General features: G+C 41.9%; 7 protein-coding genes and 1 long non-coding RNA gene across 12 annotated transcripts in view; 6 read left to right on the top strand and 2 right to left on the bottom strand.

The window, feature by feature from the left end:
• The first annotated feature begins 29,877 nt into the window (after positions 1-29,877).
• Positions 29,878-30,825, top strand: LOC117489190 (olfactory receptor 1D2-like). Its single transcript, XM_034138360.1, has one exon. The coding sequence runs from the start codon at positions 29,878-29,880 to the stop codon at positions 30,823-30,825; it is 948 nt and encodes a 315-aa protein (XP_033994251.1).
• A 16,381-nt stretch (positions 30,826-47,206) lies between these two features.
• LOC117489189 (olfactory receptor 6N2-like) lies at positions 47,207-48,157 on the top strand. The gene has a single exon (XM_034138359.1). The coding sequence runs from the start codon at positions 47,207-47,209 to the stop codon at positions 48,155-48,157; it is 951 nt and encodes a 316-aa protein (XP_033994250.1).
• Positions 48,158-53,662: 5,505 nt separating this feature from the next.
• On the top strand, positions 53,663-54,607 carry LOC117489188 (olfactory receptor 6N2-like). The gene has a single exon (XM_034138358.1). The coding sequence runs from the start codon at positions 53,663-53,665 to the stop codon at positions 54,605-54,607; it is 945 nt and encodes a 314-aa protein (XP_033994249.1).
• An 11,662-nt stretch (positions 54,608-66,269) lies between these two features.
• On the top strand, positions 66,270-67,918 carry LOC117489187 (olfactory receptor 6N2-like). Its single transcript, XM_034138357.1, has 2 exons — positions 66,270-67,244; positions 67,817-67,918. The coding sequence occupies exons 1-2, from the start codon at positions 66,270-66,272 to the stop codon at positions 67,916-67,918; spliced, it is 1,077 nt and encodes a 358-aa protein (XP_033994248.1).
• Positions 67,919-79,606: 11,688 nt separating this feature from the next.
• LOC117489196 lies at positions 79,607-84,321 on the top strand. Of its 5 annotated transcripts, XR_004556581.1 has the most exons (3): positions 79,607-81,602; positions 81,803-81,962; positions 82,115-82,198. XR_004556581.1 is itself a non-coding variant. In XM_034138368.1 (2 exons), exons 1-2 carry the CDS (start codon positions 79,839-79,841, stop codon positions 83,997-83,999), a joined length of 1,641 nt encoding a protein of 546 aa, XP_033994259.1. In that variant the 5' UTR covers positions 79,607-79,838; the 3' UTR covers positions 84,000-84,321. The 5 variants fall into 5 exon arrangements, 4 of the variants coding, with proteins under 4 accessions (XP_033994259.1, XP_033994257.1, XP_033994258.1 ...); XM_034138368.1 differs by lacking the exons at positions 81,803-81,962; positions 82,115-82,198 and adding an exon at positions 83,914-84,321 and having other exon boundaries at positions 79,607-81,393; XM_034138366.1 differs by having other exon boundaries at positions 79,607-81,962; positions 82,115-82,332.
• Positions 84,322-86,002: 1,681 nt separating this feature from the next.
• Positions 86,003-86,721, bottom strand: LOC117489200. Its single transcript, XR_004556582.1, has 3 exons — positions 86,400-86,721; positions 86,192-86,304; positions 86,003-86,107 (listed from the first exon to the last, which is right to left on the bottom strand). It is a non-coding gene; the product is annotated as an uncharacterized LOC117489200 (long non-coding RNA).
• Positions 86,722-96,621: 9,900 nt separating this feature from the next.
• On the bottom strand, positions 96,622-107,503 carry LOC117489199 (G2/M phase-specific E3 ubiquitin-protein ligase-like). Its single transcript, XM_034138374.1, is given in 10 exon segments — positions 96,622-97,694; positions 97,787-98,001; positions 98,300-98,442; positions 98,445-98,474; positions 98,771-98,949; positions 103,792-104,093; positions 105,654-105,706; positions 106,055-106,140; positions 106,225-106,531; positions 107,361-107,503. Coding segments are annotated over 10 exon segments (1,662 nt in total). The 5' UTR covers positions 107,475-107,503; the 3' UTR covers positions 96,622-97,461.
• A 33,860-nt stretch (positions 107,504-141,363) lies between these two features.
• Positions 141,364-144,179, top strand: part of ube2g2 (ubiquitin-conjugating enzyme E2G 2 (UBC7 homolog, yeast)) — a 16,735-nt gene continuing 13,919 nt past the window's right edge. Inside the window, exons 1-3 of the mRNA XM_034138370.1 lie at positions 141,364-141,566; positions 142,797-142,832; positions 143,056-143,101. Of these exons, the coding sequence (XP_033994261.1) occupies positions 141,524-141,566; positions 142,797-142,832; positions 143,056-143,101 (125 nt within the window). The 5' untranslated portion in view covers positions 141,364-141,523. The remainder of the gene's footprint in view (positions 141,567-142,796; positions 142,833-143,055; positions 143,102-144,179) is intronic.

Raw genomic sequence — 144,179 nt, 5'->3', positions numbered from 1 at the left:
TTCTCTGAGGGTCAAGAAGAACATCCAAGAGGAAAATTAAAAGCTGATGTTATGAGATGTTAAGACCAGTACAGGACATTCACTAAGAAACTACTTTTATTGTGAAGTCAGCTGATCGAATGCACCTATTTCCACATCTACACTCCATCAGCTGATTAATTCTATTTGCCTCACTTCATGAGCTTCACAACATGTACCTTGTACCGCAGAGTTTGCAACGCAAATAAATGGGGCCAATCTTCAGTCAGATGTGAATGTGTAATCTAACATTTTCAGTAAGAATAATGGACAAAAGGAGTGCAAATACAAATTCAATTTATTGAAATCTGAACCAAAAGTTAATCAAACATGTTTTAAATAAAAAAGCACATATGGACAGAAGGTGTAAACCTATTAAATGTATAAGTAAACACATTTAGTCAAATAAAGTGACAGACAAGGCCTGATCAGGTGGTATCAGCTATGCATGGGCTCCTCCATCAGGTCTGATCCTCCTCGCTGAGGAAAGACCCTCAGTCCTCTCCAAACCAACAGACTGGACGTCCATCACACGGAGGTTTCTCCCTGAAGTCTCTGCAGCTCTCTGGACACCACGCTGTCTCAATCCGTCCACACTGAATATGAGAGGGGAAAATGAAAATAATAAATGCTTTAGACAATAAGAAATATAAAGTTGACTGTTGAGTTGCTCAGTTTTTTTAGATTGTCAATACTATTACTGTATAACTAATATCTCAGGTTAAGAGGCACCTTCAAATAAAGATTGGTCTTTAAATACATTTTGTCTTTTGTATTGTTTGTCTAAAGTCAAGGATCTAGAACTGGTACTTATAGTTTTAATGATACAGTCTGGTTATAATGCGGTTTGGAGGAGGCCTCACAGGTAAGAGCACTAACTAGCTACCATCACATGCACCTTAGCTTAACTTAAATGTATTAAACGTATAATTAAGTGATAGCAAAATATAAATAACTAATGTCATGCAAACATATTAATATTTGCTTGATTCCAGTGTTGCATTTAGCACATTGCATACAAACGTTAAGGGATTTTAAGATTCTGAAGTATTATGCTAAAAACTCAATAACTTAGATTATTATTTATAGTTTTGCTGAATAGTTTCATGTCCGCTTACCTTAGAAACGTAAAATGTGACGGCAGTGTGCTGATGGGGAAGCATGTTAGCTTAGCTTCTTAGCTTGAGCTAGCTCTGTTACTTCCCAGCTGGAGGCAGAAGGTCCCGCCTCGGCTCCGCCTCTTTGCCCTTATTTGGAGCAGGCTGGAGCAGGCGGGAGTTAGACTCAGACGTCACTGTCGAGCCGTTAGTGGCCGACTCCGCCTACTAAGGGCTTCTCGGCAACTCTGCAGAATCCTATGGGTGACGTCACGGACCCTACGTCCATTTATATATACAGTCTATGTGTCAAACGCAGCACTGAGATCTAATAATACTAACACTGAAGTTCTGCCACTGTCTGTGTTTAAGTGGATGTCATTGAAGACCTTTACAAGAGCAGTCTCAGTGCTGTGGTTTGGACGAAATCCTGACTGGAACACATCCAAACAGTTATTTAAATGCAAGAAGTTACTCAACTGTTGAAATACAACTTTTTCAATGATTTTACCTAGAAATGGCAGGTTTGATATTGGCCTGTAATTGTTCATTACTGAAGCATCTAGATTATTCTTTTTTAAGAGCGGTTTAATGACTGCAGTTTTCAGGGCCTCTGGAAAAATACCTGAGTGAAGAGATGTGTTTACTATATGAAGTAGATCTGAGGCCATGCAAGGAAAAACATCTTTGAAAAATCCTGTTGGAATAATATCAAGGCAGCAGGAGGAGGATTTCAGAAGTTGAATAATGTCCTCTAAGTTTTTACCATTAATCTGATGGAATTGTGTCATGGTGTTTGAATTGATATTAGGTGGACATAGGAACAACACATTTGCTGTACCTGATGCAGAGGCACTGACTGCTTGTCTAATTTTCTGAATTTTGTCAGTGAAGAAGGAGGCAAAATCATTGCACGCCCTGGTGGATAGAAATTCAGAAGCTACTGACACTGGGGGGTTAGTTAGTCTGTCGACGGTAGCAAACAAGGCACGTGCGTTGTTTTTGTTTTTGGTAATGATGTCAGAGAAGAAAGACTGTCGTGCGTTTTTCAATTCCAAATTATAAAGGCCAAGTCTCTCTTTATAGATTTCAAAGTGAACCTGGAGATTTGTTTTTCGCCACCTACGTTCAGCATTTCGACACTCTCTTTTTTTCTGTTCTCACGGTCATGGCCTTTCTCCATGGAGATATTTTCTTGCCAATCACTTCCTTTACCGTAGTTGGAGCAATGGTATCTATAACATTTTTAATTTTTGAATTAAAATCATCTACTAGCTCATTTACTGAGATGTTACCAGGGGAGAGTGTGGATGAAAAATTATGAGTAAACATTTCCCTAGTATTTTCAGTTAAATATCGCTTTGTGGTTACCTCTTTCTGAACATTTTTGTGAACAGAAATAGAGCTCTCAAAGAAAACACAGGAATGATCAGAGAGTGCAACATCAGTCACCACAACCTTTGAGATATTCAGACCCTTTGAGATAATTAAGTCCAGAGTGTGCCCCTTATTGTGTGTGGGCTCCGCCACATGCTGAGTCAGTCCATAGTTATCAAGAACACAAAACAGTTCTTTAGCCCCTCTGTCCTGGGGAGTAGTTATATAAATACTGTTTCAATCACATTAGTATGCATAAAAAGTGACAGGTCACACCTGCTATGTCCCACCTCCTACTTATGCTAATGAGCCCCTTTGTTCGAGGTGTTATCACATGTAGGTGTGATATTCCCCATTGTAGTAGATCCTTTGTTGTGTAATCTAATTAGCCTTTGATGTCTGACCCTTTGTTGTCTATCCTTTGATGTGAGGGGTGAGGTGTTTGTGACATGTAGGTGTGAACTCCCCATTGTAGTAGATCCTTTGTTGTGTAATCTAATTAGCCTTTGATGTCTGACCCTTTGTTGTCTATCCTTTGATGTGAGGGGTGAGGTGTTTGTGACATGTAGGTGTGAACTCCCCATTGTAGTAGATCCTTTGTTGTGTAATCTAATTAGCCTTTGATGTCTGACCCTTTGTTGTCTATCCTTTGATGTGAGGGGTGAGGTGTTTGTGACATGTAGGTGTGAACTCCCCATTGTAGTAGATCCTTTGTTGTGTAATCTAATTAGCCTTTGATGTCTGACCCTTTGTTGTCTATCCTTTGATGTGAGGGGTGAGGTGTTTGTGACATGTAGGTGTGAACTCCCCATTGTAGTAGATCCTTTTGTTGTCTAATCTAATTAGCCTTTGATGTCTGTCCTTTGATGTGAGGGGTGAGGTGTTGTGACATGTAGGTGTGATATTCCCCCGGCGTGTTATAAGCCTTTGATGTCAATCTAATTAGCCCTTTGATGTATGTCCTTTGATGTGAGGGTGGTGAGGTGTTGTCACATGTCTCGCACCCCATCCCCCTCGCACCCCGTCCCCCTCTCATCCCTTCCTGTCACCCCATCCCCCTCGCACCCTGTCCCCCTCTCACCCCTTCCTCTCACCCCATCCCCCTCGCACCCCGTCCTCCTCTCACCTCTTCTGTCACCCCCCTTCCTTTTGCTGTAACATCAGCCAAGTGGAGCAGCCAGAAGTGCTCCATCATGATCCACAGAAGCCCGCAGACACATTCGTTGTGGGTGGATCACCAAGTCACCTAAACTTTCAAAAAACGAAAATGGCAAAGAGACGCATCAATATGGGTTTAATCAGCGAGACGCCTGTGACAACTTACCGCCATCCGTCGGGAGCTCCAGTCAAGAAACGGATGCAGTATCTGTGCCGGGTTCAGACCCTCCGTCGGAGGCTCTTCATGAAAAATGGAGTCTGGATGTGTGAGACTGTCTCCCCTCACACCCCCTCCCACCCCTCCCCTCCCCCCTGCCCGTCACCTTCTGATTTGGCTATCAGCCATTCATTTTCACTCACCAAGTCACCTCAAACTTTTATTGTCCTCTCTAAATTAGATTAGTTTTAATATGATTTGTGTTAACTATGGATGTGCTCTTAAGTTGTAGGGTTTGTGAACTAATGTTTAATTATTTTACTAACTACAACAAAGTCTCTTTGAGAGGAAAATAATAATTTAAAGATCTTAATGACCCCTTGATCTTGTCTTTTTATTGTTTAATTACTTCACACAACTATTAATGAATCCCTATATGAAGTTACATAAGGCTACATTTACTGGTGTTGAGCCCTGGATGATGAAAATAATCTAAGTGTCATGTTAGGGGGACATTACGGAACTCAGGAGCCCGCCCTTGGAGGCTTGGAGAGCGGATAAAGAGAGCTGTATTTACTGGTGTTGAGCCCTGGATGATGTAAATAGTCCAAATGCCATGGTAGGGGGGCATTACGGAACTCAGGAGTCCGCCCTTTGAGGCGTTGTTAACATTAATGCTTTTGTTTTTGTTACTAAGATACTTTTTAGATACACTTTTGAAGTGAGCAACACTCTACAACTGGTAGAAAGTTAAGTACTTTTGTATGGAATGGGGTTTTCTTTAGAGCTGTTTTCAGTGAGACAATGCAGTTTCTGATAATTTTAAGTTTCAAGTTTCAAGGCTTTATGGCATATGCCCATTAGCTACAGTGTAGATATGTCAATGAAAAACATAGGTCACAGGCTCCTCCAGCAGTGCAACAAATTATATATATATATATATATATATATATAGAGCACATAAAACAGATAAAATACTGCAATTTGTGCGTAATTCTCTCACAAAGGAACTGTAAGATACACGTTTATGTATGGAAAACTTTATAACTTGGTAAAATATTCATTCATTTGTAATGAATTACTTGACTAACATTACTTTTTTTAAATATATGTTTTTAGATGCTTTACTTTTGATTTCTTTCATGTTATTTTAACACAACATTACTTTTTTCATATTTTTCAACATACTGTGATATTTTTTTTTTCTTTCTCCATTATATTTTTGAATATACAGTGATTTTTATCAAAATACAACATGCAACTATTACATTATACAATATTACGACTTTTTGCGATATTTTCAACACAATATACTTTTTGTAGGGCTTCAGGATATTTGGCATGTCATGCATAAAACCGGTGTCATCTTTCCTGAAACTGACGTGCTGTCCGTTTTACAAACAAGTTATCTTTCTGCTTCTTCACCCTCTGAATTTTCCTCCCCCGTCCCTCTTCCTTCAGCCATCACAACAACAATCAAGTCAGATCTGTGAAATTAAACACCTCTTCCCAAAGCGTGACTTCCCTATTGAGGGAGTGGGGCAGTAGGGCCTAACCCGATTGGCCAAATATACTAACATGCAGAACGTATGGTATGTTTGAAAAAAGACTAACCATCTATCCAGTTCAAGCTGTCTTTAAGATGTGACATTGTGCTCTGACTTTTTCCCCGTAAAATCATGACAAACTATTACTTATTCTTAAATTTGACCTCTTGCTGCTTGGTTGAAAATGATAGATGAAAAATAACTTTTTAAAAAGAGTCAAACAGCGAGGGGCATTATACGGGTGAAAGAAACTCTCATTTCTACAGATGACTCCCCCACTCAACGCAATAAGTCCCACCCCAATCAGCAAATCATCCAAAACTAAGGACCCCGCTAAGACGACCGTTGAAAACTAGCCATGGATCTGAGAAAAACCAAGTCTGATGTAGCCTACCCTTATTATCACCAGGATAACGGATATGGGATTAATGACTGGATGTTACAAAGTAAGGGAGAGGATGTTCCCGAAGAAGAGCTTCCCTCTATATCATATCCATGTAAGGTCTTTAGGACAAAAGAGGACTATGATAAAATGACATATGAAGAATATCTTTCTTTAAAAGATGGTATTATAGATAACCTTTATAGAAACAATATATCTCATGCTACTCGCCAAGATCGCAAACGACAATTAGCAGAAAAGAAAAGCAAAAGTAAAGAAAACCGAAATGAAAAGGAGAAGAAAAATGAAAAGCAAACGCAGAATGCGAATGAGAAGAAAAGGGACAATAGGACGGAAAAAGACAAAAAGAAGGAAGGTGAAAAGAAAAAGGAACAAAGTGAAGAAATTTCAACTAACTATAGAGGATGTATAGTGTTGTAGAGCCATTAACGGATCATAATAATCGTATAGATCATCTACCGCTAACCGACTGCTGCGAATGTGTTGAACAAATACCAAAAGCAATGGCAGAGCTTTGCTTCAATATAATGAGAGAAAAAGCACGATACTATGGAATTGCCCAAATTGGCGACAGTGCCAGAACATGTATTAAAAGACTGTTGGAGGATCTCTATTCTAGTATCGGTTGTCATTACAGCGAAGGATATGCCAAAACGTGTGATGACATAGACAAAGCTTTTGAAGACAATTATATGGTACCCGTCCTTACAGCTAAACAAATCCTATGCCAGGTATTCAACAGACCACAAGAAGCACAAGAAGCCCCAGAAAGGATTACATTCAGAGCTAATAATGGTGAAACCGAAGAAGAAGCAAAGCAGATTATAATCATTGCGGGTGAAAGGATAGAGAATTTGCAAGTGATGTTAATGCACTTATCTGATATAAAAAATGCATTCATTTACTTCCAAGAGACCCCTAAACATCTACTAGGGCAATGTGAATTGAACGATAAACCGATCACTGTAAATGAAACGCGGAGAGAGGCAGCAGTGCAAATCGTTAAGTCTATTACCTTGTATGCACTACGACATTAACTTGGTCAAATGTAATATGTCTTTCTGAAAATGTGGCGAATGGTGTGTTTTTCAATTAAGCAACGATAACAAATGAAAATGTGTTTTATTTTTGCTTTCATATATTGTAATAGTATTAACTCCTTTGACTAGAATGTACTAAAATAAGACGTTTCACTGTTAAATAAAATGGAAGTAGAAAATCGAGATAATGATGAGGTTCGTTATGTATCCAGTAACTATGAACAGCAGTTGAAAATGTTATTTAACCCTTTAACTCTAATTGACAAATCTAAAATAGCCTCTAGCTTATCTATAAGTTTGTGATTTTAACAGTTATTCACTGACACAAGGCAGATTTTGGCTTTTTTTCTCTTGCCAAGATACTTTTAGACACACTTTGAGGTATGCAAAACCTTAAAACTAGAAAATGAAGTACATTGTCTGACTAGATTTTTTCGTAAAGACTGTTTCTCTAAAAGGCAAGTTTGTGATTTTTAACACTTATTTACTGACACAAGGCAGATTTTGACTTTTTTTTTTCTCTTTTCTTGTGTTACCAAGATACTTTTTAGATACACTTTTATGTATGCAACACTTAACAAAGGGGTATAATATGAAGTACTTTGTAAGGAATGGGGGTTTCTTTAATACCCCGTTTTTATTTAAAAAAAACACTTGTACAGTTAAATAATGTAGGTTTTCTCTGATATTTTAGTTATTTTCAGCTACCAAGATACTTTTGTTGATACACTTTTATGTAGGAACATTTGGCAACTGGTAGAATGTCAATTATTTTGTAACAAAATGTATTTTCTTAAAGACTGTGACTCTAAAAGGGAAGTTGGTGATTTTAACACTTTTATTTTTTCTCCCGTTGTCTTTCACTTACTTTTTTGATACAGTTTTATGTATGACAACTTTACAACTGGTAGAAAGTGAAGTACTTTTTCTGAACAGATTTTCTTTAAGACTGTGACTCTTAAAGGCACTCTGGGATTTTAGTAAGACAATCCAGTTTTATGGAAGTAACTTAAATTATTTTTCTCCTACAAAGATACTTATAGTTACACTTTAGTGGATGCAAAACTTTATAACTTGGTAAAATATTCATTAATTTGTAATGAATTGAGTTTCTTTTTTGTTTTTGTTTTTCAACATACAATGACTTTTCCATATATATTTTTTTTCTGACAAACTATACTTTGACTTTTTCCATGCTGGATGGATAGGAAGAAGACTAATAACCAGCGGTTGATTGAAGCCGGGGATTTTTTTTTCCGATACTTTGACTTTTCTTTAAAGTAAAATAAAAATGGGTAACTACTATGGAAAACAATCTGTATATATCTATCAGAATGCAGTCAATACCTGTTTAATAAGTGTGTTGTTGATGACGATTGAAAACAGAATGATTAGTGATCCCCGTGTAAACAGAACGGCTGAAGTTTGTAAACTAGAAGACATTTTGGATATCGTTCATTCTGGCAGTACTATTCAGGGTCATTGGGAAACGATTGTAAACGAAACTTTTAAAGTGGTACTGGAATCTTCACTTTCCGAAACATTCTGTAACATTACCGAAGAAATGAAACAAACACCAAAAGTGTATCATGTGCTCGCAGTGTATGCTCTGTTTGTAGATGTAATGCATCTTTGTGTCAAAAACAGCATACACACGAATACTTTGGCCGAAGTGCAAAAACGCCATTATAATATTTCCCTTCATCTGGGGGATTCTGTGCTGGAGAAGATCATGGGGATGTTGCAATCAGTATACATTTATTACTGCTTCCTATGGGGTGAAAACAATAAATTGTAAATATGAAATTCTGCAAATAATAAAAAAGTGTTTTTACATTTAAAAAAAAACAACTGTTGTCTTCAAATCATAGTATAGTATTTCCTACATATCATTTTTTAAAAAGAGTCACAGTATAGAATGTCTGAACATTTATTTTAAAAGTACTAGTATAGTATGTTAAAAGTATCGTGAAAAAAGTCCAAGTATAGTATGTAGTTAAGAATTATATTATATAGTTTGTATGCAATGTCAGTATAGGATCTCTAAAAAAAAAAAAAATGAGAGAAAGTCATAGTATAGTTTGACAAAAAGATCTTGAAAAAGTCATGACATTGTGTGTTGAAATGGTTTTGAATAAACACATCAGTATTTTTAAAAAGTAAATTGTATCAAGTGCATCAGACAACTCAAATTACTCAATTTGAACCATATTATAAATAAGTAAAGAATGGTCATAGTATATAGCAGGGCTGTTTAATAGTTTTCTGTGTTTCAGTGTTTCAGTGTTTTGTGTTTCAGTGTTTTAGCAGAAGTGGCTTGATTTTGTTCTCAGCAGGTGACTTTGACAGAGTATTTCTCAAAAAATACACAGTAAAAGTACTTCAATGTATTGTTAGTAGTAGGCTTACTAATACAAAGTCAAACCGTATCAATTTCATTAAGAACTAATGGTAACATTTAATTTTTAACATTCATCAAAGATAGCAAAAAACATGCATTATGTACTATGGAGGGGACTCTGACAGAGGATTACTCACAAAGTACACAGTAAAGTACTTCCTTTTATTTCTGGTAGCAGTCAACTAGTACCGAGTCCAACAGTATCAGTTTTATTCAGAACGTATGGTAAAAAATATTTGTATCACTCATTGAATATAGCAGGAAAGAAAATGAAGAGCAGCTGATTGACCGAGTGCAGAATCGCTGTATAGTTTAAATCTCCTTAGTTATAATGTTGTCCATTTTAGACAAAGGGTTATTATATTTACAGCCCTAAGAACATTCATTTTCTGGGCTCAATATGTGTCTTGGCTGTTTTCGTTGTGATCGCTAAATTCAGATCGCTGGATCGCTAGAAACACCGCTGTCATCAGGCTGGCAAGGGCTGTTCCATGCTCTGCTCAACCTCCCGCCTTCCCAATGGACTCAGTAGTGCCCCCTGCTGCCGTGGAGCATGTGTGAGTGAGCATGTGTGAGTGTGTATGAGCACAACCAGCGCCATATAGAGAGAGAGTTACGACAGCGGAAGTCCAAAATGCTTGATCGTCACGAGAAGTTCGTGGCGGGACATATGAATGCATGATTACCGGAGATAGAACTACGATTTTTGGTAATAAGTAGTGAATAAAGGTCTTGATTTGCAATATTTATACAACATACCGATATGTGCATGTATTTACATCAATATGTTTTAAAAATAAAATAGAATCTGCTAATATTTATGGATAATATTAGGAATAGTGTGAACAGCTAGTTTACTTGTTAACATATACATGTTAGGCTGTTGCCTTGGTTACAGAGCCTGTTGCTGTTGTGTATTGCTTTGAATTATTTAAAACAAATATTATCTTCTTAAACAGGTATGGTAGTCAGGAGCATCACTTCCTAATGTGTATTGATATATTTAGAGGGAGGGGATGGTAAGGAATGCTTCAAAATTTAGATTAGATTCATTTCTGCCTTTTTTTTAATTCATGGTGGTTTCAGTAATCCCATGGTACTTGAGGACATAAGTAATCTAAATGACTAATGTACTCTTTATGACTTTCAGAAAGGACAGGAGACCAACAGGTGACTATCAATGGACTAGCAGCAACATGATTATGACGTTAAAAGTGTTGTTTTAGGAACATCCATTGTAAATACATGGAATTCAATAAACATTGAATAGCATGTCATGCAGTTTGTCTGTGCCTTTTCCTCCGTGTTGTCCTGGCATATCGTCTCCACCATGGTTTGCTGTGCTGCCTGGGGATGCTCCAATCGCTCAGAGAAAGGAGTAAGAATCAGAATGTACGGCTTCCCCACTGACACAGAGAGGAGGGAAAAATGGCTAGCTCAAGTCAGCAGGAGCAATTTAACAATCAAAACAGACAGCCGCAACAAAATATGTGAGGTAATCATATTCAAACACTGCATTTGCACTTTTTCACAAAACGAAGACCACACCATTGGGAAGCTTAATGTTTGGTTTAATACAAATAACAGGGAAAGGCTTGAAAAACTCTGAGAGTTGAGACTCAGGGTGCAGGGTGAGGGTCTCAGTGCAGGTATTCAGGGTGTTTCTCAATCTCGAGTACGCTTGCTTGGTAGCACATGTCTGCCGAGCATCTTGCTTCAGAAGCGAGTCAAGAATACTTCCTGGCATTCGGAAAACGAAGTGTGGAACACGCTAGCAAGTGTGCAGGTGTGCGTCATATGAGAGGCCCCGCCTCTTACATCTTCCGCCACAGATTTGGGGAAATTGGTCCGTGCGCAAAGCATTGTGGGGATTTTAAGACCGCGAAGTCTACTCATGTGCAGACTCGATATTTCTCCAAACGGAGTATGCCGGGCTCTGTAGATTTCCAAGTATGCTGGAGATTGGAACAGTACTTCGGCGGCACTCGATGACGTAGTATGCTTGAAATAGTGGCTCTGAAGCAGCTTTACTCGCGATTGAGAAACACCCACAGGCTCTATTGAATCCCCCTCTGGTTCTTGTGCTGAAAGAGGGAGAAACAGACAGGAGAAAGGGTTATACACACCTATATAGCACACCTATTGGATGGGAAATTGCCTTGGGGAGATAAGGTGTGGTCTTTGTTTCCAACTGAAGTTATGGAACTTTATTATTTGTGAGTTTAACAAAGTATGACAAATGGCATCAGTAATGGATGTGATATGAATTTGTATAAAGTTGTCTCACATTCTTGGTCGTATTTTACGTACAGTATGTAATGAGTGTATACATGTCCAGTAAGTCCTTCACCTGTAACATCACTGCCCCTCCACCTGCCATACAGTAGGTTACTAATATACACTAACAAGATTACTTATATAATACAGTGATAGAATACATGTTTAGTATGCTTACTTATATACAACAGTAGTATTAAATGTACCTTGTGTTTTCACTCTCACTTTGCCATCATTTCAAAATCAGCTGAGCTGCAACATAATACAGACAGGTAATAATCAACAGAATACACTAAAAACACTCACCCATAAATTACGTTTTTGTTTACTGTTTGGAAGTCTCAAATATGCACTCTAAATTCATATCAATAGCGATGTATCACACAAATAGCTCTCTTCCTTATTATTGTGTAACGTTAACTTTATTATACTAGCTTGTAGGTCTACTCCAAAATGGAGATCGTCATTTCTCCACTTCCACTCATTACAATCACACGTGCCCCAATGTTATATTTAACTAATATTATATTCCTCCACCCCACAAAAAAATCAAGTTTAGAAGCCCTTTTTCTGTAATTCCACAACGTTGGATGAAATAACATTAGGAGAACGGATTAATAGCTGTTCATGGTTAACGTGTGTTGCTAACTTTATCCCAGGGATGCAAACTTGTCACCTTTCGGTGAAATTCCCCGTTTTGAATCCAAAATAGGTCGTTTGTGTGATTCATGTAGATCTGCAATAAAAATATTTTTGGGGTATGGGGGGGGTCTGGGACCCGGAGTAATCGGCGGCCGCGAGCTGTTATGTGCCATCATGACACGCATGGTGTATATATATTATAATGCAGCGCGATCTGTGTGCTCGAGTCTTCCTGCCTGTCGGCTCTGCTCATGGATGTATAATAAGGCTCTGCTGCTCCACGATGATGGTCTAGCTTCATTAGCTACATTATCTACGGGTGCGTTCGTTAATATTAACTGTGCGGTCCGGAGTCACTGTGGCACAGACTGACCGCTGGTGAACAGCTGTTAGAACGGGCCGTTCAGGTGTTCAGAGCAGTGCACCCTGTCGGAGCGGCAGAGCGTGATGTGCACTGAAAAGTTTTTCTGTCGCAATATTATCGTTGTCGAGCTAGCTAACTAGCATACATTGTCACTATCTGCTAACGTTAGCTTTAGCCTTCGTTTTCTAATAGTTTTTTTCATAGGCTATAAACGGAGGTGGTATAAGTATAGATCTTGTACTTGAGTAAAAGTAGAAGTACTCAGATCTTGTACTTGAGTAAAAGTAGAAGCACTCAGATCTTGTACTTGATTAAAAGTAGAAGTACTCAGATATTGTACTTGAGTAAAAGTAGAAGTACTCAAGTTTGAGTAAAAGTAGAAGTACCAGAGTGTAGGAACAATCCTGCAATCAAAATGTTCCTCAAATAAAAGTACAAAAGTATTATCATCAAAATACAGTTAAAGTAGCGACAGTAAAAGTAGAAGTACTCAGATCTTGTACTTAAGTAAAAGTAGAAGTACTCGGGTCTTGTACTTGAGTAAAAGTAGAAGTACCAGAGTGTAGGAATACTCTGTTACAGTAAAAGTCCTGCATTCAAAATGTTCCTCAAGTAAAAGTATAAAAGTATTCTCATCAAAATATAGTTAAAGTAGCGACAGTAAAAGTAGTGATTGTGCAGATTGGTCCATTTCAGAATAATATATATGATATGTTTTATAATGATTGATCATGAAAGTGTTCTCAAAGCTGGTAAAGGTGCAGCTAGTTTGAATGACTTTGTATACTGCAGGGTAGCTTGTGGATTTACTCCAGGTGGAACTAAAGTCTGATTTAACACTTGATTATATTTCACATCATTCATCCACATCTGTGAAGTAACTAAAGGGATTAAATACATGTAGTGGAGGAAAAGTACACCATTTACCTCTGAACTGTAGTGGAGAAGAAGAACAAAGTAGCAAAACATTGAAATACTTAAATAAAGTACAAGTATCTCAAAATTGTACCCAAGTATAGTACTTGAGTTTATGAACTTACTGAAGTTACTTTACACCAGTGGCTATAAAGATAGAAAGACTAAGCCTTGCACAGAGGCATGAAAATACATTTTCAAAATGCTCAACAGTGCTGCCAAAATTATAAACTGACTGCTACACAATTAAAATAAATGCTTTTATATATTTCTATTAGATGTGACTCTTTGGCGTTTCTGTTATTATTAACTGCTTTAGTTGTTCTGACTGCTAAAATCCTCTGTTATTCCTAATTTTAAAGCCGATATTCCGTGGGGTCGGGGGGCTCGGATCCTTGTCACCTTTTTCATACCTGATGAGTTTGCATCCCTGTTATCCGGTATCCTAGCCTAATCTGTTATCTGTAAACGTTAAATCAGTAGATTTAGGGATAATCCACTAACATCCTTTAATACACATGTTCATTTGACTCAGATGTGCTGATAATATCCGCAATATAAATCTTTAAACGTCTTCTTACCTTTAATAGTCCATCAAGAACGCTGCAACTCTACTGCGCTGCCAGCCACAGATCGTGGAGCCTCTCGAGTCAATAGTCCCCCGGAAGTCAGCGGCAAGCTAACTTCCGGGGGACTATTGACGGCTCCACCATCCGCCATTGCTGTAAAAAAACTGGTCCATTGGAGTGAACGGAGATGTCGTAACTCTTCTATTATACGGCTCTGAGCACAACCACGGTGGAATATTACTGCCAAAAGTCACGTGAGTGAGTCACGTGACTTTTGGCAGTAATATTCCGCCGTGAGAAGAAATAGTTTTGTACCTGTAAAAATAAGTGTTGTAGTTGTAAAAAAAATGTGTGTACTTGTAAAACCTATGCTGAATTTGTCTCTGAAACATGATTTATTAGAAAAATGGTATGTGTTTATTTGATAGATACGTTTTTTCTTTGCAAAACTAAATGCATTAGTTTGTAGATGGTGTTTTGTATTTGCAAACCACATTGTGTTTGTTAGTGAATCATGAGGCATTAGTAAAACCTGTTTAGTTTGTTTGTGGAGTTATGGCAGCAAATTAGCTCCATAGATTACAGCAGCACAATGTAAAGAAGCAAACAGGTCAGTGTGTTAATGAGGTCACCTGAGAGCAGCTCGTTAACAGCTCTCATTAAGGCCGGAGCTCGTTAGTCCACAGAGTCCAAGCTGCAGCTCATTAACCACAAACATCATTTCATCATCTGCAGGATGTTTTTACCGCCCTGACCTCTGCCCTGCAGGCTTCTCACTTTATGTGAGTGACATCTCAGTACTTTTGTATGTACGTGTACTGTTTGAGAGCATGAGGGCCAATATGTAGTATGTTAAAATGCACTCTCAGTACTGGATGGTGCATCATACCGGTCAAACAGTTGAGAGGAAACGGCAGACACATCTCACTATCAACAGCATCTCGGCTACGACACTGAAGCTACGCAACAAAGTGTGATTGCGGATCCTCTCGTGAACCTAGCACCACACAAAGCTATACATGTGGGGTGGTTTCTATATTCAAATACTCAGTGTTTCTGTTAGCCGGTATTTGACTGTAAAAATGGTAGAATATAAATCTCTCCGGTCATGTTGTTCAGTAAAAATAATTAGCTGTAAGCACAATTGAAAGTGTATCAAAAATATTTAATAGACAAGTCAGTACCAAGTTTATGATAAAGGGCAACTTGCAGGTTTTTTTTTATACTAGATTTATGCTTAACCTTGCCTGAAAATTACAATTAAAAAGTTAATGCAGGATTTGATATGTTTTACGAGACATAAGGGCAGGAATTCAGAGGGGAAAGGAGCCGTTTTGAGCTCTGCTACTAAAAACTGCTTTTTTTTAACGTCATACGTCAAACGCCTCATATTACGTCACATGGGGGAGCAACTTTCTCGGACTCCTTCTCTGCCCAATCCGCGGTAGTAGTTTGTAGTTGGTTTGAGCGGTTGTGATTTAGTGAGCTGGTATTTTTTCGGTAATTTTACATTGCATTTCACCATTTTTAATCATGGTGAGCTATTGTGTTTGTGCAGGTTGCACAAACTCGAGCCTGTCAGGCAGAGTTCCCGTTAGAATAATTATTTGCCGGTCAACATGTCTGTTACAGTTTAAATCTTCCGGACAAAATTAGAAAAGTGCCGGTCAAAGGTCTTCTATGTTATTTATTGAGCTTTGAAACAAATTGATATGATTCGATATTAAACAAACTAATTATAGTAGATTAATTAACTATTCAAAGTGTACAGTGTTAGAAATTAAAATCAATGTTGATGTGGCGTAATTTGAATGAAATACACTATTTCATTTAAATCTGTTTTATTCTGAAAACCGAAGATTCACATGTGACTTCCGGTTTTCCGCTGGTGAATTTCGTCATTTCCGGTTAGCATTAGCTTGTGGCGAAATGCTACGTTTTCAAACCGTGAATTGAAGGTGAAATAACGTGATGTTGTACACTAAACACCCTGAGTTTAACACTCATTTATTGACGCTGGAATGAGGTTTATTAGGGAATGTTTAGATGACCACAGACATCAGAGTGATGTAATTTAGCAGCAGAAACCGACAGGATTTGCATTGGACACGCCCCCGTCGACGCCGGCCAATAGGAGAAGACTACAGGTAAGCTGCAGCTAACTAGCATCACAACAGGCGGCAGATAGAGGATTTTTTGGCTGGGCCGAAATCACAGGTGAGACAGTTACCTGTTTAATTAAAAAACTGTATAGTTAAATAACTTACATTAGGTGCAAGCGTTGGTGGTGCGGTTTTGTTTATAGTGTTTCTTCGGCGCCGCCCGATTAAAGTGAATATTAAAGACCTTTGGGAAGGCACTAGAGGTTATCTGGTTTACATTGGACTGGCTCCAAATAGTGTTAAGATCTCTGGGGAGGTACGAGCCATGCTCTGTTTAGCACTGGACTGGGTCCGTTCATGTTAGTTTATATGTTTGATGTGTTAAACCGGCGTAGTCTCGTTTAATAAAGTATATTGTGTGGAGTTCTTAAGCCGAAAAGTATATTTTGTGTGATGTTCTAAGCCGGAAAGATTGTGTACAAGATTGGTATAAGATCAGCTTTTAAGGTCAGCATCTATAGAATTTAGAGCTAAGATAAATGAAGTTTGTATTGGAGTGTTTCAAGCAGTGTGGTTTTCAATTGCATCAAATGTTCCCATTGTTCCCCTCCCCTTCCCCCAGTCACATGAGGTTAATGCTAAGCTAGTTAGCTAGCCAGTTGGCATTACTAGGTGATACAACTGGTAACTATTGGGATGGTGGATACATAGGGATGGTGTAGATGAACATTGAGAGTAGATTAAGTTGTTTTTGTTTTTCATGCTTTTCAAAGAAAGTAATTTGAACTTTATTTGGGTAAATAAACCGGAAGTAGGTTTATGAACTGGAAGTATTAGTTGATACATTTGAAAGGAGTTAAAAATAAAACAGCTCCCCTAGCGGACATAAGTGTTACAGTCAATACATTCTTCACCACACACAGATAAAGATTACATGTGGTTTCTCTGAATTGAAATATTGTAGTTATGACATTTGCATAATTTCATAAACTTCAGAATACACTGTACACAGTTTATTTGAATTTTCATATTTTAAAGGTCAAAACCATACACTGTACATTTTTTATTTTTTAAATTTCTGATTTTAAAATTTGCATAATTTCTAATTTACTTTATTAATTTTTTATTAAAAAAAAAACTAAAAAAGAATCCCAGATATTGAAGTTAAGTTCGGATGACATAGGATATTTTTTATCAGGACAGAAGGTACTATTCAGTAGATTAGTGATTCATCTTTGATACATTTAATAACTATATCCAACTACTTAAGAAATATGTCCCTAAATGACACTAAGTTAAGAGCATTCTCAATGCCAGGCTCAACTGCAGATATTAAGGAGAGGGTAAACATCAGGTCAGATGCTATGACAGCGCCAAAAGATAGACAGAAGACATGGAACAGAATAGAGAAACTGTTCGAGCAGTGGCAAACGAGAGGATTGATTCCAGCAGATGATAAACCTGGACCAACGAAAGCCCATAGAAAAGCAGTAGTTGAATATGAGAATGGAGAATACCTACAACAGCAAGAGGCATGGATCAAAGCTGGACGACCCTCGTGGTATGGACCTGGAAAAAGCGCTATGAACAAAGCTGAAGAAAGAAAAGCTAGAGTTACAAGTCTGATACTCCATCTAAAATATGCCAGCCAGGGATTGACAACAAGCTTACATTTGGTAGAAGCAGCAGATCTGCCAGTAAATGAAGACACAGCAGAAATAACAGAAGAGGCTCCAGTTATCCAAACTCCAAAGCAGTATCCAAGCCTGACCGAAGTGTCTCCTCCCGACATATCAGAGAACAACCCTTCTCACCAAGCAGAATTGGCGTTTGAGGTAAGAATCCTATCCAGTGTCAACCAGCTGATGGAAGCAGAACTCATCAGAGAGGAAGAGTTCAAAAGAAGAATGGGAGCAGAACGCATCAGAGAGGAAGAGTTCAACAGAAGAATGGAAGCAGAACTCATCGGAGAGGAAGAGTTCAAAAGAAGAATGGAAGCAGAACTCATCAGAATGGAAGCAGAACTCATCAAAAGAATGGAAGAAAGACAAAGACAAGAACAAGAAGAAAGGAAAATATGGGAAAAAGAGCAAGAAGAGAAAAATTACCGAACTGGTTGCTCTCCTGAACCAACACATTCTGCAGACGAAAGATTCCAAGAAATTAAGGAAGAAAGAAAACGACAAATAACTAAAAAATCGGGAGAATCTCAAACAAAACGCCGAACAAATTACTCTCCTGACAAAGACTATTCCACAGAAGATGAAGATGACGACGGCAGTACACAGTTTGTAACCAGTAGACACTCCCCCTACCAAGAACAGTCACAGCAACGACGCAGATTTGCATCTCCCTCAGAGAAAAATAGTAGGGACGAATACCCTGGGACATGCCCCAAAGCTGGAAGAACCAAGACCAGTGCACATACCTTCATGCCATTGATAGCGGCTGAGAGAGGAGGATTTGACTACCAACCATGGGCTCACAGGGACATGGAATCATTAGTGGCAAAGCTACCTCCACTCACCCAAGGAGGTCAGAAGTGGGTGAAAGATCTGGAGAAGTACACTGTCCAAGACCACCTGTGCTTGGGAGACATGAGGGCACTGCTTAGACGGATAGAAGGCAGACTAGAGGCAAGAGAAGTAGATTTCTTGGCCAAATGCACCAACTCTCCAGATGACACTTCATTCAACAATATCAGGTCGAGCTATTGGGCTGCTATTCGTAGCATCTACCCGGCAACACGCAGTTTACACGCCCTCAACAGCCTGAGAAAAGAACCGGGGGAGGACATGCATACCTTCCTGAAGAGATGTGAAGGAGTGTGGGAGGACTGCACTGGAGAACGACATGACGTTTCTCCGGCTGTCGTAATGTTGTGGAAGAACGCGGTCATTAAAGCCCTTCCCCGATCAGTTCAGGCATGCCTGGAAGCCGTGGTGGGATTAGAAGCTAAACTCCCAGAAGAATGGAAACAAAATCTCATTCACCACGACATGACATACCAGGCAACACAGAGGGAAAATGACGAAGTGATGAAAGCACTAAAACTAAGACTTTTGAAGATACAAGTAGCTGAGAAAGATGCAAAAGCTGAGAAAGAGGCCGAAGCTGAGAAAGAGGCCGAAGCTAATAAAAACAAGAAATCGACAAAGCAGATGGCCATACTAGCAGAGAAGGCAGGGCGAACACCTCCAACAGTTCAAACTCAGGAAGAACCAGAGAATCAAATGCAGAACCAACAAAGCGGAGGAAGAAGTCTCCAAAATGGTGGCTGTTACACATGTGGTCAGACGTCACATTGGTCCAATGAATGTCCCACACAACTCCAGCAACAGCAAGCACCTGTGTATCTTCCTACCCAAGTACAGCCACAAGCACCACAGTATCTTCAACAGCAAACACCTGTGTATCTTCCTACCCAAGTACAGCCACAAGCACCACAGTATCTTCAACAGCAAACACCTGTGTATCTTCCTACCCAAGTACAGCCACAAGCACCACAGTATTTTCAACAGCAAACACCTGCATATCCTCTTACCCAAGTACAGCCGCAAGCACAGGTATACCCTCCCATACAACAAAAGGGACAATGGAGAGGAAAGCAACGATCAAGAGGGAGAAGGGATGATGGCTGCTTCATATGTGGTGATTGTAGACATTTGGCCAGAGATTGCCCCACTCAGCAATATCCACCACAATGTAGCCCCTCACAATACAGAGGAGAACCAGTGTTAGATATTAGGAAAATTGAGGCGGAAGCATATGCCAGGTCCATGACGAATATTTCTGTTGGGTCAGGTGATTGGGTGAAAGTAAAAATCCACAAGATTAACTCATTGCAACCTGTATGGAGTGGACCATGGGAAGTTGTAGAACGCACTGCAGATGCACTCCGGATCAGAGTTAACAAAGGAACATGTTGGCACTTTCTTGCAAATTGTGTAGCCGTACCGCCAGATTTCCAGAAACGGCACGGCAGTTAAAACTGATTTTGGAAAAACTGGTACAACACAAAGTAATTGAACATTTTTAGGAAGGGCACACCAGAGAAAAAACACATTTTTACACTCAAACTATTTCCAAGTCATAGACAAGGAATTTAGATAATATAAACAAATGTTCACCAAATGTAATAAGTATAATAGAAAGTAGACATGGGCTTACACTTGAGTCAATTTACATTACTGTGATCTGTTTAGTGTCCTCTGCAGGTTTTTACTGTTCTGAGAAACAGTGGGATTACAATATTGGAGAAAGTATGGAGATGTTCTTTCGTAGTGTTGGGAATGTGATGCTTGAAACATGTAAGTATTTCAATTTATAGGAGAAAATGGTTTCTTAAAAGACTTATGTTGGGTAAATATGTAACAGTGGTTGAAGTAATTTTTAGAAGGAGATTTTGTAATAACATTAGTAGACATTAATTGTGTTGTTTAGATGGCATTTAACAACTAAGACAGATAGTATGATTAAAAAAAGACAGAGTGGAAAGGGTTGAATTTTTTTAACCTCAGTGTGCTAGACTTCCTATAGGTAATGCGTCCCGAGACCTGGACTCCCCCTCTGAGTCAGAAAGGCTACGACCCCGACCCTCCAAGCTGACAAAAGACCTAACCCAACAGGAGACTCCTCCTTCTCCATCGAACAGACAGAGAACCAGAGCTGAACCAACAACAACAACAAGACTGCAGCCAGAACTGCAGCCAGAACTAACTCCACCTGTGGCATCCAGAACCAAACGGCATGCTGACATACAGAGAGATACTCATCAGTCCCTCAGACAGGACATGAAGTTCCAAGCTGAGCCACGAGATTTGGCACAAGAGCAAAGTGTGGGACATGAGAGCAGAATCCGCCCTCCATAAAAACAGTAGAGAGACTGTAAAGGAGGAGATGAAATGCAAAGCAGTACAAGAACAGTGGCATGATGTGGGCTGCAGATGTAACCGGGCCAAAGGCTGCCTAAAAGAGTTACAGCCGATGGATTCAAGAGCTGATGGACTGAAGACAGAATCAGAGGAGTTGGCATGGTCGATTGGAAGTGAGGAGGCCGGGGTCACGGCTTGAGAAAACCAGGGGAGGAGAACAGGAAAACGGGAATGAGTGAGTTTACACATAAACACACTTATTCACAAAACGCACATAAAAGTGACCACATTTAAAGAACTTGAATTGACTTAATAAATACGTAAAGACAAAAAGATGTATTAACCAAAGACAAAAAGAGGTATTAACCATGAATTAATCAATTGGTAAATTAAAATAGCAGTAAAAAGGAAACTATTAAAGTAAAATGAGAATCATTCTAAAACACACTGAGGGATAAAGGGGGAGACATGATGGAAACATTCACTACACTTTAAGCAGTGGGTGTTTGAGTACAGAGTAGAACTATATTCTTCAATCTTTCCATCAAGAGATTCTTATTCATGTGTGAATAAAGTGGTGATTTAATTTGTTACAATATTGATCTACAGATTAAAGGGATAGTTTTAGGAACCACTGTATAAATTCAGACAAATCTTTATTTGTATGGATAATTTTAAAGGGAGAGCTAGGACCAAGCCAAATATAGTATTCCAATCTAAAGTATTGATTTCACCATTGTGGCATAGTTATCACCATAGGAGGGCTTTAAGATGGAAATATGAAATGACTTCTGTTTTAAATCCTTGATGAAGGAGGGAGTAATTGCTGCATGTTCGAACACCCAAGGTTCCACACACTGCTAAGGGGATTAACATTGTTTTTTAAGTAGACCAGAAAAGGGGTTTAAGTGACATTATAAGGAGTTATGAAATGCAGAGCTACACGGATCCTAATAATGTTTTGACTCAAGATAATAGCCACATGTACATACGTTTCTGAAATAGATATTTTAGACATTTTAATACTAATTAGGTGTAAATAAACTGCAGTAGTAGTACTATAAGGAAGTGAATTTTGTACCAAATTTCAAGAAAGGTGGGAGGCAGAAGTCCCAATGAAAAGTTAGAACCATCTTGAAAATCATAGTTGAAATCGTGAATGAATAAGGAATGGCGCTCCGCATATGACATATTTTTGTAGATAAAGGGTACCCGCCTATGCTGAATTACCTCTGTAAAGACTCTGCAGAGCACGACATGGCCAAAAGACCGAGACCAAATGACCTTTGACCCTGACTGACAGTGTGACAAAAGCACTGTCAATGACTGACTCTGGGGTGTACCTGACCACACTTGACTTGACAACCAGACGGTATGAGTGTGAATGAATGCCGGCATGTGATCAGTGTAACTGCATGATTCTAAAACGATAACTAACCAAGCATGTTTTTGGACTAACATATTATTTTGGAGCTCCAAGGGAAACGAGAGGTTTCCTATAATTCCACAAAAATGGGAAACCGCACATGGGACCCGTTTCTAATCTACTTGATGATATTTTACTCCCACAGGAGTTGGCGTTTTGCAAATGAAAAACTCAAACTATAATCTGAAGATTCTGTTTCTTTTAGGACTGAAAGATGAAGAGAAACACTTATTTTCACTGAGGTGTTTACTGTGGAAAGATAATAATGGATGTAAAATTGCTATGTCTCTAACCAAAATGTAACTGAAAGTTTTCTTTCCTCCCCATTTCAGGATTTTATTACACATGAGTTCATGTGTAAAAAGGGGGGAGTGTGTATAAATGTATAACGTCAACATGGCTGTCAAATTCACAATTTAAATTTTTCTTTTAGGGATTGAAAGAAACCTTCCGCCCCAACCTAGATGTTCAAACTGAGCATTGAATGATAGTTTTAGAATTAACCTGCTCCATATCTGGGGATAAGATACTGTTTGATGAATGTTGACATGTTTCTAAATATTGATTGCATTTTGAACAGGTAACACAGATGCAGAAGCAGTGGCCAAGGGGCTACTGTGAGAGATGTAATTCCAGAATGGAATACCAAAGAAGTTGACTTGTGATAATGAAACAATTTTGTAATATTTTAACAGACATTAGAGTAACTGAGGTTTGAAATATAGAAAGAACATATTACAGTTAAGCTAAAACATAGTAATGTAATGACACAGAATTTAATTTAGACAACATCTTGTAACTAGCCTGGTAAAGAAATAGAAGTAAAAGCCATGGACTTTATTGTTTAGGTCATTATGGGGATATACATTGAATTTATAATAGAAAGACATTTGATGACAGTATGTTGGAATTCTGTATTCATTTTTCAGCTTGTAGTATAATAGACAGGTAGAAGCAGTATTGCCAGGTGCAACTGATGGGATTTCTGCACACGAGCCAAGCAGAGAATGACGTACCTTTTATAGGACAGATACACTCAGGAAACCACACTCTGACAGCATTATGACTTCAGTTGTTTTTGAATCCATAATGAAATTGTATTACATAATGTTAGTGTGTGTCTTTACCACAAACAGGAATAGTTCATTGTTATATTTAGATTTGAAAAAGATTACAAGGATTTTATTTAGGAACAACACAGATGCTCATCAGACATTTCGAGCTATTGAAATATGTTATTTAGTTCACCATGAAGATGTTTTATTTTGTTTGTAACATATGCCGAGTATTAAGATTCAGATATCAGCAGGTTCTGAATTATTATTCCTCTGTCCCATAACCAACAAGAATGTGGATGGGGAGAACTATATCTGATATAACCAGCAGAGATTCCTAAATCACACCAGAGACACAGTAAAAGGATGACACAAACAGTCACATAAAAACAGACCGATAGAATAGCGCTAGACATTAGTTGAAAAAGGGATAGTTTTATCCTTCTTATATTTTGTGAAAGAACAAGTGCCTTTACACCAGATACAGTATGAAGATGATATATATGATGTGAAAGGAGGGAGTTCGACGTTTTCCATACCAAGCTAATTGCTGCTATTTTACGAAGTGATATTAAAGGTTTAAGCTAGAAGTTATGCACAAATGAAAAACTTCGCATTTATGATAAATATGTATTGTTACTATTTGTATTTTCTACCCTTTATGAGTTATGTACTATGCAAAGTTCAGATGAAGAACTCATTGATTTCAGTATTCTGTTCATACCTTAAAGGGTATGAAAGGAGGGATTGTTAAAAACCAAGCTAATTGCTGCTATTTTGAAAAGTGATATTGAATGTTAAAACTAGAAGTTTAAGCACAAAGGAAAACTTATGTTGAAGACCAACCGAAGTATTTTTGATGACTGTTATTTGAACCATTCCATTTTGATAGTATGTTTTTTATATGAGTTATGTACTATGCAAAGTTCAGATGAACTCATTGATTTCAGTATGGTGTTCACACCTTAAAAGGTGTGAAAGGAGGGATTGTTAGAAATTAAAATCAATGTTTTATGGCATAATTTAGTCTAAAACATACCGTCAGTTTAAAAGCAGTTTTATGAAGAACTCATTGATTCCAGTATTGTGTTCACACCTTAAAATGTGTGAAAGGAGGGATTGTTAGAAATTAAAATCAATGTTGATGTGGCGTAATTTGAATGAAATACACTATTTCATTTAAATCTGTTTTATTCTGAAAACCGAAGATTCACATGTGACTTCCGGTTTTCCGCTGGTGAATTTCGTCATTTCCGGTTAGCATTAGCTTGTGGCGAAATGCTACGTTTTCAAACCGTGAATTGAAGGTGAAATAACGTGATGTTGTACACTAAACACCCTGAGTTTAACACTCATTTATTGACGCTGGAATGAGGTTTATTAGGGAATGTTTAGATGACCACAGACATCAGAGTGATGTAATTTAGCAGCAGAAACCGACAGGATTTGCATTGGACACGCCCCCGTCGACGCCGGCCAATAGGAGAAGACTACAGGTCTTACCCGGGAGACCCAAGAAGCATCTCTCTCTCTCCTTGCCCCCAGCTGACCCGGACGCACGGGACCAACAGCTGGCAGGGGAAAAACCACCAACGAGCACATTTCTTTTGTAAACCACCGCATCTTTTGTGTAATTAAATGCTGTTAACTTGTATAAGCTTGCCTTGACTCTTTTCAGTCTCTCCTGCTCTTGGGGTTCAAGAATAACTAACAACAGTAATTTACAATAACACGGGAATAATACGGAGCGCTCTCTCCCTCTCCTGACAACACGCCAGTATCATGCAGCTCGCGGATCCAGTAATGAGTGACCCGACAGTAAAACTAAACATATCTATAACTAGTTTAGGTAGTTTGAGAGGTAATTAAAATAGCTACGTGTGATATTCTAACCTGAAGTGTGTGTTTTGTCCCGCTCACCGCTGCAGGTGATCATGCAGAGATGCGTGTCGACTCGTCAGCAGCAGCTCATCTCTCTCCCGTCAGATTAGACTTTACTCGCGTTTATCTCCATATCGATCAGATCTAGCTAGTTCTAGCTAATGATATGACTACCTGCTTATTAAAAGACACCTAAACAATAAGCGTCGCTATGCAACCGAGTGAGGCCACAAAGTATAGCGCAGCATTATGCATTTGTTTACATGCCCACCGGAACCCCGAGGCATTACCAACAGATCAACGCACAATCAACCCATACAGGACATCTCTTTCTCCACATTAAGTGTAGACATTAGAATTGACTATTCTTGTCTGTCACATACTATTCTTGTCTGTCACATAAGTGGCGCAACTGATGCGGTATTGCGCTAAGGGGAAATCATTTTGACCGGACATTTTGACCGGAGAGATTTAGATTTGCCGGTCATAGTCCGGTAATTACCGGCTAACGGGAACTCTGCTGTCAGGACATCGAGTCCACAATTTCCCTAACAGGAAAAGGACCGGAGCTAGCTTTCGTTCCTGGGTGCGTTGTGCGAGGTGCATCCACCTCCCTGCAGCACATACTCTCAACAGCTGAGGCCTATCAAACAAAACGTTTATTTTATCCCCCCCCCTTCACTCCTCTCTCTCTCTCCTCTCTCTCTCTCCCCTCCTGTACAGCACCGTAACGGCCCGTCCACACAGCGGCGTGCGTTGTCGCTTGCCGGCGGGCATGTCTGAAGCTAGACCAACAAACAATCACCTGAATCTCCCGCCCCGGACACACAAGCAGCGGTTGATTGGCTAGAGCTTGTACTGGCATATGATTAGATTGGCTGACGCTTCCGCCGAAGCTTCAAAGGTTGAACATTGCTCAACTTTTGCAGCGAGCAAAGCTACGCTTCGCTCCCACAATGCAGTTTGGCGAAGCGTGACGTCACCCCATTCAAAGTGAATGGGCTGAAGCGTTGAAGCTTTAACGCACACCGCTGTGTGGACGGGCCGTAAGACGTAGTGTGGAGTTGCATTAGGTAACGCGAGATACGGCTGATATTTGCGCATTAGTTTCTGTTACGGCCCGTCCACACAGCAGCGTTAAAAAAATCTTCCAAAGCTTCTGCCATTCACTTTGAATGGGGTGACGTCACTTTGCCTCACTTTTCGCCAAACTGCATTGTGGGAAGCAGAGCGGAGATTTCCAGGCATCTCAGGATTCAAAAGTTGAGCAATGTTCAACTTTTGAAGCTGAGGTGGAAGCGTCAGCCAATCAAATCCTGTTCATGCAAATCTGACAGTTCAAGCGCTAGCCAATCAAACGGCGTGTATGCTGGGAGAGACATACCGCAGGTCATTTCCTCATATTCCAAAAAATGGAGGAGAAATGAGCGGTAGGGAATCACCCGGTGCTTTATGACCAGTCCCTATTTACCTACCGGGATACAAACCGGAGGAGCCAGGCATGGAGGGAGGTGGCAGAGACAGTGGTAGGTTTTCGCCTGTTTGGAGTTTATATCCAGTTTACTTCGGGCTTTTTTGCTTCGTATGTCGGGGGCGGGAGATTCATGTGATTGGTTGTTGGTCGCGTTGCTCGCAAAAAATCCCCAAGCTTCAGATACGACCACCTCCAAGATTTTTTTAGCGCTGCTGTGTGGACGCTTCGTTATGGATCAGTATCAACAGTCCTGCCAGTAACGTTACTATATTATCAATACTACTTTAGTTATAGCCTGATATATGTTAGCTAACTTTACAATGTTGTGATGTGACCGACGTTAGCTAACATTAACTGTAGCTAACGCCGGTCACTCACCAAGGCAGCTGCCCTGTTCTCCACTGGTTCTCCTCACACCACAGCTCCATTTCTCTCCGATGGCCATTATTTCTTCTAATCCTTGGCTGCTCCTGGTCTCTTGGACGCCTAGCAGGCTCATAATTATAAGGTTGTGGACCGTCATATGCATTCAAATATAAATGTTCAACCTCTTCTGTGTCAAAACTAGCATTGTGAAACATGTTTATTAATACGTTAGACCGGCCGCTCTCCCCCATGTGACGTCACACGCGGGTGGTCTTTTTTTATGCGAAAGTAAAAATGTCTTACAAAAACAGATGTCACTGTAGTGTATATTTATGTTTTTTTGTTTTTTTTTAAAAGGCTTATTAAATAAGTGGAATTGTCGTCTTTGTCCAGCACAGTGATTGAGAGAGGGGGTTAAGCTGCCAGTCAGATTACATTAGAGGCCGTAACGAGGACACAACGGGTATTTTCCCGCGGGACACGAAGAGCTGTCTCCTGGTGTGTTTTATTCATAATGAGTAATATTGCACAATGACCAAGAAAGACGGATGATTGAAATATAATAAAATGTCTCTGAGGATCATGTCCATCCCGAATAAGTGAAAGATTGTGTTTTTTTGGTTAATTCAATTTGTGCTCTTTCATGAATGTTAATTGGATGTCAGTCACACTGGATGTGCTCATGAAGTGAACAGATGCTAACCAGCGGCCCACAGCGCTGCACATGTTCCTCCTTTAACACGTTTAGACTCAAAACCAAACATCATCCAGCAAATAGATGGATAATGAGACAATAGATGTTTTGCATCCATTCCCAGACAGTTTGAACCTTTCTATGCGGTGCGTGGTCGAGGATCTCTTTATTTTGACCTTAAGGGCTATATATGAGGCCCTAAAGACACTGCTCCTGTATCAAATGCACACATTGATGCCACCAAATAAGACAATGAAAATAGAAAGTATTACAAACAGAACCGTCTTCTTAATAGTTACATTTAACTGGAATTAATTTACATTAATTATTAATATATACACAAATATTCAACCTTCAAATTACCATTTCAAATCAACATAGCTCTGCACACTTACCAAAGAACAGTTAAAAGCAACTACATGATTAGTGACTTTATCCTTTCCTTAAAAGCCGTGCTTTGTATTGGTGGGGCGTATCAGAATATCTTAAAATGTGTGTGTGGAAATCTCACTTCATTTGGAGGGTTGAGAGATTATGGCCAAAAGTATGCTGTAAATCTCAGGGAAAACAATTTGATCATAACCACGTAACACACACATATTACATATTACTAACATAAAACAAAGTACTGAATTAATCAAAGGAACGCTTTAAATATTTACTATTTTAAGATGTTTATGTCTATTTTACATTAACTTGACATTGCCTTCTCAGAACCTGCCATTCCAAACAACATGATATTTGTGATTGGCAGATGACCTTTAATGAATATATAATGAGCTCCATGGAGGAAGAAGGATGGTGATAAAAGCAGCATCACAGCTTCATGTTCACTGAGATGCTGTCTGTCTGTACATGCTTCATCATATCTACATTAATGTTGTATTAATGTTTCACCAGCTGGATTCAGGTCAGTTTCTCCTCATGTTCACTGAGATGCTGTCTGTCTGTACATGCTTCATCATATCTACATTAATGTTGTATTAATGTTTCACCAGCTGGATTCAGGTCTGTTTCTCCTCATGTTCACTGAGATGCTGTCTCTGTCTGTACATGCTTCATCATATCTACATTAATGTTGTATTAATGTTTCACCAGCTGGATTCAGGTCAGTTTCTCCTCATGTTTCGTGTTCACATACAGTCCATGGTTCTCTGTGGTCATGTTTCTGCTCAGTGGTATATATGTTAATATGTTAACAGGTGGATTCAGGTCAGTATCTCCTCATGTTTCGTGTTCATTGTGATGATTGTCTGCTGGTTTATGACTCATTTCACATATATGTCATATGTATAACCACTCTTTAAATCATTGTTATATGCTCATGCTTTTGTTTGAACAGGTGGAGGTCAGTTTCTCCTCATGTTCACTGAGATTATGTTTCTCTGTTTTCATGATTAATCATATATTAACATTCTTTAAATGAATGTTATAAATATTAATGTTGTGTGTATATATTAACATAATTGTTTAAACAGGTGGATTCAGGTCTGTTTCTCTTCCTGCTTCGTGTTCACTGTGATAATCTTTCTGTCTTTTCCTGATTCATTATGAAACAAAATATGTACTTTATATTAATGCTGTATATATTAATGTTATATAAATTGAAGTTAATGTTTCACCAGCTGGATTCAGGTCAGTTTCTCCTCACGTTTCGTGTTCCTTGTGATGATTGTTCTGCTGGTTTATAACTAATTTCACATATATTAATGTCATGTTTCTCATTTTTCGTGTTCATTGTGATTTTGCCTGTTTCTGATTCATGATAGATATTTATCATTGACTTATACATTAATGTTCAAGCAGATATTTTAGTATCTGATTGTATATTAATTAACTGTGAATTCATATTCTATGAATACACGTTTTAAATATGAATGTTAAATAAATGTGTTTCCTTATTCCTACTGTATATGTCAATGTGATATAAACTAATGTTATATCCTTTATTTAAATGTTAACAGGTTGGTTAGCTCTGTTGTTGTTACTGTTGTTGTTGTTGACCTGAGGTCACAGCGTGTTGTTTGTTGGGGTCTCCTCATGACGTCAGCAGGGTTTAACGTGACCTCGTCCCTGACGCTGCTCGGTTTCTCCTGGCTGTCTGGCCACAGCTCGCTCTTATTCTTCGTATTTTTGTTGATGTACCTCTTCGTGTTGTTCAGTGACTCTCTGGTGATTTATATCATCTGTTCGCAGCGAGCTCTTCACCGGCCCATGTTTGCCTTCGTGGCATCATTTCTGTTGAACTCTCTCACAGTCAGCACACTGACTTATCCTAAAATTCTGTCAGATATGTTGCTGTCCGGCGCCGGCTTGGTGCAGGTGTCCCGGACTTTGTGTCTGTGCCAGGGTTTCTCTGTTTCCACTCTTGGTGGAGCTAGCTTCATGCTATTGTCGGCCATGGCCTTTGACCGCTACCTGTCCATCTGCCACCCGATGCACTACGCTGTGCTGGTAACTCCTGCCAAGGTGGTGCTGATGCTGCTTTTCTGCTGGATGCTGCCTGTTATTTTAGTGGCAGTCTCAACGCTGCTGGCTAGCCGCATACCGCTCTGCAGGGCGCAGCTCAACAGGGTCTACTGCGACCTCTACAGCCTTGTGAGCCTGAGCTGCGGTGGTGCTGAAGCGCAGCTGAGTCGACTATACATTCTGCTGCTCGCAGCAGTTCTTGTCTTCCCGGCCGCCTTCTTGCTCTTCTCCTACGCTAGGATCCTCTTCATCTGTCTGCGGCGCTCACGTAGCTTCAGCAGCAAAGCTCTACACACCTGTCTTCCTCACCTGCTCGTCTTCTTTAATTTTACCATCTGTGTCTGCTTAGATCTGCTGCTCCGCGGCCTGCAGAGCAACAGAGAATCTGACTCCACCCTCATCATCTCCATTGTGATCCTGATAATACCCACTGTGCTGGACTCGCTGGTGTACGGACTGAAGTTAAAGGAGGTGTTCACGCATGTGAAGAGGCTGCTGAGCTGCCGCAGAGACAGCTGATCCCAACACTGTTTGATTGCACCACACAAAGATCCATGCAGCCAGAAGCATTTGTTGCACATCAGGAGAAACAGTGCGACCCATATTCAGTTGATCACCACAAACATAACTGAGAGCGGGAAACATTTTCTAGGCCTCCTTCTCGGCTCCACGTCACCATGGGCCATCCCCAAGAGGGTCCCGTCTCCATCCTCCCCTAGAGGGTCCTGTCAACTTCTATATCTAATCAAATATGAATAGGTGACATAAAAGAAAAGTACCAAAATGTATGAACAAATACAAAAACTAGATAAATACGTAAACAAAATATTAAGAATACCGTCAATACCGTTCCGGTGCATAATATGTTTAAGGTACTAGAAGATTGTTTACTTATGTTATACGTATATTTGAGGTTTGCATTTCTAAGGAAAAGGTTCCCAGAATTCTTCAAACATATTTAGTATTCCAGCGTGTGAGGTGGTCTACTAGGGGCCGTGGTGGTTGTACAGTCTGACTGCTGCAGGAAGGAAGGAACTGTCGTATCTCTCTGGGAAACACCGTGGTGCAGCAGCCTCACTGAAGGAGCGGTGGTATCTCTCCGTGAAACAATGTGATGCAGCAGCCTCACTGAAGGAGCTGTGGTATCTCTCCGTGAAACACCGTGGTACAGCAGCCTCACTGAAGGAGCTGTGGTGTCTCTCTGTGAAACACCGTGGTACAGCAGCCTCACTGAAGGAGCTGTGGTATAACACTGTGGTGCAGCAGCCTCACTGAAGGACCTGTGGTATCTCTCTGTGAAACACCGTGATGCAGCAGCCTCACTGAAGGAGCTGTGGTATCTCTCCGTGAAACACTGTGGTGCAGCAGCCTCACTGAAGGAGCTGTGGTATAACACTGTGGTGCAGCAGCCTCACTGAAGGAGCTGTGGTATAACACTGTGGTGCAGCAGCCTCACTGAAGGAGCTGTGGTATAACACTGTGGTACAGCAGCCTCACTGAAGGACCTGTGGTGTCTCTCTCTGAAACACTGTGGTGCAGCAGCCTCACTGAAGGACCTGTGGTGTCTCTCTGTGCAGACAGGGTGTCCAGCAGGGAGGACAGCTCAGCCATGTGATAGTTCTTCTGGTTTAGCACTAGCAGCTTTGTAAATAGTGAGTTGTATTAGAGATCATTCACAGCTACACTGAGGTGATCGGATGGTTTATAGCAGGGGTACTCAAATACAAATCTTAAAGGTCCAAAAAAAAAATGTCAATAAGACAAAGGTCCGTTTATTACGGTCATTCAAACTTTTAAACAATTGCAACAAGATTCTTAACACGAGGTTGCAAAAACAAAAATAATCTGTATGCAGCAGTTTTCATTGTTATTGTGTCTGTGCTTGATCCCTCAGAGTCGCAGTGTGAGAGCTGCACAGTTATGAATAAAGGCAGCTGCACTCTCTTTCATCAAGCATTCCCATTATTGCTTTATAAATGTCTTGCCCCCTTGTGTGTCCACTGAGGTTCGTCAGGCCCAACACATCTTCAACAAACTCCCCCTTTGCCTCATCATCAAAACTCACAAACACCAGCAACTGAACATTGTCAGTGGTGTCAGTGGACTCATCCACAGCTAAGGAAATGCACTGTGCATTTTCTATTCCATCACAAAGCTGATTCATCAAATCACCAGCCAGTATTTATGTTCTTCTGGTTGCTGTGGAATCTGAGAGGGGGATTTGCTTGATTTGACCTGTTATTTCCTCTTTTTGTTTGCCTTCAAACATGGTCTCCATCACTTCAGTCATGCATTCTTTTATACTTCAGTTATTATCCAGTGGAAAGCCCTTACCTACTGGCCTAGTTCAATCAAAGTGGTTACTTTTTTTTGGCTGGGCAGTGTAGTTTTACACACCGTCTTATTTGACTTTTCAGGACTTAAAACAGTTTTTTGGGGGCAGACCGTCACAAAGACAAAATATATATTTACACACGTAAGGTCATCATCTTTACAGTTTTGTATGCTCATCCGTGAGCAGAGCATCAAGTTGACATGTCTATTACAGCTGAATGCGCCAATCATATTTCCACGCTCGCGCCAGGGCCGGGGGAGGGGTTACAAGACGTGCGTCTTGTGCTGCATTCACTTGCACTCGGACATTAGAGACTTTCTCTCATAAATGTCTGATGAGCCACAACTTTTCTTTCAAAACAAAGCTGCCAACTGGGGTGGCAGCTGGGGTGGCAAGGCCTATTTTTAGGGTGGCAGTTGCTACCCCGGTAGGTGAAACTAGGCTACTAGCTACAGTACAGATGCAACTAGATGAGCTGTTAACTCTCGCTCTGACAGGTTGAAAAAGACGACACGCATTTTTCCCACCCGCATTCCGTGAAGACCCGCCCTACTGTGCCTCTGATTCGCAGACTGTTGGTGGGGGGAAAAAACGCTGACGGGATGCTGAATGTGATTGGACCAAAGGACCGGAGTCCGGACTTTGAGGATGCCTGGTTTATAGCATCCTCTGTTAGTGACTGCAGGATGACATATGACTTTAACATCTCATATTAGGAAGTGCAGCTGCATTAATTGTTTCTTTATCAAATTCACAGAAAAAACACATCACATTTCATTGTTTGAGTTTATATCTCACTGTAACTAAAGTGCAAAGTCATCTTCATGGAGCTAATGTACTATCTCTCCTCATATAAATGTAAAAAATGCTCCAAACTTACTGAAACTCTCTCTAAAACATGTCCAACTAAAACCACCAGACTCAGGGACAGTTTCATCCCACAGGCCATAAGACTATTAAACACCTGAACTTTTGAAACAACATCCATAACATTAATCTGGCTGCAACTTAGAAATTATTGATCTAATATATCATATTCCAATCACTTGTATCTAGACTCTTATTGCACTATTTCACTATTTTTCTTTTTGTATTTACTTGCACTATTTTTTCTGTTTTTCTGTGTTATTGTGTTGCTCTGTGGGAGGAGCCTGTGACCTCAGATTTTCATCATAACTACACTGTAGCTATGTACGCATTACTAATAAAAGCCTTGCACCTTGAACATAGCACCATGCCTACACACGGTAACATCACGTCCTGACCTGTAGAGAGACAGTAAAGTGGAGCCAGGATTCAGTTAACCCGCCTAACAAAGGACAATGGTACCACATGTACATAAACAATAAATGTCTTTTATACAACATTTACATTTTTCCAGAATTCTTTTAATTGTGTGTTATTTGTGATATTGTCTTTTCTACTGTAGAAATGTTCAGTGGCGATCCTAGAGTCGGTGGGGGCCCTAGGCAGAGATGGGGTCGTTACTCAAAAAAAGTAATATATTACTTTACTTCGTTACTCTCTACATAAAGTAACTCGTTACTCTTTACATTACTTTTGCGTTACTCAGCAACAGCCTACCCAAACAAAAAACGTAGGCCTACATGTGCACACATATAACAATTACTATTGCAATAAGGAAGACATAACACAAGTTAATAACGGTGAACATTCTAGTTTTTGCTGCTTGTTCGGAGTTGACACTCACTCAACATCATCACTCTGGGTACAAGGGTCTTTAGCTACTAGCTTGGTGTTAGCATGTTGCCTCTGCAGGTGCTTGGAGAGGTTTGATGTTGTTGTGTTTGAAGCAGAGCACCTTACCGTCACATTCCTGTCCTTTCTTCTTACACATGTAAAGTAATGGGCATACCTCCACCCCTCGAAAGTTATAGCTGTTGATGTCTCCGTCTCAGTCTGCAGCACAACCCCTGTGACAGCTGCATGTGGACAAGTCGCGCAAAAGTTACGCAAATATAAACCTGCGGTGGAAATCCCTCTAGTGACTAGAAATATTTAAAATGTTAAAAGTTAGACAATCTTATCTACCCCTGGAACTAGCTAAACTAGTTATACATGTTTATTATTTACTGTCATGTTGGGTCACTCATTACTGGATCAGCATGAGACACAGACGGGCTGTCAGGAGTAGGGATGGGTATCGTTTGAATTTTATCGATTCCGATTCCGGTTCTTATCGATTCCCCGTTTCGATTCCAAAATTGTAAAAGAAAGAGGTCAAACGTTTAGATAACAAAAATATCTTTATTCTTTTACAAATAAAAAATATAAATGCAATACAAATGTATTGCACAATAGCTGTGCTTTATTTTAACTGAGCTATGCCTGTGGCAAGCTATTAACAGGCATTACACTGTGCCTTGTCTTTTTCTTTTTTAGTGTAGTGGAGCCTCACTTTAGAGCGTTTACCGCGACCCATCTTTGGTGTTATGAAGTGACTGAGCTCGTGAACTGTCTACGGGAGGGCGGGGGGATTCTCGCTGCGGGGAAACTGTGGACCTCTGTCGCCGCAACTTACATGATGCCGTTTAAAAAAATTAAGGGCAGTGCAGGCCGTCACCGTACCGAGCCGGCCGTCAACGGCCCGCTGACGACCGGCCGTTCAGTGATTCTCCAGAAAACACACAGATGGCCAGTCCGCCGCTGAATTCCACCGGGTCACCGCGGCGCAGACGGACCCGGTGGAATACAGGGTCTACCGTGTTTAGGAACCGTTAAGCAGAACCAAAATTGTGTATTTTGTATGGGTACCCGGTAGGGATGGGAATTTGAAAGCAAATGTATATTCGAATATTCGACCCCCCAAAAAACGGTTAAACGGTTAACCGAAATGTACATATCCTATAAAAAATAAATGTAGAACATTTTTTTTCAATAACTTTTGGAAATAAATAAATACATGTTCAAATAAGTATAGAAACCAAGTCGAATTTGTCAAATGTATTGAACTGGTGATCACAGTTTGACAGCTATAGGCCTACAGCTTTCATGTGCGGAGGCGATTCACAATCAGGCCAGCTGTAGAGAAGACCCTCTCAGCTGGAACGGTGGTTGCGGGTATAGCAAGGTATAGTATGTGTATATATATATATAAGTTTAATTTGGCATAGTTTGCACTCTACACCGCACTCACTAACCTGGTCGAAATATTTCCACACATTACTCCTTTTTGACGCCATGTCTGTTGTGTAGGACTCTTCTTAGAGTGTAAATAATTACCGGACTATGACTGGTAAAATATGTTGAATACCGGCAAAACTAAATCTCTCCTGTCAAAATGTCTATGTACTTTGCCGCCACACACGGTTGCCAAGCAGTGCTTATTGTTGTTTAGGCTGGCCACTCATGTGTCGCGAGTGTTGACAGGGGGCGGGGGAGCACGCTCATGAACTGTTAGCGCCGGAACCTCGCAACGGCTGCGGAGCGCATTTGCGCCGCATTTGGGAATAAGATGAGGTTTGAGTCTGCGTGATCTGCGTGTAGGGAGGGGCAGCAGCCATATCATTAGCTAGAACTGATGGATTTGGACATAAACGCGAGTGAAGTACCGGACGCGAGAGAGAGAGATCAGCACCTGCAGCTCTGCCCGCTGTGAGGGACCGGTGAGCGGAGCAAAACACACCTTTAGACGTCACCTAACACATTTAGCTATGGCAATGTCGTATACATTGAATTATTCAATTCGATGATATGTAATCAACTTAGGCATCACTCCCAAAAAATTTATAAAAATATTCATAACTCATATTCGAATACCTGAATAATTTCGAATATTCGATTAATCGTTCCCATCCCTAGTACCCGGCATTTTCTTATCGGTTCTCATCTGGAACCGAGTTTCGGTTCCCAACCCAAGTCAGGAGAGAGAGAGAGAGACAGGCTCCGCTTATTGAACCCGCCGTGTTATTATCCAAAGTTACTGTACACTTCTGAATAATGTAGTAGCTACTAGTCTAGTCTGTCAAAGGGAGAATCTAGTCGCGCAATGTTAGTAACTATAGTGTGATTACTGAATTGTTAACAGTAACGCGTCACATTACTCCGTTACACCCAACTCTGGCCCTTGGCAAACATTCACTGGGGGGGCCCTCGAACCAGCTTTTCATCACCACGCACAGACGCCAGCACCCCCCCCCCCCCCTATATTTTATATATATACCCGTTATATCGTGGCTCAAATGACTTAGAATTCTGGTCCTACATTCATCACGTCATTTTTTATTTATTGACAAAATGGTACCATGCATACCGATCTGATCCGAGACACATTATATAAACAGCAGACAACAAAATACCTTTCATATGTGTTATAAATGAGATATTGATGATCATTATATTTACAGCTTGGGCCCGTTCAGAATATGTGCTGCTACTAACACTCACTAGAGCACCTAAAGTGGATTATTCTGCCCCTTTGAACAGACCCAAACTGAGTATTTCCTTCAGTGTGTTTTGATAAAAAAAAGATTTTTAAAATGACAAAATAAATAGCACCAAAGGACAGCTTTGACGTTATTTTTTAACAGATTCACTCTTTAATTTGCTTTGATTATTGTTTTGTCTTGTTTGTGCAGGTTTAGCCTTCTGTGCATTGCGCCTCTGGGTGATTACAGCAGCACAATGTAAAGAAGCAAACAGGTCAGTGTGTTAATGAGGTCACCTGAGAGCAGCTCGTTAACAGCTCTCATTAAGGCCGGAGCTCGTTAGTCCACAGAGTCCAAGCTGCAGCTCATTAACCACAAACATCATTTCATCATCTGCAGGATGTTTTTACCGCCCTGACCTCTGCCCTGCAGGCTTCTCACTTTATGTGAGTGACATCTCAGTACTTTTGTATGTACGTGTACTGTTTGAGAGCATGAGGGCCAATATGTAGTATGTTAAAATGCACTCTCAGTACTGGATGGTGCATCATACCGGTCAAACAGTTGAGAGGAAACGGCAGACACATCTCACTATCAACAGCATCTCGGCTACGACACTGAAGCTACGCAACAAAGTGCGATTGCGGATCCTCTCGTGAACCTAGCACCACACAAAGCTATACATGTGGGGTGGTTTCTATATTCAAATACTCAGTGTTTCTGTTAGCCGGTATTTGACTGTAAAAATTGTAGAATATAAATCTCTCCGGTCATGTTGTTCAGCAAAAATAATTAGCTGTAAGCACAATTGAAAGTGTATAAAAAATACTTTTAATAGACAGCACCTACGCACCAAGTTTATGATAAAGGGCAACTTGCAGGGTTTTTTTATACTAGATTTATGCTTAACCTTGCCTGAAAATTACAATTAAAAAGTTAATGCAGGATTTGATATGTTTTACGAGACATAAGGGCAGGAATTCAGAGGGGAAAGGAGCCGTTTTGAGCTCTGCTACTAAAAACTGCTTTTTTTTTAACGTCATACGTCAAACGCCTCATATTACGTCACATGGGGGAGCAACTTTCTCGGACTCCTTCTCTGCCCAATCCGCGGTAGTAGTTTGTAGTTGGTTTGAGCGGTTGTGATTTAGTGAGCTGGTATTTTTTCGGTAATTTTACATTGCATTTCACCATTTTTAATCATGGTGAGCTATTGTGTTTGTGCAGGTTGCACAAACTCGAGCCTGTCAGGCAGAGTTCCCGTTAGAATAATTATTTGCCGGTCAACATGTCTGTTACAGTTTAAATCTTCCGGACAAAATTAGAAAAGTGCCGGTCAAAGGTCTTCTATGTTATTTATTGAGCTTTGAAACAAATTGATATGATTTGATATTAAACAAACTAATTATAGTAGATTAATTAACTATTCAAACGTGTACAGTAATTTACAATAACACGGGAATAATACGGAGCGCTCTCCCCCTCTCCTGACAACACGCCAGTATCATGCAGCTCGCGGATCCAGTAATGAGTGACCCGACAGTAAAACTTGAAGTAAAAAGATATGATTCTACACTGTATTGAAGTAAACATGTATTATTTGAACTGTTTTATGTAATCACAACGGTTTATGGGTAATCATATATATAGAACTGATATTCTTACTTTCAAACTCACTGATCCAGAGATTCTGTGTTCCAACACACCAACCTTGCCTGTTTTACCCCTAAAAGCAGATGTCGTCATTAAGGTCGTTAAAGACAACATTACATCGCTTCTTATCATCCCTAAAAGCCAGATGCTGTTTTTAAGTCGTTAAAGACATCGTTAAATAGGTGAAGAACGCATGGGAAGGGAATGTGGTGTAGATAGGGTGGAGATAAACGTTGACTTTTGACCTGGTGAAATTTAGGATCTCACTCTCTGTTCGGAACTCTGATTGACCTCGACCAGAAGTTAATCCAGCCAATCAGGACACTTGGGGGAGGTGAGCAGTTTAAACAGCTCCTCCCCAGGGGTTCTCTAATTCGCTTGGGAGGAAAATGGGAAGGAAGAGTCGACAAATCTCCGCCCCAAAGATAGATATGAATACTGATGTTTTTGAGTGTAAAAATGCTTTTTGGTTTGGTGAGTTGGTTTGATCCCGATATCTGTGTCCGCATCGCATCACAAACCTGAAGTCACTTTCATCTCGTTTGATGAGTTGGTTTGATCCCGTCGCATTTATCTGCATCGCATCACAAACCTGAAAGCCCGGAGTGCTCGAGTACTCTGTATAACTTGTATATGTGTTTGGTTTCCTACTAGAAGTAAACTCAGATAATTTGTTATAACTTTGATTCCGGTGTTTTCAATTCCTTTCTTAATTTAATAGAGATCCAGCCTCATCCAACGAACGGCGCGTAGCAGAGGTGTTCTGCTCCAACAAACTAAACATATCTATAACTAGTTTAGGTAGTTTGAGAGGTAATTAAAATAGCTACATGTGATATTCTAACCTGAAGTGTGTGTTTTGTTCCGCTCACCGCTGCAGGTGATCATGCGTGTCGACTCGTCAGCAGCAGCTGATCTCTCCCGTCAGATTAGACTTTACTCGCGTTTATCTCCATATCGATCAGATCCAGCTAGTTCTAGCTAATGATATGACTACCTGCTTATTAAAAGACACCTAAACAATAAGCGTCGCTATGCAACCGGGTGAGGCCACAAAGTATAGCGCAGCATTATGCATTTGTTTACATGCCCACCGGAACCCAGAGGCATTACCAACAGATCAACGCACAATCAACCCATACAGGACATCTCTTTCTCCACATTGAGTGTAGACATTAGAATTGACTATTCTTGTCTGTCACATACTCTTTTGTCTGTCACATACTCTTTTGTCTGTCACATAAGTGGCGCAACTGATGCGGTATTGCGCTAAGGGAAAACATTTTGACCGGACATTTTGACCGGAGAGATTTAGATTTGCCGGTCATAGTCCGGTAATTACCGGCTAACGGGAACTCTGCTGTCAGGACATCGAGTCCACAATTTCCCTAACAGGAAAAGGACCGGAGCTAGCTTTCGTTCCTGGGTGCGTTGTGCGAGGTGCATCCACCTCCCTGCAGCACATACTCTCAACAGCTGAGGCCTATCAAACAAAACGTTTATTTTATCCCCCCCCCTTCACTGCTCTCTCTCTCTCTCTCCCCCCCCCCCCCTTCGCTCCTCTCTCTCTCTCTCCCCCCCCCCCCCTTCGCTCCTCTCTCTCTCTCCTCCTGTACAGCACCGTAACGGCCCGTCCACACAGCGGCGTGCGTTGTCGCTTGCCGGCGGGCATGTCTGAAGCTAGACCAACAACCAATCACCTGAATCTCCCGCCCCGGACACACAAGCAGCGGTTTGATTGGCTAGAGCTTGTACTGGCATATGATTACATTCGATTAGATTAGAGACATTAGCGGTAGGGAATCACCCGGTGCTTTATGACCAGTCCCTATTTACCTACCGGGATACAAACCGGAGGAGCCAGGCATGAAGGGAGGTGGCAGAGACAGTGGTAGGTTTTCGCCTATTTGGGGAGTTTATATCCAGTTTACTTCGGGCTTTTTTGCTTCGTATGTCGGGGGCGGGAGATTCATGTGATTGGTTGTTGGTCGCGTTGCTCGCAAAAAATCCCCAAGCTTCAGATACGCCCACCTCCAAGATTTTTTTAACGCTGCTGTGTGGACGCTCCGTTATGGATCAGTATCAACAGTCCTGCCAGTAACGTTACTATATTATCAATACTACTTTAGTTATAGCCTGATATATGTTAGCTAACTTTACAATGTTGTGATGTGACCGACGTTAGCTAACATTAACTGTAGCTAACGCCGGTCACTCACCAAGACAGCTGCCCTGTTCTCCACTGGTTCTCCTCACACCACAGCTCCATTTCTCTCCGATGGCCGTTATTTCTTCTAATCCTTGGCTGCTCCTGGTCTCTTGGACGCCTAGCAGGCTCATAATTATAAGGTTGTGGACCGTCATATGCATTCGAATATAAATGTTCAACGTCTTCTGTGTCAACTAGCATTGTGAAACATGTTTATTAATACGTTAGACCGGCCGCTCTCCCCCATGTGACGTCACACGCGGGTGGTCTATTTTTATGCGAAAGTAAAAATGTCTTACAAAAACAGATGTCACTTCTAGTGTACACATCATTTTCCTACACATTTATTCACTGGTGTCTCTAACCTGCAAGTTGCTCTTTAAACAAATGTTTATGATTCTTATACGTTTAGTTCAGCAGGATAATCTCCACATATTAACACGTCTTTGTGATTTCTAAAGTAAAAAGCTTATTAAATAAGTGGAATTGTCGTCTTTGTCCAGCACAGTGATTGAGAGAGGGGGTTGAGCTGCCAGTCAGATTACATTAGAGGCCGTAACGAGGACACAACGGGTATTTTCCCGCGGGACACGAAGAGCTGTCTCCTGGTGTGTTTTATTCATAATGAGTAATATTGCACAATGACCAAGAAAGACGGATGATTGAAATATAATAAAATGTCTCTGAGGATCATGTCCATCCCGAATAAGTGAAAGATTGTGTTTTTTTGGTTAATTCAATTTGTGCTCTTTCATGAATGTTAATTGGATGTCAGTCACACTGGATGTGCTCATGAAGTGAACAGATGCTAACCAGCCAACCCAGTCTCACGGCATTTCGTGTTATAGTCACGAAATTAATTTAATCTATTGATTCGTGTTCACCAACACGATTTTTCGCATTTTTTTTGTGTCACACAGAACGATTTTAAATGCAATGTATTTCTATTGGTAGTATGTTTCGTGCCTGCACCACGTCTTTTTGTCCGGTCGGGTCTTGGAATACCAGAAGCTGTGTGGTTCATAAACACATTTTCTTACTCAATATCTTACCCTAAGCCTAACCCTATCCCTTTTATTTTAAATTGTATAATGTCTGACTTTTTTTGCGGTCTGTGAGGAAAAGAAATGGCTCAGAGCCTCAGAATACTGACATCTGTATTTTTTTAAATCTTTTTTTCCTTCTAATTTGTTATTATTTACATTGCTTTGAAAATCGTTCTGTGGGACACGAAAAAAATGGCAAAATCGTGTTGGTGAACACGAATCAATAGATTAATTTCGTGACTATAACACGAAATGCCGTGAGACTGTTGAACCAGCGGCCCACAGCGCTGCACATGTTCCTCCTTTAACACGTTTAGACTCAAAACCAAACATCATCCAGCAAATAGATGGATAATGAGACAATAGATGTTTTGCATCCATTCCCAGACAGTTTGAACCTTTCTATGCGGTGCGTGGTCGAGGATCTCTTTATTTTGACCTTAAAGTGGACCTATCATGCTATATTTGAATAATATAGTGTAGGACCATACCTATATAAGGCATATATATATTTTTTTTTAAATGTGTGTGTGGAAATCTCAGTTCAACCCATATCGACCCTAAATATAGTGTATGTTAAGAACGAGAAAGGTTTTAACATATATGTAGTTTTTTGTAAACATATGACAAATATGTGAGGGTGATGAAGTCAGAGCATCGTCCTATGAGCCGGGGCCCAATTTAACCCCTGTGTGTATCTGATACCTGAACATATTAGAAGAAGACAAAAGCGAGGATGCCGGGCCGGGTTGCTGGTCAGACTAAGAAAACGTGAGAATCGGCCCCCTCTTCCGAGTATTCTTCTGGCTAATGTTCAATCCATTGAAAATAAGCTAGATGAACTCAGAAGCCGGATTGCTTTTCAACGGGACATTAAGAACTGTAACGTGTTAATTCTCACTGAGACTTGGCTCAACCCCGCTATCCCGGACTCCGCTATTGTCCCTGACGGATTCTCTATTTTTCGTCAGGACCGGACTGCAAACTCGAGGAAAAGTAAGGGAGGCGGTGTGTGTGTAATGACTAACAACAACTGGTGCTCAGGTGTGAAGATTATTTCATCGGACTGTTCCGCACAGCTAGAGCACCTCATGATCTCATGTCGGGCCTTCCATCTGCCGAGGGAATTCACATCTGTTGTGATAACAGCAGTGTATATCCCGCCGCAGCCACTCGCCGACAACAACACGGCACTCGATCAGCTGTTTGGGTTTATTGATAAAACCGAGACTTCACGGCCAGATGCGGCGTTCGTTGTGGCCGGAGATTTCAACACCGCCAACATGAAGAAGGTTTTGCCAAAATATTACCAACACATCAACTTCCCGACGCGCGGGGGAAACATACTGGACCATGTTTATTCCCCTTTCCGGAATGGATATAAGGCTCTCCCTCGCCCTCCCTTCGGCAAATCAGACCATATCTCACTACTGTTGTTGCCTGCTTACAAGCAGAAACTTAAAAGGGACAGACCGATAACAAGGACAGTACAGCGATGGAGCGAGGAGTCAGATTCAGCACTGCAGGATTGCTTTGCATCTACGGATTGGAGTGTGTTTGAGGACAATAACATCAACACACACACGGACACTGTCATCTGCTACATTGGGAAATGCATCGATGACGTGGTACCGAAGGTTTCTGTACGGACATTCCCAAATCAAAAGCCCTGGGTAAACGGTGAGGTGCGCGGCAAACTGAAAGCGCGCACTCTCGCGCACACAGCGGGAGATTTGGAGGAGTACAGGAAGTCTAGGTATGATCTCCGGAGAGCAATAAAAAATGCAAAGAGACAGTACAAAGAGAAGGTGGAATCTGACTTCAAAGGCTGTAACACTAGGAATATGTGGGCGGGACTAAGGACAATGACTGACTACAAAGGAGCAGCGGGGGGTGCTGCGGGAGTGTCTGCGTGCGCATCTCTCCCAGATGAGCTAAACAGTTTTTTTGCACGCTTTGAGAGCAGCCAGGCTGTGGAGGTACAGAGGGACCAGGAGCTACACTGCCCTTTTGTTTTAAATAGGGCAGATGTGTGTAAATCCTTTAAAAGGGTTAACCCACACAAGGCTCCTGGACCTGATGGCATCCCTGGCCGTGTTCTCAGGGTGTGTGCAGTTCAGCTGGCAGAGGTGTTCACAGACATCTTCAACAGGTCCCTGCTGCAGTCTGTAGTCCCCACATGTCTTAAACACTCCACCATCATTCCTGTCCCAAAAAAGACAATCATCACCTGCCCCAACGACTACCGCCCAGTAGCACTCACCTCCATCATAATGAAGTGCTTTGAGCGGTTAGTCAAATTATTCATCACCTCCTCCCTCCCTGAATCTCTGGACCCCCTGCAGTTTGCCTACAGAGCAAACAGGTCCACAGACGACGCCATAGCCCTCACCCTCCACACTGCCCTCTCACACCTGGACCCGAAGAACAGGAACACATATGTGAGAATGCTGTTCATTGACTACAGTTCAGCATTCAACACCATTGTGCCCTCCAAGCTGGCCATCAAGCTCAGAGACCTCGGGCTCAACAGCGCCCTCTGCGACTGGATCCTGAACTTCCTGACGGGCAGACCCCAGGCAGTGCGGGTGGGAAACATCACATCCTCCACCCTGATTCTTAACACCGGTGCCCCTCAAGGCTGCGTGCTCAGCCCTCTCCTCTACTCCCTGTTCACCCACGACTGCGTGGCCACACACAGCTCCAACACCATCGTGAAGTTTGCTGATGACACGACCGTCATCGGCCAGATCACAGACGATGACGAGACGGCATACAGAGAGGAGGTCGAAAACCTGACATCTTGGTGCCAGGAGAACAACCTCCATCTCAACATCAGCAAAACAAAGGAGCTGATTGTGGATTACAGGAAGCAGCAGGGAGAGGGACACGCCCCCATCGCCATCAATGGGACTACGGTGGAGAGAGTCAAAAGCTTCAGGTTCCTTGGGGTCCACATCACTGAGGACCTGACATGGTCTCTTCACACCACCACCATCACCAAGAAAGCTCGACAGCGGCTCTTCTTCCTCCGCAGGCTGAGGAGGTTCAAAATGGATTCCAGGATACTCTGCAACTTCTACAGGTGCACGATAGAGAGTATCCTCACTGGCAGCATGACGGCCTGGTACGGCAGCTGCACCGACCTCGATCGTAAGGCTTTACAGAGGGTGGTGAAAACTGCACAGCACATCACCAGGACGGAGCTGCCATCCATGGAGGACCTTTACTCCCAGCGGCTCAGGAAGAAATCACTACGGATTATCAAAGACCCCCATCACCCCAGCCACAAACTGTTCTTTCTGTTGCCGTCTGGCAGACGTTACCGCAGCATCCGGGCAAGGACAAGAAGATTCGGAGACAGTTTCTTCCCGCGGGCAGTGAGACTGTTAAACAATTGAACTGTTGAAACAACATCAAACATTCAACTGCTACTCAGTAGTATGTATCTAATACCTAATATATATATATCATTCCAATAACTTGTATATAGACTCATACTGCACTATTCCACATCATAACTTTATTTCATTTTTATAACTATTACTATTTTTGTATTGCTCTTGCTCTTATTGTTATTATGTTATGTTATTATGTTGCATTGTTGGAGAAGCCTGTGACATAAGATTTTCAACTGCATAATTACTCTGTAGCTATGTCAGATTGACAATAAAGAACCTTGAACCTATTACTAACATAAAACAAAGTACTGAATTAATCAAAGGAACGCTTTAAATATTCACTATTTTAAGATGTTTATGTCTATTTTACATTAACTTGACATTGCCTTCTCAGAACCTGCCATTCCAAACAACATGATATTTGTGATTGGCAGATGACCTTTAATGAATATATAATGAGCTCCACGGAGGAAGAAGGATGGTGATAAAAGCAGCATCACAGCTTCATGTTCACTGAGATGCTGTCTGTCTGTACATGCTTCATCATATCTACATTAATGTTGTATTAATGTTTCACCAGCTGGATTCAGGTCAGTTTCTCATCATGTTCACTGAGATGCTGTCTGTCTGTACATGCTTCATCATATCTACATTAATGTTGTATTAATGTTTCACCAGCTGGATTCAGGTCAGTTTCTCCTCATGTTCACTGAGATGCTGTCTGTCTGTACATGCTTCATCATATCTACATTAATGTTGTATTAATATGTTAACAGGTGGATTCAGGTCTGTTTCTCCTCATGTTTCGTGTTCCTTGTGATGATTGTCTGCTGGTTTATGACTCATTTCACATATATGTCATATGTATAACCACTCTTTAAATCATTGTTATATGCTCATGCTTTTGTTTCACCAGCTGGAGGTCAGTTTCTCCTCACGTTTCGTGTTCACATACAGTCCATGGTTCACTGTGTTGATGCATAATGTTATATGTATTAATATTTTTAACAGGTGGATTCAGGTGTTCTCCGCCTGCTTCGTGTTCACTGTAATAATCTTTCTGCCTTTTCCTGATTCATTATGAAACAAAATATGTACTTTATATTAATGCTGTGTATATTAATGTTATATAAATTGAAGTTAATGTTTAAACAGGTGGATTCAGGTCAGTTTCTCCTCACGTTTCGTGTTCCTTGTGCTAACGTTAGTTTAATATCTCACTTATAAATGTTATTTTGAAGTCATATGTATAAATGTTTCTTACATTATTGTTATATATTCACGTTAATGTTTTAACAGGTGGATTCAGGTCAGTTTCTCCTCACGTTTACTGAGATTATTTTTCTCTGTTTTCATGATTAATCATATATTAACATTCTTTAAATGAATGTTATAAATATGAATGTTGTGTGTATATATTAACATAATTGTTTTAACAGGTGGATTCAGGTCAGTTTCTCTTCGTGCTTCGTGTTCCTTGTGATGATTGTTCTGCTGGTTTATGACTAATTTCACATATATTAATGTCATGTTTCTCATTTTTCGTGTTCATTGTGATGATGCTTTTGCCTGTTTCTGATTCATGATAGATATTTATCATTGACTTATACATTAATGTTCAAGCAGATATTTTAGTATCTGATTAATTAACTGTAAATTCATATTCTATGAATACACGTTTTAAATATGAATGTTAAATAAATGTGTTTCCTTATTACTACTGTATATGTCAATGTGATATAAACTAATTTTATATCCTTTATTTAAATGTTTTTATAAATAATGTTAACAGGTTGGTTAGCTCTGTTGTTGTTACTGTTGTTGTTGTTGACCTGAGGTCACAGCGTGTTGTTTGTTGGGGTCTCCTCATGACGTCAGCAGGGTTTAACGTGACCTCGTCCCTGACGCTGGTCGGTTTCTCCTCGCTGTCTGGCCACAGCTCGCTCTTATTCTTCGTGTTTTTGTTGCTGTACCTCTTCGTGTTGTTCAGTGACTCTCTGGTGATTTATATCATCTGTTCGCAGCGAGCTCTTCACCGGCCCATGTTTGCCTTCGTGGCATCACTTCTGTTGAACTCTCTCACAGCCAGCACACTGACTTATCCTAAAATTCTGTCAGATCTGTTGCTGTCCGGCGCCGGCTTGGTGCAGGTGTCCCGGACTTTGTGTCTGTGCCAGGGTTTCTTTGTTACCATACTTGGTGGATCTAGCTTCATGCTATTGTCGGCCATGGCCTTTGACCGCTACCTGTCCATCTGCTACCCCATGCACTACGCTGTGCTGGTAACTCCTGCCAAGGTGGTGCTGATGCTGCTTTTCTGCTGGATGCTGCCTGTTATTTTAGGGGTAGTCTCAACGCTGCTGGCTAGCCGCTTACCGCTCTGCAGGGCGCAGCTCAAAGTGGCCTACTGCGACATCTTCAGCATTGTGAGCCTGAGCTGCGGTGGTGCTGAAGCGCAGCTGAGTGGAATGTACAATCTGCTGATCACAGCAGTTATCATATTCCTGCCTGCCGCCTTCTTGATCTTCTCCTACGCTAGGATCCTCTTCATCTGTCTGCGGCGCTCACGTAGCTTCAGCAGCAAAGCTCTACAAACCTGTCTTCCTCACCTGCTCGTCTTCTTTAACTATTCCATCAGCGTCTACTTAGATCTGATGCTTCGCCGCCTGCAGAGCAACAGAGAATCTGACACCACCCTCATCACCTCTATTGTGACCCTGATAATACCCACTGTGCTGGACCCGGTGGTGTACGGACTGAAGTTAAAGGAGGTGTTCACGCATGTGAAGAGGCTGCTGAGCTGCCGCAGAGACAGCTGATCCCAACACTGTTTGATTGCACCACACAAAGATCCATGCAGCCAGAAGCATTTGTTGCACATCAGGAGAAACAGTGCGGCCCATATTCAGTTGATCACCACAAACATAACTGAGAGCGGGAAACATTTTCTAGGCCTCCTTCTCGGCTCCACGTCACCATGGGCCATCCCCAAGAGGGTCCCGTCTCCGTCCTCCCCTAGAGGGTCCTGTCAACTTCTATATCTAATAAAATATGAATAGGTGACATAAAAGAAAAGTACCAAAATGTATGAACAAATACAAAAACTAGAAATTAAAAAGTATAAATACGTAAACAAAATAAGAAGAATACCGTCAATACCGTTCCGGTGCATAATATGTTTAAGGTACTAGAAGATTGTTTACTTATGTTATACGTATATTTGAGGTTTGCATTTCTAAGGAAAAGGTTCCCAGATTTCTTCAAACACATTTAGTCTGTTCCTCAAATATTTTTACAGACAGCGATATTCCCCATCAGGGGTATCAAAGTCAAAGTCAGCTTTATTGTCAATAATTCTACATGTTGTACATCCAGAAATATCGAAATATCGTTTCCCGCAGTCCTACAGTGTGACATATATACATCAAACAAAAAACAAAAAGGGCCTAGATAAACATGGTATACATTAAACAAAACAAAGGGCCTAGATAACCGGGGTATACAGTTTAAAAATGTTAATAATATAATTTAAGTGTTCAAAGTACAGTTTCAGTGCAGTAGCAGCGGAGATGGGCAGAAAAGTGAGTTAGGGGGTTAGAGTCCAGGACCATTTGGGAGAGAAAGGTCGGAGGCCGGGTGGAGAGTTCAGGGGAGAGATGTCAGAGAGGGGGAGAGAGGGAGGGAGGAGAGAGAGTTCAGCATCCTGACCGCCTGGTGGAGGAAGCTGTTGCCCAGCCTGGAGGTGCGTGAGCTGAGGCTGAAGAGGCTGTTGGAGGGGTGGGTGGAGTCACCCTCAATGCTGAGTGCTTTGCGGTTGAGGCGGGTGTATATGTCCTGTAGTGAGGGGAGTGAGGCACCGATGATCCTCTGGGCAGAGTTCACTATGCGCTGCAGGCTCTTGCGGTCGGCGGCGGTGCAGCTTCCGAACCACAGCGTGATACAGCTGCTGAGGATGCTCTCGGTGGCGCCTCGGTAGAAGGACAGCATGATGGGGGGTGATGCTCCGGCTCGCTTGAGCTTCCGGATGAAGTACAGGCGCTGCTGGGCTTTCCTCGCTAGAGCGGTGGTGTTGTTTTTCCAGGTGAGGTCCTCAGTGATGGTCACACCAAGGAATTTGGTGCTGGTCACCTGCGTCACAGCAGCGCCGTTGATGGTCAGGGGGAGAGGGGGTCGACGGTGGGTTCTCCTGAAGTCAACAACTATCTCCTTTGTTTTCTCCAAGTTGAGGAAGAGGTTGTTGTTTTGGCACCACAGGGCCAGCTGGTTCACTTCCTTCCTGTAGTTAGTCTCATCGTTGTTGCTGATGAGACCCACCACAGTAGTGTCGTCTGCAAACTTTCCGTATTCCAGCGTGTGAGGTGGTCTACTACGGGCCGTGGTGGTTGTACAGTCTGACCGCTGCAGGAAGGAAGGAGCTGTGGTATCTCTCCGTGAAACACCGTGGTGCAGCAGCCTCACTGAAGGAGCTGTGGTATCTCTCCGTGAAACACCGTGGTGCAGCAGCCTCACTGAAGGAGCTGTGGTATCTCTCCGTGAAACACCGTGGTGCAGCAGCCTCACTGAAGGAGCTGTGGTATCTCTCTGTGAAACACCGTGGTGCAGCAGCCTCACTGAAGGAGCTGTGGTATCTCTCTGTGAAACACCGTGGTGCAGCAGCCTCACTGAAGGAGCTGTGGTATTTCTCCGTGAAACACTGTGGTGCAGCAGCCTCACTGAAGGAGCTGTGGTATCTCTCTGTGAAACACCGTGGTGCAGCAGCCTCACTGAAGGAGCTGTGGTATTTCTCCGTGAAACACCGTGGTGCAGCAGCCTCACTGAAGGAGCTGTGGTATTTCTCTGTGAAACACTGTGGTGCAGCAGCCTCACTGAAGGACCTGTGGTGTCTCTCTGTGCAGACAGGGTGTCCAGCAGGGAGGACAGCTCAGCCATGTGATAGTTCTTCTGGTTTAGCACTAGCAGCTTTGTAAATAGTGAGTTGTATTAGAGATCATTCACAGCTACACTGAGGTGATCGGATGGTTTTATAGCATCCTCTGTTAGTGACTGCAGGGTGACATATGACTATAAAATCTCATATTAGAAAGTGCCGCTGCATTAATTGTTTCTTTATCAAATTCAGATACAAAAAAAACATCACATTTCTTTGTTTGAGTTTATATCTCACTGTAACTAAAGTGCAAAGTCATCTTCATGGAGCTAATGTACTATCTCTCCTCATATAAATGTAAAAAATGCTCCAAACTTACTGAAACTCTCTCTAAAACATGTCCAACTAAAACCACCAGACTCAGGGACAGTTTCATCCCACAGGCCATAAGACTATTAAACGCCTGAACTTTTGAAACAACATCCATAACATTAATCTGGCTGCAATTTAGAAATTATTTATCTAATATATCATATTCCAATCACTTGTATCTAGACTCTTATTGCACTATTTCACTTTTTTACTTTTTGTATTTACTTGCAAAATTGTTTCTGTGTTATTGTGTTGCTCTGTTGGAGGAGCCTGTGACCTCAGATTTTCATCATAACTACACTGTAGCTATGTACGCATGACTAATAAAAGCCTTGCACCTTGAACATAGCACCATGCCTACACACGGTAACATCACGTCCTGACCTGTAGAGAGACAGTAAAGTGGAGCCAGGATTAAGTTAACCCGCCTAACAAAGGAACCACATGTAAAGAGTACATAAACAATAAATGTCTTTTATACAACATTTAAATGTTTCCAGAATTTTTTATATTGTGTGTTATTGTCTTTTCTACTGTAGAAATGTTCATATATCTCTCTAATTGTACCATGTTTGGGGTGTACCACATCTGTAGAGTCTTGTGGTGTAGATGCTCTGCTATGAGGAGCTACGAAAAGAACCATACCATATGAACCCGTCGGACTGCAGAGTAAAGCTCATGAGGAAACATTATAATAAGTCTCACTGCTAGAAGACAAAGGTCCACTGTGCTGACACTTAGAAAAGCAAGTCAACCTGCCATTGTGCTGGTTAGCTAAAAGCCTATGTTCACTGGCTAGCTTATGTTAGCTAAATTGCCAACGTAAGCTAGCCAGTGAACATTAGCTAACTTCATCTAGCTAACGTTCACTAGCTAACTTATGTTAGCTAAATCGCTAACGTAAACTAGCTATTGAACGTTTGATAGGGAACATTAGCTAAATCGCTAACGTAAGCTAGTTAACATTCCCTAGCTAACGTTCAATAGCTAGCTTACGTTAGCGATTTAGCTAACATAAGTTAGCTAGTGAACGTTAGCTAGATGAAGTTAGCTAATGTTCACTGGCTAGCTTACGTTAGCTATATAGCTAATGTTCCCTATCAAACGTTCAATGGCTAGCTTACGTTAGCTTTCTAAAAACACGAACATTTTGGAGGACCGCCTCAGTCCAGCTGTATTCGCCTCTAAGAGCTGGATAAGCCATCCAATGTGAAGTTGGAGCTAAACTGGTTGGATTCTGACAGCGAGAACAGAGCAAGGGGACATTTTCCATGATTAAGTTTGGCCCCTGACTGAGGAGATTCTGTCCATATTAAAGAATGGCTTTTATGTTATTTAGTGCATTAGAAATGTGATTCACGTCTCCAGATAATCCATTAAAAATACTTTAACTTGTAATACTTGGGTTAACAGAACAAAAACTGCCATTAAAGATAGGATTCTAACATTATTCAAGTGTATACTGTATTTGTGCTCTGACACGTGACACAGTAAAGTTGATGTATAATGAGCTCCACGGAGGAAGAAGGATGGTGATAAAAGCAGCATCACAGCTTCATGTTCACTGAGATGCTGTCTGTCTGTACATGCTTCATCATATCTACATTAATGTTGTATTAATGTTTCACCAGCTGGATTCAGGTCAGTTTCTCCTCATGTTCACTGAGATGCTGTCTGTCTGTACATGCTTCATCATATCTACATTAATGTTGTATTAATGTTTCACCAGCTGGATTCAGGTCAGTTTCTCCTCATGTTCACTGAGATGCTGTCTCTGTCTGTACATGCTTCATCATATCTACATTAATGTTATACTAATGTTTCACCAGCTGGATTCAGGTCAGTATCTCCTCATGTTTCGTGTTCACATACAGTCCATGGTTCTCTGTGGTCATGTTTCTGTTCAGTGGTATATATGTTAATATGTTAACAGGTGGATTCAGGTCTGTTTCTCCTCATGTTTCGTGTTCATTGTGATGATTGTCTGCTGGTTTATGACTCATTTCACAAATATTAGTGTTATCTTTTGCTGTCATATATATAAATGTTCTTATGTCATTGCTATATATTCATGCTTTTGTTTAAACAGGTGGAGTCAGGTCAGTTTCTCATGTTTCGTGTTCCTTGTGACACTGTTTCTGACTGTTATCATTATTTCACGAAATTAATGTGATATATAAATGTTCTTTATATTGTTGTTATATTGACATGACTGCTATCAGGTCATGTTTGGACAGCTGGATTCTGTTCTGTTTCTCATGTTTCGTATTCACATACAGTCTATTGTTAACGGTGAGGATGTTTCTGCCTAATGTTTCACCAGCTGGATTCAGGTCAGTATCTCTTCATGTTCACTGAGATGCTGTCTCTGTCTGTACATGCTTCATCATATCTACATTAATGTTATACTAATGTTTTACCAGCTGGATTCAGGTCTGTTTCTCCTCATGTTTCGTGTTCATTGTGATGATTGTCTGCTGGTTTATGACTCATTTCACATATATGTCATATGTATAACCACTCTTTAAATCATTGTTATTTGCTCATGCTTTTGTTTAACAGGTGGAGGTCAGTTTCTCCTCATGTTCACTGAGATTATCTTTCTCTGTTTTCATGATTAATCATATATTAACATTCTTTAAATGAATGTTATAAATATTAATGTTGTGTGTATATATTAACATAATTGTTTAAACAGGTGGATTCAGGTCGGTTTCTCATGTTTCTCATGTTTCGTGTTCACATACATTCAATGGTTCACTGTGTTGATGCTGATGATGCTTTTGCCTGTTTCTGATTCATGATAGATATTTATCATTGACTTATACATTAATGTTGAAGCAGATATTTTAGTATCTGATTAATTAACTGTAAATTCATATTCTATGAATACACGTTTTAAATATGAATGTTAAATAAATGTGTGTTCAAAATGTCTCCTTATTCCTACTGTATATGTCAATGTGATATAAACTAATGTTATATCCTTTATTTAAATGTTTTTATAAATAATGTTAACAGGTTGGTTAGCTCTGTTGTTGTTGTTGACCTGAGGTCACAGCGTGTTGTTTGTTGGGGTCTCCTCATGACGTCAGCAGGGTTTAACGTGACCTCGTCCCTGACGCTGGTCGGTTTCTCCTCGCTGTCTGGCCACAGCTCGCTCTTATTCTTCGTGTTTTTGTTGCTGTACCTCTTCGTGTTGTTCAGTGACTCTCTGGTGATTTATATCATCTGTTCGCAGCGAGCTCTTCACCGGCCCATGTTTGCCTTCGTGGCATCATTTCTGCTGAACTCTCTCACAGCCAGCACACTGATTTATCCTAAAGTTCTGTCAGATCTGTTGCTGTCCGGCGCCGGCTTGGTGCAGGTGTCCCGGACTTTGTGTCTGTGCCAGGGTTTCTTTGTTTCCACTCTTGGTGGAGCTAGCTTCATGCTATTGTCGGCCATGGCCTTTGACCGCTACCTGTCCATCTGCCACCCGATGCACTACGCTGTGCTGGTCACTCCTGCCAAGGTGGTGCTGATGCTGCTTTTCTGCTGGATGCTGCCTGCTATTTTAGGGGTAGTCACAACGCTGCTGGCTAGCCGCTTACCGCTCTGCAGGGCGCAGCTCGACAGGGCCTTCTGCGACATATACAGCCTTGTGAGCCTGAGCTGCGGTGGTGCTGCAGCGCAGCTGAGTCGACTATACAGTCTGCTGTTCACAGCAGCTATTGTCTTCCCGGCCGCCTTCTTGCTCTTCTCCTACGCTAGGATCCTCTTCATCTGTCTGCGGCGCTCACGTAGCTTCAGCAGCAAAGCTCTACAAACCTGTCTTCCTCACCTGCTCGTCTTCTTTAACTATACCATCAGCGTCTATTTAGATCTGATGCTTCGCCGCCTGCAGAGCAACAGAGAATCTGACTCCACCCTCATCACCTCCTTCCTGATTCTAGTACCCACTGTACTGAACCCCGTGGTGTACGGACTGAAGTTAAAGGAGGTGTTCACGCATGTGAAGAGGCTGCTGAGCTGCCGCAGAGACAGCTGATCCCAACACTGTTTGATTGCACCACACAAAGATCCATGCAGCCAGAAGCATTTGTTGCACATCAGGAGAAACAGTGCGGCCTATATTCAGTTGATCACCACAAACATAACTGAGAGCGGGAAACATTTTCTAGGCCTCCTTCTCGGCTCCACGCAGACCCGGCAGCAGACATACTCTCTGGGCGGGCATTTGATTTACCAGGGCGGGCCCACCCCGACTTACATTTCCCGGGAAATCTGAATTGTCAACGGGGGGAGGTTGGGGGGGGGCGCTCGTGAATTGTTGTTACGGAAAGAGAGGGGTTTTAGGTTGCCATAAGGTTGTTGACGGTCTTATTATACATCCATTGGTTGGTTTTGTGGCACATTTGTAACGCTGTGCCAACTTGGGCAAGCGCAGGCAAACTTGAGCGCACACATGGTGGAGAGGTGGAGCGATGGAGAGAAAGGGAGAGAGAGAGAGAGAGAGATTGAGCAAGGCAGAGAGCGTGTGCAGCGGTCTGCTTGTGCACAGAGCAGGAGTTTGTGAGAGAGCCGGCTTGAGAGTCAATTTCTCTTCAAAATATAATTGATTGCCAGCCTCCCTTGCTGGCTTGCTAGCTCGTTGGTAACGTAACTGATTTCTTCTGATGTGCCTGCATCTGGCGCTGAGTTGCCATATTCCTTTCGAGAACCACTTCCTGATATCCATTGTTGCAGATAAATATAAATGATAATCGCCAAACTAACCTAGCAAGAGTAAACTGACAGGCTGCTGTGCCGCATCTCACTCAAAAACCCACACACGACTCAACCCAGCGAAAAACCAGTCTCGCGCGCAGCCTTTCATTCAGAACTTCATTCAGAATTTCCTAGCAAAATAAAAAAATGATATTAAACTAATCTTTCAACATAGTTTAATACAAAAATAAATATTAGGACAAAGTTCTACAAATAACAACAATAAACATAATAATAAATGTTGTATTCAGCCCTGATATATATATGATATCAACGAGGCGGCCGCGGCAGTTAGCGGCCAGCTAGTAATTATGCTAATTTACACATGATCAATTGTGAGTTAAATCTTTATCTAAAAAGTAAAGCTGATGATGGATTACTGTGGTGGAGTTAAAATAACAATAGCCTATTTCTTTTTGAAATGTGATGGAGTAAAAGGATAGTAACTGTGATTATTCATGTTAAGTAGCCCACAAGTAACTAAAACGTATAATACTTGAAGGAAAGGTGTAAAAATATTTCCATAAATACCAATATCACACACTACAACACAGACTATAACACCCCTTGTTGTTAAATACCAACCATGTGCAATATATTTTTAATTACATTTTCGTAGAGCTTTGACTTTTTCAGCTGAATAAATATTATAACTCGAGATGGTTTTGTTCAGCATTGCCAGCTTCACTGTTGAGCTTTATGTTGTGCCCAGCCTTCTCCTGTCCTCTGAAATCAAAATGTGGATAAGCATAAAACAACACTAAAATAAACACTACAATACAACTTGTTATTTGTTTTTTGACAACAAAAGTTGTTCCTTTGTGTGTATAAATATACAACACAGGCTATATATATATATACATATATATATATATATACCTTATTTCGGAAAAATAATGTATTGAAGTCAATGGGGAGAGAAAACTTATCTTTCGATCCCGTTTGAATTGTGCCATGAATACATATGATGTTTGTCAATCTTAAAAAAATCATTTCCATGTCAAAAAAGTCACAGTTTGTCGTAAAACTGTTGAAATATAAGACTGAAAAATACGCAACTAGAAAGACTACAAATCCCAGAGTCGCGTAAGTGATGTCACAATTGTTTTCCTCCACTAAGATCAGCGCCATATAGATATAATCTATCTATATGGCGCTGGCTAAGATAAGATAACTTTAACAAGATGCCTGTGTGCTTAGTACCAGGTTGTTATCATACCAGCAATGGGTCTTGCTCGTTCTTTCGCTTCCCGTCTGATGAAAGGACCAGGAGTGTCTGGATCAAGCTAGCACGTTAGTTAGCATTACAGCCTTGTCATTTTTATTAGCCTTACATTAAGTAACCCAAAATGTTAAACAGTAAGAGTAGTAGTCATATTTCGTGAACCCTTTGAATAGTACTGTCACCAGTGTGATCATTCTATAATACACCATTTAAGCCCGGGGGAGAAATGCTAACGCTAACGCTAGCATCGGCGATCTTCTCTACTTCATGCTATCTGCACAAATGGTTGACATTAAACATTAAAACGACCAGGCAGTTCAGAGAGAATCAAAGGAAGGCAGGCAGCTTTGCATGACATTCTTCAGGACGTGTTTCATTGTGGTGATAGTGAGGGTAGTCAATCGTTTTGTTGACAAGACAGTAGTGACGGCCATCTTTGTGACGTGTGTTGCTCTGTGAGACCAGAGATGTAGTTCATTGACGTTTCACACAAACAAATGTGTTACTTCACATTTTTTTTAACTTGCAAAATTATCTTTTAAATTGACAAACATCATATGTGTAATTCGTGGCACAATTCAAACGGGATCGAAAGATAATCTTTGTCTCTCCATTGACTTCAATACATAGTTTTTCCGAAATAAGGTCCCATGGAGGTCCACCGGAAGGGGAGGGACTTCGCCACTCTATCCGGAAATGAAATATTTTCAGAATAAAACAGTTTTAAGCTTACTGTATGTTTAAACTAAATTACGTCATTAAACATTGATTTTAATTTCTTACAGTTTCTAAGGAAAAGGTTCCCAGATTTCTTCAAACATATTTAGTCTGTTCCTCAAATATTTTTAGACAGTTTTTATGAGAACTTCCGGGTTTTTCAGAATAAAACAGCTTTTAAACTGACGGTATGTTTTAGACTAAATTATGCTATAAAACATTGATTTTAATTTCTAACAATCCCTCCTTTCACACCTTTTAAGGTGTGAACACAATATTGAAATCAATGAGTTCTTCATAAGACAGCTTTTAAACTGACGGTATGTTTTAGACTAAATTATGCTATAAAACATTGATTTTAATTTCTAACACTTACTGAAACTCTCTCTACAGGGTTCCTACAGGTTTCGCCTACTCAAATGTAAGACTTTTTAAGACCACTTTGAATTTAAGACCTATTTCACGGCAAGAAAGTATGAAGGAAAATTGCTATGAAAGAAGAAATACGTCCCATAATTACTTACAAAGTAAATGTAAAGGCATAACAGTACAGTGTGTTAGCGTGTTAGACAAAAAGTGTATGTGTGTGTGTGTCTGTGTGTGCTTGTGTGTGTGTTAGGAGTGTGCAATTAATCGTATTTTAATCGCAATTACGATTTTGGCCTGCCACAATTATGAAATTATTTTGCTTTGCTAGGTTGTGACAGTGCACTACAACATATTTGATCGAATTAATTTTAGTCGAATTCATTTTTATTTATCATATTTATATATGTTTAATAGCTTGTGGAAGTGCGCTCCAAAATATTTGTTGATCTTGTTTATTGGTATTTATTATTTTGATATTATTTATTTAAATGTATCATTTATTTAATTTATTTTTGTATTGGTTTTGCAGTTGAATTATACGTTCAGGGTAATCAACAGTTAAAAAGATACTGTTCAAATTATTATTTGTTTTAAAGTTCAATAAATGGATGTTTTCAAAGTCAATGAATAATCGTATTTAATAATCTTGATATCAATTATTGACCAAAATAATCGTGATTATGATTTTTGCCATAATCGAGCAGTGTGTGTGTGTGTGTGTGTGTGTGTGTGTGTGTGTGTGTGTGTGTGTGTGTGTGTGTGTGTGTGTGTGTGTGTGTGTGTGTGTGTGTGTGTGTGTGTGTGTGTGTGTGTGAGAGAGGGTGACAAGAGCTATATTCAGAGCTCTGCTGCCTTGGCTACAATCTTTCATCGTTGCTGTTGTATGATTGGTGTTTAGCTACGGTATTTAGCGTCTACAGCACCTCTGCTTTTAGGGTTGACGTACACCCACACGTCGCCCAGAGGTCCCCCGGTGTTGTTGCGGGAGCTGCTGCACTAGCTAACGCTACATTAGCAAAACAAACGCTAATTTATTTTTGCAAAAGGTGCAGCGGGCTTCAAACACGTTCCCCTCCACTGGTTTCAACCAAGCACTAAATTCGATGTTTTCCAACCAAATACGGTTGAACTTACACTTCCCCATATTTATTTTTAAGTAGATTCTAAGATACATGAGTTTCTGACTGCCGCTAGCTGAAGCTTGCTTGCTAGGTTACTAGCTGGGTGTTCTCCAATAAGGGGCCGGGGGAAACAAAGTTAGTGATTACTGGTTCCATGTTGATTTATTTCAATACAAATTGTTGGGGGGAACTGAAAGGCTCTTACCGTACTGGTTACTTTGCAGCCCGAACATTTCCCCCAAAACACATTTAGACGCTATCGCAACACAGAAGTACCTTTCAAATCCGATCATTTTTAAGACCTTCTAAATCATATTTAAGACCTTTCTTATTTTTTTGGTCATTTAAGACCTTTTTAAGGCCTTAAATTCAGATTTTCACATTTAAGACTTTTTAAGACCCCGCGGGAACCCTGCTCTAAAACATGTCCAACTAAAGCCTCCAGACTCAGGGACAGTTTCATCCCACAGGGCCATAAGACTATTAAACACCTGAACTTTTGAAACAACATCCATAATATTAATCTGGCTGCAATTTAGAAATTATTTATCTAATATATCATATTCCAATCACTTGTATATATACTCTTATTGCACTATTTCACTATTTTTCTTTTTGTATTTCCTTGCACTATTTGTTCTGTTGATCTGTTTTATTGTGTTGCTCTGTTGGAGGAGCCTGTGATTTGAACCTTGAATCTTGAACATAGCACCATGCCTACTGAAGTAAAAAGATATGATTCTAAACTGTATTGAAGTAAACATGTATTGTTTGAACTGTTTTAAGTAATCACATATATAGAGATTATATTCTCACTTACAACTCACTGACACAGAGATCCTGTTTCACACACACACAGCTCCTTTTCACCAGAGCGCACACACATGTTCTTTTCAAAGTTCTTTCTGGGTATCATTATGTCCTTTCTGGGCTCATTATATCTGTATACAATGTTTAATTGTCTGAGAGTAACAGTTTATGTGAAAGATGCCATGGGAAAATAAGGGAGTGAATACCAGTGCAGAGATAAGATTGACTTTGATCTTGTGGAAACTTAGAATCTCACGTTCTGGTCAGAAATCTGATTCGCTGTATTGAACCCGGCCAGATGTGGATCCAACCAGTAAGGACACCTGGGGGAGTGAGCAGCTCACACAGCTCCTCCCCACGGACTCTCTGATTCGCTTCGGAGTAAAATGGGAAGGAAGAGTCGACACATCTCCGCCCCAAAATATGGATATGAATACTGTTGTTTTTGTATGTAAAAATACTTCTGGTTTGCTGAAAGCTGGTCTAGAGACGGTAAACCGCATCACAAACCTGGAGTCCATACTTCTCGTTTTCTGAAAGCTGGTCTGTCTACCTGTAAACCGCATCACAAGCCTGAAGTCCGGAGTACTCTGTATAACTTGTATACGTGTTTTGTTTCCTACAAGAGTAAACTCAGATAATTGTTATAACTTTTGATTCCGGTGTTTTCAATTCCTTTCTTTATTAAATAGAGATCAGCCTCATCCAACGAACGGCGCGCAGCAGAGGGGGGGCTCTCAGCCACCCTAATAGGTGTTCTGCTCCAACACTACACACGGTAACATCACGTCCTGACCTGTAGAGAGACAGTAAAGTGGAGCCAGGATTCAGTTAACCCGCCTAACAAAGGACAAAGGTAACACATGTAAAGAGTACTTAAACAATAAATGTCTTTTATACAACATTTACATTTTTCCAGAATTTTTTTAATGTGTTATTTGTGATATCGTCTTTTCTACTGTAGAAATGTTCAGTGGCGATCCTAGAGTCGGTGGGGGCCCTAGGCAGAGATGGGGTCGTTACTCAAAAAAAGTAATATATTACTTTACTTCGTTACTCTCTACATAAAGTAACTCGTTACTCTTAACATTACTTTTGCGTTACTCAGCAACAGCCTAGCCAAAACAAAAAACGTAGGCCTACATGTGCACACATAAAACAATTACTATTGCAATAAGGAAGACATAACACAAGTTAATAACGGTGAACATTCTAGTTTTTGCTGCTTGTTCGGAGTCGACACTCACTCAACATCATCACTCTGGGTACAAGGGTCTTTAGCTACTAGCTTGGTGTTAGCATGTTGCCTCTGCAGGTGCTTGGAGAGGTTTGATGTTGTGTTTGAAGCAGTGCACCTTACCGTCACATTCCTGTCCTTTCTTCTTTCAAATTTAAAGTAATGGGCATACCTCCACCTCTCAAAAGTTAGAGCTGTTGATGTCTCTGTCTCAGTCTGCAGCACAACCCCTGTGACAGCTGCATGTGGACAAGTCGCGCAAAAGTTACGCAAATATAAACCTGCGGTGGAAATCCCTCTAGTGACTTGAAATATTTAAAATGTTAAAAGTTAGACCATCACATTTACCAATCTTATCTACCTCTGGAACTGGTTAAACTAGTTATAAATGTTTATTATCTACTGTCATGTTGGGTCACTCATTACTGGATCAGCGAGCTGCATGAGACACAGACGGGCTGTCAGGAGAGAGAGAGAGGCTCCGCTTATTAAACCCGCCGTGTTATTATCCAAAGTTACTGTGCACTTCTGAATAATGTAGTAGCTACTAGTCTAGTCTGTCAAAGGGAGAATCTAGTCATTTTTTCGCGCAATGTTAGTAACTATAGTGTGATTACTGAATGTATAACAGTAACGCGTTACATTACTCCGTTACACCCAACTCTGGCCCTAGGCAAACATTCACTGGGGGGGCCTCAAACCAGCTTTTCATCACCACGCACAGCCGCCAGCAACCCCCCACCCCCCGGAGCAACAAAACTCAAAATAAGAAGCAGCATTTTACGGCACACTATGCATGGGGCCGCCTTGAGGGGTTTTCCCGACATGTTGTTGCAGTAAATTAAAGTGGACCTATCATGCTATATTTGAATAATATAGTGTAGGACCATACCTATATATAAGGCATATTTATACTTTTTTTTTTTCAAAATACCAAACAGATCATGCATTTTAGCCATGCCTCATTTTGCTCAATTTGACATTTTTTAGCTCTGGATTTGCAAGGGCAAATTCAGTGAGAACAGCACCACCTACAGGCCTGGCATATGTACTACAGCGTCTCCAGCGCTTTCGAACGGCAATGGCCGTGGCTGTCTCCTCCTGATTGGTGGAGTTGGCCCAATAGCCGTAGCGAGTCAACCTGCCATTGGGCTGGTTAGCTAAAAGCCTATGTTCACTGGCTAGCTTACGTTAGCTAAATCGCTAACGTAAGCTAGCCAGTGAATGTTAACTATTTAGCTAATTTAGCTAACATTCACTAGTTAACATTCCCTAGCTTTCTAAAAACACGAACATTTTGGAGGAACGCCTCAGTCCAGCTGTATTCGCATCTAAGAGCCAATAAGCCATGTTGCTGCAGGATCAAAACAAACTTCCTTTACGGGTTATTCAAGTATATCGTATCCTATAACCACCTGAAACACTTCCACGAGGGCGGGTTTGTGTTCAGATAAGCATACGATGTAGTTATGGCTGGTATGTATAACGTGTTGTAGTTCCATAATGAGGTAGTAACATCCATAATTTAAAACAACAATTTATTTTTTAATATTACGAAGCTGTGAGATCCCGTTATATCGTGGCTCAAATGACTTTGACTTCTGGTCCTACATTCATCAGGTTAGAATATCCTTTATTGACAAAATGGTACCATGCATACCGATCTGATCTGAGACACATTATATAAACAGCAGACAACAAAAGACCTTTCATATGTGTTATAAATGAGATATAGATGTCCTTATTTCAAGGTGTTTTGGAGGTCTTATTGCCGTTTTGCTTCTCTTGTGTTGGTTTTTCACTTATCCTTTTTGTGTCTATTGATGATCATTATATTTACAGCTTGGGCCCGTTCAGAATATGTGCTGCTACTAACACTCACTAGGCACCTAAAGTGGATTATTCTGCCCCTCTGAACAGACCCAAACTGAGTATTTCCTTCAGTGTGTTTTGATAAAAAAAAGCATTTTAAAAATGACAAAATAAATAGCACCAAAGGACAGCTTTGACTTTATTTTTTTACAGATTCTTTAATTTAATTTGCTTTGATTATTGTTTTGTCTTGTTTGTGCAGGTTTAGCCTTCTGTGCATTGCGCCTCTGGATGTTTACAGCAGCACAATGTAAAGAAGCAAACAGGTCAGTGTGTTAATGAGGTCACCTGAGAGCAGCTCGTTAACAGCTCTCATTAAGGCCGGAGCTCGTTAGTCCACAGAGTCCAAGCTGCAGCTCATTAACCACAAACATCATTTCATCATCTGCAGGATGTTTTTACCGCCCTGACCTCTGCCCTGCAGGCTTCTCACTTTATGTGAGTGACATCTCAGTACTTTTGTATGTACGTGTACTGTTTGAGAGCATGAGGGCCAATATGTAGTATGTTAAAATGCACTCTCAGTACTGGATGGTGCATCATACCGGTCAAACAGTTGAGAGGAAACGTAAAAAGTTAATTCACTGACGTATTTTGTCGTAGAACCAACCAAAAGCATTTCTAATAAGCTGTCTAACGTTGGCTTTTTTGTATTAAATAAGTGGAATTGTCGTCTTTGTCCAGCACAGTGATTGAGAGAGGGGGTTAAGCTGCCAGTCAGATTACATTAGAGGCCGTAACGAGGACACAACGGGTATTTTCCCGCGGGACACGAAGAGCTGTCTGGTGTGTTTTATTCATAATGAGTAATATTGCACAATGACCAAGAAAGACGGATGATTGAAATATAATAAAATGTCTCTGAGGATCATGTCCATCCCGAATAAGTGAAAGATTGTGTTTTTTTGGTTAATTCAATTTGTGCTCTTTCATGAATGTTAATTGGATGTCAGTCACACTGGATGTGCTCATGAAGTGAACAGATGCTAACCAGCCAACCCAGTCTCACGGCATTTCGTGTTATAGTCACAAAATTAATTTAATCTATTGATTCGTGTTCACCAACGCGATTTTTCGCATTTTTTTCGTGTCACACAGAACGATTTTAAATGCAATGTATTTCTATTGGTAGTATGTTTCGTGCCTGCACCACGTCTTTTTGTCCGGTCGGGTCTTGGAATACCAGAAGCTGTGTGGTTCATAAACACATTTTCTTACTCAATATCTTACCCTAAGCCTAACCCTATCCCTTTTATTTTAAATTGTATAATGTCGGACTTTTTTTGCCGTCCACGAGGAAAAGAAATGGCTCAGAGCCTCAGAATACTGACATCTGTATTTTTTTAAATCTTTTTTTCCTTCTAATTTGTTATTATTTGGTGCAGGCACGAAACATACTACCAATAGAAATACATTGCTTCTAAAATCGTTCTGTGTCAGAATACTGAAATCTGTATTTTTTTTATCTGTTTTTCCTTCAAATTTGTTATTATTTACATTGCTTTTAAAATCGTTCTGTGGGACACGAAAAAAATGGCAAAATCGTGTTGGTGAACACGAATCAATAGATTAATTTCGTGACTATAACACGAAATGCCGTGAGACTGTTGAACCAGCGGCCCACAGCGCTGCACATGTTCCTCCTTTAACACGTTTAGACTCAAAACCAAACATCATCCAGCAAATAGATGGATAATGAGACAATAGATGTTTTGCATCCATTCCCAGACAGTTTGAACCTTTCTATGCGGTGCGTGGTCGAGGATCTCTTTATTTTGACCTTAAAGTGGACCTATCATGCTATATTTGAATAATATAGTGTAGGACCATACCTATATAAGGCATATATATATATTTTTTAAATGTGTGTGTGGAAATCTCAGTTCAACCCATATCGACCCTAAATATAGTGTATGTTAAGAACGAGAAAGGTTTTAACATATATGTAGTTTTTTGTAAACATATGACAGAGCATCGTCCTATGAGCCGGGGCCCAATTTAACCCGTGTGTATCTGATACCTGAACATATTACTAACATAAAACAAAGTACTGAATTATATTTATATTTACTATTTTAAGATGTTTATGTCTATTTTACATTAACTTGACATTGCCTTCTCAGAACCTGCCATTCCAAACAACATGATATTTGTGATTGGCAGATGACCTTTAATGAATATATAATGAGCTCCATGGAGGAAGAAGGATGGTGATAAAAGCAGCATCACAGCTTCATGTTCACTGAGATGCTGTCTGTCTGTACATGCTTCATCATATCTACATTAATGTTGTATTAATGTTTCACCAGCTGGATTCAGGTCAGTTTCTCCTCATGTTCACTGAGATGCTGTCTGTCTGTACATGCTTCATCATATCTACATTAATGTTGTATTAATGTTTCACCAGCTGGATTCAGGTCAGTTTCTCCTCATGTTCACTGAGATGCTGTCTGTCTGTACATGCTTCATCATATCTACATTAATGTTATACTAATGTTTCACCAGCTGGATTCAGGTCTGTTTCTCCTCATGTTTCGTGTTCATTGTGATGATTGTCTGCTGGTTTATGACTCATTTCACATATATGTCATATGTATAACCACTCTTTAAATCATTGTTATATGCTCATGCTTTTGTTTCACCAGCTGGAGGTCAGTTTCTCCTCACGTTTCGTGTTCACATACAGTCCATGGTTCACTGTGTTGATGCATAATGTTATATGTATTAATATTTTTAACAGGTGGATTCAGTGTTCACCTGCTTCGTGTTCACTGTAATAATCTTTATGTCTTTTCCTGATTCATTATGAAACAAAATATGTTCTTTATATTAATGCTGTGTATATTAATGTTATATAAATTGAAGTTAATGTTGAAACAGGTGGATTCAGGTCAGTTTCTCCTCACGTTTCGTGTTCCTTGTGCTAACGTTAGTTTAATATCTCACTTATAAATGTTATTTTGAAGTCATATGTATAAATGTTTCTTACATTATTGTTATATATTCACGTTAATGTTTAAACAGGTGGATTCAGGTCTGCTCATCCTCATGTTTACTGAGATTATGTTTCTCTGTTTTCATGATTAATCATATATTAACATTCTTTAAATGAATGTTATAAATATGAATGTTGTGTGTATATATTAACATAATTGTTTAAACAGGTGGATTCAGGTCTGTTTCTCTTCATCTTTCGTGTTCCTTGTGATGATTGTTCTGCTGGTTTATGACTAATTTCACATATATTAATGTCATGTTTCTCATTTTTCGTGTTCATTGTGAAGATGCTTTTGCCTGTTTCTGATTCATGATAGATATTTATCATTGACTTATACATTAATGTTCAAGCAGATATTTTAGTATCTGATTAATTAACTGTAAATTCATATTCTATGAATACACGTTTTAAATATGAATGTTAAATAAATGTGTGTTCAAAATGTCTCCTTATTCCTACTGTATATGTCAATGTGATATAAACTAATGTTATATCCTTTATTTAAATGTTTTTATAAATAATGTTAACAGGTTGGTTAGCTCTGTTGTTGTTGTTGACCTGAGGTCACAGCGTGTTGTTTGTTGGGGTCTCCTCATGACGTCAGCAGGGTTTAACGTGACCTCGTCCCTGACGCTGGTCGGTTTCTCCTCGCTGTCTGGCCACAGCTCGCTCTTATTCTTCGTGTTTTTGTTGCTGTACCTCTTCGTGTTGTTCAGTGACTCTCTGGTGATTTATATCATCTGTTCGCAGCGAGCTCTTCACCGGCCCATGTTTGCCTTCGTGGCATCACTTCTGCTGAACTCTCTCACAGCCAGCACACTGATTTATCCTAAACTTCTGTCAGATCTGTTGCTGTCCGGCGCCGGCTTGGTGCAGGTGTCCCGGACTTTGTGTCTGTGCCAGGGTTTCTTTGTTTCCACTCTTGGTGGAGCTAGCTTCATGCTATTGTCGGCCATGGCCTTTGACCGCTACCTGTCCATCTGCCACCCGATGCACTACGCTGTGCTGGTCACTCCTGCCAAGGTGGTGCTGATGCTGCTTTTCTGCTGGATGCTGCCTGTTATTTTAGGGGTAGTCTCAATGCTGCAGGCTAGCCGCTTACCGCTCTGCAGGGTGCAGCTCAACAGGGCCTTCTGCGACATCTTCAGCATCGTGAGCCTGAGCTGCGGTGGTGCTGAAGCGCAGCTGAGTGGAATATACAATCTGCTATTCACAGCAGTTATCATATTCCTGCCTGCCACCTTCATGATCTTCTCCTACGCTAGGATCCTCTTCATCTGTCTGCGGCGCTCACGTAGCTTCAGCAGCAAAGCTCTACAAACCTGTCTTCCTCACCTGCTCGTCTTCTTTAACTATACCATCAGCGTCTACTTAGATCTGATGCTTCGCCGCCTGCAGAGCAACAGAGAATCTGACACCACCCTCATCACCTCCATTGTGATCCTGATAATACCCACTGTACTGGACCCGGTGGTGTACGGACTGAAGTTAAAGGAGGTGTTCACGCATGTGAAGAGGCTGCTGAGCTGCCGCAGAGACAGCTGCCTAAAGCCTCCAGACTCAGGGACAGTTTCATCCCACAGGCCATAAGACTATTAAACACTTGAACTTTTGAAACAACATCCATAATATTAATCTGGCTGCAACTTAGAAATTATTTATCTAATATATCATATTCCAATCACTTGTATATATACTCCTATTGCACTATTTCACTTTTTTTCTTTTTGTATTTACTTGCACTATTTTCTCAGTTTTTCTGTTTTATTGTGTTGCTCTGTGGGAGGAGCCTGTGACTTCAGATTTTCATCGTCATAAGTACACTGTAGCTATGTACGCATTACTAATAAAAGCTTTGAACCTTGAACATAGCACCATGCCTACACACGGTAACATCACGTCCTGACCTGTAGAGAGACAGTAAAGTGGAGCCAGGATTCAGTTAACCCGCTTAACAAAGGACAATGGTACCACATGTACATAAACAATAAATGTCTTTTATACAACATTTAAATGTTTCCAGAATTTTTTATATTGTGTGTTGTTTGTGATATTGTCTTTTCTACTGTAGAAATGTTCATATATCTCTCTAATTGTACCATGTTTGGGGTGTACCACATCTGTAGAGTCTTGTGGTGTAGATGCTCTGCTATGAGGAGCTACGAAAAGAACCAGAACATATGAACCCGTCGGACTGCAGAGTAAAGCTCATGAGGAAACATTATAATAAGTCTCACTGCTAGAAGACAAAGGTCCACTGTGCTGACACTTAGAAAAACAAGTCAACCTGCCATTGCAACCCAGTCTCACGGCATTTCGTGTTATAGTCACGACATTTAATCTATTGATTCGTGTTCACCAACACGATTTTCCCCTTTTTTTCGTGTCACACAACGATTTTAAAAGCAATGTATTTCTATTGGTAGTGTGTTTCGTGCCTGCGTCTTTTTGTCCGGTCGGGTCTTGGAAGACCGGAAGCTGTGTGGTTCATAAAAACATGTTCTTTATATATACAGTCTATGGTTCTTACTCAATATCAAGCCACGATTATTGTTTTTACTTTAAATCGTATAATGTCGGACTTTTTTTGCCGTCAGTGAGGAAAAGAAATGGGACTCAGAATCTCAGAATACTGAAATCTGTATTTTTTTTTATCTTTTTTTCCCTTCTAATTTGTTATTCTTTTCTAAATAACACACTGTTATTTACTCAACAATAACACACAATTATTTTTGTTTAATTCCATAATCTCTGGCTTTTTTGGCATCCGTCAGGAACTGAATTTCAAAATAAAATAACCGGAAACAGATACAGCTATGGTTTAAGCTCGGTGATTGGATTGTTTAGCCGCAATGCATGGGATATGGTGTTTATGCGATATGAAATCCGAAAAACATTTTTAAAAATAAAAAATAATACTTTATTCCGAGTAAGCTTGAGGCCTGTACTACGAAGCTGGTTCAACCTAACCTGGATATGTTTGAGTTAGCCGGTTGGCCCAATCCAAAACATACGCGCTCTCGCTAAACTGTACTACGACGCTGGTTATCAAGTGGATCGCTCAAGCCAGCCGTGTCCTATCTAGTTAGGTGCACGTTCACATGAAAGGGGTGGTATCTGGAGCATTCGACCAATCACAAACATGGACAAGCGTACTGACAGCGCAGCGTCATACTTCCTGAATGAAAAGTGAACTTTAATATTAGTCAAATATGAAGAAGTTAAACTTTAAACATCCATGACTTAAACACTTTATCCAGGATCAAAGCCACATAGCTGCACCTGCAAGGTGAATACAGCTGGTAACAGAGAAAGTGTTTGAATGCGTACATTAACAGGTTTATGATATCACTGCCCCGTCTAAGACACGATCTGACTTTAATTAGGAGAATTTGACTCGAGTGTTTCATCAACTTAATGTGTTGCTTAAAATAATACTTCTGCATCCAGTATGTGACACTGTGAGTGTTGCACGGCCAGATACGGCTCAGCTGACTCCGATAAGGAAATATATGATACATTATGATGTGATATGATATGAATGATAATGGGACACATCGACGTCTGCACTCACAGTGCCGCGGACTGTACTTAATGTTACTCTGATCCGGTTACTTATGTTGTGGCAGATATTTAAGTAAGCTTTCTTAACGCTAATATTATAATAGTTTGATTGCTCTGAAGATGGGAGGAGGGGATATTCTATTAATTTTCACGTTCACACAGTCAGTTGATTTTGGCCGGCCGTCTTTCCTGCAACGGCAGTTTTTCTGTATTTCCTCCATCCTGTAATATGAATTGATCGCTTTAAACTCCGCACACGGAGCTCTGATTGGTCAGCAGGCGGTGAGCTCTGATTGGTCAGCAGGCGGTGCTTTCACTGAGTTGATCTCTTAGCCTGCCACCTAACCTGCTCCGGAGCAGGTTTGCCGCTCAGCATAAGTTACCATGGAGATCTAGCCCGCTAAAAAGAGAACCAGCGTCGTAGGACCGGAAAGCCCGAGATTTCCCTGAAGTTAGCCGGCTAAGCGAAAATCCAGCTTCGTAGTACAGGCCTCTGCTTTTGTCTTTGAAAGTCATCACATAACGGCATTGTAATACACGGTTCGGCTGCATAACTTATTACACATCTGCCGTAGTTCTCTATTTATAGAGCCCTGATTAGAAGACCTTTGGACAAACTGGAAGAAATGCTGCCGAAACTGAACACGTGACGTGGATCATAAATATATCAGCAATTAAACAACATCTTCAATTTCTCTTCACACAATACGTCTCCTTGCAGTATCAACACTAATTCGGCTGACTTTTATATTTGATCCAATTCGTAAATAGGTTACTGTCACGATCTGTCTGTGTTGTGTTTTGTCTTGTCTAGATCTGTCTTTGGTTTTCTAGTCTGTGTGTTCCCTGCTACCTGATTTCCTGATTGTGTTCACCTTGTGCCCCTGTGTTTTCTCCTCCCTCCTCACCTGTCTCTTGTTTCTTTGATTAGTCCTGTGTGCATTTAGGTTCGTTTTTCCTGTTTGTCTTTGACTGTGTTCACTGGGAAGAGCTCTGTATTTTTCTTGTAGCCTTTAAATAACGGTATTTTCTGTGAAATCTGCATTTGGGTCCTGCCTGCTGCGCTCAACCCTGACAGAAGGATCTCACCAAAGATGGACCCAGCAGATGATCCATTTGAAGTGGAGTTATATAGTTTTACCTATTCATTGGCTTTCTGCTATGGTAGGTGGAGGGGAGCGTCCAGTGTTCAGCAGAAAGAGGCTGCTCTGGCAGAGGCACACCAGATGGCAACAGAGAAGCCATGTTTAGTGAAGTTCTTACCTGGCTGGATTATGGACTTCCTCCCGACATGTGATTCCCGGCCTGCTAGCCCCCTGCCTCCCTATTCCCAACCTGTCCAGTTCTATTGGGGGTCCTGCTGACGCCTTTTCTGCCGACACCTTGTCCTGTTCCGACGGCGGTCCCGTCGACACCAGACCTTGCCCCGTCCGGGGTCCCACTGACACCAGCCCATGTTCTGTCCAGGGTCCCGTCTGTGCCTGTCCCGACGGCTCCGTTTCCTGTCCGGCCGACACCGGTTCCTGTACCACCGGGGGTTCCGCCATCTCCAGCTCCCAGTGCTCCCGATCTCTGTGCTCCTGCTCCGGCGATCCAGCTGACCCCGGAGGGGTCCCATCGCGGCCTACGCAGTCTCCCTGCCCGTCCTCCGGAGCTGTCCCGGCACTGCCTTCATGCCTGTCCTCTGGAGCTGTCCCGTCGCCGCCTTCTTGCCCGGCCCCCCCGAGTTCCCCAGCCGCGGCCTTCGTCCTCGAGCCCGGCCCCCTGAGTTCCCCAGCCGCGGCCTTCGCCCTCGAGCCCGGCCCCCTGACCAGAGATGGGGTCGTTACTAAAAAAAAAGTAATATATTACATATTACTTTAAAAAAAAGTAATATACACTACTTCGTTACTCTCTACATAAAGTAACTCGTTACTTTACTCGTTACTTTACTCGTTACTTTACTCGTTACTTTACTCGTTACTTTACTCGCAGGGCCGGCCCGCCCCTCCCTACAGGCAGATCACGCAGACTGAACTAAAGAGAACATTTGAAACTTTAGCAGTTTCCATAAGACTGACCCAGATAGCTCTGACTATGGCTGTCCTCTGTCTCCTGCTATCTGTATTGTGCGCAGTATATCTCTGAACGATGCGATGGTGATTCCACTGTGCAAATGGGCAACATTTCCCCTACTATGAAGGATGCTACAAGCCTGTCAATCTCTGCTTTGGGTCCTCCAAATTCTAATTTGTGCTGCTTCGGAGTCGGCGGCGGCGACTCACAACATCCTCACTCTGGGTTCGGGGGTCCTTAGCTATTAGCTTCACCTTAGCATGTGTTCTTTGCAGGTGTTTGTTGAGGTTTGACGTGGTGTTTACAGCAGTGGATAACAGCTTCTGGCCTGGACACAGTTTGCACCTCACCGTTACATTCCTGTCTATTCTTCGGACGAACGTGTTACACTACTCCGTTACCGACAAAAGTAATATTATTACAGTAACGTGTTACACCCAACTCTGCCCCTGACTTTCCCAGCCGCTGCCTTCTCCCTCGAGTCCGGTCCCCTAATTTACCCCGACGAGGCCTTCACCCCTGTCTTCGGCCCTCTGAGTTTCCCCGCCGCGGACTTCCCTGCTCTGTTGCTATTCCCCCGGGCCGTCCGCACGAGTCCCCCTTCTTGGCCTCTACCTTGCCCCCGGGCCGTCTGCCCGAGTCCCCCTTCTCGGCCTATGCTTTGCCCCGGGCCGTCTGCCCGAGTCCCCCTTCTCGGCCTCTGCTTTGCCCCGGGCCGTCTGCCCGAGTCCCCCTTCTCGGCCTCTGCTTTGCCCCGGGCCGTCTGCCCGAGTCCCCCTTCTCGGCCTCTGCTTTGCCCCAGGCCGTCCGCCCGAGTCCCCCTTCTCGGCCTCTGCTTTGCCCCGGGCCGTCCCCCTCCACCCACCCTGCTGGATGTTTTGGACTTTTTGTGTTTAGGGACGTCTGGGATCCGTCCCTTGAGGTGGGGGGGTAATGTCACGATCTGTCTGTGTTGTCTTGTCTAGATCTGTCTTTGGTTTCCTGTCTGTGTGTTCCCTCCTACCTGATTTCCTGATTGTGTTCACCTTGTTTCTTCGATTAGTCCTGTGTGCATTTAGGTTCGTTTTTCCTGTTTGTCTTTGACTGTGTTCACTGGGAAGAGCTCTGTATTTTTCTTGTAGCCTTTAAATAAAGGTATTTTCTGTGAAATCTGCATTTGGGTCCTGCCTGCTGCGCTCAACCCTGACAGATACATTTACACCATAACGGTGCACAGCTGATATAAAGGGACTTGTAGTTTTTGAAGATATTACTGATTTTTTTTTAATATAAGATCTCTACAATAAAACAGTTTAGTGCAGGATGTACAAAGGTATTAATAGGAGGATGTGCAAAACAGAAAAACTAATGAACCTTTATGCAAACATTAAATAATACTTTAGGTTAAGGTCTTTTCAATAAGAAAAAAGCTTTGGGGGTATCTACAGATAAATATTAAGCCTGACAAAGTACTGACAAACCAGCTCGAGTGCGCTAGAATTTGAAAATACACAGCCGGAAAAAATCTGCCACTTCCTCACAGAGCCCCTCCTCCAACACACACGAACGCGCACATGACCAATGAGGGCACGAGATAAGTTTGTGCACAGATGGAAGGCTGACAGGCAGGTAGGCCATCCAGTTATTTTAGCCGGGCCGGCTCAGATGATTGGTCGTGCTTTTTACAGTACTACAGCTTCCACAGATTATATTGGCCGTGTCTCAATTCAGGGGTTTCATCCTTCGAAGGGTGCATTCGTAGACCACATACGTCACTTCCGCCGAAAGAAGGCTGTCCCAATTTTAAAAAAAGACGAGACTCCTCCGAATGCGGCCCACAAATGCGGCCCACTTTTCCCCAATTTGAAGGATACATCTGATGTACACTCCGCGGCCTACCATATCCCAGGGTGCAATGCGCGCTTGTGACGAGTTACGTTTTTCAGAGAATGGCGTCAACCGTCGCAGGAGCGAGTGATTTCGTCTTTAAATATGAGTAACAGTGTTTCATCCCACTTAAATACTTATTGACACAAAAATGATAGCCAAAGGGGTAGCTTTTCATCTGCTTACAATTGCTTTTGTTTTAGGGAACAAAGAACAGACGGAGCGTTTTATTAAGCTGAGGGGGGGAAATGATACCCTCTTCACGGGGGCCAAAAACTCGGCCAGCGTTGGATGGAGGTAAGGCACAATATACCAATTGTATCATTCTTACTCTTATCAATTATCCCTCATTTTATAAAAAGCCCTCCCAAGTCAACAACAATTAAATGCAGCAATACCCAATGTTCTTCTTTGTATTTTTCTGTAGTGATGTCTCAGCCTTTTGAGCATTAAGTAAATGTTTTACTAATTATTTGTGTGTGTCTTGCAGTGTCAGTTTTTCCAAATGTAGTCTTTTTGAGTTATTGTTATTGATAATAGTTCATTTCTTCTTCTATTATTTCTGTGAGTAGGAAGATTTTGGAAGAAATGGGCCTGCAGGGGAAGGTGACCCCCCTGCAAGGGAAGAACAAGTGGGAAAACCTTAAGAAGAAGTATTGTGTGTGTGTGTGTGTGTGTGTGTGTGTGTGTGTGTGTGTGTGTGTGTGTGTGTGTGTGTGTGTGTGTGTGTGTGTGTGTGTGTGTGGGTGTGTGTGTGTGTGTGTGTGTGTGTGTGTGTGTGTGTGTGTGTGTGTGTGTGTGTGTGTGTGTGTGGTGTGTGTGTGTGTGTGTGTGTGTGTGTGTGTGTGTGTGTGTGTGTGTGTGTGTGTGTGTGTGTGTGTGTGTGTGTGTGTGTGTGTGTGTGAGACATTAATATACACATTTGCCGCCATGAGTGTAGCTGCTGCTGTTATTTTACTGCCATGATTGTTTTACTCTGCCTTAGGATTGCAAGTACCCAGGGTCAGGAGAGGGAGTCAGTGGGAAACCCACCGCTGCATCTTGGCCGTGGTTTGTCCAAATGGATGAGGTATTAGGACAGAGGCCCTCCATCACACCTCCTTTCCTAATTTCCTCCATCCCAGAGGACACACCACAGCCAAGTGCAGCAGTGGGTGACCAGGAAGTGGAGGAGCAGGAGGTGGATGCAGATAGCCAGCCAGGGCCATCACAGGGGAGAAAGAAGAAAGGGAGAGATGAACTAGTGCATCTCATAAAAGAGGATATGAGGTACCAGAGAGAGGCAGAGCAGAGGAGAGCCCAAGAGAATAGGGAGAGGATGGACCGACTGTTTTCCATCCTGGAGAAAATTGTGGACAAATAAATGTTTATCACAACAATAAATAATGTCATCAACTGAAAAAGATGATTTCTATTTTTTATTAATGACATATATATAACATAACAGCATAAAACACACAACAGCATAAAACACTACAATACAAACACAACAGTTTAACTATATATTCCGGCTGAGCAGGGAGTCCCAGGTGGTGCTGCTGGACCTGGATGGGCTGCCACTTAGGACCCTGGTGTCCTCTGGTGGTGGGCCATCCTCTTGGGAGGTCTCCAGAGCTACTTATCTCCACTGTCCACCGAATTGTCCATGGCGTGGGTTTGCAGGGCGGACGCAATGGACGGCTGCCATGTCACTAAGAAGTTTTCAGAAACAGAATAAGAAAAGATGAATAAAGACACATTTGCCAAATGATTTTCACCATAACAAATGTCTCTGCTCTACAATTGTTTTACATACCTTATACCTCCTCCAGGGCAGACACCTCTGCACAGAGTTGGTCCCGCCAAGGGGCACCACTGACTGCCTCCAACACATCCTCCCCCTCATCCTCCGCCACGTCCTCAACAATATCTGCATCGGGGTCCATGATGTCACCGGCTCCGATGCAGATATTGTGCATTACAGCACATGCTGTAATGACCTGAAATAGCAAAAGTGGCAATATGTTATAACCCCGGAAAATAAGTCATGTTAGGTCATTCAACTGTTTTTCTGTATTATACAAAATCCTGTTGAGTGAATACTTACTTGAGGAACGAAGGTGTGGTGCACGTCCAGCGCTTTCAGGAAGATGCTACGAAAGCGGGTCTTCATCATCCCGAAGGCACGCTCGATCATAGAGCGTGCCCGGGAGTGATGGCTGTTAAAGCGCTGGGGTCCCACACCTTGCAGCGGCTGTCTGTTCGGAGTGATGAGGGGGAGTGGATGTTGGAGGCAGGGGTACCCCCCGTCGGCGAGGATGTACTGCCCTGGAGGAGGGTAGAGTGCCCGTCGGTACAGTGGACTGTGGCGGAGCACTCTACAGTTGTGGACCGACCCAGGCCAGCCCACGTACGTGTCAATGAAGCGGCCCCAATGGTCACAAACTGCCTGCAGAATAATTGAGGGAAACAGCTTCCTATTTCTATAGCAGTGACCATCAGGGCCGCTTGGTGGCACGATGCGGACATGGCAGCCGTCGATGGCTCCAGCAGCTTTGCGGAAGGCTCTGTGTCTGGCCAGCCCTGCGAACCCACGCGACACAGCCTCCAGGTCTTCTGCTGTCCTGGCGAATGGCCACCACCTCCCCAGTGACCCTGTTGACAATCCGGTGAACAGTGGATCGAGGCATCCCAAACGCTCTGGAGACCACCCTGTAGGATGTCCCACATGCCAGCCAGAAGAGGAACACCAGGGTCTCGATGGTGGCACCCCATCCGGGTCTCCGTTCCTGACCCAGGAGGTCCAGCAGCGCGTTCAGGGACTCCCTGCTCAGCCGAAAATCTGGCCGTGTGTCCTGGTCATTAAAGAACCTGGTCATTAAAGAACCTGTCCAGGACGCGTCTATCTATTTTTCCAACCCAGTTTAGATTTAACCACGCCCACTTCCGCATTACGCAAGCATCGACGTAGCTCTACGTGATAGCGTCATAGACTTCATCTTCGGCAGTTATAGCTGTCGCGGTAAAGCAGAATATTGAATAGTTGGTTTGACTGAAAGTAAACGATCCTATAATCAAAGCCATATCGAAGAGTCCTGAGATTGTATTACTGGTGTTTTATCATCTATAAATAGCCTGTGTGTATCCTCAAATTTCGTTTTCAGGACAAACAAAAGACGTTTTAAAGATCTTATCAGCTGGTGTAAGTGCAGAATATTGACTATAACCTTAACTATTACTGTGTACTTCATTTATCTGACAGCATTATTTAATGATACTATTTTATATATATATATACACTTTTATTAATTCATTTATATACACACATACTGTTTTTATATATATACACACATTTATAAACATATATATATATATATATAAACACACACTTATATGTACTCACACGTGTATTTATTCATTTATACACAGATTTATTCATTCATTTATACACACACTCACATATACACTTTATATTAATTCATTTGTACACACACATACATATATATATATGTGTGTATAAATAAACACACACAAACAAAACAACACAATATAATAAACACAGTTGCAATAATCATTTGTACACACACACATAAATATATATATATATAAACAAAACAACACAATATAATAAAAACAGTTGCAATAATAATAACATAATATGATATGATCAATTCTACCCTTTTGTTTTTGCTCCCATATTTCAATTAAAAGATATTTGTCAAAATCAATATTGGTGGGGGCTCTTTTGCAAAGATTATCAATAACACCACCTGACAGTTGTTGCAGATTATACAGCATTACTTGTTACTTACACACATGTGCGATGGTCCCAAAAAAGCCAAAATCTGCACTGTAAAAAAATATATACATTTAGGCACTCTGAATAAGGGTTGACTGTAATAATCATGCCTTTTAATTGGTGTATATGTCTCACCAGGTGAAGGCTGGGACAGTGGGAGGGGTGAGGTAGGAGCAGGGGACTGCTGAATGCTGAGCTGAAGTCCCAGGATACAATCCCAAGTTGACTGCATGATCCACTTACCTGTTTGCATCAACTGCAGGAGGTCAAGCAGGGGTCATGTGATGTCCTTTAGGTTGGATCAACACCAGCCTCTGGAAAGATGTCATGACTGCAGAGGGCAGTGGACCTTTAGTCATGTCATACTGTGATGTAGGGTAATGGATTTGTATTAACAGGGAGGTTATATTTCAGCATTTGAGATACACCTTGAGGCCTGATTTGGTAAAAAGCCCACTTACCACGACAAGGTACATGACAAAGACATAAGGTGAAAAACAAATGAGAAAGAAAGGCATACACATATACAAACAGATACATAAAGGGTGTAGAGGGGCACTGAAGTGTCCTGCCTCTAAACAGAGGGGTGGGGGTGATGAGGAGTCAGAGGGTGTAGAGGGGCTCTGAAGTGTCCTGTCTCTAAACAGAGGGGTACAATAAATACATTAATGTTTTTTTGAATGGCTGGTGTTCAACACCACTGCCAAACTTAAACTGTGCTGTTTCACAGGGCGCCCAGAAAATAAACGCCGTCTTGAGCCAGCGCCTGACTTCCTGCGTGCAACAGCTGTAGGCTGGCAGCCAATCATCGGGCCTTGACGTCTGGAAGCCCGCCTTAAAATGGCGGCCCTTTTGCTGGTCAGGCTGCCAGACGTCCCAAAGGAATGGAAGGCTGACAGCAGGTTGGAGGCGTTGCTTCTCAGGACATTGTACTGCTTAGCCATTGCCAGTAGCCCAGCAGTGAAATGTGGATCCTGGCAACGACTTTTCATTTCCTCCATCATGTTATCCACAAGAGAGACGTCATCTGATGCGATATCTAAGAGGGAAAAATATTTAAATTAAAGGTTTATTTTTTAAGTTGATATTATACATATAGTAACAATTTATTAATTCATCAATCTATTAAGCACCAAAATGATGTGTGAACATAAACCTGCACACTCACAACTCACCTTCTTGTGGCCTATCACCAGTGACACTTCTGGAGGGCTGGACTTGTGCTGTCAATACACCTGTGAAGAGTAGCATATGATAGTATTCAGTTCATTGGTATTAACTATTTCAGTGCCTCTTTTCTGATGTTATGGTCCAAGGGGAAAGAAAAGTCTAGGTAAATATATATATATATATATATAGTGTGTGTGTGTGTGTGTGTGTGCGTGCGTGCGTGCGTGCGTGCGTGCGTGCGTGCGTGCGTGTGTGTGTGCGTGCGTGTGTGTGTGCTTGTGTTGTTCAGTTGAAATGTTCATAACAAACCTTCATCTTGTTGCTCCTGATGCGTACTGCTTGGTTCATGAGCGCCTACAGATACCAAGAGATACATCAATTATGTGTGTCCCACATGGTATTAGTGATGGACATGGATAATATAGAACTACTTTGTTATTTTGATTTAAAGTTTCAATTATTTTATATAATTACACCATTATTAATGTAAGTTTTGTGTATTACTTACTTCTAAACGACTGACATGATTGCCTTTCAAGTCTGAGGGGTTGGAGGAAATCCAAAGAGATGGTTTCTATAAAACATTAAGGGATCAACATTAATTAAAAACTAAACAGTGTATATCCTTTATCTTGTAATCAAAACATGAAATGTTGGCAGTCTCATTACACCAGTTATTGTTAAAAATATTGACTTTACCTGCCGATGTCAGTTTCATCAGCTCTGCTCTCATCTCTGGGTTCATTGGTAGAAAGGAGACAAACAGCTGTAATGTTTCATCACTGCTGCCTGGTGTTTGCAAGGCGCTCCTGTTTGTCCTGCAGGGCAAGAACACAGCTCCAAATCCATGGTTGCATTCGAATAGTCCATTTAGCTTAGGAACCTTCCTAACGGAGTGAAATGACCCGGAAGTCCCTCAGTGGCAGCCATGATAAGTGCCGTTCGAATTCTCTAAATTAAAAGGAAAGGAGGTTTCAAACTTCCTTTATAACCTCCTTTAGCCTAGGAACCACTGGACCTCCCTAACCGAAAGGAGAGGAGAACATGCTGCCCCACAATGCCTTGCGGCCGCAGCATTTGCCGTCACACAACAGTCGGCCGTTCACGGAAACAACCGATTATGAACGAGAAATTATATCATGAAAGTTACGGTGCTTATTAAGCATTTTAAAACGTATGTGGTAAGTTGCCAAAGTGCTTTGTTTTGAACGTTTATCCGTATTATAATCAAAAAGAGAAATATGAACGTTAGTTTTTACTGAAATGATCAAATAAAGTCAACATTTCACAGTCTTTACTGAGCTGTGTGGGGTTTGTTCAACTTTTAAAAGATGTTTGAATGGTGATATACACAGTGATTGATGTTAAGGACTAACGTTTATAATAAATATATTTGTATTGATTTTAAGATCTTTTCATACAATCATATGTATTGGGATCATTTGTATTAATGTGGACCGGAGGGAGAGGGTGACGAGCATAAGTTTCATTTTTGTAAGCTGGTAAGTCGGTTAGCGGCCCGGCTACGTTAGCCTTTGTTTAGTTAAAGGTATTTTTGAGTTTGTTAGCAATAAAGCCTCTTTTTGGATTTGAACACTGCCTCTGTCGTGATTGCTGCACTACCACTTTTCTCTTTATCTGCCCTGTCCTGTTACACTGGTGGAGAATGCGGGCATAAAGACTCTATTGGTGGTGTTGCAGTCAGAACAATTTTTTTTTACGTTTTCAAGATGGAGGATGTACTAAAGGAGTTGGTGCGTATTTCTACTGAGCAGCAGACTCTGCAACGGCAGATGATACAGGAGCAGCAGAAACAGAATGCACTTCTCCACATGGAGGTCCAAAAATGCCTTACAGCAGCCTCTCCTGTCCAGAGGGAAGCAACCATGCAGCCTAACCCAGGTCGATTCATCCCCAAAATGACAGGGAGTGATGAGATAGAGGCCTACTTAACGGCCTTTGAGCGCACAGCTGAAAGAGAGGGCTGGCCAAGGGACTCCTGGGCTGATCTGGTTGGACCGTTCCTCCTGGGCCCGGCACAGCAAGCTTACTTCGACCTCCCTCCGGACCAAGCAAAGGATTACGTCGTCTTGAAGAAGGAAATCCTGGCGAGGTATGGCTACAGCTTAGCAGCAAGAGCCCAGCGGTTCCATGAATGGAAATACAAGCCAGAGTTGTCAGCCAGGGCCCAGATGTATGACCTAGGCCGGGTAACCAGAGCCTGGCTGACATGCAACCCCGAAAAGTTAAGTGTTTTAGAGAGGATAATGATGGACAAATATATTCGGTCTCTGCCCTATGAGATCAAGAAAATGACAAGCCAGCAGAATCCAGCCGGTCTGGATGAGTTGGTTAACGTAGTGGAGAGCCACGTGGTCACAGCGGACCTGCTTAAGTCCACACGACCAGACACCGAGTGGGGCCGGAAAGTCAGTGGGGAAGCATCACGGACTAGACGGGCACGAGAACCGCGATGGGAACCAGAAGAGGTAAGGCGACGACAGTCCTACCTGCCAGAGGGCCAACCGCGTTGCTACCAGTGTGGGGAGACAGGCCATATTGCCCGGGACTGCCCAGGGAAGGATGAGCTAATGCCGACCGCCAACTCATCTGGTGCAAGGCCCTGCCACCTTCTTGACTCTTGCTGGGTACAGGAAAGCTCCCTGGCTCAAATGATACCAGTCAAAGTAAATGGAAAAGATGCAGAGGCGCTAGTGGACTCAGGAAGTGTGGTAACCCTCATTCAACCCCACCTCCTCGACCATTTGCCATCTGAAGAGACTGTGCCCGTCTCCTGTGTCCATGGGGACACTAAATTATACCCCACTTGCCTCATCCACCTTACCACAGTTAAAGGCAGCTGTGAGATGAAAGTGGGGGTGGTTCCTTCCCTACCAGTCCCAGTCTTGGTGGGGCGAGACTGCCCACTATACAAGCGCCTGCGGCACCAGAAGGAGGTGAGTCCCAAAAAGCACAAGCGTGCCAAAGGAAAACGAGAGAGAGGACAAACTGCCACCCAGGGTACTTCTCCTCAGCAGTTCCCCAATGTTGTGTGTGCTGTGCCGGAGGAGCAGAGAGGCAACCAATCTTCCAGTGCAGACGAGGCAAATGATAACCCTTTTGTTGCTTTCCCTGGAGACCTAAGCACAGGTCATGAGGAGGGGGAAGTCTCATTGCTTCCAAGTTTGAAGGGCCAGTTCGGGACCGCCCAGATGGAAGACCCCAATCTGTTGCATGCACGCAGCAATGTTACGGAAATAGAGGGAAAACCAGTTCCAGGAGTGGGTGAGCTTACATGTCCTCATTTCCTAATAAAAAATAATCTGTTATACTATGCCAAAGAGGTTGAAGGTCAGCGAAGAGACTTGTTGGTTGTCCCAAAACAATATGTGTCCACAGTGTTGCATCTGGCTCACAGCCATGTCCTAGGGGCCCACCTAGGGGTTGAGAAGACAAGGCAGCGGATTGGGAGCCGGTTCCACTGGCCAGGGGTGGTAAGGGCTATAGAGGATTATTGTCGCACCTGTGTTGAATGTCAAAAGATGAGTCCCAAGCCACACTTTAAAAGTCCCCTAATACCTCTACCGATAATCGATGTACCGTTTTCTCGCATTGCCATGGACTTAGTGGGGCCGCTGGTGAAGTCTGCCAGGGGACATCAGTATATTCTTGTGATCCTTGACTATGCAACCAGGTACCCGGAGGCCATTCCCTTGAGGAACATGACAACGAGAGTGATTGCACGGGAGCTGCTTCACCTGTTCAGTCGAGTTGGGATTCCTAAAGAGATGCTAACAGACCAAGGCACTCCCTTCATGTCCAAGATAATGAAGGATCTCTGCAGGCTCTTCAAGGTAAAGCAGCTTCGTACATCTGTCTACCATCCGCAGACAGACGGATTGGTAGAACGCTTTAACAAGACGTTGAAATCCATGTTAAAGAAGGTTGTTGACAAGGATGGTCGTAACTGGGACCAGCTTCTGCCCTATGTCCTGTTTTCAATCAGGGAAGTTCCACAGGCTTCAACCGGTTTCTCCCCCTTCGAGCTGCTGTATGGCCGACAGCCCAGAGGACTTCTCGACATCGCGAAGGAAGCCTGGGAGGAGCAACCAAGCCCCCATCGGAGCCTGATTGAGCATGTAGAGACGATGCAGACGCATATGAAAGATGTTTGGCCCATGGTCAGAGAGCACATGGCTCAAGCCCAAGAAGCCCAGAGGAAAGTGTATAACAGAGGTGCCCAACCACGTGAGTTCCTGCCCGGGGATAAAGTGCTTCTCCTGGTCCCCACCACAGAACACAGATTCCTGGCATCGTGGCAAGGTCCCTATGAAGTGACAGAGAAGGTGGGACCAGTCAACTACAAGGTACGCCAACCTGGCCGTCGCAAACCATCCCAAATATACCATGTTAACCTGTTAAAGAAATGGTATGCCCGAGAGGCACTGCTGTGTTCTTGTTCCCTGTTTGTATCCCCTTCTCCAGACCATGAGGTGGCCGAAGTTGAATACGGTCCAGGGCTATCCAAAGCTCAGTTACAGCAAACCAAGGAACTGGTTCAGCAGAGTTTGGATGTGTTCTCACTACGACCTGGACGCACAACGATGGTGGAACATCAAATCCACACAGAGCCTGGCCAAAAGGTAAAGAGCAAGAAGTGCAGAAAATGCTGGCTATGGGGGTGATTGAAGAATCTCACAGTGAGTGGACCAGCCCTGTCGTTCTGGTTCCTAAGCCAGACAAAACCAACAGGTTTTGTAATGATTTCAGAAAATTGAATGAAATCTCCAAGTTTGATGCGTATCCTATGCCCAGGATAGATGAGCTAATTGATCGGCTTGGGGAAGCCAGGTATATCAGCACTCTGGACTTGACGAAAGGGTATTGGCAGGTCCCACTTGAAGCTGCCTCAAGAGAGAAGACGGCCTTCGCCACCCCCACAGGGCTGTACCAGTACACTGTGCTTCCCTTCGGGCTTCATGGAGCACCAGCCACGTTCCAGAGACTGATGGACAAGGTTCTGAGGCCACATCGTGAGTATGCAGCTGCCTATTTGGATGACGTTGTTATCCACAGTGACTCATGGGATAGCCATCTCATAAGGCTTGCAGCAGTGCTGGAATCTCTCCGCAGGGCGGGCTTGACAGCTAATCCAAGAAAATGCAAGCTTGGACTAGAGGAAGCCGAATACCTGGGCTTCACCATTGGGCGGGGCAACGTTAGACCACAAGAAAGGAAGGTTCAGGCGATCCAGGACTGGCCACGGCCGTCAACAAAGAAACAGGTGAAAACATTCTTGGGTCTGACGTCCTATTATTGCCGTTTCATCCCAAACTTCTCCACAGTAGCCTCTCCCCTTACAGACCTGACCAGAGACTCACAGCCGCTAATGGTCAAGTGGACAGGAGAGGCTGAACACGCCTTTGAGGAACTTAAGAGGGCTCTCTGCGCACGGCCGGTGTTGGTGACCCCAGACTTCAGCCGGGGGATGATTGTGCAGACGGATGCGTCAGAGGTGGGCATAGGAGCAGTACTATCCCAGGAGGTTCACGGTGAGGAACACCCCGTCATGTACATCAGCCGGAAGCTGAACACAAGGGAACAAGTGTATGCTACTGTGGAGAAAGAAGGCCTAGCAATAAAATGGGCGCTTGAGCGCCTCCGGTATTACCTCTTGGGACGTCACTTCACTCTGGTAACTGATCATGCCCCACTGATCTGGATGGCAAATAAAAAAGACACAAACGCTAAAGTAGGAAGGTGGTTTGTCTCACTACAGGAGTTTAACTTCTCTATCATCCACAGAGCCGGAGCCAAGCATGGGAATGCAGATGCCCTGTCCCGTAGAGATGCCCTGTGGACCATGGTCACCTCTCCTAGGCCAGAACTGAAGGGGGGGGGTGTGTAAGGGACTGAGAGGCAGAGTAGTGGGAGGCACCTACATTCCCAATAGGTGGCTCCACCCGCTGCCAATTAGCAGTATTGGGACCAGGTGTGGAGACCTCACACCTGGTGCTAATCACTCCCTCAAGGGAGACAAAGCACACAGAGTTGCTCAGTTGTGTGTGGCACATGGAGGGAGCAGGAGGCTCCCAGCGTGAGGAAACATTTTTGTAAGCTGGTAAGTCGGTTAGCGGCCCGGCTACGTTAGCCTTTGTTTAGTTAAAGGTATTTTTGAGTTTGTTAGCAATAAAGCCTCTTTTTGGATTTGAACACTGCCTCTGTCGTGATTGCTGCACTACCACTTTTCTCTTTATCTGCCCTGTCCTGTTACAATCATAAGTTTGTGTAGATCCCTTCACCACAAACTTCTTGTCCTCAATCTGCAAAATCACAAGTCAAACAAGGATAAATGTATTTGTTACACAAGTGACATATGTGCGTATTGATTCTGTAGTGATAAACCTATAGCATGTTATGTTTTTTCAGCTGTTATATCCATTACCTGCTGAATATACAATGCTGCAATGTTGCCATCTTGGGGGAGGAATTTTGCTCGCTGGAATGATTCCCAGCGTCCAAGGGCAACATCAACAATGCGTGCCTCATAATAGGTCTCCAGCCTCGAGGTCAGCAGATCAAACAGCTGAGGAAGGTTGAAGGCCTTTGTCCTCTGCAGTATTTTGTCCTTGAGGACACGCATTGCCGCTTCTGCAAAATTGTTGGTATTGTTTCCTCTGGTGAGGAAACTGCCTCTATAACTGAGGGCCCAACACTCTCTTCTAGCGTACAGTCGGTCCAAGTACCTGAAGAACCTTTCATACCTGCAGTTGGTTAAAAAAAGAAAAAATTATCCAAACAGTAAAGCTTAATCACTTCATTACATTGGGTGTTGGATGTTATTTCATAAGAATAAGTCAATTTCTCTCATATGGCTAAACAAAACATCACTAACTTGTCTGCATTAAACACTAACCTGGCTACAACTGGATGCCCTCTTGCCTCGCTGTAAAGCCTATCCACACTGCCTATCTCCTGACAGTAAAGCATCTCTTTTACAATGGCAAAAAGTGCCGGTCTGTCTCCGTGAGTGACCCCACTCTCCTTGCTCCACAGCCACCTCCAAACTGCTTGTAGCAGATGGAAGGAGCACAGGAGAAGTGTGGCCTTAGGAAATGCTTTTCCCAGAGCTCCCCTCTCTGCCCTACAGTCATCTGTGATGACCAGTTGTGGCCCTTCGTGTCCTCTGCCAGCAAAGCCCTTCTCTCTAACAACTTGTTTGAGCTGTTCCAGCCCTTGAGCAATAGTCTGCTCATCCTCAGACTGGCAGAGGAGAATGCCCAGAGGGAGGCCACCTGCACAGCTGTGGGTCAGGAGGAGGAATACCCTGCAGTTTTCCCTGTCCATATTCCCTGAGGAATCTATGAAGCACAGCTCCCCACTGTGCTTCAGTTGGTGCACTTTCTTCATGAGTGGAGAACACACAACCACAAGAGGAGCTCCCTGGGAAGTTGTTCCCAGGAGAGCACAGGTGTCATTACACTTATTGTTGTAAATCTCCACTTGAAGCTTGAGCGCTGCCAACATCGTGGGACCTGTTTGCGTGCCATACTCCTCCCTACACACCTTGTGGAACAGTCTGGGTAGAAAATGAATTAGTTGGTATGGGTGTCACTTACATGCAGTAGAAAAGCGTATTTGTATTCACTGAATACATCATAGTTTTTATTGCATCGTTATTTATATAGTGGGTAGTAGGTATCTTGACCATGTTTCCAGATGTGATACCCACCTCTGTACATAAGGCAGGTCTGGGCAAATCTCCCTGTTGGCCGACACGTACACATAACGCTGCCCATACTCCATTTGGAGGTCGTGTTTCAGGACCGACAGTGCAGATGTTGGAGTGTGGCCAATTTCAAAGAGCCCTGTGAGTATGTTGTTTGCCTTTTCCCCAACATCTCGGTGGCGGATGGCGTCCGCAACAAAAAGATTGTGGTTGTGCCTGTTTATTAGAATAACCTTAAATGGTAGGTCAGGCATGTGTGGGTCTTCGGTCCTATAACATAAATCAATATATATATCAATATTATGTAAAAAAAGCAAAACGTGAAATAATAAGTATGTGGATCAGTAAACTCACTTCATTTCCCCACGAGTACTCTTGAGTGTCGTGTGCATTTTTGCTTGACAGCAGGTGTTCTTGCTGCTTTTGGCTGCTCTCGGGTTCACCCTATGCTGACACTTATAACTTGCCTGAACAAAATAAAGCAGATTTATTATAGTACAGGTCAAAGTAAAAAGGATAATTAAAAGGTAACTTCAAGAAATATCAACAAGACAACACTTACTTTGAAAAGCACCCGCTTCCCCAACCTGGGTCGGGTAACATCCACCCTCCATGTCACCCCTGATGACCCCTTCAGCTTTTGTACCCACTCCTTGACCTGTTCCACAGTGTGGACATCCAGCCTCAAAGTGGCCTCAAAACCAGTGTGGTCCCCCAGTGAAACCACCTCTTCATACTGGCACACGTGGTATCTGAACTCACCTGGTAGCCAACCCTACAAGGAAACAGACAACTATTCATTCAAATCCACACACATAATACTGTGTCAGCTCAGAATACCAGTAAGAGTTTTGCCATGATCTGAAGAACTAAAGAGGACCATGAGGTTTAAAATGTACTGACTTTACTTAGAACTAGAGTAGAATACACATTATACTTGCAGGCTTAAAAAGTCTGAAAAATAAAAATCCAACCCTCAAAATCCAACCCTCAAAATCCTAAAACATTGGTATAGTTATGCTAACATGTTTATATTCTCTTTAAATGTACTTCATGTGTTTGCATGTTATTCTTTGTAATGCCTTGTCTTTTATCTGGACAATAAGTCTGTTATTAAGTGGTATAGTTTAGATGATGATGATGATGATGTGTAGGTGAGGCATTGATATGAGCAAACACATTCAATGTAATTTGATGTTCATCATAGTATTGAGAGATAGGTCTTATCAGATACCTTCAACCAGAGGTGTGGACTCGAGTCACATGACTTGGACTCGAGTCACACTCGAGTCACCAATGTGATGACTTTTGACTCGACTTGACAAAATCACAAAACACTTGCGACTCGACTTGGACTTGAACACTAATGACACTAATGACTCGGGACTTGACTTGGACTTGAGCCTTCTGACTTGAGGTGACTTGATAATTTAATTCAGAGGTCTCCAACACGCCGATCGCGAGATGCCGCTAGAAGAGCAGACTCCCGTCGGGGAGAGCAGAATCTCCAGCCGCTGCAACTCTTGCTGTGAATCCATGCAGGAAGGGGCGGGACTTTATTTAGCTGAGCCACCATGCGGCCAATCATACTGTATGTGAGGACACACTAGGATCATACCATTATGTGAAAGAAGGGTGGGGGGCAGACGCTCCAAAGACAGCAGGTGTAGTGGTACAGGCCAGATACACAGAGCGACGGGGAGACAGATTTAAATGCAAGCGCGTCGGAAAAAGTCAAGAAATGAGCGAAAACCGAAAAAAGAAGCAGCATCTGGCTGCATATCAATGATATTGGAGAAAGCAGAGCTGAGTGCAGGATTTGTAAAATGAAAATAACCTTCAGAGCAGGGTTTTGTTTTGGTAACCACTCAGGATTTATTGTCAGAGGTGGGAGAAGTTCAGATCTTGTACTTGAGTAAAAGTACCAGAGTGTAGGAATACTCGGTTACAATAAAAAGTCCTGCATTCAAAATGTTACTCAAGTAAAAGTACAAAAGTATTATCATCAAAATATAGTGAAAGTACCACCTGCAGAGGGATCTAGATGCAGGTGTTCTCTTCCCCATAGAGACGCCTCGCTGCACATTATCCCTTGCATAAAGATAGGTTGTGGGTCCCTTATAACATGTTGTACACAGTGGAAATAAACATTCTGGTCACCTCAACATCAGGGATCTTATACATTAAACTCCTTCTGAATCAAACCGTCACGGTAGCCTTACCTTACTGATCCCTCTTACAATAGAAGAAAACACGTGACTTTACCAGCAGAGAGAAAATAGATTATTAAATTATTAATGTGACTAATAAAGAGCAGTTTGATTATTAAGTATTATTCTGTTGATCGATGTCATTACATTTGGTGAAAAGCACATAATGACTTGTTTAAGACTCGTTTTGTCAAAGTTTAGGACTTGGACTTGACTTGAACTTTCCCATCCTGACTTGAGACTTGACTTGGACTTGAGCGCAAAGACTTGAGACTTGACTTGGACTTGAGCGCAAAGACTTGAGACTTGACTCGGACTTGAGCGCAAAGACTTGAGACTTGACTTGGACTTGAGCGCAAAGACTTGAGACTTGACTCGGACTTGCAAAACAATGACTTGGTCCCACCTCTGCCTTCAACTGCGGGTACTCCTCTATATTGTTCTGTGTGCCTCCAGAGCACACTAAAACACGAGGTCTGAAATGAAAGCAAAAAAAACAGCTTATAGTTATTCAGGTACTATTCTGATGCTAATACTTTAGTACTTATACTTGAGTATTTCTACACTCTGGTACTTGTACTTTTACTCAAGTACAAGATCTTATCACTTCTTACACCTCTGGAAAGCACTTTTATGTAAAGGAATACATTTTTATAAATGTCCCAACATTTCATTTTTACATGGCAAAACGTTAATATGTTATTAATGTCAAATGTTATATGTTGTATTATATAACAAAATAGACATTTATAACATATTATAAATGTCTACCTTTAAATAAAATATTAAATAGATACCTTCAACCAGAGGTGTGGACTCGAGTCACATGACTTGGACTCGATTCAGACTCGAGTCACCAATTTGATGACTTTGGACTCGACTTGACAAAATCACAAAACATTTGCGACTCGACTTGGACTTGAACACTAATGACACTAATGACTCGGGACTTGACTTGGACTTGAGCCTTCTGACTTGAGGTGACTTGATAATTTAATTCAGAGGTCTCCGACACGCCGATCGCGAGCTGCCGCTAGAAGAGCAGACTCCCGTCGGGGAGAGCAGAATCTCCAGCCGCTGCAACTCTTGCTGAGAATCCATGCAGGCAGGGGCGGGTCTTTATTTAGCTGGGCCACCATGCGGCCAATCATATGCGAGGACACACTAGGATCATACCATTATGTGAAAGAAGGGTGGGGGGCAGACGCTCCAAAGACAGCAGGTGTAGTGGTACAGGCCAGCTACACAGAGCCACGGGGAGACAGATTTAAATGCAAGCGCGTCGGAAAAAGTCAAGAAATGAGCGAAAACCGAAAAAAGAAGCAGCATCTGGCTGCATTTCAATGATATTGGAGAAAGCAGAGCTGAGTGCAGGATTTGTAAAATGAAAATAACCTTCAGAGCAGGGTTTTGTTTTGGTAACCACTCAGGATTTATTGTCAGAGGTGGGAGAAGTTCAGATCTTGTACTTGAGTAAAAGTACCAGAGTGTAGGAATACTCGGTTACAATAAAAAGTCCTGCATTCAAAATGTTACTCAAGTAAAAGTACAAAAGTATTATCATCAAAATATAGTGAAAGTACCACCTGCAGAGGGATCTAGATGCAGGTGTTCTTTTCCCCATAGAGACGCCTCGCTGCACATTATCCCTTGCATAAAGATAGGTTGTGGGTCCCTTATAACATGTTGTACACAGTGGAAATAAACATTCTGGTCACCTCAACATCAGGGATCTTATACATTAAACTCCTTCTGAATCAAACCGTCACGGTAGCCTTACCTTACTGATCCCTCTTACAATAGAAGAAAACACGTGACTTTACCAGCAGAGAGAAAATAGATTATTAAATTATTAATGTGACTAATAAAGAGCAGTTTGATTATTAAGTATTATTCTGTTGATCGATGTCATTACATTTGGTGAAAAGCACATAATGACTTGTTTAAGACTCGGTTTGTCAAAGTTTAGGACTTGGACTTGACTTGAACTTGCCCATCCTGACTTGAGACTTGACTTGGACTTGAGCGCAAAGACTTGAGACTTGACTCGGACTTGCAAAACAATTACTTGGTCCCACCTCTGCCTTTACATCCTAAACAGAAGGTCAAAACGTTAATATGTTAGATGACAAACAAAAAAACGAAACATTATATATATATATAGGCTATATATACAGATGTTTGCTAATGTATCCCTCTTATATCCATCAGGAATTAATATTAAATGATGAATTAACATTACCTCAGCACTGCATAAGTGTGGTCGTCAGTCATATTGACAAAGAAGCACTATTATATTGTATATTGTATATTATGCGGCGTTTAAAAGGACGGTATTTCGCTTGTCAGATTCAGATTTCGCAGGTGTGTTGCGTGAGGCAGTGATGTAACCATAGGGATGTGACGCCAGGTTGATGCTGTGACGTAACGCCGCGTCGATGCTTGCGTAATGCGGAAGTGGGATCTAAACTGGGTTGGAAAAACGATAGACGCGCCCAGGACAGGGACGGTCAGATTTATCCTGCAGTACAGGGGTCTTGGCTATAAGAAAAGGTGGAGGAAAAAGGGCAATAGAGAATTCTGTGTAAATTGCTTATTTGTCAGTGTATATAATATATGTTATATCTAAAATAATACATATTATTTGAATAGCGTTTTCACATACTCAACACTTTAAACACTCAAAATTCACAAGACATAATTAAAGCAACCCACTTTAAATACATAAAACAGAACTTTATTGACAATAAAGCAGTTATGAAGAGTGGAGTTTTGATATGTGATTTGAACATGGTGAGATGGGAGCAAACATGTATTTTGGTGGGTTAGTTCCACATTATATATAATATATTACATACATAGCTGAGGTTATTCCACATTATGAAGCTTATTAATGGCATTTTAAACATGTGTTATATTGTGAAAATGAAATGGGATTAGCCATATGAACTACAGTTAGCATACTAGACTATAGTTTTCTGAAGCCAATATTAACAATAAAGTACAGGGCTTAAGCTATATTTTTCTTACCTGGAAATGGTCTTCACTGAGCCTGAAGTACAGGACTCGCCTGTTCTTAGGTCTTGGAACCACATTTTGCATTAAAAGTATTAACAGTAGCAACGTTACTTCGGTGGCAAGTTCGTTCTCCATCTTTCACAATTCTTTCTTCAGAAGAACTTCAAAGGAATTCTGTCTTCAAAGGAAGTGGTTGCTAGGCAACAGAGGCGGCAAAACGTAGGGGCGGGAACTGCTGGTGACGTCAAGACGTAGACTAGACTAGTGGTTCCCAAACGGTGTGCCGCGGCACACTGGTGTGCACACACTGGTGTGCCGTGAGGCAAGTCCGGGTGTGCCGTGGGATTTTGACAACAAAAATAATTATTTTTTTAATTTACTATATCAGTACTTTGTATGCACTCATTTCATAATACAGAGGCAAACTCTATACCTAAAAACAATTCTTTAAAAAAAAATCCTCACAGAACCCCATATTTCGCTGTTAACGCAGTTGCAGGTGGGAATTATAAGACCGTGACACATCGAAGGCTGAAGGACAACACTAAAACAGAGAAACACGCAAGAGGGAAAATGGAGCGCTTTCTTGTGCGGAGCAAACCACCAACCACCAGTGCAGAGACTGCCGACAACCCACCACCGAAAGAAAAGAGGAAACAAACTGTCAGCAGACAGTATCATGAAAGTTACCTGTCTTATGGCACTGCAGGCGAGCGGCAGATTTCCCCTACAAATAGACGAATCGACTGACATAAGTGGGGCTGCCCAACTTCTGGCAAACGTCAGATATGTTGATGCTGACTCTATCAAAGAGACGTTTTTCTTTTGCAAAGAAATGGAAAGCCATACTACGGGAGAAGAAATATTCAGGGTAACTAATAACTATTTAAAAGAGAACAGTCTGACCTGGAATATGTGCGTCAGTCTTTGCACAGATGCGCGGCAAGCATGACGGGGAGAGTGAAAGGATGTATTGCTAAGGTGAGAGCACAAAACCCACATATCGTGACAAACCACTGCATTTTGCATAGAGAGGCATTAGTTGCCCCCCATGCCCCCGGAGTTGACTGAGGTGCTGAATCAGGCTGTGCAGATGGTGAATTACATCAAATCAAGGCCCCTGAAATCTCGCCTCTTCTCCCAGCTGTGCGCCGAGATGGGAGCCGACCACCAAAGCCTGATCCTCCACAATTTTTAATTTTGTGACCTGTCTGGTTTAAATGAGTGTGTTGCTGCTTTGATGAAGCCTAATTTGATAAAGTTTCAAATTAATTTCTGAAATATTTCGTTAATAAATATTTCATGAGATATATAGTTGTCTTTGTCACATTTTATTTGGCATTAGTAAATAATTATGCACATTTACAGATATTTTACATGATATGAGTGATAACACGTGTTATAAGGGCTATTTTGCACAATAGGTGTGCCTTGAGATTTTTACTTGTCCTTTGGTGTGCCTTGGGCACAACAAGTTTGAGAACCACTGGACTAGACCGTCTCATTTCGCAGGCCTCTCGCTCCAGCCTACCCGCTCTACGTGGGCTGGGTGCTCCGTGGACCGCGTAGGCTGCGTACTCCGAAGGGTGCAGCCCCTGAATTGAGACACGGCCATTGTGTTATGGATTTTTTGTCAAAGCACTTCAGATATTCATTGCTATCGGGATGTTAAGAGCATTCCATGGAATATAACAAAAAGTGTATCTCGAGCCGGTTTCTCAAACTTACCTACCCTACCTTTAAATGTAGCTGTCAATAAACTCTGTCCTGAGAGAATTAACCGTCCCCTGGCCGCCTCCCTATGCGATTATCTTTGTTTCATAAAGATAAAGCAACACTTTCTCAGAATCAAGCAAAACTAAGAGTTTAAGAGAAACTAAATGAGTCAAGCAAAATACATTTAATTATAAAAAAGTAAAACTATAAGTTGCAAACAAATCATTTGTGTAATCATGTAAACTATAAGTCTTTCTTCTTTGTTTTAACACATCTCTTTGTTTGCAGTTCTCTTTGCTTCTTTCTCAACGATCAGACTTTTGCTCTCGCTGCAGCTCTTCTCGTTTGCGCTCCCTCATTTTTTGTTTGCGATTCTGACACAAACGTCCCAGGTGGGCGGGACTTTCAGGGGTGCGTCCCCATTGGCTACTCAGTTTTTGAGTGACAGCCCTCTACACCACAGATCATACAGTGCAACTCATGCAGCAAACTCCGGAGTCCACTCGGCCACGTTAGTGTCGGTGTCTCCTGGAGAGTTTCATGAACATATCGGACTCATCTTATGGATCGCTGTGCATTAGACTTGTGTTGTGTCGTTTATACTTTATTCCAACTTTAAATATTTGAATACCTGAACACACTGCTGCTGTAAAATAATTTCCAATTTGGGATCGATAAAGTGTCTGTCAGTCTATCTATTTATTTATTTTATAGATAAAGAAAACACATCTATGTATTTTCAAGCTAAAGGTGATACACAATATAAACTGTATACTGTTATTTATTCAAAGACATGTTATATTTTAAAAGCATATAATGCAGTGTTTAGGTCAAACAATTAAAGACTGCTTTAATTTAACAAATTCTACAATATAAAAGTGGCAGATTTGCTTTATTAAACAGACCAGACCTACAGTAGGCTGCATAGCAACACAATTAGGAGCATGCTCACATCTCACTATGTTGGTCTGAAGAGCTGAAGCATTCATACACAATGGATACACACTGTGTTGTTCTATATCCTGTGAGAAATGATATACATTTAGCATTAAAAACTCAACATGCTATTCCTGAGGGAGATCTGAATAATCAACAGGTCTGAATGGAATCTGACATGTTCATGTAGAATAAAGACAAAAGAGTGATTATACAAATTACATTTATTGAAATTTGAACCAGAAGAAGAAGTCTCAAAGAATGTTTCAAATAAAAGGACATATAACAAAAAGGTGGATAATAATACAATCTATTAACCTCTTAAGCACGGCGGTCCCCCCATTGGACCCCTCCCACCGCTTTTTTTTCGAGACAATGTCTCAGGGCTTCTTTACATTTATGAAACTATTAATGTGTAGCACCAGATTAACGGGAAGAATCTCAGCTAACTGAAGATATGAACCATTTTTACCAAAACAAAACACAAGTCTCATAAGAAGGGTCTAAATGACCCCTGAGCGAAAAAATTCTAACGCACTGCGGCACACAATTCAAGATAAAGATACCCTTATTACTTATCGTAGCTGCACATACAATATAGCCGATTAAAGCTGAGACTCCACTGATTATTTAGGTATAGTATCATCACTGAGCGATCCGAACTTGCGACAGGGGAAGCAAACACAGACATCACAACACGTACCTTTACGGAGCTTTTACGGCAGATCGTCTCACCGTAGCTGTCAATTAGGTCAAAAGACGTGTTCAATGGCATTAAAACGAAAAAAAAAAATGCTACATCTGTTGATCCATAGGTTGATAATGTACCTGTGCCTTTTAAAAAATTATTTATAATCCATAATTCCATTTTTATGTAAAAATCGGAGCGGAAAAGTTAGCTGCTAATGGTAGCCACCAGAGTGTATGCAGCTTCCGGTTTTGGTAACGCGTCACTCCTTATTTGTTAACGTTTTGGTGTGTATATAACTTCCCCTCGATTCCATTGGCTCTAGCGGTTATAAAGAGATTTCATTCATCAAAATCGACCAAGGGGGGCCAGAGATAGGTCAAATCCACCCAAATGACCCCAGAAGTGGGGTTTTTGGCTAAATCTGTCTAAAAAGGTCAAATGTCACTTGTTTTGCATCAATCTTGATACAGGGTACTTATTATATGTTGTACTTTGGATTCCTAAAGCTTTTAGTCTACTAACCCATCATCCAAGGGTAGTTTTCACTATAAGTAAAAATGAATTTTTGGACGGACACTATCATTTACAGTTTTTTACTATGTAAAATCTGAATTTTCTTTAAAATAAAAAACATCTATATTGTACGGTGGCCCTGAAGTGCAAGACACCGCAGCATTTCAGAAAACACCACAGCATTTCAGAAAACACTACAGCATTTCAGAAAACACTACAGCATTTCAGGAAACACTACAGCATTTCACATTGGACAGAAAGGGTATTAATTTAGGGAGAACACTTCTTGTTTGTGATTGGACAGAGCCAGCCAGAGAAGCACTGCTGTGATTGGTTGTTTTTGCTGCCAGTCAAGAAATTACGCTTCGTGATTGGTCAGCACCCGGCCGACAGCACCACGTATTTCCTGTTTGGTACTATTCAGCTGTTTCTTCACGAATTTTAAACTGAGTTGGAAAGAATGGAAGAAGAGATGGAAATATTAAGGGAATATTTTAACGAAGGATATACATACGATGTTATCCTCGACATGCTTTCAACCCATCATGACATCAACATGTCCCTTAGAAACCTGAAAGCGCGGTTGAAAGAGTTAAGACTAAGGAGACGGGGTGACTACTCGTCAACAAGTGAAGTCAGGAGGGCCATCTTCTCAGAGCTGCGGGGACCTGGACAAATGTTTGGCTATCGAACTATGTGGCTGACATTAAAGCAGAAACATGGACTCCATGTTAAAAGGGAGACGGTAATGAGAATGCTTCGTGAACTGAACCCACTCGGAACATTGTCGCGGACACGCCGTAGGTTTGTCAGACGCACGTACCACTCTATGGGTCCAAATTATGTGTGGCACGTAGATGGATATGACAAATTGAAACCGTTTGGCATTGGGATATCTGGTTGTATTGACGGGTTCTCCCGCAAAATCATGTGGCTCAAGTGTGGACCAACAAACAAGAACCCAGAAGTGATAAAAAACTACTTTATTGACTGTATCAGAAATGTTGGCGTTATTCCCATGAGACTGCGCACAGACTGTGGAACAGAGAATGGGTTAATGGCCTCTGTCCAGTGCACTCTTCGTCACGACCACAGTGATTACTACGCTGGTGACAAAAGCCACATGTTTGGGTCTTCTATGAGTAACCAGCGGATCGAGTCCTGGTGGTCAATATTCAGAAAACAAAGGTATGTGGACATGAGTTGTTTCGTGCTGCCCAATGCCAGAGTTAGTATCGTTGTGGATACTGTATCAAATAATATTGTTTTACCAGCTCGATGCCCGACTGTAAAAATACATTATTTAGGCCTGTTTTAAAGAACAATTACAAAGTTACATAGGCTAAGTAGACCTTTGTCTATAATAAGCTAAATGTATACATGTTGTTAGGTGTAAGTGTAAAGGGGCACATGTGAATAAATGATGAGTAAAGTATAAGTAGTCCACATCATATTTGTGTATAACAAAACATCCTGTTTATCCCAAGGACTCAGTTCTGGATGGATCTATTTGCTGATCTAAGAGACCACGGACACTTCAATGGCACCCATGAGCACCAGTGCCTTCTACGGTTCTGTTTCATGACAGTTCTTCAGGCAGACCTGGTTGAATGTGTTCACCTTTGGAACCGGCACAGAATCCGGCCCTCTAGACTTGCCTCTTGTCCGGGTGGAATTCCTAATGAGCTGTATTCACTACCTCACAGGTAAATTGTTTATATTTTGTAGTTAATACACATTTCATGAACAGTATTGTATTACATAAGCATATTTCTGCCACACCAGAAAAAAATAAAATGGGAAATATGAGCTTACACCCATATAGGCTTACACCACACTAATAATAATAACCAAGATGGCCACAAAACACATCATGACATAGTTTCAAAAACTATCATTTCAGAGCATTTAGTTTACATAACATAAGTGTGCTGTTGTGATAAAGTATTCTCATACTTTGCTGCCAAGCATCTCCCCTCAAGCATCATTATAATACTAACTGTTTTATAGGTTTGGGTCACGGGACTGTGGCTTTGCTCTGGATGAAGCATCAACCCACATTTTTCAAGACGGGCATCAGACAGAAGATCCATGTGGTGATCCGGACATCAATGACTATTTTCAGCAGGCAATGCAACAACATGGACTTCAACATCCAGATACCTGGCAAGCAGCATCCCAGCTGTTGATTACACTGAAGGGAATAGCTGGGCTGTGAATGGGACAGTACCTTCAATTAGGCAGCTGTGAGCCCTAACAGAGTTGGCACAAGACATTTGAGGATTTGGGAAACAGTGATTTATTTGCATTTAAGAAAATAAATGTTTATTCTTGTGAAAACGCTGCAAAACAGTATTGTGTTCCTTAAACATATTAGCACTACTAATAACGTTGTCTTTATAGACGTCTAAAGAAAACTCTGAAACCGCTGTATGAAACATATTTTTCCCCAAACCTCAAACATGAGGAACTCCACAAGTTTATAAAACTCCAAAAAGCTATACTGCAGTGATGGTGTTCTACCCCTTTCTTTTACCATTTCACAGACATCCAAAACCTGGGGAGTTTTGGATGCCAAAGTCTATATTGGCTTTGAAACTAGCGTACGTTCCTAGTAGTGGAAGTGTTATGGTGTTTGCACAGGTGTTTGCCATGGGATAGATAGTCTCCTGTGAAAACGTGACGCATGGATGGGGTGTCATTCCTGCAGGGGGTTCTGTCTTCAGGCCCGTGATGAACATGAATAACTCCTCCAGTGACACTGGTCCTTGTTCTGTGAAACAAAGAGCTGTCATTAAATATATTAACATTCATGTAATAACAGCAGATCCTATTCTGATCAGAACAGTATTTTACTGCACAAACCTTCACAGTCCATCAGATAGTCTGCCGAGAAGCTGAGTGCCACGGTTTCTGTAGTCCTCCTGTTGCTCCCTGCTGGACTGAGCTGTGGTAAGAAGAGTCGTTCCACTTCAACTGAAGTCAGCCTCTTGTCCGTATGACACAGCACTGGCGCCAGTACACTCGGATGTTGGCAAAGGGCATCCAAAAAGTGTAGGCTAGCCAGTCCAGCTTTGAATCTGTTCAAGAATACAGTGAATTGTTACAGGCAGTAAAACATATGCAATTTTAAGGGTTATATATCTCCAAGTAGTATTTAAATACTGTGAAAACAATAACATGATACTGTATATTACTATGAAACACTTATTTTCATAATGTTTAGACAGCAACAATTTTCAAATCATTGTCTGAACTTGACCAATACTTAATATTATAAGTAGAGTAAAAGTAGCATCAGCAGCAGCGGTAATAAGGATGTTTTAATAAGGCCTCAATCAACATTAAATTCCTTTTAATTAAAGCACCTATCATTACCTTTCAATTACACTGTGATTCCTGCCGATGGTGTACCAGGTAAGGTATTCTGCCACCACAGTGTGTTTTTCTTCAACGGAGCTGACATGCCTGAAGCAGCCAGCAGTCTGAAGCATGGAGCTGTGTTTCAGTAACACATCTTGATCAGAGACTTCAGAGAATGTGCCAACTCAATCTAAATGGAAAACACACACACCATCAAAGATATCCACATAACGGCAAATTATTATAATAGATATCACTCTTGTGATTGGACAAAAGAAAAAAAAAACATGTCAAAAGTAGTTGAATGACTGTCAATGTTTAAAAAAAGGAATACTCTAAATTTGTTTTTGAGCATTTCAGATTTTCTGCACACAGTCATTTGAATAAGGGGCTTTTCTGTACACTTAAAACACAAGTACTGTGCTTCTTAGCATTTAAAAAAATAAACCAATTTATGACAATGACTGGTGTAGTTTATTGCAATACCTCACTGAGAGCTCTCCCTATCTCATCATCTGTCACATCCGTCACATGTGCACAGAAACCAGGCTGTCCAGCTATGTGGTTCACCAGGTCCCTTGAAAGAAAATGTGGGCCTGGTCCTCCATGAACAATGGACACAGCTATCATCTTCCCTGCCATGAAATATTCATCCTCCCTGATTGCTGGGGGGACAATTTTCCTTCTCCTTCCTGCTCTCAAACAAGGCCAGCCCTCTGAGTGCCGTGTCTCTGAGGGAGAATAGGCTGGAGCTTGGCTGGAGTTCTTCTGGTTTGATTGCACGTCTGTATTTGCTCTCTCACCACCCTATTTCTAAGTGTTGGTTGCAACCCAGGACTATTATCCAGAGTGTGCTCGCCAGCTGTTTCCTCTCGACTCCGACCACATAGTGATTTTTCTCGAAGGCTCGCTCCAGACGCAGCAGCTGAGACGGAGAGAACGCCGTCCGGATGCGTTTGGGTTTCCTGGAGAACGGGCCGTGCAGAAGCATGTTCTCCGGACTGCCGTCGTCCCCTGAACACAACACGGGGGTTAACACTCTGAGATATCAAGCAGTGGAAGAAACAGCATTCAAAACCTCGCATTAAAGATCTACATCTTTCATCACGGCAATGCATTTGAGCAGCCTGAGCAGCATATGTTGCTAATGCGCGGAGGACCGAGCCCCGTTAAACTCACCAGCAACACAGAGTGGGCCTCGCTCGTGTGGAGGCTACTGCCAACTGTCATCGCCGGCGCCGAGCACCCACGGCCCCGTGTGTTTTCCTGCGGAGGTGTGTTTTCCTGCGGAGGACCGAGCCCCGTTCAACTCACCAGCAACACAGAGTGGGCCTCGCACGTGTGGAGGCTACTGCCAACTGTCATCGCCGGTGTTACCGTTTAACTGGTGACACCGGGGAACTCGTGACGTTCTATAACAGCAGGAATGTGTCAGGGGCGTGTACTTTGAGGAGCCACGAATAACCAGGAAATACACATTTCGATCGCTTCTTCTGTTGTTTACATTTATCTTTTGGTATATTTGGCTCCATAGGAAAACTTTGATGCACATTCAGTACCAGTGTGTGAGGTTGTGGTTGCGATGCCGATATCCGGACGCGTACAGCGAGGACTACACAATGACAATGAGGTGACTGGGGATGTCTGTTCAAAACATTGCAAACGTGAATAAATCATTTCAAATATATATTTGTCTCCGACTTTCATTTGTACATCGTTGTTAATGTGATGTTTAGTAGCTTTGATAGCTGTCCATACCTTCAGACAGCCTAAAAGTAAGACACAAGTTGTTTACTCACAGCCCGAATGCAGCATCGAGATCCGTGGCAAGCTGTGATCCTCTCCGATTAAGTTGTGACAGGACTTCTGTAGCTATTCTCCAGCGAGTAAGGTTTTTATTAAATACCTCCATCCCTCTCATCACAACAACAAGACTCTACACTGTGCAGAAAAAATACAAAATAAATGAAAATAACCTTGCTGGATAGCTTAGAATGAAACAAACAATCTTCCATGGCTGATATGTCACAGTAACGGGTAAAGCACAGAAAAGTCGAGCGGGACACAAGTTGAATCCATATAATGAAATTGTTATTTTATATGTATATACATATATATATATATATATATATATATATATATATATACATGCTATATATATACATGCTATATATATACATGCTAAATAAGACAGAGATGCTTAATTGTTTTAATAAACATTTTATTGCGTCCAGTTCCTTGTTTGACACATTATCTTTTGGTAAATCATCTCCCTTCATCGCCAATAGTCATGCCTCCAGTAGCCACACTTTCCCCTTCAACCCCTTCAATGTTGGGGAGGTTTGTAAGGCTCTAAAGGGCCTAGACCCCAAAAAATCAGCAGGCCCGGACGATCTCCCCCCTTATTTCTTACGGCTAGCTGCAGATATTTTAGCCAAACCACTGTGTCATGTTTTTAATCTTTCTATAACAAACAATGTCATTCCAGATGTTTGGAAAACTGCAAATGTTCTCCCCTTATTGAAAGGTGGTGATCCCATGGTGATGAATAATTACAGACCCATTTCCAAGCTCTCTATTTTAGCTAAAGTACTTGAAAGGCTGGTGAATGATCAAATCAGAGAATATTTAAGCTTGAACAACATTCTATCTCCTCACCAGTCAGGCTTTAGGAAGCAGCACAGTACAGTAACAGCTGCTTTGAAAGTAGTGAATGACATTGTCGAAAGCTTGGACGCAAAGAGCTACTGTGCTGCCCTTTTGATAGACTTATCCAAGGCTTTTGATTCTGTGGACCATGAAGTGATCTCATATAGGCCTGTCTGACCAAGCTGTTGGTGATACTGTGGACCATGAAGTGACCCCATATAGGCCTGTCTGACCAAGCTGTTGGTTGGTTTGCAAACTACCTTTCGAATCGCAAGCAATGTGTAAAATCCAGCGGTCTCTCCTCAAGCTTTCTTAATGTGCCCAGAGGTGTTCCTCAAGGTTCGGTCTTGGGACCGACCCTTTTTACTATTTATATAAATGATGTGGGTCAAAGTATTGATGCCTCTGTACATCTATATGCAGATGATACTGTTGTGTACTGTTGTGCTAGCACTGTTGCCCTTTGAACGTCTGCAGTCTGCTTTTGACACTTTTCAGTCACATCTGTTCCACCTCAGGTTGGTGTTAAACTCAGATAAGACAAAAGTCATGTTGTTTTCCAATAAGAAAAGGTTACCAACTGTTCTTCCCTGCATCATGTCTGCACAGCATAACCCCATTGAAGCTGTTAACACCTACAGATACTTAGGCATCACTATAGATGAAAATCTCTGCTTCAAACAGCATATTGACAATCTCTTAAGGAAATTGAAATTAAAACTGGGATTCTTTTTTAGAAATAAGGCCTGCTTCTCCACAAGTGCGAGGAAACGGCTTGTAGCTGCCACATTTTTGCCGCTCTTGGACTACGGGGATGTTGTGTACATGAACGCCTCAGCTCACTCACTTCATCTGCTGGACGCTGTCTACCATGGGGCTCTGAGGTTCATAACAAACTGTAACCCCCTCACACCCCACTGCACGCTGTCTACCATGGGGCTCTGAGGTTCATAACCAACTGTAAACCCCTCACACACCACTGCACGCTGTCTACCATGGGGCTCTGAGGTTCATAACCCACTGTAACCCCCTCACACACCATTGCACGCTGTCTACCATGGGGCTCTGAGGTTCATAACCAACTGTAAACCCCTCACACACCATTGCACGCTGTCTACCATGGGGCTCTGAGGTTCATAACCAACTGTAAACCCCTCACACACCACTGCACGCTGTCTACCATGGGGCTCTGAGGTTCATAACCAACTGTAAACCCCTCACACACCACTGCACGCTGTCTACCATGGGGCTCTGAGGTTCATAACTAACTGTAAACCCCTCACACACCACTGCACGCTGTCTACCATGGGGCTCTGAGGTTCATAACCAACTGTAAACCCCTCACACACCACTGCACGCTGTCTACCATGGGGCTCTGAGGTTCATAACAAACTGTAAACCCCTCACACACCACTGCACGCTGTCTACCATGGGGCTCTGAGGTTCATAACAAACTGTAAACCCCTCACACACCACTGCACGCTGTCTACCATGGGGCTCTGAGGTTCATAACTAACTGTAAACCCCTCACACACCACTGCACGCTGTCTACCATGGGGCTCTGAGGTTCATAACCAACTGTAACCCCCTCACACACCATTGCACGCTGTACTCTTTAGTCAACTGGACATCATTATCAATGCGCAGATCACTGCACTGGTACAAATTCATCTATACCGCTATGCTTGGACTGCTGCCCCTCTACATATCCACTTACATATCACACAAACAGTACAGCTATAGCCTACGATCTCAACATGACATCACTCTGTCCGTCCCCTCAGTTCGCACGGTGCTTGGAAAAAAAGCCATATCATACTCTGCCCCCTCGACCTGGAACACACTTCAGCAGGAACTTAAGCTGACCACTTTGATACCCATCACGGATTTTAAACTAATTTTAAAAAAGCTGGAGAAATCATCTGTGGGTGTTTGCACCTGCTTTACCTGACTGCTGTGTGGATTTCAGTGACTGCTTTTTTTACGATGTTGTATTTTATTGTTGCCTCTGTGTTTAGTGTCCTGTCTGTCTGTAACTTTGTGTGGTAGTGTTACCACTGACAGGTCTCTCTTGGAAATGAGACCTTGTGTCTCAATGAGATTTTAAACCTGTATAAATAAAGGCTAAATAATGCCAAAACAAATTCTGTACCCTTGATAATCAGAACGTATTTAACTAATTATATTTAGAGTTGTCTTCATGAGATGTTACAGAAAAATGTAGCTTCATAATATTTGCAGCTTTACAAGCAAATTATAGTTGAACTCATTCTTTCTCTTAGATAAAGATTTTACAAATTGATAGCTACTTTCCCTGTCTGTAAAGCACATGTACAAATGTTCCCTGTGGAGTTTTCTTGTAATAAACAAAATGAATGTTTACATTAAAGGTAGTCTGTGATACCCACTATATATCAAACGCGTATTGGCGTTTAAGTGTTACTTTTAAACTCACAAATAATCAGAATTGAATGTAGCGTATAAAAAATTTACAAAGCTAAACATTGTTTACATCAATTTGTACAGACTCGCAGTCTCTTTCATGCTGGTGCATTTATGCTACTGGTAGATCATTGAAATATGTATCTTGCAGCGTTCCCATGTTGATGTGGGACAGAACAGGGGCCCAGTCATAAAATAACTGCCACATAACCCTACTAGAGCTAAAAACTCCACAGGGGACCTTTATCTACCCACATATTCACAGTTACATTAAAACTGCTAAAATAAATAATACTTCAGTATATTATTCCTCCCGTTGACATAGTAACTATTACCATACTTGAGCTCTGTCACATGATCTATGCAAAATAATCATGATTAAATCCAACTATGCAAGGGCTGGTCTGACAACAAACCTGCAGCATTGTACACCAAGTACCGACTCTGTGGAGGTCCCTCAAAAATAGGCCGAGACTGCAAAAAGCTCATGAGGAGTGTCAGAAATTCTCGCCTTGGTCCACCTGCGTCTATTCCTTCTTCCACAGAGCCTGCATCATCCGTGAACCTCACAAGCAAGTCGGACTTTTCACAGAAGGTTGAACGTCTGAACCCTCTGACAGCTCCATCCCAAACATTTGAGCGAGTTATGTTGAATCTGCTGACAGTGTTGTGGTCTATGGCATCTGCTAAGTTTTCAATAATATGGGCTGCAGATATACTTGTGTCCCTGAAACGACATAAATAGATAACAGAATACAATTAAGCATATCAAATAATGTTCTAGTACAGACTCTGGAAAAAGGACTTTAAATACCATAACACTGATTTTTGTATGTTTCATCAAATGTGATTGAAATGTTTCTTCTAATGTTACCTTGACCTCCAATACCACACAAGTTTTCCATTCAAAGATTAGAGCCAATAAAATTACAACTTACACAGCTTCCTTTGCAGGGTCAGCGCTTATGGGCACAACATTGAAATCTTGACTCCCGTCCACATCTTCATCAATTACAATGGGAGCATACAACTGTGTGGATGTGCTGCAAAAAACAAAATGTTATTAAAACAATGGTGCACAACACTTTATTCTACACCTTGAATCTTGCATGGTGAATGTTGCAACCTTGCATGGTTGCAAGGTTAAACTAAACATTACCTGTACAATGGGTTGACAGTGGACCTCACAGCAGTCATGTTGGAAGGGGTATCTGGAACACTAATCATGAATCATTAGTGTAGGGTATCTGTCTTATGTAATAATATGAATAAAGATCAGTGGCTCAAGTCAATACCTTGTAGCAGTGTTCCTCCAACCTTGAGAAGTGCCCTCATTGGGGTCATCAGTGTCCGAAATGAGTATCTGATTTGAGATTAACATTTTAGCATACATGTGAACAAATCACAATATTACATACAGTTTAAAAACGCTTTGATTGTACATCACAATAATACATCAAATGTCTAATGTAATAGTTTTACCAAAAAGGCATTTTTTTAAAGTTTATTTCTTTTAACTTAAATGTTTTACATGGATTATAAGGAAGGAAACAGCACAAATACCCTACCTCTTCCTTTTCACTCTGATATGATGAAGAGCTGTTTGAAGGAAAGAAGGATGGAAGAAAGTGAGGGAGGCAGACACAAGAAGAAATAAAGAAATACAGAATTAATGCACGAGTATTTGCCATGACTGACATGAACATGTTTTTTTTAATCCAGTCCAATTAATGCATTTCGATTTAAGTACTACATTTATAATTGGCTTGTGGTGCAGACAAATTCCATACATTGTGTTCTTTGGGATATCATTTCCTAAGATTGTAGGTGGATCCACTCTGATAGTAGATTGTGGCCAAGGAGGAATAATAACAACATTTTCTAAATATATAGAACATTAGCCTTAATGAAATCAATAACCTTGGTTCACATGGTTATTTTCTTTTTGCTATTTTTCTTTCATTTTCCCCCTTTTGTTGATTGTTATTTTATTACATTAACATGTCATGTAACTGTCTTTTTTAAATATATTTTTTGTATATATATATATCAATTATGTATATTTCTGTATAGTGATGCAGGTAACACCTGAAATGCAGCCGTATTAGCATACTTACAATACAAAAATTAAACGTTTGGTTGCACATGAAAGAAGAGATATTCACATCATGTAGTCAAAGAGATTAACTCTGATAACGGGTCCAACAAATGCAGTCAAAACCCTTTAAAGAGTAAGTCACCACTGCATTTTTCCAAAGGTCAAGAATGAACCTATTACCTTGTTTTCTCTGCAGTGCTTTTTGGAGTACTTTCATGCTCAGGTTCCCAGGGCTGAAAAATACAGTAAAAATGTTTTTCATTGTGCAGCCCCAGTGACCTTACTTGATCTGTAAATGCGGCATGTGTCGCCAGACTTTTATATTATCCAGTTTAGCCATTTTATGTGAATCCACTTGAAATAATTATGCACCTTTTGGTTGGGAAATTGACATAAAAAGTTGATCTGCTTGGGTGTGTCCAAACGTTCTACAAAATCTTATGAAGTATGTGAATTCATTTGGAAATGATGCGCCTTTTTGCAATAAGCCACTACCACTGCTATGCCCCCTTTGAGCCAATTGGCATGAATACACACACACACACACACACACACACACACACACACACACACACACACACCAGTGTGTCAGCAAGGTCAACCTCAGTCACTCTTTTGCGTCTCACGGTGACTTCCTGATCAGAGTCTGATGCATCTTGTTGTTCACCTATGGGAAAGCAGCTTGTCAGTGACATTTTGATTGCTGACCAACCTGAAATGAAATCTGCATAGCCTGAAAAAAAGGATTTACCTTTGTCATAATCTGATTTAAGACATATAAAGAGAGCAATTCGGTTGTAGGTTTTCCCTATTTCCGTTTTATACTCTCTCAGATTAAATGGCGTTGAAGTACCAGGAATATTAATGACTTCTGATGTGTCTGGGTAAATGAGGACATAGGGGCCCTCATCCATATCCGAATTAAAGTCAGTCATCTTCTTGACTGCCAATCGATGCAACCCAGCTGCGTCAGTGTCAGGATCCAGAATCAGTGGAAGAGTTTTCCCTCTGACAGGTTTCATGATGTCCTTTTGAAGACACATTATTCCAATATTTATCTGTGCAAAGAAAATCAATTAGGTGTAATCAACTTGGTACATGAAACCACACAATTAACAGTGGATAGTAACTATTATTAAGTCATTATGTGCTGTAATACCTCAGATAAGTGTGCAGACCCTGTGTAGCAGAAAATGCTTAGAAAAAAACACTATACAACAATGTACATACATGCATGCATGGATGCACAAGTCACAACTTCCATAATTATTCCCTGATTGGCAAACAGACAAACAAAATAAAATACCAATAACAAAAACACTGCTAAAATCGCTATTCACTTTTATGCAATTCATAGCAGAAACGGATGTAATACATTATTTTAATTAAACGATTTCTAGAAAGTTGTCCACAGTTACAAATAATATTATTTTATAAATCCTGACTTGATTAGGCTAACAAATCCTTGTTTTTTGTGCTTTAATAACCCCTTCATAAATAAGGAAAAAAAGGATGAAGACGCTTTACCATCACTTGGATACATCACATAGGCCTGCTTATAACTTATATATTCTCAACCATGGTGATGTTTGACAAATGCGGATAACCAAGAAGATTTTACACGACTAAATACAACAACTTCTTAAACCAAACCTGCTAGTGCATCTTTTTGAACTTAGCTGACCATGACCAAGACGTTTTAGAGTTAACCACATACATGATGTAATTTTCAGACACACATTTTTCCCTTTAATCATGATTTACTAATAAAGCTGAGCTGTCCAATTGTAACACAGTAAAAGTAATGCTTTTATCACCTAAAACAGGTACCATCTATCTTGCCTAGTAAACAATATATTCCAGCACTTCCTCCCCCATATTGGCTACCTGTACTGTACTTGTCTGTTCTTTCTTCTTCACTTTTCTCTTCTGGCAAGAGAAATTAAGCCTTTCGTCTGACTTCTTACTTCTGTACTCGAGGAACGTTTTCAGGGATGGCATTTTTGGGGCAGCAGCTAACGTTACACAAACAGAGAAAAACAATGTTATGATAACCAAGCTGAACTTAGCCTGGGTTATGTTTTTTTATTCACATTATATGCGAGTGTGAGTTCAAACCTTATATCTATGGTTCAAACATGAATCACGAGACAGGCTTAAAGGTTTTACAGAGCATTGTTACACAGTTTGAGTTGATGTTTTACCTGGAATCGGGCCACTGAAGTCCTGTTCATGTTTAGCTTCTTTTAATGCAGCTAATGACTGTCCACAAGAACTGCAAAAATGTTGAAGTGACTGAAATGTCTTCCCACAACGCGGACAATACATCATTTCAGAGTCAGAAGTCGCGCAATGGGCGAAAACACGCCGAGTAAAACCGCCCGGATATTCTATACTTCCGGTCGCTGACCAATCATGAAGCGACATTTCTCTTGACTGGCAGCAAAAACAACCAATCACAGCAGTGCTTCTCTGGCTGGCTCTGTCCAATCACAAACAAGAAGTGTTCTCCCTAAAGGAATACCCTTTCCGTCCAATGTGAAATACTGTAGTGTTTTCTGAAATGCTGTAGTGTTTTCTGAAATGCTGTAGTGTTTAGTGAAATGCTGTTGTGTTTTCTGAAATGCTGTAGTGTTTAGTGAAATGCTGTAGTGTTTAGTGAAATGCTGTTGTGTTTTGTGAAATGCTGTAGTGTTTAGTGAAATGCTGTTGTGTTTTCTGAAATGCTGTAGTGTTTAGTGAAATGCTGTAGTGTTTAGTGAAATGCTGTTGTGTTTAGTGAAATGCTGTAGTGTTTAGTGAAATGCTGTAGTGTTTAGTGAAATGCTGTAGTGTTTTGTGAAATGCTGTAGTGTTTAGTGAAATGCTGTAGTGTTTAGTGAAATGCTGTAGTGTTTAGTGAAATGCTGTTGTGTTTAGTGAAATGCTGTAGTGTTTAGTGAAATGCTGTAGTGTTTAGTGAAATGCTGTTGTGTTTAGTGAAATGCTGTAGTGTTTAGTGAAATGCTGTAGTGTTTAGTGAAATGCTGTAGTGTTTAGTGAAATGCTGTAGTGTTTAGTGAAATGCTGTTGTGTTTTGTGAAATGCTGTAGTGTTTTGTGAAATGCTGTAGTGTTTAGTGAAATGCTGTAGTGTTTTCTGAAATGCTGTAGTGTTTTCTGAAATGCTGTAGTGTTTAGTGAAATGCTGTAGTGTTTAGTGAAATGCTGTAGTGTTTAGTGAAATGCTGTAGTGTTTTCTGAAATCCTGTAGTGTTTAGTGAAATCCTGTAGTGTTTAGTGAAATGCTGCAGTGTTTAGTGAAATGCTGTAGTGTTTTCTGAAATGCTGTAGTGTTTTCTGAAATGCTGTAGTGTTTAGTGAAATCCTGTAGTGTTTAGTGAAATGCTGCAGTGTTTAGTGAAATGCTGTAGTGTTTTCTGAAATGCTGTAGTGTTTTCTGAAATGCTGTAGTGTTTTCTGAAATGCTGTAGTGTTTAGTGAAATGCTGTAGTGTTTAGTGAAATGCTGTAGTGTTTAGTGAAATGCTGCAGTGTTTAGTGAAATGCTGCAGTGTTTAGTGAAATGCTGTAGTGTTTTCTGAAATGCTGTGGTGTTTTCTAAAATGCTGTAGTGTTTAGTGAAATGCTGTAGTGTTTAGTGAAATGCTGTAGTGTTTAGTGAAATGCTGCAGTGTTTTCTGAAATGCTGTAGTGTTTTGTGAAATGCTGCAGTGTTTTCTGAAATGCTGTAGTGTTTTGTGAAATGCTGTAGTGTTTTCTGAAATGCTGTGGTGTTTTCTGAAATGCTGTAGTGTTTAGTGAAATGCTGTAGTGTTTTCTGAAATGCTGTGGTGTTTTCTGAAATGCTGTAGTGTTTAGTGAAATGCTGTAGTGTTTAGTGAAATGCTGTAGTGTTTAGTGAAATGCTGTAGTGTTTAGTGAAATGCTGTAGTGTTTAGTGAAATGCTGTGGTGTTTTCTGAAATGCTGTAGTGTTTAGTGAAATGCTGTAGTGTTTAGTGAAATGCTGTGGTGTTTAGTGAAATGCTGTAGGGTTTAGTGAAATGCTGTAGTGTTTAGTGAAATGCTGTAGTGTTTAGTGAAATGCTGTAGGGTTTAGTGAAACTGCTGTAGTGTTTAGTGAAATGCTGTAGTGTTTTCTGAAATGCTGTTGTGTTTTCTGAAATGCTGTAGTGTTTTCTGAAATGCTGCAGTGTTTAGTGAAATGCTGTAGTGTTTAGTGAAATGCTGTAGTGTTTAGTGAAATGCTGTAGTGTTTAGTGAAATGCTGTAGTGTTTTGTGAAATGCTGTTGTGTTTTCTGAAATGCTGTAGTGTTTAGTGAAATGCTGTAGTGTTTTGTGAAATGCTGTAGTGTTTAGTGAAATGCTGTTGTGTTTTCTGAAATGCTGTGGTGTTTTCTGAAATGCTGTAGTGTTTAGTGAAATGCTGTAGTGTTTTGTGAAATGCTGTAGTGTTTAGTGAAATGCTGTTGTGTTTAGTGAAATGCTGTAGTGTTTAGTGAAATGCTGTCGTGTTTTCTGAAATGCTGTAGTGTTTTCTGAAATGCTGTAGTGTTTTGTGAAATGCTGTAGTGTTTTGTAGTGTTTTGTGAAATGCTGCAGTGTTTTCTGAAATGCTGTAGTGTTTTGTGAAATGCTGTAGTGTTTTCTGAAATGCTGTGGTGTTTTCTGAAATGCTGTAGTGTTTAGTGAAATGCTGTAGTGTTTTCTGAAATGCTGTGGTGTTTTGTGAAATGCTGTAGTGTTTTGTGAAATGCTGTAGTGTTTAGTGAAATGCTGTAGTGTTTTCTGAAATGCTGTAGTGTTTAGTGAAATGCTGTAGTGTTTTCTGAAATGCTGTAGTGTTTTGTGAAATGCTGTAGTGTTTTGTAGTGTTTTGTGAAATGCTGCAGTGTTTTCTGAAATGCTGTAGTGTTTTGTGAAATGCTGTAGTGTTTTCTGAAATGCTGTGGTGTTTTCTGAAATGCTGTAGTGTTTTGTGAAATGCTGTAGTGTTTTCTGAAATGCTGTAGTGTTTAGTGAAATGCTGTAGTGTTTAGTGAAATGCTGTAGTGTTTAGTGAAATGCTGTAGTGTTTAGTGAAATGCTGTAGTGTTTTCTGAAATGCTGTGGTGTTTAGTGAAATACTGTAGTGTTTAGTGAAATGCTGTAGTGTTTTCTGAAATGCTGTAGTGTTTTCTGAAATGCTGTGGTGTTTTCTGAAATGCTGTAGTGTTTTCTGAAATGCTGTAGTGTTTAGTGAAATGCTGCAGTGTTTTCTGAAATGCTGTAGTGTTTTCTGAAATGCTGTAGTGTTTTCTGAAATGCTGTAGTGTTTTCTGAAATGCTGTGGTGTTTTCTGAAATGCTGTAGTGTTTTGTGAAATGCTGCAGTGTTTTCTGAAATGCTGTGGTGTTTTCTGAAATGCTGTAGTGTTTAGTGAAATGCTGTAGTGTTTTCTGAAATGCTGTGGTGTTTTGTGAAATGCTGTAGTGTTTTCTGAAATGCTGTAGTGTTTTGTAGTGTTTTGTGAAATGCTGCAGTGTTTTCTGAAATGCTGTGGTGTTTTCTGAAATGCTGTGGTGTTTTCTGAAATGCTGTAGTGTTTAGTGAAATGCTGTAGTGTTTTCTGAAATGCTGTAGTGTTTTGTGAAATGCTGTGGTGTTTTCTGAAATGCTGTAGTGTTTTGTGAAATGCTGTAGTGTTTAGTGAAATGCTGTAGTGTTTTCTGAAATGCTGTAGTGTTTAGTGAAATGCTGTAGTGTTTTCTGAAATGCTGTAGTGTTTTGTGAAATGCTGTAGTGTTTTGCAGTGTTTTGTGAAATGCTGCAGTGTTTTCTGAAATGCTGTAGTGTTTTGTGAAATGCTGTAGTGTTTTCTGAAATGCTGTGGTGTTTTCTGAAGTGCTGTAGTGTTTTGTGAAATGCTGTAGTGTTTTCTGAAATGCTGTAGTGTTTAGTGAAATGCTGTAGTGTTTAGTGAAATGCTGCAGTGTTTTCTGAAATGCTGTAGTGTTTTCTGAAATGCTGTGGTGTTTTGTGAAATGCTGTGGTGTTTTGTGAAATGCTGCAGTGTTTTCTGAAATGCTGTAGTGTTTAGTGAAATGCTGTAGTGTTTTGTGAAATGCTGCAGTGTTTTCTGAAATGCTGTAGTGTTTTGTGAAATGCTGTAGTGTTTAGTGAAATGCTGTAGTGTTTAGTGAAATGCTGTAGTGTTTAGTGAAATGCTGCAGTGTTTTCTGAAATGCTGTGGTGTTTTGTGAAATGCTGCAGTGTTTTCTGAAATGCTGTAGTGTTTAGTGAAATGCTGTAGTGTTTAGTGAAATGCTGTAGCGTTTTCTGAAATGCTGCAGTGTTTTCTGAAATGCTGTAGTGTTTTGTGAAATGCTGTAGTGTTTTGTAGTGTTTTGTGAAATGCTGCAGTGTTTTGTGAAATGCTGCAGTGTTTTCTGAAATGCTGTAGTGTTTAGTGAAATGCTGTGGTGTTTTCTGAAATGCGGCAGTGTTTTCTGAAATGCTGTAGTGTTTAGTGAAATGCTGTAGTGTTTTGTGAAATGCTGCAGTGTTTTCTGAAATGCTGTAGTGTTTTCTGAAATGCTGTGGTGTTTTCTGAAATGCTGCAGTGTTTTCTGAAATGCTGTAGTGTTTTGTGAAATGCTGCAGTGTTTTCTGAAATGCTGCAGTGTTTTCTGAAATGCTGTAGTGTTTTGTGAAATGCTGTAGTGTTTTGTGAAATGCTGCGGTGTTTTGTGAAATGCTGCGGTGTTTTCTGAAATGCTGTGGTGTTTAGTGAAATGCTGTGGTGTTTAGTGAAATGCTGTAGTGTTTAGTGAAATGCTGTAGTGTTTAGTGAAATGCTGTAGTGTTTTCTGAAATGCTGTAGTGTTTTCTGAAATGCTGCAGTGTTTTCTGAAATGCTGTAGTGTTTTCTGAAATGCTGCAGTGTTTTCTGAAATGCTGTAGTGTTTTGTAGTGTTTAGTGAAATGCTGTAGTGTTTAGTGAAATGCTGCAGTGTTTTGTGAAATGCTGTAGTGTTTTGTGAAATGCTGTAGTGTTTTGTGAAATGCTGCAGTGTTTTCTGAAATGCTGTGGTGTTTAGTGAAATGCTGTAGTGTTTAGTGAAATGCTGCAGTGTTTTGTGAAATGCTGCAGTGTTTTGTGAAATGCTGTAGTGTTTTGTGAAATGCTGCAGTGTTTTCTGAAATGCTGCAGTGTTTTGTGAAATGCTGTAGTGTTTTGTAGTGTTTAGTGAAATGCTGTAGTGTTTTGTGAAATGCTGTAGTGTTTAGTGAAATGCTGTTGTGTTTTCTGAAATGCTGTGGTGTTTTCTGAAATGCTGTAGTGTTTAGTGAAATGCTGTAGTGTTTTGTGAAATGCTGTAGTGTTTAGTGAAATGCTGTTGTGTTTAGTGAAATGCTGTAGTGTTTAGTGAAATGCTGTCGTGTTTTCTGAAATGCTGTAGTGTTTTCTGAAATGCTGTAGTGTTTTGTGAAATGCTGTAGTGTTTTGTAGTGTTTTGTGAAATGCTGCAGTGTTTTCTGAAATGCTGTAGTGTTTTGTGAAATGCTGTAGTGTTTTCTGAAATGCTGTGGTGTTTTCTGAAATGCTGTAGTGTTTAGTGAAATGCTGTAGTGTTTTCTGAAATGCTGTGGTGTTTTGTGAAATGCTGTAGTGTTTTGTGAAATGCTGTAGTGTTTAGTGAAATGCTGTAGTGTTTTCTGAAATGCTGTAGTGTTTAGTGAAATGCTGTAGTGTTTTCTGAAATGCTGTAGTGTTTTGTGAAATGCTGTAGTGTTTTGTAGTGTTTTGTGAAATGCTGCAGTGTTTTCTGAAATGCTGTAGTGTTTTGTGAAATGCTGTAGTGTTTTCTGAAATGCTGTGGTGTTTTCTGAAATGCTGTAGTGTTTTGTGAAATGCTGTAGTGTTTTCTGAAATGCTGTAGTGTTTAGTGAAATGCTGTAGTGTTTAGTGAAATGCTGTAGTGTTTAGTGAAATATTGCAGTGTTTTCTGAAATGCTGTAGTGTTTAGTGAAATGCTGTAGTGTTTTCTGAAATGCTGTAGTGTTTAGTGAAATGCTGTAGTGTTTTCTGAAATGCTGTAGTGTTTAGTGAAATGCTGTAGTGTTTAGTGAAATGCTGTAGTGTTTAGTGAAATGCTGTAGTGTTTAGTGAAATGCTGTAGTGTTTTCTGAAATGCTGTGGTGTTTAGTGAAATGCTGTAGTGTTTAGTGAAATGCTGTAGTGTTTTCTGAAATGCTGTAGTGTTTTCTGAAATGCTGTGGTGTTTTCTGAAATGCTGTAGTGTTTTCTGAAATGCTGTAGTGTTTAGTGAAATGCTGCAGTGTTTTCTGAAATGCTGTAGTGTTTTCTGAAATGCTGTAGTGTTTTCTGAAATGCTGTAGTGTTTTGTGAAATGCTGCAGTGTTTTCTGAAATGCTGTAGTGTTTTCTGAAATGCTGTAGTGTTTTCTGAAATGCTGTGGTGTTTTCTGAAATGCTGTAGTGTTTTGTGAAATGCTGCAGTGTTTTCTGAAATGCTGTAGTGTTTTGTGAAATGCTGTAGTGTTTTCTGAAATGCTGTGGTGTTTTCTGAAATGCTGTAGTGTTTAGTGAAATGCTGTAGTGTTTTCTGAAATGCTGTGGTGTTTTGTGAAATGCTGTAGTGTTTTCTGAAATGCTGTAGTGTTTTGTAGTGTTTTGTGAAATGCTGCAGTGTTTTCTGAAATGCTGTGGTGTTTTCTGAAATGCTGTGGTGTTTTCTGAAATGCTGTAGTGTTTAGTGAAATGCTGTAGTGTTTTCTGAAATGCTGTAGTGTTTTGTGAAATGCTGTGGTGTTTTCTGAAATGCTGTAGGGTTTTGTGAAATGCTGTAGTGTTTAGTGAAATGCTGTAGTGTTTTTTGAAATGCTGTAGTGTTTAGTGAAATGCTGTAGTGTTTTCTGAAATGCTGTAGTGTTTTGTGAAATGCTGTAGTGTTTTGTAGTGTTTTGTGAAATGCTGCAGTGTTTTCTGAAATGCTGTAGTGTTTTGTGAAATGCTGTAGTGTTTTCTGAAATGCTGTGGTGTTTTCTGAAATGCTGTAGTGTTTTGTGAAATGCTGTAGTGTTTTCTGAAATGCTGTAGTGTTTAGTGAAATGCTGTAGTGTTTTCTGAAATGCTGTGGTGTTTTCTGAAATGCTGTAGTGTTTTCTGAAATGCTGTAGTGTTTAGTGAAATGCTGCAGTGTTTTCTGAAATGCTGTAGTGTTTTCTGAAATGCTGTAGTGTTTTCTGAAATGCTGTAGTGTTTTGTGAAATGCTGCAGTGTTTTCTGAAATGCTGTAGTGTTTTCTGAAATGCTGTAGTGTTTTCTGAAATGCTGTGGTGTTTTCTGAAATGCTGTAGTGTTTTGTGAAATGCTGCAGTGTTTTCTGAAATGCTGTAGTGTTTTGTGAAATGCTGTAGTGTTTTCTGAAATGCTGTGGTGTTTTCTGAAATGCTGTAGTGTTTAGTGAAATGCTGTAGTGTTTTCTGAAATGCTGTGGTGTTTTGTGAAATGCTGTAGTGTTTTCTGAAATGCTGTAGTGTTTTGTAGTGTTTTGTGAAATGCTGCAGTGTTTTCTGAAATGCTGTGGTGTTTTCTGAAATGCTGTGGTGTTTTCTGAAATGCTGTAGTGTTTAGTGAAATGCTGTAGTGTTTTCTGAAATGCTGTAGTGTTTTGTGAAATGCTGTGGTGTTTTCTGAAATGCTGTAGTGTTTTGTGAAATGCTGTAGTGTTTAGTGAAATGCTGTAGTGTTTTCTGAAATGCTGTAGTGTTTAGTGAAATGCTGTAGTGTTTTCTGAAATGCTGTAGTGTTTTGTGAAATGCTGTAGTGTTTTGTAGTGTTTTGTGAAATGCTGCAGTGTTTTCTGAAATGCTGTAGTGTTTTGTGAAATGCTGTAGTGTTTTCTGAAATGCTGTGGTGTTTTCTGAAGTGCTGTAGTGTTTTGTGAAATGCTGTAGTGTTTTCTGAAATGCTGTAGTGTTTAGTGAAATGCTGTAGTGTTTAGTGAAATGCTGCAGTGTTTTCTGAAATGCTGTAGTGTTTTCTGAAATGCTGTGGTGTTTTGTGAAATGCTGTGGTGTTTTGTGAAATGCTGCAGTGTTTTCTGAAATGCTGTAGTGTTTAGTGAAATGCTGTAGTGTTTTGTGAAATGCTGCAGTGTTTTCTGAAATGCTGTAGTGTTTTGTGAAATGCTGTAGTGTTTAGTGAAATGCTGTAGTGTTTAGTGAAATGCTGTAGTGTTTAGTGAAATGCTGCAGTGTTTTCTGAAATGCTGTGGTGTTTTGTGAAATGCTGCAGTGTTTTCTGAAATGCTGTAGTGTTTAGTGAAATGCTGTAGCGTTTCTGAAATGCTGCAGTGTTTTCTGAAATGCTGTAGTGTTTTGTGAAATGCTGTAGTGTTTTGTAGTGTTTTGTGAAATGCTGCAGTGTTTTGTGAAATGCTGCAGTGTTTTCTGAAATGCTGTAGTGTTTAGTGAAATGCTGTGGTGTTTTCTGAAATGCGGCAGTGTTTTCTGAAATGCTGTAGTGTTTAGTGAAATGCTGTAGTGTTTTGTGAAATGCTGCAGTGTTTTCTGAAATGCTGTAGTGTTTTCTGAAATGCTGTGGTGTTTTCTGAAATGCTGCAGTGTTTTCTGAAATGCTGTAGTGTTTTGTGAAATGCTGCAGTGTTTTCTGAAATGCTGCAGTGTTTTCTGAAATGCTGTAGTGTTTTGTGAAATGCTGTAGTGTTTTGTGAAATGCTGCGGTGTTTTGTGAAATGCTGCGGTGTTTTCTGAAATGCTGTGGTGTTTAGTGAAATGCTGTGGTGTTTAGTGAAATGCTGTAGTGTTTAGTGAAATGCTGTAGTGTTTAGTGAAATGCTGTAGTGTTTTCTGAAATGCTGTAGTGTTTTCTGAAATGCTGCAGTGTTTTCTGAAATGCTGTAGTGTTTTCTGAAATGCTGCAGTGTTTTCTGAAATGCTGTAGTGTTTTGTAGTGTTTAGTGAAATGCTGTAGTGTTTAGTGAAATGCTGCAGTGTTTTGTGAAATGCTGTAGTGTTTTGTGAAATGCTGTAGTGTTTTGTGAAATGCTGCAGTGTTTTCTGAAATGCTGTGGTGTTTAGTGAAATGCTGTAGTGTTTAGTGAAATGCTGCAGTGTTTTGTGAAATGCTGCAGTGTTTTGTGAAATGCTGTAGTGTTTTGTGAAATGCTGCAGTGTTTTCTGAAATGCTGCAGTGTTTTGTGAAATGCTGTAGTGTTTTGTAGTGTTTAGTGAAATGCTGTAGTGTTTTGTGAAATGCTGTAGTGTTTAGTGAAATGCTGTTGTGTTTTCTGAAATGCTGTGGTGTTTTCTGAAATGCTGTAGTGTTTAGTGAAATGCTGTAGTGTTTTGTGAAATGCTGTAGTGTTTAGTGAAATGCTGTTGTGTTTAGTGAAATGCTGTAGTGTTTAGTGAAATGCTGTCGTGTTTTCTGAAATGCTGTAGTGTTTTCTGAAATGCTGTAGTGTTTTGTGAAATGCTGTAGTGTTTTGTAGTGTTTTGTGAAATGCTGCAGTGTTTTCTGAAATGCTGTAGTGTTTTGTGAAATGCTGTAGTGTTTTCTGAAATGCTGTGGTGTTTTCTGAAATGCTGTAGTGTTTAGTGAAATGCTGTAGTGTTTTCTGAAATGCTGTGGTGTTTTGTGAAATGCTGTAGTGTTTTGTGAAATGCTGTAGTGTTTAGTGAAATGCTGTAGTGTTTTCTGAAATGCTGTAGTGTTTAGTGAAATGCTGTAGTGTTTTCTGAAATGCTGTAGTGTTTTGTGAAATGCTGTAGTGTTTTGTAGTGTTTTGTGAAATGCTGCAGTGTTTTCTGAAATGCTGTAGTGTTTTGTGAAATGCTGTAGTGTTTTCTGAAATGCTGTGGTGTTTTCTGAAATGCTGTAGTGTTTTGTGAAATGCTGTAGTGTTTTCTGAAATGCTGTAGTGTTTAGTGAAATGCTGTAGTGTTTAGTGAAATGCTGTAGTGTTTAGTGAAATATTGCAGTGTTTTCTGAAATGCTGTAGTGTTTAGTGAAATGCTGTAGTGTTTTCTGAAATGCTGTAGTGTTTAGTGAAATGCTGTAGTGTTTTCTGAAATGCTGTAGTGTTTAGTGAAATGCTGTAGTGTTTAGTGAAATGCTGTAGTGTTTAGTGAAATGCTGTAGTGTTTAGTGAAATGCTGTAGTGTTTTCTGAAATGCTGTGGTGTTTAGTGAAATGCTGTAGTGTTTAGTGAAATGCTGTAGTGTTTTCTGAAATGCTGTAGTGTTTAGTGAAATGCTGTAGTGTTTTCTGAAATGCTGTAGTGTTTTGTGAAATGCTGTGGTGTTTTCTGAAATGCTGTAGGGTTTTGTGAAATGCTGTAGTGTTTAGTGAAATGCTGTAGTGTTTTTTGAAATGCTGTAGTGTTTAGTGAAATGCTGTAGTGTTTTCTGAAATGCTGTAGTGTTTTGTGAAATGCTGTAGTGTTTTGTAGTGTTTTGTGAAATGCTGCAGTGTTTTCTGAAATGCTGTAGTTTTGTGAAATGCTGTAGTGTTTTCTGAAATGCTGTGGTGTTTTCTGAAATGCTGTAGTGTTTTGTGAAATGCTGTAGTGTTTTCTGAAATGCTGTAGTGTTTTGTGAAATGCTGTAGTGTTTAGTGAAATGCTGTAGTGTTTTCTGAAATGCTGTGGTGTTTTCTGAAATGCTATAGTGTTTTCTGAAATGCTGTAGTGTTTAGTGAAATGCTGCAGTGTTTTCTGAAATGCTGTAGTGTTTTCTGAAATGCTGTAGTGTTTTCTGAAATGCTGTAGTGTTTTGTGAAATGCTGCAGTGTTTTCTGAAATGCTGTAGTGTTTTCTGAAATGCTGTAGTGTTTTCTGAAATGCTGTGGTGTTTTCTGAAATGCTGTAGTGTTTTGTGAAATGCTGCAGTGTTTTCTGAAATGCTGTAGTGTTTTGTGAAATGCTGTAGTGTTTTCTGAAATGCTGTGGTGTTTTCTGAAATGCTGTAGTGTTTAGTGAAATGCTGTAGTGTTTTCTGAAATGCTGTGGTGTTTTGTGAAATGCTGTAGTGTTTTCTGAAATGCTGTAGTGTTTTGTAGTGTTTTGTGAAATGCTGCAGTGTTTTCTGAAATGCTGTGGTGTTTTCTGAAATGCTGTGGTGTTTTCTGAAATGCTGTAGTGTTTAGTGAAATGCTGTAGTGTTTTCTGAAATGCTGTAGTGTTTTGTGAAATGCTGTAGTGTTTTCTGAAATGCTGTGGTGTTTTGTGAAATGCTGTAGTGTTTTCTGAAATGCTGTAGTGTTTTGTAGTGTTTTGTGAAATGCTGCAGTGTTTTCTGAAATGCTGTGGTGTTTTCTGAAATGCTGTGGTGTTTTCTGAAATGCTGTAGTGTTTAGTGAAATGCTGTAGTGTTTTCTGAAATGCTGTAGTGTTTTGTGAAATGCTGTGGTGTTTTCTGAAATGCTGTAGTGTTTTGTGAAATGCTGTAGTGTTTAGTGAAATGCTGTAGTGTTTTCTGAAATGCTGTAGTGTTTAGTGAAATGCTGTAGTGTTTTCTGAAATGCTGTAGTGTTTTGTGAAATGCTGTAGTGTTTTGTAGTGTTTTGTGAAATGCTGCAGTGTTTTCTGAAATGCTGTAGTGTTTTGTGAAATGCTGTAGTGTTTTCTGAAATGCTGTGGTGTTTTCTGAAGTGCTGTAGTGTTTTGTGAAATGCTGTAGTGTTTTCTGAAATGCTGTAGTGTTTAGTGAAATGCTGTAGTGTTTAGTGAAATGCTGCAGTGTTTTCTGAAATGCTGTAGTGTTTTCTGAAATGCTGTGGTGTTTTGTGAAATGCTGTGGTGTTTTGTGAAATGCTGCAGTGTTTTCTGAAATGCTGTAGTGTTTAGTGAAATGCTGTAGTGTTTTGTGAAATGCTGCAGTGTTTTCTGAAATGCTGTAGTGTTTTGTGAAATGCTGTAGTGTTTAGTGAAATGCTGTAGTGTTTAGTGAAATGCTGTAGTGTTTAGTGAAATGCTGCAGTGTTTTCTGAAATGCTGTGGTGTTTTGTGAAATGCTGCAGTGTTTTCTGAAATGCTGTAGTGTTTAGTGAAATGCTGTAGCGTTTTCTGAAATGCTGCAGTGTTTTCTGAAATGCTGTAGTGTTTTGTGAAATGCTGTAGTGTTTTGTAGTTTTTTGTGAAATGCTGCAGTGTTTTGTGAAATGCTGCAGTGTTTTCTGAAATGCTGTAGTGTTTAGTGAAATGCTGTGGTGTTTTCTGAAATGCGGCAGTGTTTTCTGAAATGCTGTAGTGTTTAGTGAAATGCTGTAGTGTTTTGTGAAATGCTGCAGTGTTTTCTGAAATGCTGTAGTGTTTTCTGAAATGCTGTGGTGTTTTCTGAAATGCTGCAGTGTTTTCTGAAATGCTGTAGTGTTTTGTGAAATGCTGCAGTGTTTTCTGAAATGCTGCAGTGTTTTCTGAAATGCTGTAGTGTTTTGTGAAATGCTGTAGTGTTTTGTGAAATGCTGCGGTGTTTTGTGAAATGCTGCGGTGTTTTCTGAAATGCTGTGGTGTTTAGTGAAATGCTGTGGTGTTTAGTGAAATGCTGTAGTGTTTAGTGAAATGCTGTAGTGTTTAGTGAAATGCTGTAGTGTTTTCTGAAATGCTGTAGTGTTTTCTGAAATGCTGCAGTGTTTTCTGAAATGCTGTAGTGTTTTCTGAAATGCTGCAGTGTTTTCTGAAATGCTGTAGTGTTTTGTAGTGTTTAGTGAAATGCTGTAGTGTTTAGTGAAATGCTGCAGTGTTTTGTGAAATGCTGTAGTGTTTTGTGAAATGCTGTAGTGTTTTGTGAAATGCTGCAGTGTTTTCTGAAATGCTGTGGTGTTTAGTGAAATGCTGTAGTGTTTAGTGAAATGCTGCAGTGTTTTGTGAAATGCTGCAGTGTTTTGTGAAATGCTGTAGTGTTTTGTGAAATGCTGCAGTGTTTTCTGAAATGCTGCAGTGTTTTGTGAAATGCTGTAGTGTTTTGTAGTGTTTAGTGAAATGCTGTAGTGCAGCGGTTTTCAAAGTGTGAGGCGCGCCTCCCCTGGGGGGCGCCAGAGAGCTTCAGGGGAGGCGCAGCGTGAGAAAAAAAATAACGAGAAAAGATGAGAAAAGTGACACTTGCCCACTTTTGGCTGTCTGTGGAGACCGAGTTCCCCCACCTCGCCAAAAAGGCTGTAACAGTGCTCATTCCCTTCATCTCCACCTACCTGTGTGAGTGCGGGTTTTCCGCATGGACTTTGATCAAAATCAAGTGCCGAGTATGATCTGCGTTTATTCCTGTGTGCATCAAAGACGCAGACTCATTGTTCCCACTAAAGTAGGGATGAGTGTAATAAGGAGGCAAAATTGACGTTCAGTGTGTTGCCGGGAACATATAAGGATTTATCCACGATGTTGAAAATGTTAAAAATGTTTTAAAAATATGTGTTGAGAACACGGCGTGCGAAAATATACGGGTCGTGCTGCAGCTAGATTTGCCTGTCCTCTGTAAGAAGGCGACTGACATGCGAGGAAGAACGGCTGTCCACCGGCTGTTCCAACTTTAACAACTTTATTAACTTCCAGGGTAGTGAATTGAACATGCTATTGTAATTGGGTGTGTGGTATATTTTCATGCACGGACACGCATGTTCCACAACACACAAACTGAACAACACTCAATTGTCCGATCGCTACCACTGTCCTTGCGATCTTGTTATAACGATAACAACAAAGTGCACGTTATTACTGATGCAATATGGTTGAGACCATTCGGGCTTATTCTAGAGGGGTGCAAGGAATAGTCCAAGTAGTGGGGGAGTTGTATACAATATGTTTAAAACATAAAGATAAAAAGGTTTAAAAAAGTTATTGTTTAATGTTTTAAGGAGGTGACGCTACTCAGCCAATCAAATCGGTGCAGTCAGTGAGCCAGCACGATAGATTCAAACACACACACAGAGACGAGACAAGAGGAGAGAAACAGTCTTCATTTTATCTTACTGGACCTCTTTGAAATGCAATTGAATACCCCTGCATTATAGCAACAACAACAATGATAATAATAATAATAGCAATAATAATTGGGAGGGGGGGGCGCGGCTGTTCTTATGTTCTCTGAGGGGAGGCTCACCTTCCCACACTTTGAAAACCCCTGCTGTAGTGTTTAGTGAAATGCTGTAGTGTTTAGTGAAATGCTGTAATGTTTTGTGAAATGCTGTAGTGTTTAGTGAAATGCTGTAGTGTTTTGTGAAATGCTGTAGTGTTTAGTGAAATGCTGTAGTGTTTAGTGAAATGCTGTAGTGTTTTGTGAAATGCTGTAGTGTTTAGTGAAATGCTGTAGTGTTTAGTGAAATGCTGTAGTGTTTAGTGAAATGCTGTGGTGTTTTCTGAAATGCTGTGGTGTTTTCTGAAATGCTGTTGTGTTTTCTGAAATGCTGTGGTGTTTTCTGAAATGCTGTGGTGTTTTCTGAAATGCTGTGGTGTCTTGCACTTCAGGGCCACCGTAATATTGATTCTGACTTTTCTACATCCAACTCACAGGTTTATCATTACTTTGAGAAAAAAGATTATTAATTTAACCCTTTTAGAAGGGAAGATATGGTCATTTGTTCTGGGAATGACCTGAAAAACAGGCTCAGGTTAAATGTATGTGTAAAGACATTTGGTCAAATGAAATGACACTGAGCCAGTGATAAGAGCTGCACCCAGCGTGGATGAAGCTGGCGCAGGTCTCTCTTCATGAAGCTGGCGCAGGTCTCTCTTCATGAAGCTGGTGCAGGTCTCTCTTCATGAAGCTGGTGCAGGTCTCTCTTCATGAAGCTGGTGCAGGTCTCTCTTCATGAAGCTGGCGCAGGTCTCTCTTCATGAAGCTGGTGCAGGTCTCTCTTCATGAATCTGGCGCAGGTCTCTCTTCATGAAGCTGGTGCAGGTCTCTCTTCATGAATCTGGTGCAGGTCTCTCTTCATGAAGCTGGTGCAGGTCTCTCTTCATGAAGCTGGTGCAAGTCTCTCTTCATGAATCTGGCGCAGGTCTCTCTTCATGAAGCTGGTGCAGGTCTCTCTTCATGAAGCTGGTGCAGGTCTCTCTTCATGAAGCTGGTGCAGGTCTCTCTTCATGAAGCTGGTGCAGGTCTCTCTTCATGAAGCTGGTGCAGGTCTCTCTTCATGAAGCTGGTGCAGGTCTCTCTTCATGAAGCTGGTGCAGGTCTCTCTTCATTTCTTCATGAAGCTGGTGCAGGTCTCTCTTCATGAAGCTGGTGCAGGTCTCTCTTCATGAAGCTGGTGCAGGTCTCTCTTCATGAAGCTGGCGCAGGTCTTTCTTCATGCCCCCTCAGTGGATCTGATAAAATGGGATAAGACCTGTGGAGACCAGGCTGTCTCAATGATCCACACTGTTAATATGAGAACAAATAATTGTTTCAGGAAATGAAAAATATGAAGTTAACTATCAAAAGCTCTCCATATAGAAAAAAAACGAATTAATTGTGCCACTAATTAAAAGAAAAAAATTTAATTGGAAATGAATAGGAAGAGAGCTGAAATCTGATACTTAACCTGTTAAGCCCCAACGACCCCGTCGGCGGGTCCTCTTTTTTTTTTTCACGACACTTCTTAATATTTTAAATATATATTTCCAAAAACTATGAATGTGTTATACCATTCTAACGGGAAAAAAACTCAGCTAACTGATGATATGAGCCATTTTTACCGAAACAAAACACAAGTCTCACAAGAAGCGTTAGCATTAGCCCTTAGAGAAAACGGGCTAATGTTACTTCAGGAGCTAACTAGCAAAAACGATTTTTAATAATAATATGTTCTGCACAAACTACATATCATCTGAAAGCTGATACTCCACTGCTTATTTTGATATAAGTATCATCACTGGATGACAAGAACTCACTGAGCTAGCAGCCAGAATATAGCAAATAAACAACATCAGTTTTCAAATCCATGACAATAATTAGGTCTTACCTTGGCTCTTTTGTGTTCAAAAGTTGTGTTCAACGGAATAAAAACGCTGCTCAAGGTTAATCCAATGTCTCTAGGTCACTTTAGAATTGTTCCTGATAATCAATCCTTTCATTCATGGCAGAAAAGTAGGTACAAAGATTAGGAGTCCGTGGCTTCAGCTGCTGGACATGCAGTTTACGCATAGCTCCCCCTCCCCCGCCGTAAAGTATTTACGTATTTTCCAACTGCCACTCGATTCTATTGGCTCTAACGATTCAAAAAATGTGTAACTCACGCAAATCGACCAATGGGTTCCAGAGATAGGGTCCTGCGTAAGTGTACATCAGGCCAGTATATGCTGTTTACCCACACTCCTGCTACATTTCTGACGCAGCAGAACCACACTGAGAGGAGCGCAGAGAACGGCAGATCAGCGGCACAGCGAGACAGCAGGATTATCAGCGAAACAACAGGATTTGTTTTCTTTCTTCATTTGAACAATGGCAGCCAGAAAGAAGACTTTATTGTCCATCCAGGAGGCATTGGAAATGGTATTTGAGGACTCTCCGTCGGAAGATAGTGATCTTATCACGCATCGAGGGGACAGTAATGACTCCGATTATGAAGTTCCATCAACGGAAAGGTATGTAATCTCTCTGTTTGTATCTATTACTTATTTATTTGGTGTAAGAGTATTCATCTGTTTTTATCTTTTAGTTATTTATTTGGTGTTAGAGTATTCGTCTATAGTAATTTCACACGCGCAACAATAACACAACGGCATCCATCTTGTGATCTAATGTTATTTCACACACACTCAACAACAAACAGATAAAATGGATGCCGTTTATTGTTCAAAGACTAGAAATAAACAAGACAGTAGAAAATATATATGTTGAATTTAACACGGTATTATATATATATAAAATATACATATATACAAATACATATATAAAATATACAAATATATATATATAAAATATACACATACATATATATATAAAATATACAAATACATATATAAATATATATCTATATATATAAAATATACACATACATATATATATAAAATATACATATATACAAATATAAATATATATATCTATATATATAAAATATACACATACATATATAAATATATGACGGACGGAATATTAATATTAAATATTGAACAGATTATATTGATATAATCTGTTCCCCCGTCTCACATAATTTACATTACTGTTGTTGTAGAGAAATTATTTCTGATTTGAGTTACATTTTTGAAAGTACAAGCCAGTGAATTAATTTGTTTTTTCCACATTTGTTTTCACAGTGAGGAAGACGATAATGAAATGGCTTCTGGATCACAGTTTTCTGGAGACCCTGCAGCAGCACCACCCCGCCCACCAACCCCCACACCATCACTGACATGCATGCCCGAGCATTATGGGGAAGATGCCACCACGGTCAGGAGGTACTGCAGGAAGTGCTCTGATGCTGGCAGCAGAAGGGTGAAGACACCTGTGTACTGCAGGAAGTGTCAGGTCCCTCTGTGCTTCACTCCCAAAAAGAACTGTTTCAGGGCATGGCATGACTTACTGGAATAATACCATAACATTCAGGGTTGGTTTTTATAAAGTTTTGAGAGTTTTTATCACCCAATTTTTTTTTTAACCTAAAGTGTGGTGTTATTGTGTTAGTGCTAACATTCTTTTATATAAATCTGCTCCAGTTGGAGTCAAATGTTTCCTATGTTTCCTAATTTTTATTGTGCAAGTAAACATGCATCTCATGCAAAGAGGGAACTTCCCACACACACACCCACCCACACACACCCCATACACACACTTAAATATATATATTTTTTTTTTAAATTTTACAATAATGTAGCGACCCTGCATAGGGTGCTGGGTGTGTCACTCAAGCGTCCCCCGTCTCTCTGCCAATCACGGAGCCGCACAGTAATGCTGGTCGGTGTGCGGGCCTGTGGTTGGGGGAGCAGAGGGGGGAGGGCTGGGGTGTCGTGACGTTGACCCTGTTTTGTGTCTGGGAGTGAGGGAGTAGAGCTCAGAGTGTTGATGAACCTGCAACCTGTAACATGTAACCTGTGACCGTGTGCGAACAAAGGAGCTATTAAACACCAAGAACTTGAAGCCTATTTCCGACTCCCTTTGTCGAACGTTACATTGGTGTCAGAAGTGACTTTTTCGAACGAAGGACGTCTATCCTGACGGGAGCTCGTAACTGCGTCACGGAGTTAGCCGGTGAGCTAGCGGAGATGGATGAGTTCGGCAGGATGGGAGTGAAGCAAGAAAATAGTGACGGAGAGGAGGATGGAGCATGCGGGTGGTCGAAGGACATGAGTAGGGAGTTCAAGAGTGCACGGGAGGCGAGAGAGCGCCTGAGAGAGTCGGCGGTGAGGATGGCTAGAGACGCGGGGATGACTCCTTCCTCAGCGGCATTTCGCGCCATTGACATTCTGGATGTAAACAACAATGGCGGCGCCCAGCAAACAGTAGCAGCCGCCGCGTCCGTGAAAACACCCAAATACTCGGGTAGGTCAGACTGGGAGGCTTTCCATGCCCAATTTGAACTGCTAGCACATGCCGGGGAGTGGTCAATAGAGACTAAAGCGCTACAGTTAGCTCTGTGCCTCACAGACGAGGCTCTTTCATGCCTGCTACTACTTAGCCCTGAGGACCGACACAGCTATGAAGCGTTAGCGGGGGGCTTTGAAGAGGCGGTTTGGACAGTGTTTCCCGCCAGAGCTGCTCCGGAATGAAATAAATAACCGCTGTAGGAAGTCTGGGGAGACGCTGCGGGCGTTGGCTAACGACGTGGAAAGCCTGACGCGGCGGGCGTATGCACACATGCCACCCGGAGTGCAGAGTGAGCTGGCACGGGATCAATTCATCAGGGCCCTCCTCCCTGCGGACTTGAGGGTCGAGGTACAGCTGCAGCATCCACAGTCCTTGCAGGCGGCTTTGGAGATGGCTGTGGAGAGAGAGAATGTGTGGAGTGTAGCTGCTAGGAGCAGCGGAGGGCCGTTACTACCGGCTGTGAGGAGCTGCAGAGAGGAGGAGAAGCCTGCATGGGTTGCCGAAATGACTGAACTGATAAGGGCTGTGACTCTGCAGTCAACACGCAGGCCAAGTAGCAGGGTCTGCTGGGAGTGTGGTCAGCCAGGACATTTGGCCAGAGACTGCCCCAAGGCACGCCGGTCCCAGGGAAAAAAAAACGGGGGGCCCGCATAAAGGGGAAGATGCGGATCCAGGCCCAAAAACCCACCAACCAAACCACAGCCGTATTGCCACCAACACAGACAGCCGAGGAAGGAGCCCGACAGCACAGCTGGGGGAGCCAGGCTCTACTCCTTCCTGAAGAAGATGACAGCACAGGCTTGGAGCCTGTCGTCGCGGTGGGCCGTGCTGGTGGTGGGGATTCCTGTTATGTCCCTGTCACTGTGGAAGGGGTGCCCTGCACTGCGCTGGTGGACACAGGCTCGACAGTGACCCTGGTGAGATCAGATGTGTTGCCCAGTGGGACTCAATTAGAACCGACAGCGGTGCGTCTACGCACAGTCACGGGAGAGCTGGCACCTATGAAAGGAAAAGGCATGCTGACTGTGTCGGTGGGGGGAGTTGAAGTGCAGCATCCGGTGTGGATAGCAGATGTACAGGATCCGTGTATTCTGGGCTTGGACTTTTTGAGGGCGTCTGGTTGCCACCTGGACCTTCAGGCAGGCACAGTGAGTTTCCACGGGGGGCCTGTGATCACTATGACCCGTATCCACACCCCTGCTGAACCGGCTGGGACACACCCCGTGAGTACCCTGGAAACGGAAAATAATCCTCCCTCTTTGCCTTTATCCCCGGTGACGCCCACTCAGGGCAACTCCACACCTGTCGCCCCCGGCCTGTGCCACCCGACCACAGCCCCTCCCCAGTTACCCCAGACTGGGGTGGAAGAGGCTCAGCCGGCAGTATGGGAGGTGTGGAGGAAGAACTGTGGCGGCCTTAATCCCGAGCAGCAAGAGCAATTGTGGCAGCTGCTGCTAGAGTTCCAGGGCAGTTTCGCCATGAGTGAGGGGGAGGTGGGCCGAACTCATCTGGTAGAACACGAGATTGACACAGGGGACTCGCGCCCCATCAAGTGTCGCCCTCGCCGACTTCCCCTGGCTCGTCAGCAGGCTTGTGACGAGGCAGTGCAGAGCATGCTGCAGGCAGACATCATCGAGCCCTCCGACAGCCCGTGGGCAGCACCTGTAGTCATGGTCCCAAAGAAGATAGGTGGCTGGCGGCTGTGCTCAGACTACAGGCCGGTGAACGGGGTCACTAAGAAGGATTCATACCCACTTCCCCGCATCGATGAGTCCCTGGACCTGGTCTCCGGGTCGTCGTGGTTCTCCTCCTTGGACCTCCGCAGTGGGTATTACCAAGTCCCTCTGGCCCCAGAGGCCAGGCCAAAAACTGCTTTCTGCACCGGCCGGGGACTATGGCAGTTCAAGGTCCTCAGTTTTGGGCTTTGTAATGCCCCTGCCACCTTTGTGCGGTTGATGGACAGGGTGCTGTCTGGTATTCCCCGTCAGCAGTGCTTGGTTTACCTGGACGACATCCTGGTGCATGGCGGCTCGTTTGAGGCGGCCCTGGGATCTCTAAGAGTGGTGCTGGAAAGGATCAGAGCCGCTGGCCTGAAGCTACACCCAGAGAAGTGCCATTTCATGCAGAGAGAGGTCACTTTCCTGGGCCACAAAGTGGGGGGCGAAGGCATCGGCACCCTACAAGAGAAAGTGCAGGCGGTCGCGGACTGGCCAAATCCTCGCAACCAGAAGGAGCTGAAGAGTTTCCTGGGCCTGGCCTCGTACTATAGGAAGTTTGTACGGGGTTTTGCTTGCACTGCTGCACCCCTGTTCCAGCTGCTACAGAAAGACAGTGATTTCCTCTGGTCTGAGCAATGTCAAGCAGCGTTTGACAGCCTTCGGCGTGCCTTGAGTGAAGCCCCGGTTCTCGCCCCGGCCAACCCCAGTCTGCCTTTCACCCTGGACACAGACGCTAGCGGAGTGGGCGTAGGCGGAGTGCTCTCACAGACTACACCAGAGGGGGAGCGGGTGGTGGCATACTTCAGCCGGGCGTTCAACAAAGCCGAGCGACGGTACTGCGTGACTCGCAGGGAACTCTTGGCAGTGGTGCTGTCCATCAGGCACTTTAAATACTACCTGTGTGGCCAGGCGTTCACGGTGAGGACTGATCACTCTGCATTACAGTGGCTCATGACATTCAAGGAGCCAGAAGGGCAGGTCGCCAGGTGGTTAGAAGAGCTCCAAGCTTTCGACTTCAGGGTGGAGCACCGGGCTGGAGTGCGTCACACAAACGCAGACGCTCTCTCCCGCCGCCCGTGTGCCGCCGGCGGATGCCACTACTGTGAGAAGAGAGAGACTCGTGAAAAGGAGCTGCTGGAGGAGGACACCGTCTGTGCTGCAGCTCGTCAAGTTGAAGAGGTCGTTTGCCGGGAGCTCCAGACAGTGGACGTGGCAGAGTGGAAGCAACAGCAAGAGCTGGACACAGACCTACAGCCTGTACTGCAGTGGGTCGAGGCGCAGCAGCGGCCACCGTGGGAGGAAGTGGCAGTGTTCTCCAAATCAACCAAGGGGCTGTGGTCTCAGTTTGAGGCTCTGCGCCTGTGTCAGGGCGTACTGCAGCGTGCGTGGAAGGAGCCAGCTACGGGAGAGAAGAGATGGCAGGTGGTGGTCCCGAAGGGTCTGCAAGAGGCGGTACTCAAGGCCATGCATGGAACGGCAGGCTCCGGGCACTTTGGCGTCACTAATGCCGCGTTTCCACTACACAGCCTCGCTCGGCCCCGCTCGGCCTCCTTTGGCCGCGCCCGGCCTCGTTAGGACCAGCTCACTTTGTGGCGCGTTTCCATTACAGTTTAGGAACCGGGTCAGTATCTATAGTAACGCAGTGTAGGCGGAGCGACGCTGCTTAAAACTGCCGTGACGTCATCTTCAATGCGACAAAGCGACACAACACACAACAATGGAGGATGTTGAGAAGATCGTTGGCTTGTTGCTTGCTGTGTGGTTCTTTATCACAACAAATAGTCAAGAGATGACTCGAAAGAGGCGACTTGTAGCAAGACGAGGTATAGAGGCAGCTGACGCGAGAGTTCTGGCAGCCCGCAGAGACTACTGGAGGACTCTAACTACTACTACTACTACTACTGCTACCAATACTTCTTCGAGACTACAATGCTACTTGGTAAGCTAACGTTCGCTAACTAGCAATGTGTTTAGGCTCACGCTCCCCATACGACCAAAGAATTTCAAGTATTTAATTAATTGTAGCTACCACTTTTACGTATTAAAATATGTATGCTTTTGTTTGTGTATTTCAGAAGTTACTTCGCCGCCCTAGACCATGCGTTTGGATGGTCGACCGAGCTACCGAGTGGTGGAATGTGATTGTTCCATCTTTCACACACACTCAGTGGGTGGAGAACTTCAGGATGTCTGAAGAAACCTACGTCTACCTGTGCAACAAACTGCGGCCAGCGATGGAGAAACAGGACACATCATTCCGCGTGTGTATACCTTTTAAGAAGAGAGTGGCCATCGCACTGTGGAAGCTTGCTACCGGCTGTGACTACAGAAGCATAGGACATCTTTTCGGAGTGAGCAAGACAACTGTGTGCCGGTGTGTGCAAGACTTCTGTGCTGCTGCAGAGACGTTGTTAGTACCGGAACTAATTCGTTCACCAGACCAGGAGAAATTAGCAGAAATGGCTGCCTACACTGAGAACAGGTGGGGGCTCCCTCAGTGTGTAGGTGCTATTGATGGGTCACACATACCCATCTTGGCAACACAGGAATACCACTGTGACTATTTCAACCGTAAAGGCTGGCACTCCATCATCCTTCAAGGAGTTGTTGATGGTAAGGGACATTTCTGGAATGTGTTTGCAGGAATGCCTGGGAGCATGCATGACGCTCGGGTTTTGAGACTGTCCACATTGTGGGAGTTGGCCAGTCGTGGCAACTACTTTCCAGCTTGCACCAGGAACATTGGTGGGGTGAATGCTGGCTATTACATCCTGGGAGACAATGCCTATCCCTTGCAAAACTGGCTCATAAAACCCTTCGCTGACACTGGACGGCTAACAGAAGAACATGTGACATACAACAAGAAGATTTGCAGAGTACGGGTAGTGGTTGAAAACGCTTTTGGTAGACTGAAGGGAAGGTGGCGTTGCCTCATGAAAAGAAATGACTGTGATGTGAAACTTGTTAAATCAATGGTGCTGACATGCTGTGCTCTGCATAACCTCTGCGAGAGTCATGGAGAGACCTATGATGATGGGTGGGATGCACCAGCAGCAGCAGAGCCAGGGGTAGCAGTGGCACAAGGTGCAGAGGAGGAGGGCAGGGACATACGAGAGGGTCTGATGCGCTACCTGAATCCATAAAGTCATTGTATGGTATTGAACATAAATAAAAAAAGAATGTTTCACATACATGTGTTTGTCAAATTATTTAAACCCAAGAAATGTTATCAGAATTGACTATTTAGTAAATATTTGAATTTCAAGCACCAGTATTTACTGCCCCATAAAAATAATAATAATCTAAGCAAACTATAAACATAAATACAACAGTGTAAAACACAGAACTATATTCAGCTTCAAGGTTTTGTATTTTGTCATACGAACATAGCTACAGTGTAGTTATAGTTTATTTTGTTCTCTTTTAAATATATAAGCAATGTATGAGTCTAGCACAACGAGGGTATTACAATTGAGTAATTTTTACTACATGTATTCATAATACCATTACAAAATATGTAATGTGGATGAAGCTACTTTGCATTTTTATGCGGATGACACCGTGATGTACTGTGCAGGTCCCTCCATTAAGGAGGCTGTTGTTAAATTACAGGCTGTTTTTAACATTATTCAGACTCAGCTCTCTGAACTAAAGCTTCTTTTAAATGTTGAGAAAACCAAGGTAATGCTCTTTTCTAAAGCTAAAAAGACTCCAGAGACTGCTTTGGATATTGTGACTATGCAAGGACAAGTACTCCAAGTGGTTAGCTATTATAAATACCTTGGTATCTGGCTTGATGATTGTCTTACTTTTAAACTTCACGTCACTAATCTGCTTAAAAAGCTGAGGGTTAGACGAGGTTTCTTTTTCAGAAACAAGTCCTGTTTCTCTTTTGAAGCCAGGAAAAGGCTCTGTGACCTTTTGACCTGTGCTGGACTATGGTGATCTGGTCTATCTGAATGCACCTGCCCATTGCCTGGAAAGGTTAGATGCCGCCTATCACAGCGCTCTGAGATTTGTTACTAACTGTAAAGCACTTACTCATCACTGTACCCTGTATGCCAAGGCAGGTCTGCCTTCACTTACTGTTCGGAGGCTCAGTCATTGGTACATATTCATCTACAAAGCCATGCTGGGTAAACTACCTTCTTATATCTGCTCTTTGATCTCACAGAGTGGCAAGTAGCTATTGCCTGAGATCACAGGATGTGTTTTTATTACATGTGCCAAGTGCTAGGACTGTTTTAGGTACTAAAGCTTTTATGTGCGCTGCTCCTCTAGCTTGGAACACCATGCAAAAAACATTGAAACTGAGCATTTTGATTCCCTTGCATCGTTTTAAAGCACGGCTGGATGAAATGTTATTGGATACCTGCAAATGTAAATAGATGCTAATGTATACCCCTGTAATTATGTTGTGATGTCCTTTTGTTTTCTGTTTGTTTTTATATGTGTAACTCAATGTGCCGCAGGTCTCCCTTGAAAAAGAGATCGTTGATCTCAATGGGATTTTTAACCTGGATAAATAAAGGCTACAAACAAACAAACATGATATTTCTGACTGACGAGGGACGCCTAGATGATGCCATCTTTCTGTGTGATCGCTGTTGGGTGCAATTATTTATCAACAAGCAATAAGATAAGTCACTTTATTGAACACAAAGTGTTTTCTTGCAGCAGCATAAAAAAGGCATGGCATTATACAAAAAAAAAAATGATTGTATTGTATTACAGATAAAAAATATACAAGAAACTACAGCCATAGGTTATTGGTTCACAGAGGCGGAGGAGACTGAGCGGACGTTCCCCCTAGCACCTGGCAAATAGTGCGCATGAAGGATGCATTAAAGCTCTCTACGCGAGCCATCTCCTCCCTTCTCAAGGTGGCTTCCAACAGCCTCGCCTCCCTCGCCTCCACCAGGGACTGGTTCATGTACTGAGCCTGCAGGGCCCGGTCTTCCCTCAGCTCGGCATGGATCTTCTCCTGCTGGGCATGGCTCTTCTCCTGCTGGGCCAGGTTCTTCTCCTGCTGGGCCAGGTTCTGCTCCTGGTGTTCCTTCTGCTGGGCCAGTTGCAGTTCCAGTTCCTCTCGTCTCCTCTTGCCTGGGTGACAAGATAATAATATAAATAATTAGCAATAACAATGAAGAAACACAGGTACAGGTCACACAAGGATATAAGAATAAAATGTATAAACAGAACAGTAAGGATGAATTAAAGAAAGTTCTGGCCCTATATACTAGCTGCTTACTAGCTAGTTACTTTACTTGTAACTAAGCATTCGCACACAGTGGTACAGCTTATTTTACTACTGACGATGGATGGTCTACATTTTATTTTAAAAGTCACAATTCCAGCCTATTTCTTACCTAGAACCACACGCGGTGTCGAGCTGGCACTCGGCGTTGGTGTCTGTGCTCGAGCTGGAGTTTGTGCTGTAGATATGGATGATACTTTAATATTTCGAGTCATCCCGTCGAGCTCCCGCTGGATCTTTTCATCAGATATGTAATGGAGGAACGTCGTGACTTCCTCGACCGACCATGGTGTGCTTTTCTTTGCCATTGTTAATCCTCTGTTGACAAAAATGCTGCAAGCATCGCTATATATATATGCGACGCTAGGGATTATCTCGCGCACGATTGTGACGATTCTCTCCGACCAATCAGCAGCCGAGAGCGTTGACGTCACAAAACTCCAGCCCGGTTGCCTCTGGCCCTGGCCCCACGATTTATGAGGCCAGAAAAAACTGTGAATTAGGACCAGCCTGCCGGTACTAGGCCAAGTGGAAACGCAACCACAAACGGGCCGCTGACGTCACAGCCCTCTTAAACCGGGCTGCGGGCTGTAGTGGAAACGCGGCATAAGACTCTCCGCCGCCTTCGCCAGGGCTGCTACTGGGGGCGGTGCCGGAGGGATGTCGAAGACTTTGTCGCCGCTGTGGACCCTTGTATGGCTCGTAAGGGTCCCCCTGGTCGTTCCCATGCTCCCACTGCAGACAGTTCCCGTGGGGGCCCCAATGGAGAGAGTAGCGGTTGATGTGGTGGGGCCTCTGCCTCTGTCAAGCAGGGTAACCGCTACGTCCTCACTGCCATAGACTATTTCACAAAATGGCCAGAGGCGTATGCCCTCCCTGATCAGGAAGCAGTGACAGTCGCAGATGCTTTGGTGGCCGGCATGTTCAGCCGGTTTGGAGTGCCGGAGTCCCTGCACAGTGACCAGGGGAGGAACTTCGAGTCCCGGGTGTTCGCCTCCATGTGCACACAACTGGGCATGCGAAAAACACGCACCTCCCCCTTGCGGCCTCAGAGCGACGGACTAGTCGAGAGATTCCATCGCACCATGGGCCAGCAGCTGGCCATCCTCACGTCTCAGCACCAGCGTGACTGGGACGAACATCTGCCCCTTGTGCTCATGGCATGTCGCTCTGCAGTCCAGAAGTCCTCAGCCTGTTCTCCTGCTCTCCTCATGTTAGGGAGAGAGCTTCGCACCCCTGCTGTTTTGGCGTTTGGTCAACCGCCAGATTCCCTGGACACTCCTCCAGGGCCTGAGTACGCCAGGAGACTTCAAGACCGCCTGGATTCCGCTCACGCTTTTGCCCGCGATCAGCAGAAAAGTGCTGGGGTGAGACAGAAGCGGAACTATGACACCAGGACAAGAGGGCAGCACTTCCAGGCCGGGGTGCTGGTCTGGGTCTACAGCCCACAACGGAAAAAAGGCCGGTGCCCAAAACTGGACAGCCAGTGGGTTGGTCCCTGCAGAGTACTGGAGAGGGTGGGGGAAGTCGTCTACAGAGTGCAGCTGCCTCCCAAGGGGAGAAAAGTTGTGCTCCACAGAGACAGGTTGGCCCCTTACAAAGGAGTCGCTTCTCCACATGCCCAAGGGACACCGGGGCCCACGGCCTCCCCCTCGACACCCCCACCCAGGTCCCCCGGCGAGCAGAGCAGCAGCCCCCCGTCAGTGACTGAGTTCCCCCCCACTTTCTTCCCCTTTCCCCCCGCCTGGACAGAACCGGCACCCCCTGTCCCCCTGACCCCAGCCCCCCTGCCGAGAAGGCAGACACGACCCCCAAGTCGGTTCAGAGACTTTGTGTGGTAGTTAAAGTTTATAGTGAGACCCCTCGCTTCCTGTAGAGGGCAAGAATGCGCCCTGGTCTCACTGGAAGGGATGGTAGTCCACCCAGACCTTCCTAGTTCAACTAAAGAAAAATGTGTTACACGTTCTCGCTGCTGTGGGTTAGTGTTTAGTTGCAGGTTTTTGTTCTAGTTTTTTATGTGTCCCTCGTGGGCGAGGAACTTTGTAGTAGGGGGGTAGTGTAGCGACCCTGCATAGGGTGCTGGGTGTGTCACTCAAGCGTCCCCCGTCTCTCTGCCAATCACGGAGCCGCACAGTAATGCTGGTCGGTGTGCGGGCCTGTGGTTGGGGGAGCAGAGGGGGGAGGGCTGGGGTGTCGTGACGTTGACCCTGTTTTGTGTCTGGGAGTGAGGGAGTAGAGCTCAGAGTGTTGATGAACCTGCAACCTGTAACATGTAACCTGTGACCGTGTGCGAACAAAGGAGCTATTAAACACCAAGAACTTGAAGCCTATTTCCGACTCCCTTTGTCGAACGTTACAATAATTTTACAATCTTTTTTATTTTTTATTTTTTATGGAATGAATACCTATAGTAATGATTCAATGTTATAAAATGATTTTTACTGTCTGGTACCTGAAAAAGGTCAAATGGCACTGATGGAACCAGACGTGCCCAAATGTGCCCAAAGCTTAGTCCGCCTGGACTTTTTTTCCCTAAACCTCTCTAAAAAGGTCAATTTTCACTTGTTGGTAGAGTCAGGCACACAAGTCCGTTTGAGTGTGTCTGCCGGTGTCTGAATGCTCACTCACTGCTAGCTAAGTAGCTAACTGTCCCTGCTGTTAGGCTACTTAGCTAGCAGTGTTATGGATCTAAAAGTAGCAAAAGCTAACTTTCATAGCACAGCTTTGCTTTACTTCTCACTTAACACAATAAAGAAACAGACCGTATAGTACAGCACAAACAACACAAATGATCAATACTTACATATATTTTCACTTGTATTATAATAATTGAAATGCTGGTTCTTCTGGGGGTCTTCTGTCCACGCTCAGCTACCGCACCGCAGCTGCACTGTACAATCGCTGGAGGACTGGGCTGTCACCAGAGTTGGGTGTAACGTGTTACAAAGTAAGTTACTGTAATCGTATCACTTTTGTCGGTAATGGAGTAATGTAACGCGTTACTTTTATAATTCAGTAATCACACTACAGTTACTAACATTGCCCGACACGCGTCACTTCGTTACTTTTATAAAATCAGTAATCACACTACAGTTAGCCTACTAACATACAGAATGACTATTTTATATTTATGTAACATTTGCACGACTTGCCGTGCATAAACATGGCTGAGACATAACTTTCGAGGGGTGGAGGTCTGCCCATTATTTTGAGTTCGTCCGAAGAAAGGACAGGAATGTGACGGTGAGGTGCAAACTGTGTCCAGGCCAGAAGCTTTTATCCACTGCTGCAAACACAACGTCAAACCTCAACAAGCACCTGCAAAGACAACATGCTAACGTGAAGCTAATAGCTAAGGAGGACCTCCGAATCCAGAGTGAGGATGTCGAGTAAAGTAACGAGTAAACAGCAAACACGCAAAGTTATATGATGAGGCCCTCTGTGTCGCGAGCGTCGACGGGTGGGGGGGGTTGCTAGTGGAGCCTCGCAGCGGCGACACTGTGACACACTCACACTGTAGGTGCGCTTCAGATGACGCTCCCTCCGCAAAATGAAGCACCCTCCGGAGTCTGCGTGATCTGCCTGTAGGGAGGGGCGGCCCTGCGAGTAAAGTAACCAGTAAAGTAACGCGTTACTTTATGTAGAGAGTCACAAAGTAAAGCATTACTTTTTTTTAAAGTAGCCAATGGGGACGCACCCCTGAAAGTCCCGCCTACCTGGGACGTTTGTGTCAGAATCACAAACAAAAAATGAAGGAGCGCAAACGAGAAGAGCTGCAGCGAGAGCAAAAGTCTGATCGTTGAGAAAGAAGCAAAGAGAACTGCAAACAAAGAGATGTGTTAAAACAAAGAAGAAAGACTTATAGTTTACATGATTACACAAATGATTTGTTTGCAACTTATAGCAGGGTTGCCAACTTTGGGTACCTGGCTGGAGTGAGATTTTGATATCATGGGTTTAATTCGGTTTAATTACACATATGCGCACGAAATGACTGCTATCGTGTCAGCAGCGGGACCTTAGCATATATATAGGATATATATACAATATATACAAATACACAATAATGGACACAGACTATAAAGGGCACACAGTTTCATTCACTAATGAAAGTCAGACATGTTTGTTTCCACTGTTTTATTGTGTGCCTGTCGCGATAAGCAATTAATTGACTTATCGTACGATAAATAAAAATGAACTCGATAACTTTTCTGACCTCGATAAATTGCCATTTACATGAGGATGTGACTAGCAGTTTGAAAGGATGTACTTGAATTATTATTATATATTATCATTATGTCAGTGGTCTAAAATGGTCATACAACGGTGCCGACAATATTATCGTTTATCGCAATAATTTCCGGGAAAATGTATCCAACAAAATTAATTATCGTGAGAGGCCTATACATGAAACACACACACACACACAAATCTACAGACTTACTCCAAACTGCCAAATATATTAATTAACACACTCTCACTCTCATATACTCTTTGACTCTATTTTGGCCTAGTAGAACAATAAGCAGCAGACTTTTACTTTTTTATCATTTCTACTGGATCTTAGATCTGCGCATGCGCTCCAGAGCATTTTTGTTGGGTAATCTATGGTAGGGCTAACCCATACAGTGGTGGGGCTCAGTATTTGCAATGTAATTACATACACGCTCCCCCCGACAGTGAAACGCCACGCGTGAGGTTTAGATTATTTCCCTGTCTCAATCCAAATTGAACTGTATGAAATAAAAAGGCACATTTGTCTTGTAGTAAATAAAAAGGGCGACCTGGAGCCAATCCTGCAATTTCCCCACAGGTGAAAGAGTTGACCCCTGCAGGGGGGGTCTGGGGGGATTCTCCCCCAGGAGAATTTTTTAAATACTAACATAAAATACACATTCTGGTACTCTCTTGAGAAGAAAAATAAATAAATCTATTACTACACATTTAAAAAAATGAATGCCATATTAGTTTTTTGTTACTTTGTTCTGAAAGCTGAACCTGCTGCTCCTCACAGAGAGAAGAGGGAAGAGGCTGTGTGAATTACTTTACATTGTGGATAAGGGTGGATAGCCCCCATTGTTCTGTGTGTCAAAATGAAAGACAGCCCACACACCTATCAATCATCAAACCGTGGGGTCTTATTTCATTACGTGTTGATTTCTATCAACACGTAATGTTGTATCGATGATATGAGATGTACTACCGCAAAAGTATTCTCATCTCCGTCGGGACTTCCTGCAACAACACCACGCCGTTATCGTGATTCTGATTGGCCAGAATACATTATCAAAGATGTTCTATTGAGAAGACGATCACTACGTGACAAAAGTTTTCAAAACCGTTTCTCGTCTTCGTATTCTTATTTTTGGCGTGAGAATAGTTTGGGCAGCGTGAGAGCGTGAGATTGAGAGTGAAAGCGTGTGTCACACGCCAGATGCGTGAGAGTTGGCAACCCTGTTATAGTTTTACTTTTGAAATAAAATGTATTTTGCTTGACTCAGTTTTTTTTTCTCTTAAAGCTCCCATGTCATGCTTTTCCGGTTATTACCCGTCCCCTTGTGTGTTATGAAGGTTTTTATGCATGTAAACGGTGTGCAGAGTCAAAACCCTCAAAGTACACCCTGTAGCGAGTAAAACTCTAACACAGAAAATACCTCCCCAAAACGCCTCGTTGGAGATACGTCACTGCCCATTTGAGTCTTCCATTTAGTTCCGGGTACCGCCTGATGTCATGCGGTACCCGGAACGAAATGGACCAATCCCGAAGAGCTATGGCCACACCAGCAGCGGCGTGTTCCTCCTCCAGAGGTTCGAAGAAACCGGCATTTCACAGACGAAAGCTTCCAAAAACATTGCCCAGTTTGAGGCCGGATATGCACAGCTTGTTTGGACCGTTTGGAGCAGGGGAAGATCTGGGTATACAACCTGTAAGTTTGCATTGTTATTTGTGTATTTATCAAACAAGACTGTTTAAATGTGTAAACTGCTAAGCCATTGACACAGTGCTAACTGTGCTAACTAAGTTGCTAGAGTTTCCATATATCAACTCTAATATCAGCAGATGGCCTTGCATACATGTATCTCATAGCAGGAGAATGTCTGCATTCACACACAAAATACCTATTGACAGTATACTGCGGGTGATTGCCGGTCAGTCGCGAAACGTAATTACATTATAGCTGGCGTAGCGATCTAACACACGGAGCTTGAGCTAGTTTTGGTCAGAAAAACATTTTTGTGATGCTACGTTGCTAAGCGTTTAAATATATCAACTACAATGTCAGCAGATGGCCTTACATGTTTGTCATGGCAGGAGAATGTCTGCAGTCACACACACGGAATACTCATACAGTATACTGTACTTGATTTACCGTACATTGTGACCGTACATATACTGCATGTAGCTAACGAGGCTAGCTGTATGCTAGCGCAAAACAATGTATTCATGCAAGTTACATTGTATGGTAGCAGAATACCCGTATACGATTGCAATTATAAACACGTTATTGCTAGCCTAATATGAACCACTAGCTTTTGTTCATAGTAGTTTTATTACACTGCATTATAGTTGCCTTTCCTCCAAGCTAACGTTCATATCGTGTTAGCTACCAAGGTAAACAAAGCTAGGTTAGCATATTAGCAGGCAAGCTGTTCATTACACAACTACTACTAACGAATCTAAAACAACTAAGTTTCTCTAATATTTTGTGATTTGCATTTGATTTCGTCCAGCCAGATCCTGGCGGACAATCCATGACGGGGAAGGGATTCTACTACTACTGAGGGTGCTAAAAGGCACCGCACCGCACCGGCTGTGCGCAGGCAAGAGGAGGAGGAATGGATGATATACCGTGTATATATGTATATTTATGTTCATTTTGTACATTTCTAAAAATAAAGTTTAATGGAAATACTTAGTAGGCCTATCCTTTCTTCCCTGAATTCATATATAGCAAACCATGATTTGATTTCTCATCAAACAGTAGTAGTTTATAACGGGTAAAAATAACTTACTCTTTGTTATGAGAGTAGCTCGTAGGCCACAACGGAAAGACAAGGAGACATACACGAGTTTACAAAACCACGGCACATTTATTGTGGTAAATGCAAAGATAGGTGGTTGAGAGGATCGCAGAGTTAGTCTTCCTGCAGCCGCTTTGGAGAGAGACTGGGGCCGTAGTGTCCGGAGGTGTCCGTGATCGTGCTGATTAGCTTCTTCAGCTCCACCCCATCGTAAGACAAAGGCCCTGGGGCCGTCACACTCTTCTATAACAACAGTTAAAAATATATATGTATATAAAATATACCGCTGTACCGACGCCATGATAAGACTGATGTTACGCTGAGAGCAGCCGGGAAAAGCACTGACATGGGCGCAGCCTCTCTGGTGGTTGACTAATCAGAACGAGTGGCCGAGCTGACCAATCGGAGCACACTAGGCTCACAGGGAGGGGGGGGCAAGAGCTCCAACGAGTCGTTTAGTGGAGAAAGTGAATACTGCTGAATACACATGCTTGACAGAGATGCTGTATGCGAAACCAATGTGAGTTTGGAAAATTGCACAGTATAAATCTATTTTAGTATACCTCAACAATGTAATTATGAGCAGTGGAAATGGCCATGACATGGGCCCTTTAAAGGTGGGGTAGGTAAGTTTGAGAAACCGGCTCGAGATACACTTGTTGTTATATTCCATGGAATGCTCTTAACATCCAGATAGCAATGAATATCTGAAGTGCTTTGACAATAAATCCATAAATAAATATCATCTGTGGAAGCTGTAGTACTGTAAAAAGCACGACCAATCATCTGAGCCGGCCCGGCTAAAATAACTGGATGGCCTACCTGCCTGTCAGCCTTCCATCTGGGCACAAACTTATCTCGTGCCCTCATTGGTCATGTGCGCGTTCGTGTGTGTTGGAGGAGGGGCTCTGTAAGGAAGTGGCAGATTTTCTCCGGTTGTGTATTTTCAAATTCTAGCGATCTCGAGCCGGTTTCTCACACTTACCTACCCTACCTTTAAACTCTTAGTTTTGCTTGATTCTGAGAAAGTGTTGCTTTATCTTTATGAAACAAAACTAATCCCATACCTCCCCAGACTCAGAGACAGTTTCATCCCACAGGCCATCAGACTGTTAAACACCTGAACTCTGTGAAGAACATCCATAAACAATTTGCAACTTAGATATATCAATATTCCAATTACTGTATAGACTATTCTGCACTTTCTATTTATTTACCTGTACTATTTTATCTGTGTTATTGTGTTGCTCTGTTGGAGGAGCCTGTGACCTCAGATTTTCATTGACATAACTACACTGTAGCTCTGAACACATGACAATAAAAGCCTTGGAAACTACATGTAATAGCAGCATTGTGCCTGCAGGGGCGCTGTGAGCTGACACTCTCACAGCAACAACAGGAAGCTGAGCTCTCGCAACACATCCGTCAAACTGTTGTTTTCCTGAGTTTATCGTGAAACTCTGAGCTCTTTAGTGATCATTGTGTGTTCATCCAGTGAGCTGTGAGTGTGTGAAGAGACCCTGATGGCCGGCACCGCGCTGAAGAGACTCATGGCGGAGTATAAACGTGAGTGAGAGGATTTAACACGTCACTGTTAGAACGCTGAGCTAACGGCTAACAGCTAACGGCTAACAGCTAACAGCTAACAGCTAACCCTATGGATTTAATAATAATAATAATACATTTATATCGCGCTTTCCCTGGTGCTCAAAGCGGATTGAAGGTCTCCTTCTCCTGATATCCGCTGTTTCATCACTGAGACGCATTAGTACAAGTACAAGCACTCATATCTAGTGCTTTAGTACGAGTACAAGCACTCATATTTAGTACTAAACTAAAAGAAGTACTCAGGTCTTGTACTTGGTTATATTGTGTTAAACCATTTTCAACAATGATTGTAAATATGTTTATTGGGAGTCAAAGGTCTCAGAAACAGGAAATGAATTTGAAATAATCCTCTTCTTACTGTGTGACTGAACTTGAATGTATTTCAGGTGTTTTCCAGCAGACTTGGGGACAGAGTGAAAGTCAGGACAGCAGCCACATCTAACTGAAGCTAGCATCTTTAAAAAGTCATATTTAATACTGATGTATTTGATCTATACATGCTGCCACTTATTTATATCTGTTTCACCCTGCGTGCGCACCTATCTGTTTCACCCTGCGTGCGCACCTATCTGTTTCACCCTGCGTGTGCACCTATCTGTTTCACCCTGGGTGTGCACCTATCTGTTTCACGCTGCGTATGCACCCATCTGTTTCACCCTGGGTGTGCACCCATCTGTTTCACCCTGGGTATGCACCCATCTGTTTCACGCTGGGTGTGCGCCCATCTGTTTCACCCTGCGTGTGCGCCCATCTGTTTCACCCTGGGTGTGCGCCTATCTGTTTCACCCTGGGTGTGCGCCCATCTGTTTCACCCTGGGTGTGCGCCCATCTGTTTCACCCTGGGTGTGCGCCCATCTGTTTCACCCTGGGTGTGCGCCCATCTGTTTCACCCTGGGTGTGCGCCCATCTGTTTCACCCTGGGTGGTGCGCCCATCTGTTTCACCCCTGTTTGTGCGCCCATCTGTTTCACCCTGGGTGTGCGCCCCATCTGTTTCACCCTGGGTGTGCACCCATCTGTTTCACCCTGCGTGCGCACCCATCTGTTTCACCCTGCGTGGTACGCTTCCTGCTGCAGGACGAGCACATGACTTCTGATTTAAATACCTGCAGGATACTTATCGTTCTGAGTTAAATGAAAGGTTGTGATGCTAACGTGATGCTAACGTGATGCTAACGTGTGTGTTTCAGAGCTGACGCTGAACCCACCTGAGGGAATCGTTGCAGGTGAGACTCAATCAATGAACTGCGAGTTATACAAAATAACAGCTCCTGCTCCTGCTCCTCCTCCTGCTCCTCCTCCAGCTCCTCCTCCTGCTCCTCCTCCTGCTCCTCCTCCTGCTCCTCCTCCTGCTCCTCCTCCTGCTCCTCCTCCTGCTCCTCCTGTAGTGTATATATCTATGTATTATTAAAATGAACTGAAAGGCTCACATGAGGTTTGAATCTGCAGGTCCGGCTAATGAGGAGAACTTCTTTGAGTGGGAGGCGCTCATCATGTGAGTACACTTTGAACACACTTTGAACGCACTTTGAACACACTTTGAACACACTTTGAACGCACTTTGAACACACTTTGAACACACTTTGAACGCACTTTGAACACACTTTGAACACACTTTGAACACACTTTGAACGCACTTTGAACGCACTTTGAACGCACTTTGAACGCACTTTGAACGCACTTTGAACGCACTTTGAACGCACTTTGAACAAAACACACTTTGAACGCACTTTGAACGCACCTTGAACACACTTTAAACAAAACGCACTTTAAACAAAACACACTTTGAACAAAACACACTTTAAACAAAACACACTTTGAACGCACTTTGAACACACTTTGAACAAAACACACTTTGAACGCACTTTGAACACACTTTAAACAAAACGCACTTTGAACGCACTTTGAACACACTTTAAACAAAACGCACTTTAAACAAAACACACTTTAAATAAAACACACTTTAAATAAAACACACTTTAAATAAAACACACTTGAAACACACTTGAAACAAACACACTTTAAATGAAACACACTTTAAATAAAACACACTTGAAACACACTTTAAATAAAACACACTTTAAATAAAACACACTTTAAATGAAACACACTTTAAATAAAACACACTTGAAACACACTTTAAATAAAACACACTTGAAACACACTTGAAACACACTTTAAATAAAACACACTTTAAATGAAACACACTTTAAATAAAACACACTTGAAACACACTTGAAACACACTTTAAATAAAACACACTTTAAATGAAACATACTTTAAATAAAACACACTTGAAACACACTTTAAATAAAACACACTTGAAACACACTTTAAATAAAATACACTTTAAATAAAACACACTTTAAATAAAACACACTTTAAATGAAACACACTTTAAATAAAACACACTTGAAACACACTTTAAATAAAACACACTTGAAACACACTTTAAATACAACACACTTTAAATAAAACACACTTTAAATAAAACACACTTTAAATGAAACACACTTTAAATAAAACACACTTTAAACACACTTTAAACACACTTTGAATACACTTTGAACACA

Source organism: Trematomus bernacchii, unplaced genomic scaffold (assembly GCF_902827165.1).
Source record: "Trematomus bernacchii unplaced genomic scaffold, fTreBer1.1, whole genome shotgun sequence".
In the NCBI taxonomy this organism is placed as follows: domain Eukaryota; kingdom Metazoa; phylum Chordata; class Actinopteri; order Perciformes; family Nototheniidae; genus Trematomus; species Trematomus bernacchii.
Note: the sequence above shows the minus strand (reverse complement) of the source record. Positions and strands in the feature narration are given on the sequence as shown.

Bases quoted from the DNA above. Each gene is read 5' to 3' on its own strand.
- LOC117489190 (XM_034138360.1), top strand. From the start codon at position 29,878: ATGACGTCAGCAGGGTTTAACGTGACCTCGTCCCTGACGCTGCTCGGT.
- LOC117489189 (XM_034138359.1), top strand. From the start codon at position 47,207: ATGACGTCAGCAGGGTTTAACGTGACCTCGTCCCTGACGCTGGTCGGT.
- LOC117489188 (XM_034138358.1), top strand. From the start codon at position 53,663: ATGACGTCAGCAGGGTTTAACGTGACCTCGTCCCTGACGCTGGTCGGT.
- LOC117489187 (XM_034138357.1), top strand. From the start codon at position 66,270: ATGACGTCAGCAGGGTTTAACGTGACCTCGTCCCTGACGCTGGTCGGT. The intron at 67,245-67,816 runs GTTTCATCCCAC...CTTGTGGTGTAG, and splicing joins AGCCTCCAGACTCAGGGACA to ATGCTCTGCTATGAGGAGCT.
- LOC117489196 (XM_034138366.1), top strand. From the start codon at position 79,839: ATGGAGGATGTACTAAAGGAGTTGGTGCGTATTTCTACTGAGCAGCAG. The intron at 81,963-82,114 runs GTAAAGCAGCTT...GTTTTCAATCAG, and splicing joins ATCTCTGCAGGCTCTTCAAG to GGAAGTTCCACAGGCTTCAA.